General features: G+C 35.6%; 1 protein-coding gene across 2 annotated transcripts; it reads left to right on the forward strand.

Moving 5' to 3' along the window:
- Positions 1 to 19,959: 19,959 nt before the first annotated feature.
- Positions 19,960 to 96,504, forward strand: GABRG2 (gamma-aminobutyric acid type A receptor subunit gamma2). Of its 2 annotated transcripts, XM_033096708.1 has the most exons (10): positions 19,962 to 20,540; positions 41,358 to 41,509; positions 43,036 to 43,103; positions 45,507 to 45,727; positions 48,820 to 48,902; positions 51,535 to 51,672; positions 88,336 to 88,488; positions 90,252 to 90,457; positions 92,621 to 92,644; positions 94,035 to 96,504. In XM_033096708.1, exons 1-10 carry the CDS (start codon positions 20,434 to 20,436, stop codon positions 94,308 to 94,310), a joined length of 1,428 nt encoding a protein of 475 aa, XP_032952599.1. In that variant the 5' UTR covers positions 19,962 to 20,433; the 3' UTR covers positions 94,311 to 96,504. The 2 variants fall into 2 exon arrangements, with proteins under 2 accessions (XP_032952600.1, XP_032952599.1); XM_033096709.1 differs by lacking the exon at positions 92,621 to 92,644 and having other exon boundaries at positions 19,960 to 20,540.
- Positions 96,505 to 144,179: the final 47,675 nt, after the last annotated feature.

Below are 144,179 nucleotides of genomic sequence, written 5' to 3' on the forward strand. Positions count from 1 at the left end.
TGAAGAAGACTGACAGTAAGCATAATAAAGAATAAAAATAAGTAATTTCCAATAGTGATAAATTCTATGAAAATTATTAAATACAACAGACATGGAATTAAATTTAGCTTGGGTGGTCAAGGGAGACCCTTTTTTGCAGAATTAACATTGGAATTGATAAAACACATAACTCACCCTCAACATTTTGAAGCCTGAATTTCATACCTGTCAAGGCTTGAGTTTGGTTAATTCAAATTTGCTCTCCATTTCTTTACTATGGCTTCAGAGGAAGAGTTACTGAGCTCCTCAGATGGAGCTGCCTCTTTCTATTGCTAATGTTCTTCTTTTTAATCACAGTTATTGCTTTATAGTAAGAACATTTTTTGTTTTGTTTTGAAACAAATAATTGGCTCTGGGATAGTGTAACTTCAAAGAAAATGATTTTTTTCTTGCTTTTCCATTTCTTGTTCCTTACCATTTCAAAGGGCCCGTTCTCCCACTGTTAGTGTTGTTGAACATGGTTCTAATAGTGAGAGAGAAATGATCTGCTTAGTGGAAGGGACGTGTAAAGTCCTGACATGGTTGTGAGTTTTTCTCCCCTAATATGTTAGGATGAGCATTAGTCATCCAGGCGAATGGCAGAAATGTAATCAGCATATTCAAGAGTCATTGGGGCACTATTGTTTAGTTGGTTTTCCTGAATTGAATAACTATCCACAGCTTGTATGAACTAAACACTTCCCTAATGTTTATAGGGAACATTATGTGTCCCTATAATGTTTATAGGGAACATTATATGTCCCTTATAATATGACCAAAAAAAATACAGGCTAAAATAAAAAAAATAAAAAATATAAGAACACCACGAAATCCCTTTCACCATAATAACACACTGTTATATTTATTGCATGATCACTTTAATAAGGTAAACTCCGAGTTAAATTTTTATTTGTAATGTTTCCCGATAGCATCTGCTAGCATCCAATAAAAACTCTGTATGGAAAAGAAGTTAGAAACATGCCTTCCACTGGGGAAAATGGATTACTGATGAAAAAGGCTTTAAGAATATTGTTTGTTCGGAGGACAAGATATCCAACGCCTATTAAAACTCTGAAATAGTACTGCAAATGGTAATTGCATATTGTTTTGCTAATGCCAAGCTATGATTAAAAGAATATTTATATTCTTATTACCAGAAAGGTACAGTACATTTTTTCTTTTGCTTCCCTTTAATTGAAGTGACATAATCTCTAAAGGCGAGAGTGGAGCCATCTGCTCTCTTTGCTTCCTTTAATTATTTTGTGTTAGCTCCGACAAGGTGTTATTGGAGATTTAGTGAAAAGAATTTCACTTCATTGGAGCTTAGACCTTATTGTGTAAGCATAGCCAAAAGTGAATTCTCTGTGGCTTGTGCATATGATTTGAAATAGCTATATTTCCAAAACAAAGTTCAACCTCTGTAGAAACAAGAGATGACAGGTGCCACATACAATGTGTGATTGTTGAAGGCAAGATTTGGTAACCAGAATTACTTTTTTGTTAACTCCTTTATCGTGTCTGAATAATCATTACATCTCCCTGAATTTTTGTTCCACAGATGTTCCATCCTCTGTTTCTCTAGCACCTTCTTTGTAAGGGCCATTAGAGATGGTTATTTGAAGAATAAATGTTTCCTGTTTTCTACCATTTGCTGTCTCTTTGTAATGCTGTTAATGATACTTTCTTCTCCAAGAGCCAACTATGAATCAAGCATGATTTAATTTGCCTACCAAGTAATTTCAGCTCATTTATTCAATTACCAGAGATCCCCAGAATATTTCAATGTGCCATCAGCATTTATATGAAAATTTACCTTCGTGTCCCATGCCCCTCTCATCCCACAACACACGCATAAACACTGGAATGTTTCCGGTGGGGAACAGGCAAAGCACATATCTTGATGTCCATAATCTAACAATTTGCTCAGGATTATCTCTATATAGTCCTGAACTTGTATCCCTCTGCCTCATAAAAAAAGAAAAATATATATACACACATTCACAGGTGGTGCTAAAGGTGAGACACTATGAATCTCAACCCTGTATATATAGTGAGGAATTCAGGTATTTATTTAAATAGTTTATTAGTGTGGGAAACAACGTTTTATTTTTCTGTGACTTCCAGTTATGGGACATTATGAATTTTCTTATTATTTAAATAAACTGAAATCAATACTTTCTGTAAACTTGCCACCCAACAATAGCCTGATACTATAGCTCAAACACTATCAATGACAATGTAAATCACTGCAATGTGTTTTTGGATAATTGTTAGCATGTAACTTTAAATACTTTAAAATATACACTTTTTTTGACCTAACTATACTACAAACACCAGACATCAATCCCATGGAATCACAAAATCATACATATATGATATATACATATATATACACATATATATGTGTATATATATATATATCATATATATATACATATATACACATGTATACATTAATCATATATATGTATATATGTACAAATATTCATTGTAATTTTACTTGTAAGTTACAGGGATTTTTTTAATTGCTTTTGTCTGAATGGCCCATGAGGGTGGCTGTGTAAATACCCACTTGCCCATTTTCCGTCAATCAAATGAGGTCTTTCAGCTGTACCAACTAGCATTAGGCAGAATGCATTGCATATACAACATTATATGGTATAGAATAACAAGATGGACCTATAAGTCTTTCAACAAGGAAAGATTATGTTGTATTTTGCTATGTTCTATGAACCTCTTAGAGTAAATCCTCTTTATGTAAATGAGGGAAATAGAGATGCTAAGAAAGGTAACGACTCACATAACACCTGCAGGTCTTTGGTTGCACAACTAAGAAATTATGACTTGAGAGTCAGCATATTTTAGATTCCTTCCTCAACCACTAACTGTGTATATAGAAAATTTTGAAAGCATATGTCAAATATGTATAGATTGAAACATTGCTTAAGTAGATCTAGAACATAAAAATATTTTTAAATAAGAATTTATTTAGATTAGGACTGAGAATAATACCTATCATTTAGTAAATCGCTCAATACATGAAAGGAAGAAAAGGGGAAGGAAGGGAAGAAGAGAGGAAAGAAGGGATGGAGGAAGGATTACGCTTAACATACATTAATTACAAAGTATACCAACATAATTGAATCACCAATTCATTTAAGAACATATCTATAGCTAAAAAGAGTTAAGTAAACTTTGCAAGTATCATCTTTTAAAGATCATTTTAAATATATTTGAAGAGGTGTTTAAAGCAAAAACAAAGCAATAGCGATGGATTGTGATTTTCCTATGCTAAGTATACGTGCTGGTTAACCTTGCATTTTCATTTCTCATTTTGTGTCTTTTGAGTTTTAGGGCATGCTTAGGGAGCAATAACTGAATACATTTCAATCATTTTATATTAATACAATACATTCATTAACTAAATGAACAAAAGTTATACCTATATCATGGGAAGTTAACTCCCTTGTACTCACAACTACTTATGTATGAATATTTTGTGAGGAATGTGTGTTGATGAATGTAAATGTTTTTTAAATGAGGGAAGAAGGATTATGTACTTAATCACCGATTAGAAACTATAAAGATTATGTACTTAATCATGGCTTAGAGACTATAAAAGGGTAATCTTAATACTCCTTTAAAAGAATCATAAGTAGATAATATCAAATGTCAGCGACTGTGTTGTGGTATTAGAACACATTGCTGGTAGGAGTGTAACTTTGAAAAGTAATTTAGTAAATACCTCATACAGTTGAATTTACATATGCCTCCAGACCCAACAGTTACATTCCTAAGTACATACCCTATATAGTCTCAATCCTTGTATATGTGCACCAGAAGAAATCTTGAAGAATGTTTATAAAAAGTATAGTTTGTAATAATAATAATAGTTTGTAAAAATAATAACAAGTGAATTAGCCAAATAATCATCAACACTAGAAGAGGTCAATAATTCATGCGATATTAATTCAATAGACTATAGCAGAGAAAACAGTTGTATTATAGCTACATAAAACAATAGGATGATTCATACGATTTAAATTAAGTGCAAAGCGAAGAAGAATATACAGAATTTTCCCATTAAGATATATTTGAAATGAAACAAACAAATTTTAGGGATATAAACATATGCAGCAGAAGAAAAACAAAGAAACAAGAAATTCAATATAGTGGCTATTCTGAGGATGTAGAAAAGGAGATGAGAAGAGAAGGAACTGGGTACACAGAGAACTTCAGGCTAAGAATAATAATCTTTAAATTAAACTGAACGATGTGCCCACAGGGGATTACTATATCTTTATCCTTTACATATATTTTATCAATATTCTTTTTATCTACTAAATATTTCATTTAATGAATGACAGAAAATTGTGTAATATTTGCTTTAAAACATAGGGACTTATTTGTATTAAAAAATTGAAACTCCAATTAAAATGCTAAAAGAGAAAAAACAAAACAAACAGTATTACTTGCAACCCCTGGCATTAGCTGCTAACATTACCTATTTGCATGACTTGGTTGAGGTGAAGACTCAAACGTTGCGTATCTCTGGATCTTATTTCTGGCACATACTGCATTAAAGAAATAACTGATAAGAACTAGAATTGCTATAATTTTGACTCTTACAACAGCCAGATTCTTAGCCAAGTTTAAATCTGCATTTTGTTTGGGGTAGGTGTTATGTATGCATGTGCACGTGCACACGCTCATACACACACAACAGGTATGCAAGGCACTGAAAACTGAAACCAGATAGACATTTCCGTTTATTTGAGAAACAATTTTTCCGTTCAGGAGCTGTGAAATATGTTTGACGAATTGAATGGAACCTGACTGATGACATATCACTATAACTACGTTGCAAGTTGTTCCTCACGAGGGAAATCAAGGCTACCCCAGAAAGAGTTGTCGGACGTAGAAAGTAGTCAAGTCAACTCACACACGTTTCCCTTCCTGTATTACAGGTCAAATATTTGCCTGAGGCCCACCCCACTTCTTGAGCACCCCATGACTCGCTGAAGCTGGATGTTTAACCAATGCTCACTTCTTTAACTACCACAAAGTCGATTCCAATTAACACAAGTTCTGCAAAATATGTTTTCATGGGCAAATCAGTTGGGGAAATACTCTGTCAAACAAAGTTAGTAAGTTTCTTTACTACAGAACATTTTCGATGCGGTAAACCAATAACCTGCATCTTGATGTTCCTGTAAGTAGGAGACATTGCACACGTTGTTCCTCAGATTCATTTGATTATGTTGTTTTTTGCCTCTTTGGAGGATTGTCTTATGAGGTTAGTGATGTGTAACAGACTTTGAGAAATGCTGCTAAAATTTACTCTGTTAGAATCCATTACGGGGTTGGCAAAGTGGGCAGAGAAGCAAACTGACTATGCATATACCCTACAGTGAAACTGAGTGAAACTGAAGTGAAACTGATTATACATGTACTCTAAAAATATTACAAAAAATATTTTATAAAATCATACTTCTTTATCTTTTAATATTTTATGGTGCAATTAAGGGCTTCCTTTGCCTTAAGTATTTCCTCTTCATCCTGTCCTAACTCCCCCCTCAATCCAGATTCGAAATTCATCAATTAAAATCAACCTGGCCTCTAGACTTAAAAAAATAAAAAAATAAAAGCAGAAATCTTTGGTTAGATTCACCTTCTCTTTAATGAGGCCGAAGATTTCTCACTTTAAATATAGAAATGTGTCGCACTCAAGCTTCTCTGCAAATATCATACGACCCACATCCTATTTGGTTGTTTTTAGATTCTTAGTCCTCATAAAAGGATAAGACCAAGAGGTGAGAGATATTTGCAGAAAATCAGGTGGATGTTCTGAATGGAATGGAATAAAACACTATTTTACCGTCCATATAGAACTATGCTTTATTTAAGTGTGAAATTGAGATTAAAAAAAAAAGAAAGAAAGAAAGAAGGAAACCTATCATGCTGTTCTTATTACCTTATGGGTTTTCAAAACTTTCAAAGTTATTTCACACCCAGCAATTTCCTCCGCAACTTACATCAAGGCCATGCATACATAGGATTATCATTGTTGTTTCCATGTAATGATCAGAAATGTGTAAGACAGCACTTTTAGATAACCTGCATAAAGTCACAGGAGATAGTGTGACATTCATAAAATGAGAGGGTTGGATTAAATGTACATTAAGAGCGGATTCTCGATTTAACACCATCCGATTCTATACTGCAATACTGTTCTTTCTGGTCAGTCACACTATATTCCGGTAACATCAAGGAAATACAGCACCAGTGACTACAACCAAGGCCATATCTCAGGAAGAGTTGTGCTACTTGATACTAACCACATGTGCCACCCTGATTTATTTCTAAGTCAAGCCATTCATCTTTGGATTAAACGTGATAGTATACGCTGACTGACCTGGGGTTCATTTGTGCCCTATCTGGCTGGGCATGGATAGATGGATAGCATAACCCCTTGGTCTACAACAGATGGAATCCTGTCGGCTACTAGTGCATATAACAAACTAACATTCAGATGCTGGAAAGATCAAATAAATTAAACAAACAAAAATAAGGCAAATAATGGAATACCTGGTTTCATAATTCATGGTCTATTGATTGGATAAGATTTACAATTTTGCAGAGCTGGAAAACTATCACTCAGAATGATCCCTTTGTATTTTGTCTGTCATCAGTCCAAGTTTGAAGTCTATGAAGTCTCCAGAAAATGAAGTTTGGTGGTAATGTCAGCTAGTGGGTGAACAACTGGCAAGTATATTTGATGACTCTCGTCACTTCCACATTGATTATTTGTGCAAATGAACAAAGGATAATCAGGTGTTGAGATTAAAATATCAGCCAAAGTGTAGAAGCATAGAGGGGAAGGAAGGATACATCCCCATTCCTCACTGTGTGCTGAGACTACTCTGCAGAATGAGAACTTGAAGCAAATCTTGGGTTTTAATACGTACCTCTTAAAAGATTAAGTGGCCACTGGCATTACAAAACTGTAGGATGGTAAATTCCAATGTTTCCATATGTTTATGTGTTACTTAAGCCTTTAAAACATTTCTTAGAGAATACTCTGATGATTATTCACATAATATACAACAGGAAACCATACCTCAGACAGGTTAAGTAAACTGAGATTTAAAAACTGAAAAAGGCAAATCCAGAGTTCTAATTCAAATGTTTCTGATTCCAGCACCCATTATCTTAGGCACTAAGGCATGCTGTCCATTAGGAAGCATCACTCAATGTAGAAGAGGTGTTTTCTGGAACCCTGAAAAATATTGCTGTGATGCCTGCTATGTGGAAAGCCAGTTTTGCATCATTCTCCCATGTATTGCACCATGAGGGATGTTTATCCATATGTAGATGTGAAATTCAGGACGCTGGGATTCTTTTCTACCTGTGAGATCTGAGGTAAGTCACATACCCTTTTCAGAACTCAGTTTCCCCATATGTAATAGGAAGGCTGGAGCAGATAATCTTTAAGATCCCTTTCAGATTAAACCCTGTTCAAAATCCCATCAGAATTTTATCTTTAAGCCTAAGATTTTAAAACTCTTTTAATACATGATTCTTTAAAAATGGGATCAAGCTATAAATTAATAACAGACATTAAGACTTTTCCACCTAAATTTTATAGATCTACCTTATTCATTTTAAATCTTGTATGGTATTCCATAGACCTCCATGGTATTCCATAATGCACTAAGTTTATTTAGTTATACATCTGTGTATTATAAAATCATGTATTGCACACCTTCCTAATCCTATTTACTTATGTAGCAAAATATCATCAACATTTTCCATACCATTTAATTTTTTAATATAATCTTAATGAAATATATATATATATTTCCCTGTTTTTAAGATTATCTTACCTCTTTCATCAAAAGTAGATTGTGCAATTTCCATTTTCCTGTTACTTAACCTGTGTCTCAACAAAAATTAATATTTTAACTTCTGAAAAAACCAACAAAGCATGGCATTTTACTCAAGAATAAGTCAAAGTTGTCCCTAGATTTAATTATGTATTCATAAATTAAATATAAATTTATGAAAACATAATTCATAAAAAACAGTCCCTTTAAGTAGCTACATGTCACATAGGAGTTTGAATTTTCCAGGAATTTTTCATTCATTTAAAGGTTGAGTCCTAAAGTCTAAAACAAAATGATAAATGACCAAATGGGTCCTCCTCAGGCAGCCGGAGATGACAAGGTTAATATCATCTGAAGGGAAATGAAAAATGTTTGAAAGCATGAATTTTTATGTTAGGAAAGAACATTTTGTTTTTCATTTTTCTCTGCTCATACTAAAAGCTTTATGCTAGCCTAGTTGAAATGACTCAAATAGCAACAAAACTTATAATCACTGTTTACATTTCTTTATACTTATGGTATGTAAAGTACTTTTTAAAAAGTAACCGAAATGAAACAGTTGTCAGTTTGGTAAATACCTGGGTAGAATCAAGATTCCAAGAAAGAAATAAAAGAATACTCTCTGAAGAGAGGAGTAGGAGTTTGAGAATGTCACCAACCCAATGGTTCAGACCAAGTTCTGTCATTAAACTAAACTGGTAGCCAACCTCAACTCCTCAATTGGATCTTGTGCCCCATGCTTTGCCATAACAAGCACTCCTTTTTTTCTGCATCCCCAGTATCATATCTGATAAGTGCCATACTGCTATATTGAAGAAGTAACTGTCAGGACTCATTAAAAGGAAATCATCCTTTGAAGACTGGATTGAACAAACAGGAAACAATCTCATATAGTACAGAGTATTCAGTAAGATGAGCTGAAACTAATATTTTACCATGATAATCTTTACCTTTGTATTAAACTACAAATTGAAGCTGTGTTCATGGGGGTGGGGTTGGAGAAGATGAGGCCTAGCAGTCAGAAAATCTGCATTTCCCATCCTGGCTCTGTTCTTAATCACCTGGGTAACTGGACCAGTCATTAAACCTCTCTGAGCTGAAATTCTCTTTTTTGTACAAAGAGGACCTCTGGTAGAATATTCTCTCAAGTCAATACCAGGTCTAACATTATAACTTTTTCACTGAGTAATTAGATATCCATTCATGTAAATGTAGGGCGTGTAACAAAAGTATTAAAGCATATAATTTCACAAGTATAACATCAATGAACTACAGGAAATACCAAATCCACCCAAACAGCCATGTGTAATATCTCAGAATGTCAACAAATACTTCACCATCTTAAACCACTCTTCCAAAATGTACATATAGCATCTTAAAAGAAAACACCAGGCTGCCTTCCTCATGAATTCGTGTGGGGCTTGAAAACAAAAATCATGGCGCACTCATTCTTATATCCCCAGTACCCAGCACAGAGTCTAACACCTTAGTCAGTAATTAGCAGTATTTGTTCAATGAATGAATTGATAAACTGACTTGAAAGCATGCTGGTATGACTACTTTTTTGGAGATTAACTTCCAAAGAATTTTCTATTAGAAATAGGATTCAAGCAAGTAGGAATAAACTATAAATAAGTGAAGTAAATAGCTGCCTTACTAATGTGAATTGAGGAGTTAATGGCAAAGGAATTCTTTGTCAAGTCTACTGTCATAATGTTGGATAACCATCACCGCCATCCATCTCCAGAACTCATTTCATCTTGTAAAACTGAAACTTTATACCCACTAAATGATAACTCTCCGTACCTCTCTCACCACTGTCCCTAAGCAATCACCCCACCGCCTGTCTCTATAGTTTTGACTGCTCTAAGTATCTCACACAATTGGAAGTATGCAGTGTTTGTGTTTTTGTGACTGGCTCATTTCACTTAGTATAATGTCCTCAAGTTTCATCCATGTTGTTGCACGTGTCAGAATTTTATTCCTTTTAAGTTTGAACAATATTGCATTGCATCGTATATACTACATTTTGCTTAACCATTAATGGATGCTTGGATTACTTTCACTTTTTAATTAGTGTGAATTCTCTCCCTCATTTTAAGGCACAGATTGGGAGTTCAAGAGAACCACTCAGAGAGAATGACGTGTGTTCCGTGGAGAATGTGGGGGACATAAGTATCTACACGTGGCTCAGAATCGTAACCGTCTAAAGGCAAGAGGCTATGACTAGAGCTTCCTGATAACAGGAAGAGACTGGGTGCATAGGAAACATTGTGCACTTTCAGAGCTGTGTGTTCACCATGAGTCAGATGTAGCCCCCAGGAACGGGTTGGCTGTGGGCCAGCTTGAAAGAACCCACATAAAGGACTTCTGAGCAATACAAAGATACTGAGATCTACACAGGGATGCAAGAAACTGAGAGAGATTGTCACCACCACTCAGACACATTGTCCACACCAGAAAACATTTTCTAGTCACCTTTAGTGGGATCTCTTAGGAAATCTCAAAAGTGCCTCACAAGAGACAGTACTTTCGTATCTAAGGCCTGACCCCGAATTATAATGTACCATTCAAGTGGTATCATTTTTCCTCCCAACCCTTGTTAAATAGCAGCTACAGGGTATGCACGTGTGTGTGTTTGCATGTGTGTGTGGGTGTTTGTGTGGAGGTGTTTCTGTGTTAGCACCAGAATGAAGGAAGGTATGGCAAGAAAAAGCAGAAATGTCAGTTAGTTTCCCCCTTCCCTTTTCAGGTTTCTTATCCTGAAGTAAATTTTTTCTGTGCCACAGGAATGTTTTACATTGCAAAGTGTTCAAAGTTTTATGCTAAGTTGAATTGCACATGTTAATACTTGGAAAATATCTATTCATTTATTAGCTGACAGTGCCAGAAAAGCTGTGAGCTATGCCTGGGATCTCACGTGGGAGAAAGAAGAGACTTGACATGGATTTTTGTGAGAAAGGTCTTATATAGGACCGGGGTCTTAGACACACTGAGTCAGTAGTGCTGGGAGACGCCTATGTGAAGGGGTCACTTGGCACTGGAGTTTTGTTTATGTTGTTGAGAAAGTGTGTTGGGAAAGGGCTGACTTTCTATTCCAGTCAAAGTGAGACTGGTAGAAAATCAAGTCACAAAATTATAATTTCTTCAAAGGCAAGGAATATGTTTGATGCAACTTTGTTTAAATGATGCCTACATTGAGGCCTGGGAATTATTAGGTACTAATATATTTTGATGGCTGTTTTTTAAATAATAGAAGAATGCATCATCATCATAATTGGTAATATTTTTTGAATACTTAATATGGGCCTGAAATTTAAATTGTTTACATATATTAATTCATTTCATCCATACAGCTCAGTATTATATGAGTTCAGTATTATTATCAGGCCATACACTGATGAGAGAAATGTAAACATTTTTATCAGCTGAGACCCAGATATGATAGTAAAATCTCTGATAAGACTGACAAAGTGGATCAGTTTTGGTGCTGAAACCTCTCACTTTTTGACAAAGGCAGTAGAATGTTTTTTACGTATTTCCCACAAAGTATCAAGAAGCTATGTTTTCTTTTAAGTGTTAATTTGAGGTGCTGGCATCGGTCTCCTCAATAAAATGGTCTGATGATTTTACACTGAAAGTCTTCCTACAGTTTGGTAGATCCATATTATATTTTCTAAGTTTTCATATTTGTTTTCTGCTGATAGAAACTGTGTCAAATAAATTGTGACAGCTGCAATAATGATTTTACATATATTTGTGTTTTACCCCGGTTAATTTTTTAAAAAAATGAAATTAATCATTTAAGAATTGGTTCACCTTTCAACTGAACCATAAAAAAGGGGAATTAATTTAAATATATTCCAGGAATATCATAAATGATCACTATAAGCATTTGCTGTCATTTTCATTTGTCTTTATATTGCCCTACAGTTTAAAAATCCTCTTTTATGGGTACTTGAAGGGATTCTGAAGTCAGTAGAGGGAGAGGATTCATACTATAATAGTTCCAGGCCTGTCTGTCCTACCAGTCCCATCCACTAACATCGTCACATGAAATGACACTCCTGTGACTCCAAAGTCTAAAAGAAAGTCCCTGAGAGGCACATCATTAGCAACGAGACACATTAGGCTGGGAAAAGTCTGCTTCACCATGTCACGACTGCCTAGAACAACTGAGAATTATTACAAGATAGTTCACAGCATTAATCAAGTTCTTATATCATGTGCTATATGAGTAAATGTTGAGAATGCGATTTTCAGACCTTAGTTTTGACACTAAAAAAAAAAGGAAAAGAACTATACTCAGTGATTTCGGAAGAATGGCCAACATGGGACCCATACACTGTTACTGCAAATGTGAACTAACCCAATGTTCTCTGGAAGATATTTTATAAGATTCAAATATTCAGCGAATATATTCAGTGTCAGGCCCCCTTCTAGGTGCTGGGGAAAGTGCACAGGATAAGCAAGTAAAAACCCTACTGTCATGGAGAACTGATGCTCTTTCATGATGGCAGGAGCACGACAAGAGGATGAAGAGGAAGTGGAGATGCTCTTTGAGGTCCAGACTTCAGAACTCACACAGCTGTACATTTTATTGGACAAAACAAATCCTAAGGCCAGCCCCAATTCAAGCATGGAGAGACGCCCCGTCTAACTCTCCCTCATCTAAGATCCCGAGCAATGAGGTACTTTAACTCACCCTTGAAATATAAGAGAGATTGAGATAACTAAAGCCAAACTTTTCTTCAGTTTATTTTAATGTGTAATAACATGGAAATTGACCTCTTTAATGTCATGCTCTAATTAAAGGAGCTTACTTATTTGAAAGAGCTATAGATAACTTTTCCCACCTCGCTCCCAAGGAAATGCTATTTGAATTATAGGTCCCTGAAGGCTAGAACTGAAAAGATCCATGATCACCTGTTTCATCCATCATTGTATTGATGAGAAAATAAGACCTAGAGAAATGTAGTAATTTCTCCAAAGGCACAGAGATAATGACAAAGCCAAGATTTCTGACTCAGGTCCATATGCTCTTTTTTTACATCATGTCTCCTCTAAAGTTTTAGTATAGCTGATGATTAAGGGAGTAAGTTAATAACTATGTTATTTATCACCACAATCCTGTTATTGAGAAACTATTTACAACCATGCTTAAGAGTTCAGTTTCTTATATCAGATTGCCTGGGTTTAAAATCTGCCCTGCCATGTACTATATAACGAACCCTCTGGATTATTTTAAGCAAATAATTTAACCTCCCTAAACTTTAATCTTCCCACATATAAAACCTTGGTTTTAATAGCACCTGTTCTGTAGATTTTTAATGAGGAACCAGTAAGACCTGTCACAGCACTGTGGCTGTCACAGATTATGCTTATTGATGAGGATATTTATCAATAGAATTTTTATTAAGGTAAAATTAACATACAGTGAAATGTTCATGCCATAAATATATAATGTCATGAGTTTTATCAGTGTATAAGACTGTGTAATAACTTTCCTAATCAACATACAGAATATTTAATTCATCCCCGAAATGTCTCTTGTGCCTCAACCATCACAGGCAACCACTGTTCTGATTTTAATCACATAGGTTTATTTTGCTGCCCTTGACAATCATATAAATGGTATCACCATGCAGTGTGTACTGGCTTTTGCCTAGCTTCTTTTGCTTAACATAATATTTTTTGAGATTCAACCAAGTTGTTGAAAGTGTGCATTTATGTATTTGTATATTACATATTTATATGTATGTATATATCTATATGAATAGATTGTTTATAAGATTATTGTTGAATAATATGTTTTTCCATTTTCTAAATATACCCTGGAATTTGATTAGCCACTTTCCCATTGATGATATTTAGATTGTTTCAAATTTGAATAAATTTTCTACAGAATTCTGTACAGGACTCTCTTGGGGGTATATGTTTTTCTTTTTCTTTGATAATTATCTTGAAGTAGAACCAGCTGTTCATATGGTAAGTGAATGTTTAACATTGTAAGAAACTGCTAAAATGTCTTGCAAATAGTTGTCCCATTCTACATTCTCACCAGAAAACGTATGAATTTTACTCTATACCCTCCAAAAATTTGGTATTGTCAGTTGTGTTCATTTTAGACATTACAATGCATATAAAAAGATATCATCATAGTTTTAATTCACATTTCTTTAACGAATGCTAATGATGAGAAACTTGTGCTTATTAGATACACATATAACTTTTTTCATAGTCTGTTCAACTATTTTGACCACTTTTATTGAGTTGCTTGCATTTTCATGATTAAGATGTGGGATTTCTTTGTGTATACTGGATATAAGACATTTGGTTGATACTTTCATTGTTAATATTTTTTTCTCTGCATGTGACTTGCCTTTTCATTTTTTTAGTGGAGTTTTTGATGAATAGAAGTTTTTGACTTTTATAAAGTCCAATTTATTAATGTTACATTTTATCCCTAATACTTTTTATACCTTTTCTAAGAAAGTTTTGCCTACCACAATGTCCTGAAGATATTCTGCTTCCTTCTTAAAACTCATAATTTTAGCTTTTACATGTGATATGAAATAAGAGGCAAAGGTTGGCTTTAGAAATAATTTACCCATTTGTTCCAACATCTTTAGTTTAAAACAGTAATCTTTCCCCTTTGAAATGACTCACTCACCTTTACTGAAAGTTAAATGAATATATATATGTAGGACTCTATAATTTATTCTTTTTTTCTAGCTTCTAAAGCCAGAAACTTAGCTCATTGATTTTAACCTTTCTTCTTTTCCAGGTAGTTACACATTTTCCTATAAGTGCTGCTTTAGCTCCACAAAAGAAATTTTAATATGCTGTATTTCCTTTTCTGTTTGTTCTGAAACATTTACAACTTTCCGTGTGGTTATGTCTTTGATCCACGTATTATTTAGAACTATATTGTTTAATTTTCAAAATTTGGGGGATTTTTCTATCTATTTTATATTATTGATTTCTGATTAAATTATGTTGTGGTCAGAGAATAAACACTGTAAGTTTTCAAAATTCTGAAATTTCTTGGGGCTTACTTAAGGAACAGTTAATAGGAATATACATTTTGCATTTTGCAATTATTGAGTATAACATTCTACAAATGTTAAGTCAGAGAAATTTTAATATCTTCAACTATGATTGTGGGATTTGTCTATTTCTCCTGTTCTGTCAGTTTTTGTTTCTATTTCTCTTGAGGTTCCATTTTTAATTCTATTATTACTCTTCCATTTGTGTCTTCTTTCAGTCACCACTGTGCTATCTGTGTCCTGTTTGTCCCATTATTTTCCCCTTCAGTTCTGTATTTTCTGCTTCGTTTGCATTTATGGAATGGTTTTTACTATTTGATTTTAATTTCTGTAATGATTTTTAGTTATACATTGTATATAATTTTTAGTGGTGCTTTAAGACTTGCCATATTCAACTTTAACTGATCAAACTCTATTTACAGTTGCTGTTATATCATTTCATAAAATACACAAGAAATTGCAACAGTGTAATTTTCTTTAACTCCAACTCTGGAATTCTTTGGGCTATTATTGACATTTATTTAATACATATATGTGTTCTAAATTCCAAAGTACACTGTCATAATTTTTGCATTTAAAAAGTGGGTGTCTTTTAAAGTAATAAAAATTACACACACACACATACACGTATATATTTTGTTTTCTCACATATTAACCATTTTCAGCGTTCTTCACTCATTGTAGATCTGGGTTTCCATCTGGTATCACTTACCAGCAGCCTGAAGAATTTTGTTTAGTATTATTTTTATCTCAGCCCTGCTGGTGACAAATTCTCTCAGCCTTCATTTATTTAAAAATGTCTTTGCTTTCATTTTTGAAGACTATTTACTGGATATAGAATTGTATGTGTATCTTTTTTTTTTTTTCCAGTTCTTTAAAGATGTCATCCACTGTTTCTTGGCACCAATTGTTTGAACAAGTCAACCATCATTGCAATATTAGCTTCTAGTCATTAGAATGTCTCATTTTTCTCTGTATATTTTCAAAACTTTCATTTCATCTTTAGTTTTCAGATGTGTGACTACAAAGTTTTCATTGTGTTTATTCTGTGTGGGGTCCACTGAGTTTCAAAATTTTTCCCAAAGTTGGTAAAAAATATTACATATTTTTACCAACTTTGGGAAAAAAAGTAGCCATTATTACTTTAAATACGTTTCTTCTTTATACACTACTTTATCAGGAGGCTTAATATTGTGCCACTGTTTCCAGTAGCTCTTTTAATTTTTTTCAATATTTTCCCGCATGATTTTTACATTGGATAATTTTTGTTAATTTGTCTTCAAGTTTACTGATATTTTGCTACTGCAATTCTACAATTGCCAATCTGCTATTAAAGCCCATGCACAAATTTTGACTTTCAGGCATTCAAATTTTCAGTTCTGGAATTCTCTGTTTTGTTTTTTTGAAAATAGTTTTCATTTCTCTGTGGAGACTCCCTACTGTACACTTATTGACCACATAAACATCATGACCACTTTTCCCTTTAAGCCCTTGAATTATTTAAAACAATTAATTGAATGTCTTTATTTGGTAATTGCATATCAGGTTTTATTCATTTATACTGACTGTTGTTTTTTAATATGTGTTCTATATGCTGCACTTTGTATATCTCATCATTTTTTTACCATGTATCAGATATCTCATAATTATCAACATTCTGATTTTTAATACTCCTCTGAAAGTTGATTTTTGTTCTAAAAGGAGTTAAATCATTGACAAATCACCTTAATCTTGTGCAGGATTTGTTTTATACTGCTTTCAGGTTAGTTTCAATTTTGCCTTAGGCTTACAGCAAATCCTTAGTTCTAAAACAGAGAAGGGTTTCCTGGTCCTCCTAGGATTTTAAAGGAAAGTCTGAAGTGCTTATCAGGACTCCAACTTGATGGGATTCAAATTCCAAATTCAGTATCTCCTGCAGCGATTGGCAGCTGGAATACTGGTTCAGTTTTTTCAGTCTTTCAGTTGTTGCTTTCTTCTGAGGCTTTTTGGTCTTTTTCTCTTTCCACTCAAAAACAAACATCTGAAGGAAGTTTGCATATGAATATGGTATCTTACCTCTTTGTTGTTCCTTTGTTTCTATGATTCCACTCTCAATTTCAGCTGCTCTGGCAGCAAGCACCACATTCTCCTATAAAACCTCAAATCAATGAGATGTTCCCTTCTGCTAATTCTAGCCATCCTGCATTTATGGGATTGAGGCTTTTCCTAGGATGTGGGACTTTTCCTAGGTAAATTCCAGGCAAACAGGGAAAATGTTTGTCATCCTTTAAGTGTCGTCATGGGAAAATTCACATAATATTAGATCTCATTCAATTCAGTTTTCTCTTTCTATGATCAAATCTTTATCACTCTGCGTACTTCTGGTAACTTTTTAGTACTTCACATAGTTATTTAATGTTCTGTCCATCAATTATAATTGTTATCTGCAGAATGGTTAGCTTACTTCATAATTGCCAAACTAGAACCTAAGTAATATTACTTTAATTTCCCAAATGATAAGAGATCTGGTATCAACAACCAAACTAGTGAAAGTTTTGACCTCATAATTCACTTCTGGGTATTGTAATAACAATAATAATAGTAATACAGTATCAAATTAAAATTAAAACTTTTTTCCTGAGAAAAATAACCTGCTAAACAATTCTCCAATGTATTGACAATGGCTTGTTTGGATGAAAGAATATAAGTGGTAGTTTTTTTTTTTCTTTCAACTTTTTCATATTTTAGAAATTTTAATATAAATATATATTATTCACAAAGAAAATGTAAACATCATCTTTATCAAATACTGGTATTTAAATGTGTTACAAATATATATTTTTTAAAATGGGTAAGAATAAATAAAAGATGATTACATAAGAAATTACTACATTAGGTCTCTTGCAAGTAACAGTGAATATAATATGTGTTGCTAAGTCTTAGAAAATATATTAAATTACTTTTTTCAGAGAGCAGCCACCAGGTGGGAAAAATCTACAAGGGACAAACCGAAGCTTACCAGCCAGGAGTAGCACAGTTGAAATTGTCCTCAGATACTATAACTAGTAAAATTTCCTTTATGGATTCTCTTAATATTCTATGAGGTATTCCATTATTGAAACGGATTATAACCCATAGGAATCATTCTGATAACTGATAAGGGATCAGTATATGAATTATTACTTTCTGAATATGATAGTATTCATTCTCACAGTTTCAATGTTTGTCACCAAATGCCAGAAAAAAAGGCTTACTTTGGAAAATTGTAAATGTTCTAGATGATAGAAGATACAATTGTCACATAGATTTTTTAACATGGTAGGAAACAATATTTGCAACCAAATAGCCTGCATATCTGTTTGCCTTGGCCTCCTTTGTGTTTTAAAAATTAGAACATTTCTCATAATTTTCTTTCCATTTCCTCTAGAAACTCTGACTAAAACAGAACAGAGGCAACGCATTCAAATAGGATACATACGGTCAGTCCAACCAGCCCATTTCTTTCACTTATCTCACTTGCTTGGTTTTCATAGGTATCTGAGTATGTAAACTTTAGCCTACAAAAATATGACTGAATAGCTTCACTAAAAACAATTACATAGCTATAAACAACTTAGGTTTTGGGGTTTTTTTTTTTTTTTTAAAAAAAATTGTAAATATAAGAGGGGCCAAAGTTCCTCACAGTGCAGCAAGGAACAAGACAATTACAAAAAAGGGGGTTTACATTTCGTCAGCCTCCTATTCAGTCACAACAGAAAGAAGTCAGTTGACTGCAAGTTTTAATTGGATTTTTTCCTAAGGCCATAAAATAATGAAGGTAGAGTTCCCAAAGCATGCAGGTTTCCAGGTGTGTCAGGCCTTTTTCCTTCCTAGTCAGAGTGTATCTCCTTACCCTATGTCATTACCAAAAGCAGCAAGCAATTCTCTCTGCTATCCTTGAGTATATTTTAGGGTTGGAGATAGAGTGTGGACCCCAAACATCTTATGTTCTATTCTTATGTCTCCTGGACTCCTTATTCATGTTCCCTACCTGTGAGACTCAGTTCTTATAGAAAAGGCACTGGCTTTGATATGACCTATTGCTATGTTCCAGAATGGGTCCAGTTGGTTCTCTTCACCTGTACCTCTACCTGAATATCTTTGCTATGGTCTCAACTAGACCTTGAAACTCTCCTCCACGTTCTTCTCCCTGATCAGTGAATGGGGTTTCCTCTGTGGTGGATGAACCAGGTTGGCATAGCAGAATATCTCCCATGCATCAGTATCCATGGTAACATTCTAGGCAAGAAGGAAGCATGCTCACACCAATTCATCCCAGAAATTTTCAGGATTGTCACGAAGCAGAACAACAACATAAAAATGTCAATACCACACAGCAAATAGAAATCCCTTTATATTGTTAAATGTTCTCCTGATCCCCTCTTTTTGTCCAACTTCCCTTCAAAAAGCATCCTTCTATTTTGTGGTCTATAGTCTATTCTCCTGCAGCTACCTTCATGCAATTCTGTTCTTTAGCCTTCAAGTAGTTTGTGTCTACATTTTCATGGGGATGGAAAGCAGAAAAGGGAGGAGTGAATCCTGGGGAGCACAGGACTTCTCCATGTCCTTTAATTCTATCATTTTTCTTTTCCCTTAAGTCAAATTGAAAAGCCATCAAATCTGCTTTCAAATGGGATGATTTACAGAGAAACACACATGCCTCCCCCACTCTCTGTTCCCCCTCTCCCCCATGTAATCATGATTTCCAAGACTGCAGTTTTAAATAAGGATTCTTGGCAGATTTGAGGAGACATACCTTCTGTCATTGGTAATATAGTTTATGGGCTTGCTAAAACATCTCTTGTCTCCTCGAAAGCCAGTCATTACACACTTGTGTGTGCAGTGAAGGGTTAAAGAGCGGTGGAAAGACACCACGCATGTGTTAATTCATGCTGCAGCAGCGTGCATCACTTCCACTTTGACCTCATCGTTAATCTGCGTGATAGTTGATCACGCAGAGATTCTCGTGATTTTTCTTTTTTACACACACACACACACACACACACACACACACACAACACACACACACACACACCTGACCCCTCTAAAAAAAAAAAATCAAAATAAAGCAAGCAAACAAAGCCACCACGATGGACCCGGGAGAGTGTGTGTGAGTGTGAGGGGCACGAGTATGTGTATGAGTGCGCCCGCCTTTCTCCCTTATTTGCCTCTGTGTGTCTCTCTCTGTACCCTCCCCCTGCCTCAGTTACATTATTCCCCCAGACTTGGAAGCCGCTTCTTGAGCTGACGCTTTGATGGTATCTGCAAGCATTTGTGCTGATCTTATTTCTGCCCCCTGAATATTAATTCCCGAAGCTGATAGCAATACATCTCCCCAGTGACGGGACCTACTAGAGGCAGGTGGGGGGAGCCACCATCAGATCATAAGCATAATAATAATACAAAGGGGAGGGATTCTTCTGCAACCGAGAGGCGAGAGGAGGAAAAAAAAAAAAAAGGCGATGAGTTCGCCAAATAGATGGAGCACAGGAAGCTCAGTCTACTCGACTCCTGTATTTTCACAGAAAATGACGGTGTGGATCCTGCTCTTGCTATCGCTCTACCCAGGGTAAGATGTGCCGTTTTCGGCTTCGTTTTGTTCCGGAGAGGAGGGGGAAGGAGTGGGGATGTGGCACTACGGAGACCACCCAGATTTAAAACACTCTTCTAGGATTTGGGGCTTTATAATTCAGGGGGATGTGTATATGTGGGGAGGAAGGAAAGAGGAAGGTCACTTTCATTTATTTACTAATTTATTGGATTTATTTGTTTTGCTGTAAAGTGGAAAAGCTAGCGTCATAAAGACTTTGTTTCTGGGGAGTAGCATTTTGATATTACTGCACAGTGATGTCTAGGTGGGCTGTGGTGATAAATGCAGGCGTTTGAGGCCATGTTGGAGCTGTTTTGGGTGGGGGTCTGGAGGAGAAAACTGCAAATGAGGCACTGGCACAAACCCGGGAGATGTGCGGATTCTTTTTTTGGCGGGGGAGGGGTTCTGTTCCTGTACATCAAAGTATTGCTTGCTCCTGCTCTTCCGCATTCTTAAGATCAATCAGCCAGGTTTTCTATCCAGCCCCATTGACCTAGCAGCGGTCTCTCTGATGGGCAAACATAGTTCAGCACCAGGGACAGCAATCCTGCTTAGGGCCAAATGCAAAAAGGCTTGTCTAACCAGAGGACATCTCTAAATTTACACAGGACATCCATGTAGTGCAGACAGAAGGCCGGCGGAGCCAAGGAGCAGTAATGACATCAGGGGACCCTGCTCTGATTGTCCCTACCCTCTTCTGGAGATTGGAGAGGGACTTTTGGGCATGGGCTAGAGAACCTAGTTTATAAATACGTGGAGGAATACATGTCTGCAATAGAGCTGGCCTTGCTGCAGTGTTGAAAAATATGCTGAACCAGGGGAATGTGATGCCAAAATTGTGAAGTATGCATTGATGCCCTAGAGCCCTGCTGCACTGAATAGAAAAGATGGGAAGGGGTTGAGGAGGGGGTCCCCCAAACCCCTAGCAGGTGTGTACTCTGAAGTGGTTGCACCTAAATTTTCTTGAACTTTCTTGCACCAAAAGTATCAAAGGAATATCAACGGAACTGCATATAGTTTACCATTTATCCGCCCACCTAAATAGCTCCCCCCACCCAACACACATACCTCAGGATTTCCAGCAAGGACAGAGGCAGGAGAGAAGTCCGCTATTTACATTACTTGCACTCTTCTATACTGTCATTTTGAAATAAGGCCCTATGTTTAGGGTAATTCTAAATTCCACCCCCCCCCTTAAAAAATGGAAAGAAAAACTAGCTGTAGAATATATTAAGGCATTGCTCTGAGGTTTCTGTGGAATTGACACTCTTATGTAGTAGTTGTAACAAAGGGAGATAAAAGTGTTGGGGGTTAAACTGTGACTGTATTTTATTAAAAATATCTAGTTAACTTCTCTGATCCTTCATTCTCTAGGGGAGGTAATAGTGGATGAAGATCACTGATAAAGAGACCAAGGCAAAATAAGGAGTGGAAGCTTCTCTTTGGAGTTTCTAAGCAGAGAGAGGATCTGCTTAATTCTTCCAGTACTTTTTATACTTTCCTCCTTTACTATAAAAATTTAGGGCATTTTCATTTACAGTGTAAGATTAAGTAGCTTTCGCAAAAGAGGAGAGGGCCTTTTACTAGAGATGGTTTATGAGGAAGTACGTTTTAGTGGAATCCTGGAAATACAATTTTCTATTCAAAGTTTTCACACATATTTTTCTGCCTAATGTGTGCAGCTCTTAATTTGTTTCAGAAATTAGAGAGTTGATATTAATAGTTGCTCATGGACAGAGATTATGATGCTCAGATTCCTACCATTTATGAAACCTGTGGATTAAAATCTAGACAAGACATGGAAATACATTTTTTGGTCCTACTCACATCCATCTTAGTAAACGATTTTATAACTAAATAGATGAGAGCATTCTTATGCATTTTACCTATAATGGTCTTATTTTGACGAAAAATGTGTACTTTTATTATTATTCATAATAGTATCATATTTAAGATGTCTAATTTTTGGCAACAGTCCCACATTGTCTTTTCCAATATCACGCAAAATGAAAACTAGAGGTACGTTTCAGTTTCCCATTCTTAGCAAAGTAGCCTAGATGAACATTTCAAATAGCTCTAAATAAAGGGAGTGATGTGTCACTTAAACTCTCCAATAAGAGGCTTTTTCACAATTTCTCAGTAATGGTAGAGAATCGAGTCATTGCAGCTTGGTGCAGAGAATGGGATCCGAGTTTCAGTTTGCTGCAATCCCATAAAAAAGCCATTTGAATGGCTGAATAAGTCTAGATGTAAATAGAAGCTTTGATCTGAAGCTCATTCTAAAGAAGGACCATAAGTGACTGGAAAAATGTGGGATGCTACAAGACAACGTGAAAGAGGCCTTTTGGGTAAATAGTGTCAGTAGAACCACCTGGAAAGGGGTTGAGGGGAAATTTCAAAGAAATTTAATTGACTTTTTCATTTATATAACTCCCAAGAATAAGTTTTTCCCTCTCATTAAATTGACTAAATTCATTAGGTTGTGTTTACACAAAAGTAAAACAGGGAGGAATACAAAGATATTAAGAGCTAATATCTCTCATTATATGTGAAATAGTTAATTTCTGAAACTCAAAATTATGTAAACTGTCACATATTTTGTACAGTGCTGTCATAAGCATCACCTGGAGAACTTGTTAAAATGGAGTTTCCTGGACCAGACACTGAAAGATTCAGAATCACTCATTGTCTGGGGTAGAGCCCAGGAATATTCATTTTCAACAAGTACCCTAGATTGCACATTGAAGAGAAGTGGTATATGCATTGCTAACTTCCAAAAGTTTATTCATCATTTTTAATGATTATAAATGCTTTGATTATTGATATTTTTATTCAATGAAGCAGAATGAGTCACCTATAGAATTTTTATTTTGTATATAAATCATTGAGTGTGTCACACAAACCATAAAGGGTGAGGAGTAGCTATAAAGAATTTCAATAAACCCACCTTAGGAGAAAACATTGGTTGAAAAATAAACAGAGGCCGCTGTCATTTAAGGTATGTATGCATGAGTACGTAATTATATTTATAAACTACATACACTCCATGTACAAATATTCATACATATCGGTCTTAAAATAAATTTTCTAATTTTATGAACTCTTTTGATGTAACTAAATTTCATCTCAGAGTAAAAATACCTCAAGAAAAAGAAAGAAACTGGGAAACAACAAAAATTTATTTAGAGTAAATAGGAATAAGTGCTAGAAGATGTTTTATTTTGTTCTCAAAATAAAATTAAGATTTTATAGTATATGTAGAAAGAATTATTTTTCAAGGATAGACTGAGTAGAGGTGAATTGGATTAAACTTGATAATCTAACCCTTACTCTGAAATGCTAGCACTTGATTTTTAAAAACAAAATTGAGTTAAAGATTTGCAAATATATTCTGTTCTTAACTGTTGCCCAAACAAAAATATTTCAAATGACTTTTCTTATGAGGTGCTAAATTTTTTTTAATCCCATAACTATTTTTTTTTTAGTGTTTAACTTTAACAGGCTGTGACCATGCATATAGAGGGATATTTTTATTCTTAACTATAAACCTGTTTCTTTACAGAATTAATCTCTGCAAATAAGCTGGTTATTTCCTTCCTTTCCTAATGTTCCACCTGGTATTATCTAGAAATAAATATTTTTTCAGCATATTTAATTGCTTAATTGTACACATAGCATTTCAAAGTCTACCCTGATGCAAACATCTACCTGAAAAAAAAAGAAAATAAATATGTATCACCAAGTATTTCCCAGAATTCAGTTGCCCACCACCTTCTAGACAAAACATCTGGATTGTAGGCAGGAATTTAACAATTGGCTTTTAATGTAAATAACTAGTTACATAAATGTCTCTGATTTCTTAGACTCAGTTTAAATAGGTAATCTTGAAATATTAAATTACAGAATATTTACTCATAGAGGTCTCTGGTTCTACACATTTTAAAAAGTGCTTTGTGCAACAATTTCTACTCAAATTGAAATGGACTTAAGACTGACATTAGTGATGTTATCTTTGTTGTAAATATTATATTAAGAAGTCATTTCTACCTCTCACTGTCACGATTTCCTTGGCATTCCAAGACAGTCTTTCCACAATTTAAGTACAAGTAGGTTTTACTGGAATGACAGATACTTTTGAAGGGGAGCAGAATTTGCCATCACAAAATATGCTTCTTTGGCATAAAAATTATAGCTGGTCATTTTTAAGAAAGAGCAGACACAAGAGAAGCTCTGAAAACCAGTAGAAGTTACCCTTTCGTAGGAGACATTTACATTTATAAGGGAAACCTCCCTTTGCAAAGGTATTTCCCTCCCTGTTCCAGGAAGGGAAGGATGATTAAATCTAGAAACATATCAGTGGAGAAGGCAGGGATTTAAATCTGCATAATAACCATATCTTCAGTGTATTGTGCTTTGCCTGATAACCTCCCATCCTGCGCTCTGCTTGCCCCAGACATCTTTTCTCTGTAGCTGGAGATGGTATGTAAGGCGGTGGCTGGGGCCCTTCTCGGGAGTTACTCAGTTTTCCTGAGTATCTTCCAGTATGCATGAGGTATGCATGTTATTACATTTATAGTTTGCTTTTCTCCTGTTAATCTGTCTAAGGCTATCTATCCTTAGACACCCTTAGTGCAAAATGAAAAGTATAGTCACCCTTTTTCTTTCTAAAGGTAAGAAAATAATTGGATTGTTTCGCGATGTAAAAGGCCTCTTCAGTTGGCTTTACTGGGAGGGTTATTTACTATTCATTTCTTTCTTATTCTAGGGAATAAATACCCTTTAAAAGGAAATAAAAAGCTTCTCTTAAGTTACACATTAGGGTAAAAATGAAATTTAACTTCAAATCATATCAATCCCTATAGTATTATGAGTGCAAAATATGGTAATAATTCTGTACCATTATAAAACTCATTGTATAACTCTGTAGATAAAGTGCCATGTAAATGCTAAATAAGTAGCACTGATATTACACTCTCCACCCATTCATAAAGAAAACCATATGAATACAAATAACATTATTGTGGGGAGAACAAGGAATGATTTTTAAGAAAAGATCCTTTGTAATCATTGAAACCCTGCCATGAGCTCAAGTTTAGTTGTAGAACCAACGTTTATGTAATGAGACAAATATATACTGAGTTCTGTAATTTATTTGTATATATTTAAATAAAATGGCCCAAACAAACTGAATATAACTTGTCAATATAATGTTAGGAGGAAGGAGTAAATGACTGACTCTTATTTATATTCTTTTTGGCAGGTTATCAGTCCTTTCTTATAAATTTCTTTTGAAAACACATTTGAAATACATAATTGAGGAAAACAACTCTAGATACAAAAGGTATCTTGGTATATGCAGTATTTCAGCTAAGTCAGTGCTAGGAACTGAATATATAATTATGAGGCAGCGAAAGCCACTATGTCTGCCATCATGGAGTGAGAAATCTCATGGGGTAGCAATTATCAAAGAGGTGCACAAAAAAGTATTACATTTTAACTCAGGTAAATGCTATACAAGAAAGTCACATGAGAGGTTATAATAGCTCTCTCGCATGGTGAAAGCATAGGGCAGAAAAACTGAGATCAACAAATCAGCTAAAACTAATCCACGATGATCTATTTGGTTAGTTTTAATATTCCAACTTTCTTTTCTTGGTCATAATAATTTTTGCTGGATTTGTTGCCTTCAATTGGGGAGGTTTTCATTTGAAAATGAATGGTATTTTTTTGAGGAAGAAAAGTTTGAAGAAGACTTTTTTTTAATGATCTGAAAACTATTTTTGTTTAATATTAAAAACAATTAGCTACATAATAAACGACAAAATTAAATAAAGAACATGGTTATGACGCTATTTTAACATAGATTAAATTTACAAGTCAATAGCCAATTGACGCATTTTTTTCTCCACTTACAGCCTATCCTATAGTTTTTCAAGTTATATGCATAAAAATGGTCTATTTCCCCACCATCACCTGCACCTGATTCATGTTCATATTCTCTGAGTCTTTGTCAATCTAGTATAAGTAGTCAAATACAGTGAGATAGTGAATAAAAAAAGATCTCCTTAAATATACATACCAGTTGTCAGCTTCAATTAATTTCACAAATATTAAGGCATGAAAACCTGGATATAATAAGATCAAGAAATACAGTGAAAATTTTGGAGCTTTTTTGAATTAAATGCAAAATGGTTGGTGTAGGGCCTATTAAAAAAGTACAGAATGAGATTTTAGTGCCTCAGTTCTTTTTAATATTGATACATTATAATCTTTGTATGGATGAGAGGATGGACACTAGTAATTGTATGTTAATAAATTACTAACTGCATTTTAAAATCTATTTTATCTACTTTTTTCCAGTATCCCCCTTCATCTAGTTCCTTTCAAATAATCATCATTCTAAAAGCAAGGTGTACATTCTATCCACATGTACATACACACAAATCTGCAACTTTCAGATATTTAATTAAAAACTCTAGGTCTTCTGGTTTTGCTTTATTATGTTTTATATATTATTGACTTGTAGAAGTATTTTATGAGTTTTAACTAAATATCCTTTGTCAGGTATATGTAGTGAAAATTTTTTTTTTTTACAGTTTTTTGGTTTGGTTATATGGATGGGTGGATAGATAGATAGACAGATGCAAAACATTTAATTATAAAGTAAAGTTTGCCATATTTTCCATTATGGTTAGTGCTTTTTTTCTATCCTCTCTAAGATATTTTTGCCTCCCATAAGTTCAGAATGATATTTTCATGTATTTTTAAGAAGCTTTCTCATTTAGTTCTATGATCCGTCTCACATTATTTTTTAAATTAATGTTATAAACTGATATTCATTTCCTCATACATTTATCCAATTGCTTTAGCCCCATTTTTTGAAAAGATTTACCTTTTTCCATTGACATTCCTCAGTCACTTTGTCAAAATGTTATTAGCACATATGTCCAGGTCTATTTCTGAAATTTGTATTCCATTCCATGGGTCTACTTGTCTATGCTTATGCAAGCACTATATGACTGGGGTCATTATAGCTTTATCATAAACTTTGAAATTAGGTAATAAATATGAAACAAATTCATATATGTTCTTCTTTTGCAAGACTAATTTGTCTATTTAAAATCTTTCATATTCTTCTATATTTTATAAAAGTTGCCAATTTATACTAAGTCAAAATAAAAATGTCCCCTTGCATCTTTATTGAAATGGTGTTGAATATATAGATCAATTTAGAAAGTAATGACATTTTGAAAGTCTTAAGTCTTTCAATCCATAAACATGGTTTATCTCTCCATCTGTTCTGGTTTCCTTTAATGCTTCTCACTACCTTACGTTATATTTCAGTGTAGGTATCTTAAGTTTATTCTTAACTATTTTGTATGTCTTCTTCTATTTTAAATTATATATTTTAAAATTTATTTTCCAAATGTTTATCACTATTATATAGAAAAGTAATTTATTTTGTATATTAATTTTATATTCTGTGATATCAGTTCTAGTAATTATTCTAATAATTTTTGTAGATTATGTTTTTATATACAATATTGTCATCTATAAATAAAGACAGTTTCACTTCAGAATGACTTCTTAAAACATAAATGTGATTATGTTATGTTGTTATATTAAAGCTTTGTGATGACTCCCTTTTGCCTATAAGATCTAATTGTCTTACCTAGAGTTGCAGGCAATACAGCCATATATTTATTGTGGAAAATGGAGACATTTTTATAGTGAATGAGGGCACAATTATTAATAATTAGGTCAGGACCACAGGTGCCAACTGGAACTTTCCCAGGCAAACTGGGCATATGATCACTCAATATGGTCCTTCATGATCTGCTCCCGGACAACCTCTCCAGCATCAGCTCCTGCGCCTCCATCAGACACAAGTGAAGTGCCATACTATATATTTCATTAGATTCCTTTAAACACCAGTCTTATTTTCCTACCTCCTTTCCATGTACCATTTTCGGAGCCTATTCCCTCTCTCCCATTTTCTTTTGAAACTTTTAGTCTTTAATACAGAATTTTCATCTGAGAGACATTTTAGGATTGGAGAGGTAGTTTTATTATCAATCTTTTCTATGTCATGGTTAAAAGGAGAGGTCATGGAGAATTGATACTTAAGTAAGCTAATTATTTTTGAAAGCATGAAAAAATATTCAATAAGAAAATTGACTCTGCCTAGATTCAAAAAGTTTTGTTTCCAGTCGTATCACATGTGACCTCACCCAAAATCTTTTACATAATAAACAGCAAATAAAGTCAACTTGGTGCAATAAAACCAAGGATGTGTTGACATTTAAAAACGCCTTGAAATATCCATCACAGTTGACTATGATTTTCCAGGTACCCTTGTGGTCCCCAGGCCATAAACAGAGTTTCCAAGGTCATTTTTGTAGATCTGCTGCAATTTGTATTTTGCAGATCAATTTCTGTGATGAATGAGCATCAAATTAAACTCTGTAGAAAATCACGTGAGGAGGGAGAGATTTTGTCGTTCAATTTTATTCTCCTTGATTTCAGATTCCAAGTAACCTGCCAAGCAGATTCTTAAAAGATGCTTAAGTATCAATGAAACTGATATAAAAAAAAAAAATCACATGCACATAAACCAGAAGACTGGAGACAGGAGTTGCACACTCTGATTTAGGTGATCTGAATGGTGCCCTTCTTAATTCCTATTCATTTTGTGAATCACATTTTGTTTAATTCCTGCCTACTATATTCTTGGCACTATGCCAGATGCTGAAGATATAACACTGAAGAAAGCAAACATAGTCCTTGCTTTTGTGGAACTTACATTCTAGAATAAAGATGTGCTTTTAAAAACATAACACTACATTACATATAATGTTATAATAGTATAATAGCATAATATAATAGCACATTTATATATTATAACTATATTTTATATCTTTACTTACTGACAATGTTCTACCTTTAAACTGATTCATTTCACTTATTGCCTCCGATTTGAGGAAATTGTGTAACCAGACAGACATTTTACACTCAACCATTTTTTAAACCCATGAGTCCTCATGATTCTGTCCTTTTTCTCCTTGAAATAACCTAACACGGATATCATTTCTCGCTTGTTGAGCTCTAAATTGTGATGTTAAATGTAGACTAAAAAAGAAATGGAAGGAGGACAAGTTTTTTCCTTCTTGGTTCCTGTCTTCCTGCCATAAATAAATATTTATTGAGTTCCTAATACTTGTTTTGCACTGTACTTGGGGTTGGAGATAAAAAGGTGAGAAAAACTGGGCATCTTCTTAATCCTCTTAGAACTTATGGTCTGGGGACAAGCAGACAGTAAACAAACAAATTTCAAAATATGACAAACGTTGAAGAAATAAGTAAATAGTGTGGTGCCATGAAGAAAACATTTACTTTAGATAGGATGGTCAGGAAAGGTCAATCTTGAGTAATGGATAAGAAGTTGAGACTACAGGAGGATGAAAAAAATTCAGCCATGAAAAAACTGAAGGGAAGGACCTTTTTCATCATGAATAACAGTAGGTGCAGGAACTGTGAAAGGAGTATGAATCTGTGTGATTTACGAAAATACTTCATATAATAATGCCAGTGGTTTTATTCTTAAGGAAGAAATGTGCCTCTGTGTTTGGGAAATGGTGAGGGTTACAATTTACCTATCTATTTTCAATTGCTTGGCAATTAACCTAATTGTTGACTTTTAGCTTCCTTAAGAGTTGCATATTGTTGCTCTACATTTTGCTACAAAATCATAGCAGGATCAATGATTAGTTATTGATTCCTCTATTACGTCAATTATTTCAAAAATAATACTCATTTTATAGCATCATTATAAAATGATTGCACTATATTTAACTAATGTGTTTAAACACATATAGTGTTTTTTGTTTTGTTTTGTTTTTTTAAGAGAAATATTTTGCATCCAAGCAATAGCAAAGAAGATCCTTAAATTACAAATTACTAAATATGATTTGTGGGCAGTTATTTGAATGATTCATTTAAAAACTTTAACAGTTCCTCATAGAGAGCATTAACGAAAGTACACTTAAATATAAAATATGTTATTGAATTTAATCTTGTATATATAGCAAGATCATCTAAAGACTGAAAGAGATACAAAAATCTATGTACTAAATTAAAAAGAAACCAGAGTACCATTTCATTAATAACATTTTCTTTCTGACCAGGAGATTTTTAAATTTTTAGACTCAATTACCTCATACTTTAGTTATCAAGAAATTTCACAAAAGTCTCACATCAATGAATATTTTGAAAAAAACAGTGATTTATTTTTCAGACTAATAGCTTTGTTTTTATTTTTTTTATTTTTAAGTTTGCATATAGCAAGACTGACCTTTATTGGTGTGCCATTGTGTGAATTTAAACACACATGGAAATTTTTGAAATACGGTATCCCAAATCAAGAATCGGAGCAGTGCTCTCTCTTCCCATTTCTGCCACCCATTTGTCGTCACACCCTTCTCCCCCACTAATTCCAGGCAACAAGTGGTGTGTTATTTATCAGTGTAGTTTTTCTTTTTTTCTTTTCAAGAATGTCATGTAAGTAGAATCATATAGTTCACTCTGCATAGTGCCTTTGAGTTCATCTAAGTTACAGAGGTTAGTTAAGCAGATTAAAAGAGGTTCAACATTATTAGCCATTATGTAAGTGCAAATTAAAACCACAATATGATACCACTATGGACCTATCAAAATGAGTAAAATAAAAACAATACTGGCAAGAACAAGTGTTGGCAAGGATGTGGAGCAATTGCAACTTTCATACATTGCTAATGAGAATTTTAAAAATGAAGAACAATTTGGGGATTTTGTATAAGATTAAACATATACCTAAGATACTCATTTTCAACACATTTTGAATATATTTAAATTTGATACACTTTAATATATATCTGCAGATATGTCGATGCTGTCTGCAATAGAATCAGCCTTTATTTTCATACACTTGCTCTCAGTGACCTTTACATTATTCTAAATTGGGGATAGTTTAACCTTTCTTTCATAGACCCTGAAAAAGTACACATAATTCTCTTCACCTCCACCTGTGGCCTCCTTGTAAATAAGTGAACAATTTTTCATGTTTATATGTATTACCTTTACATGTACTACCTTTTATTTTTCCAGAAGAGGGAACCAAAAGTATTATTAGTTCCCCCAAATGCTTTTATGTTCTAGGGAAAAATACTATTATTACCACAGAAGTTGAGATTTGGAAGTAAACACAAAGGAACATTGATATCAAGTTGAAGGTGCTGGTAGACAGAGATGAATCATATTCCCCCATGAGACAGTGTTTTCACTCCTGCCTTGCATTGTTATTTAAGTATTGCATTCTTCTAGCTGTTCAGGTATTTGTCTCCTCAAATAGATGAGAGGTGTTTTGATATCAGCATTGTGCTTTGCACTTCTTTCTATCTGCTACTGTGCCTTGCACAATAAAAAACATACTGATTAACTGAAGGGTCAAGATATCGAAATCTGTAAGGCATTGTTTCCCAAACTCGGTCACCATTATGGTTTTTGTCACATCTAAATGACACCTGGTTATTTTTTAACATAATCGTTTTCATGAAATCAGTATTTTTTAATGTAATTATTTTATTTAATACACTTAATAAACATAATAAGATCTGGAAAATTAGTTTCCCTTTTCTAACAGAAGAGGACTACAGAGTAAATACAGTGAAACAAGAACCATATTATCAGGTTCTAATGACATATTATAGTCACCAGAATTGCGGGGCTTCATGCTGCTCTCCTTAGAAAGTAGATTAGTAAATTGAAAACGTGGTTAAAGACAAGTTACAAATAACATAAGACATTGTCCTTAATATAACTGGATGTGCTGAAAAATATTGAAAAGGGAAAAAATGTCTAATTATATGTTTCCATGTCTTTTAACGCTATGCCTGTGTGACCTTCACAATTGTCTTGGATACCAGGGGTAGGTGTCCTAAACTGTGGGAAACGCTAACATGGGGTGACCTTAATGGGACATCAATACTGATAGCAATCATGTGATGTAAATAATAGAAGCAGCTCATTTTAATTAGCTACGACTGTCATATATAGACGCACATTTATAGAGAGTGAGTTTTACCAAGTTAATTTTCATAAGCATGAAATCTATAAAAATAGCCCCTACTGTCATTAATTCATTCAATATTTTGAAACATATTCATTTGGTGTCTTGTCAAGTGCCAGACACTTGTAAAGTTTTGGAAAATGACACTGTTGAAGATGGAAACATTTTTGTCCTTAGTGACTTAATGCTCTGCTTTTAACTCTCATACCTGAGGCTAATTTTCTCAATGCTTTTGTTGTTGTTATTGTGAGGTAAAATGTACAAAAAGTACATAAAACATGGCTCAATGAATGATCACAAATAGAAATAAAAACCCATATAACTACCAACCATGTCTGGAAATAAAATATTGACAACACCCCAGAAAACATCCTCATTTGCTTCTCAGCTTACCTTTCTCTTCTTTCAAGGTGACCATTGTTCGGGCTTTGAGTTCCACAGTTAAATTTTGCCTGTTATTAAATTTTATATAAACGGAAACATACTGTGTGTGTGTGTGTGTGGGGTGTGTGTGTGTGTGTGTGTGTGTGTGTGTATGTGTGTATGTGTTTATGGGGGTATGTGTAGCATCTTTTGCTCCAATTTTATTTTTCAGATTCATTTTGCAGCACATAGCTTTAGTTCACTAATTTGTAGTACATAATATCTCCTTATATGAATATCCCATATATTATCTATCCATTCTCATGTTGATTTGGGTTCTATTCATGTCTAGTACCAATAATGCAACTATGAACACTGTTGTACATGTTTCTGAGTAGACATATGCATGTATATCTCTTTGAAATAAAAATCTAGGGATGTCCTTTCTGGCTTACAGCATACACGGGTTCTCATCATTAGCAGATAAAGCCAAAATGTCCCTCCAGCAATGTATGAGCCTTAGCTCCACATTCTCCCACTTTTATTTAAGAAAAGTTAAAACAAACAAACAATACAAACAGAACTACGATAAGGGAGCCAAACCGGAGAAAATGGACTTCAGCGGTAATCCTAGTATTAATATTTGACCTGACATTTATGGTTTTTTCCTGTTTATGCCCCTTGCCCCCAGTGAGTGTTGTGATTGTCTTCTCCACGTTTTCTCTCCTCACTTTCTCAATTGTCCCAGTTTTCATTTGGTATCTGTGAAGCCCACATGCTTTTTGGAAAGCTGATTCCATCTTTGATGGAATGGTGGGACATAATTCCATCTTTGGTGGAATGGTGGGACTAGTGGTGGGACATAACTAGGCTAAAATAATGAATAGAGTCCCATTCTGTAGTCATAGATATTGGTTTCATATGTATGAATTCATATGTAGTTGGGCTAATGACAGGCAAAATGAGACTTTCTGGGGCTTTTAGAAAAGTAGATATCTCATCTTTTTGAGAGAACTTCTGGAAGAGTTTATCTCTGTTTTCATGGATGTAAATAAGGAAGCATAGGGGTAAGGAATTGTTGCCAGCATCTTGTGACCACATGGTCAGGCCATCTTGGGTTGAAGCTGAGCATGGATGATAGAAGGGTGGGATAGAAAAAAATCTGAGTTTTTTCACTTAGCATGAGACCCTTTGGGTCCATCCATGTTGTCACAAATGGTAAGATTTCGTTCTTTTTTATGGCCGAGTAATATTCCATTGTATATATGTACCACATCTTCTTATTGAGCTCAGGCATAAACTAATTTATTGTTCTAAAGGGAAATGAACTTGAGCAATCATTTATTTTGGATTGTCTTATTTTTTAATGAATATACAACAGCAGAATCTTTCAGCCCAATTCCTCCTTCACATAGCCTTGCAGCATAGTGGTTAAACATTTGGATTTGGCAAACTGACGTGACTACTGATAAATATCACTGTTTTCCTTCGTCTGCAAAATGGGGATTATGATAGGAATATCGGTGTTTTAAGAATTAAGTGAGACAGAGAAAGACAAATACTGTATGATTTAACTTATATGTGGACTCTAAAGAACAAAATAAATGAATAAATCAGAAACAGACTTATACATACAGAGAATACACAGATGGTTGTCAGATGGGAGGGGTTTGGGGTAGGGAGAAAAATCTGAAGGGATTAAAAAGTACAAATTGATAGTTACAACATAGTCATGGGGATGTAAAGTACAGCATAGGGAATATAGTCAATAATACTGTAATAAATATATATGGTGCCAGGTGGTTACTGGACTTACTGGGTGATAACTTTGTAAATTATACAATATCTCACCACTATGCTGCACACCTGAACTGATATAAATTAATATTGATTGTCAACTGTAATTGAAAAAAAATCTGAGTTTTTAAATAGATAATTGAATCAAAGCATCATGAAGCTTATTCTACGTTCGGCTTTATAATTATATATTCCAGTACTTGTCAACTTAGCTTGAATGTTCTGATACTTGCAATAAAATTCATCTTAGCTAATAAAAACCCACATATTTATTTGATATGGGTCATTGGTGATTGCCAATAAAATAAACAGCTTGTGTTTTACATATTGGGAGATATAGTTCTGATAATTGACTCCGTCAAACACATTTCCCAACAGCTGTTAACCTAATATCAAAAAATTGAACTACGTGTGAGCTAAGGAAGTCACTACAAGCAGGGCAATTCACTATGCGAATCGATACTTAGGGATTTACTTCTCTGCCTTCACTCTATCCTCTTTGCATATACACACTCCTCTGTACACACTTGTGCACAGAACACCCCTCCCAATGGGTTCTGTGCAGATCCCTTACATGTCCTTCCTGGGGAGGTACAGCATCCCCTCGGCCACTGAGGACACTGTATGAAAGAGCACCTGGTGCCCTAATGCTCCTGTTCGCTGGACGACACCACAGTGTCCCTCTAGAGCTCCCAGTCCTCCTGGACAGGACAGAGCGAGTTTTCTCCCATGATCAGAAGCTGAGTCCCCAATGCTCTTTGAGGCTATCTACTCATGTACCATAGCTGCTCCTACACTTTCTACCAAAGTCCACCTTTTGCAGTGGCTGGAGGACATTCTGTGACATGAACTAGCTTAGGTGCATGCCTTACCCCTGCAGCGTGCACTGCTTTCCAAGCCAAGAAATTGTTTAAGTGAGGCAGTTTATCACATCCATGAAGTTAAATTGTGAGCTTTGCTTTTATTCCACAGTGTGGGGAGATTAAATCATCCGTATCTACAATGGTCAGCTTATGAAATTTGAGTGTTATTAACTTTGTGCTGAAGGTGCTATACTTTTATTGAGCTAAGGCATAAACGAATTTATTGTCCTAAGGGAAAATGAATTTGAGCAAGCATTTATTTTGGATGGCCCTATTTTTTGATGAATGTATGGTGGCAGATTCTTTGGCCCCAATGCCTGTAGCATTTGGTTTTGGAAAACTGAAGTGACTATTGGTAAACACCATTGTTTTTATTTCATCTATAAAATGGGGATAATTATAGGAATATCAGTGTTTTAAGAAATAAGTGGGAAAATGCACATGAAGTCCTGCAAGGACTTCACTAGAATATAGTGAATATTTATCAGCAGTCATTGTTGGTTTTAGTGTCTATCTGAGGAAAACTAGTTAACAAAAAAAAAAAAAAAAATGACTCTTCGCAAATCTTACTTAACCATGCACTCATGGAATTTAGTCTAGCAATGGAGACAGATACTAAGAAAACCAATAAATACACAATATGACAATGCTAAGGAACAAGTAGGGGATTGGTTAGAACATATAAAGGTAGAGGTGGGTGACAAAGGTAGATAAACAGTAAAAGATGGCCTCTATACGAAGGTGATATTTGTGTTGAAAATTGAAAGGTCAAAGGAATAAGCTATGACAAATACTATTTGAGGGGATGGAGAGAAGAAAAGATTGTAGGCAGCAAGAATAATATATGCAAAGGTATTTACTGGAGTTTGGCCAGGTTTCTGGAATTCAACAAACTCTCAGGTAACATCATATTGTAAGGAACAACATATTCTTCTGTTATTGATGCTTTAGGAGTATGAGATTCCCACTGAGTTTTATAGCCTGATGAGAATTTAGGGTAGCAGGGGATCCCTATGAATGTAGTAAAAGGAAGGAAGAGATTTCATGCTACACAGTGGAGATTCACAACACAGGTAATGTTAGCAGCAGAAGATCCAATGCACAGGAATATTCAATAAAAATGTTCATAAGGTTTAATTTTGCTGACATATATGCCTTGGAGGTTTGTTTTGACATATAAAACTCTACATTTGACTCATTACATCTATAAAACAAAAGTAGGCCATAACTTGTACCAACAAAATATTAATGAAACTAATGTTTTGTAAGAATGACACCCTAGTCATTAAAAATATTTCAAGTATACAAATAAATGAGTTTTTGTTTATTCACTATTTACCTACCTATGCTGGAAAAAGAAAAGTGTAGACTCGGTCTTAATGATGCCAAACACCAATGGATTTGAAGATACCTGAATTAAATGTTTTTATATCTCATCCAAATGTTTGGGTTGTAAGACCTGGGAAGAGTAAAATGACTAGATTTCCCCCCAACACACAAAACTTAGAGCTTTCCTGAATGTATGGGAATCAAATTGAAAATACCTGGATTAAAATGTAAAATTCCATAAACTGCATGATTACTCTTCAATAGCAAATATCCAGAATATGTACCAAAATTCAAATTATTAGAATCTTCTATATTATTGAAAGCAACCTCTCATTAAACTATGTCTATCCAGTATTTGTTTTGTGTTATAAGTCACTTTTTTACTAAATAGAATCAACTTTTTTTCAGATTATAAACATGAACTCATTACCTGTTTGTATTTGTGCATAAATTTAAATCATGCATAAAACTGTAAAGATGAAAATAAAAAGAAAGAATCTAACTGACAACATGGAGATTCAGAATCAGGAGATCTAAAGTAGGAACCTGGGAATCTGTATATTTAAAAGAGTTCAGCCCCACAACACACACACACGCAAGTGTAAGCACCATTGGTTTAAACATTTGATGACAGATTCTCAAATTTTAATGTACATAGGAATCACCTGATCTTATTAATGATTCTCATTCAGGAATTCGGGTAGGGCCCAAGGGTCTGCATTTCTAGCAATTTCCCAGGAGATGATCATTTTGCTAGTCCAAAGCTCTCAGTCAGATGGCTTCCTATTTTCTGAAAGCTTTCAAAGATGAAAACTTAACATTTTCTGGCACTGTATTTCAGAAATTAGCATTCAGACTACAAAAACTGTGTCCATTATGATAAGTAACTTTAAGAGTTATTTTCATTTCAGTTCTTTCCCCTTTTAAGATTGTCTTTTAAACTAAAGGGCCCAAGAAGGAGTAATCACTTTTAAAGGCTGTTTATTCAGATAGGTGCCTTGAGCTAGAAGTTCGAAGTGCACTTGCTCTTAGTTCACTCAACTGTTAAATCGATTTTCTTGAATCTTTACCAATCAGTTTCTACCCTGGCATTCTCATGCAGTTCATGATTGTACAGAATGCCTTATTTAATGGTCAGACTTCATTATCTCTGCATTGTTCACTTATAAATGTGGATGTTCTTGACTCCAAAGATTTCTAGGGAAAGAAACTGCCTCCATTGTAGAGAGATTCTTTTTAAAAGACAAATATGGAAACAATCCCAGCTTATGTATCCTCCCTATTAATTTAAACCCCAGTGGGAAAACTTTAGAGAATAAAAACTTCATTTACTTATAATATAGGGGCTCTTTATTTTTCTTTCTGGAAAACATCTGTTTTTAGTTATTCTCAACCCATATTAGATAAAAACCTGGAAAACCATCTATAGAATCAGGTTTTAGTTACATGGTTGGAAGTATAATATATCTAGCAGTGGTCACTTTTTATCATTAATTATAATAAACCTTTTTTCAATACTATTTGTCAGGCACTATGCTAGGCACTTAATAAGTAATACTTTCACCTTACACAAAAATGCAATATGAATACTAGTGTCAACCTTATTTTAAAACGAAGACTTCGAAGTTTAGCAAGTTTAAATAACATGCCCAAGGTTATAAAACAGTGACAAAGGCAAGAAGACGTAAATGCAGAAATCAGATTTGGTAATTTCTAACTCCCAAGTATATGCTCTTAATTTCTCTATTCCTTCTTACCTCTCTGTGGCTAAGGACTCATCCTGAAGTATGAAAAAAATCTGTCCTTGACACTTTTATATGAAACAATCAATTTGATTATCGTTCTGGCATCCAATATGTAATGATGCTAAGAGAATTATTGGTACAATTCTGGAAAATAGCAATCCTTCTAAGCAAGTCCCTTATCTTTTCACTTAATGTATTTATCCTCATAGTTCACCAAATAACAGTAATGACCGTAATACAGCACCGCCAGGCTTGGATCATTTCTTTGTTAGTATGAGGAAGTGCTATAAACAAGCACCAATATATATCAACATCCCTTGAAGAAACTTTAACAGGGTGCATATTTCTGGAGAGAGAGAGGGAGAGAGAGAAAGTGAGAGAGAGTAAGGGGGGGGAAGGAAGGGGTCAGAGAGAGAGAGAGAAAGAAAGGGGAGAGAACAGGAAGGTTGTTTTTTTTTATTTTGAAAAGGCCCTTTTAACAAATTAAACAGTAGTGAAATTCCATTACGGTAATATCCAATGGGCCAAACACATTCCTTTCTCAATGATTTATTAGAAGGATTTGAAAAGCTCTTAGTTTGAGAATGTTTTTCATTGTTTTTTTCTTCTTAAACTAGTAAGATTTAGATCGGGGGATTAGAGTCCTTCTACTAGGCAGAGTTCACAGTACTCTGGAGCAATGATGCACTGAGGAGCAAGAGGAATTTCTCTAGCAGAGAACTGGTCTCTGGCTGTTCTGAGGCTTTTCTCCTTGAGGGCTCCCTGAAGCTGTGTCCAACCATCGTACCCTCCATGGGTAAGCTAGGAAGTTCCCATGCTGTTTCAGGTTCCTATGCCAACTAAAGTGCGACGTGTGAGACACTGGCTATGTTAGTTTTTATGCAGATGTATGGCTCAGTTTATATAATGTTTCCTTTTCATAAAGCTTTAAAGCAATATAAAACGGGATTACTTGCTTACTAAGTTGATTCATGTAAGTGATTACTCTTCATCTCCCTTATTCATTTTCAAACCAGATTAATCACTTACTCAGCTTTCTTCTGCCATATTTAATCATCTTATCTACGTATTTTACCTAGCTATCTATCTTATCTATCTATCTATCTACTGTGTTTCCCCGAAAATAAGACCTAACTGGAAAATAAGCCCTAGCATGATTTTTCAGGATGACATCCCCTGAACATAAGCCGTAATGCATCTTTTGGAGCAAAACTTAATATAAGACCTGGTCTTATTTTCGGGGAAACAAGGTATCATCTCTCTATCTATCAATCATCTGTCTATCTATCTATCTATCTATCTATCTATCTATCTATCTATCTTCAAGCTACATATATAAAAAACAGCGAGATATATGACTGAGTATGACTGAACTAAAGTTATAAATATGGTTTGAGAAATATATATATATATATAGTTTAGAAATATGAAATATATATAAATTCATTCAGGGCAATATGGCAGTGATTTTATTTCTAACAAGATCCATTCTATACCATATATTTAGGAAAATAAACTGAAGATGGGGATGGGGATGAGAAATTGTATATTTTGCATTTGTAATTTGTTTTCACTGTACACCACAGAAATAACCAGTATTCACTAAAACCTGATGAAAATGGCAGCTTTTGCAAGGTTTCGCATTACCTCTAGATCTGGAGGATATAATTATCTTGTGTGGAGGTAGGGCATGGAATAGGGGCAGGGGAGAGACATGCTACAGGCAGCCCGACATCCTTCCAAAAGTCAGCCTTAGCTTCCAGCCCAAATGTGGGGGTTTTCTGACAGATTTGGGCATAGAAAACTGAATCACAGGACATCATGTGGCTTTTTGATCACTGAAAATAGGTAATTTCATTTCTATCATTGTAGTACACCAACCAATAGAACGAGTTTCCAGCTTAGGATCTTTTGCTGTAGTAAAGAGTGGTTTAAAGCCTACAACTACATTTTACTTCATAGTACCAGGTTCTTAACAATCAAAGATAAATGAACCACCCTTGCCTTCAGTGCAAGTGAGGGGAAAAAAATACACATACATACACCCTGCGGGAAGAAAAGGCAGCAAGACTGAGCTCTCCTTAGTAGTTCAAGTGAGGGAGGAGCGGCTCATCTGGCAGTGTGTGGGAGTGAATCTAATTATCAGTCTCTTACTTTCATTAATAGGTTGGAGCAAGTTAACTTCTCAAAGGAAAAAGAAGTAGACATTATGCCTGAATTCATGGACTACATTATGATCATTTAAGTATCACTTTCACAAAAAAGAGTTGTTTTATATGTCCTTCATGAAGCTGGGCATGTGAGCAAGAAGAATATCAACTGTGAAAAAGGCCAAATAACTGGCAAAGCATGGTATACTTCTAGCCGGGAGGGCAAGGCATCCTGAAAAACCGGAGAGTACACTTCTGTAAATTCTAATGTACATCTGTGCAGTTTAAGTATTAGACTAACCCTCAGGGGAGAATTTTCACTGTAACCCACTTTAATCCATTCCTGCAATCTGGTTTAACTTCTCTTTTCCCTCCAGTGCTCTGGGGGTAAGAGTTAACTTGAATGTAGTCTATGTATTTCTTGATCAATATTTTTGTTTTCTTAGCCTCACTAGCCAAAAATCTGATGATGACTATGAAGACTATGCTTCCAACAAAACATGGGTCTTGACACCAAAAGTTCCTGAGGGTGATGTCACTGTTATCTTAAACAACCTCCTGGAAGGCTACGACAATAAACTTCGACCTGATATAGGAGGTATGTTACAGTGTTCTGTAGTGCGGTGTGGATAGAACGCCATAAACGTGACCACCACATTAAAGAAAAACATGAGCCTATTTAAATAACCAGAACCATTTAAATGACACTTTCATTACATATTGTAGAAATAAAGAATGTATAAATAGCATTCCATCCTTGGGGAGGGTGTGGCATTGGTAAGTGAAGAAAGATAAAGAAATGAAGAAAGATGATTTTTCAAGTGAGACTTGAGAGCTAGAAACTCAAATTTTCCTAGATATCCCCAAAGACTGTAGAAGTGACAACTTTATGAAGTAACATCAAAAACAAACCAGCAAATAATGGTAAATAAAGGATATACTGGTTATCTATTGCTATATAAATAATAACCACAAATTCTCACCTCAGTGGCATATAATAAAATAGGCATTTACACAGCACTTGGCTGGCTGTAAGTCAGGATGTGGCTGCTCATTTAGACAAGCTGTACTCTCATTCTACTCCCGGAACCAGCAGACTAGCTAAGAGTAAGTCTTCTCATGATAACAGCAAAGAGCAACAGAGAAAGTAGAAGCTTATAAGGCTTCATGCTTGGGATTAAAACTCGCACGCTCACTTTTGTCCATATATTATTGGCCAAAGCAATTCAGATGGCCAAGCCCAAAGCTCAGAGGCAGAGAAGTTGCCACACTGAGGTGACAGCAAGCGTGTAGATGCAAGAAAAGTGAAGAATTCAATCCACCACAGAGAATCGGAGCATGGCAGGTGCAAGGACAGTGGATAAAGATGAGACACATGTTCTTGTTGAATCGAAGCCCAGAATGATATTATGAATCCTTGTTCATTAAATGTTAAATGAAAATGGAGCACATGCGTTTTGTCATGGGTGTAATACTACATGATTTTTAACATCAGTCCTCTTTGACAAATAGGTATGTACTGGGTTTCCATATGGTTTCCTCATATTATTTGATGAGTCACAGATCCATTCAGTTACTGAGGAAGATTGATTTTGTGTAGGCTGGAGGTATATGAGGATAAGTGATCGCAGGAGGAATCAACAGGTGCAATGGTTCAAAAACAATTCATAATACTTGTTGCTCTTTATAGCTACTTCATGTTTCTAAAGCATATTTTTTCTAGGTCACTAAATTGTTTGTTTTTTCCTAGATGGGTCAAGTTAGGTTATAATACCCAAGTAGATATAAAAGCTTGAAGAAAAAATGGTAAAGTTCAGGATATTTGAGAGAAGGAGGAAGAAAATCTGAGTTTTTTTCTTAGGTGTTCATTTTTACATAGTCTTGAAAGGATAATCAGTTTCAAAACTCGAGTATGTTTCGTTACTGGGTTGACATGCTTAAATGGAGCTATTTCTTTGAAAACAAAGTTATTTAAATGTAGCACATTGGTCACTGGAACCAAATTAGTTGTAAATAAGTCACTTCTAATGCAGCAAAATAAATCTGTATCTAGAATAACAAAGATTAAAATATTATAATTTCGTGCTTCTCCATATGCACATATCTCTATGGTTCTCTTTACAGTGAAACCAACATTAATTCACACAGACATGTATGTGAATAGCATTGGTCCAGTGAATGCTATTAATATGGTAAGTATATTAGTTTCCTAATAGTCTATTTTATTAACGTATTAGAGAGGATATGTGGTATGATGAAAATAGCCAGAAATATGCCAACGAAAAAATTCAGAAGGGAGAGAGAATCTTTCAGATCCTTTTATCCTCTCTTGCAATATGAAGATAATTTTTAATGATTTGATATGAGAACTAAATGTGATTATTTGTATAAAATTAATTGGTGTAAAATACTGTACTTTTAAAATTCAATGATAATTGCTTACTTGGTAAGTACTGCTTATTACAAAAGTAAATATAGTGCTTCACTACATTTTAGAATGTTGATGGTGTGAAGAGGGCATAGTTTGCCTCAAATCAGAATTGTTTCTCAGAGGAAATAGAGGTGAGATATAATATTAATAAATGTAACTTTTTGTTGCATAACACTTTCTATCCAAATCTCAAATAAGAAATTGGATTGGAGGCTATAATAGGATAGAGCAGAGTAGAACACATAATGTAACATAACACAACATAACATAACATAACATAACATAACATAACATAACATAACATAACAACATAAGACTAAAACTTTAAAATAGTATTTACCAAGCTAGCAATAAGAACACTCAATATTGAGTCAGAGAAATGAGAAACTTAAATTGCTCTCACTTGGGGTGATGAAAAAGTATAAAAAGGCCACCTGCATAGTCCATGCAAATAAGATTGCATGTTTAAATGTTAAACAAATGCCAACATGTTGCTTCTTTGCAACTAAAATTCTCAGATTATTTAGCATTCTGATGCACACTGTAAATTTCTGAAATGCAGAAGCTAAATATGTAGTTTATTTAAGCATATAACGTTTAATTTCAGGAATACGAGTCCCCAGAACTACTGTCCCAGGATCACAGTCTATGAAATGCTTGTTTAAAGAATCTTTAAGCTTTATTTATTTATTTATTTATTTATTTATTTATTTATTTATTTATTTATTTATTTATCTGTATGTGGATGTTTTGTTAAAGTGTGCATCAGAAATTATTTAATTATTCTATTTACTGGTGCATCACTAATTAGTTGACAAATAATTTCATAAGATAGGTTCCCTACTCATAAATTGGAGACTGCAAATGTGGAACTGAATGGCGACCGAAATGGCCTGGCTTACCCCAGTGGAAATATACTCAATTACAATGAGACAGAGGTGCACGGAAATAACATAGAAAAATGCAACTTAGGCAAAGAAATAATATTACAGTCTGATCCCGACAGGCTGTGCATTCTTGGGCAAATAAACAGTCTTCCCATCTTTCTGTGTTCTACATCATAAAAGGGTGGTGGGTTAAAGAGACTGGATTGGGAAATGCGGATGACTCCCCTCCCCCAGCTCTCGTATTCTAACACCTGAGTGGTTTTTTTCCCTTTAATTTTCTCATTTATAGGCATAATGAAAATCAAGTTATAAAATAATGCTAAATAATAGCTAAAGTTTAGTTAAACTAGAACTCGGGTGTTCTGAATCCAGGCCTAATGGTCTGAATTCACATCACACTTCTCTTTGATTAAAACTGATCACTTGCCACTTTAGTGATGTATACTTGAGTGTGATCATTACAGAGTAATTTGTCATCACAGCACTATGAGACTATATTTTGTGATAGAGATTAGCACACTATTAAAAATTATTTTGAATTGGTTCATTTCCTCTTGTTTAGAGAAAAAGACAACTATAATAGTTTTTTTTTTTCAGGTTACCTTATACACTGTACTAGTGTTTACTATTTGACATACACAGTGCAAAAGCACTTTACGTATATTAATTTTTTCTATCTGCATACTACCTAACAAGATAGGTGCTTTGGGGGTCCCCATTTTATTATGAGATATCAGAGTGTCCAGGGGTCCAGTTTAGGACTGTTTTGAATTTTGTGGACTTTCATTCTAGAGCAGTGGTTCTGAAACTGGGTGACTGTTTTCTTTAAGATGTTGAGCAATGTCTAGAGGTATTTTTCAATTGTCACAAATTGGAGGATGGGGTTGGTATTTGTGCTAATTGTATGCAGTGGGTAGAGGCTAGAAATCCTACTAAGCATCTTAAAATATACGACAGCCCCCACAATAAAGAATCAGCTAGCTCAGAATAATATGAGAAGCTCTGCTCTATACACACCAAATGCAAACAGTTGTCTCAGGGCTATGATCTTCTGCCAGAATTCATTTAGACTGGTCTGTTTTGTCATAAAAATATCCACTGGTCTACAAAAGATAGGTTTTCTTAGCAAAGTTTTTGCTTTCTTTTTCACTCTTCAAAGCCAAAGCAGTTTTGCTTCATATTGGCAATGAAAACAAAAATGATAAATACAACCAAATGCTCTACAGTATAATGCTGTCTATTAAAAATGTTCTATTTCATCTTTTTCTTTAAAACAGGAATATACGATTGATATATTTTTTGCCCAAACATGGTATGACAGACGTCTGAAATTTAACAGTACAATTAAAGTTCTCCGATTGAATAGCAACATGGTGGGAAAAATCTGGATTCCAGACACTTTCTTCAGAAATTCAAAAAAGGCTGATGCACACTGGATAACCACTCCCAATAGGATGCTGAGAATTTGGAATGACGGTCGAGTGCTCTATACCTTAAGGTATTCTTTTGGGGAAAAAAAGGAGTAATAGCTGGGAATAAAACAAATATCAACCACACTCTCTCACGACAAGAGAGAGAAAGATCAAGCCTATATCAGGGTTGGCATGTCTAATCAAAATAGTTTGTGACACTGCAAAATTGGTTTTTCTTTCTGTTATCAGTGAGTTTTTTCAAAGGACTAATCATAGGTAGAATTTATTTTCTATGACTAATGTGAGAACTCTGTGTTCTCACAAGGACATGAAAGTTTCCTTGCTTTTGTAAGATTGCCTGATCTTTGCATCAATCTTAGATTTGTGTGTGTATTCTGCTACTTTAAATGTGGAAGCTGAAACACAGTTAGTCATCTTTGGGACCACCATTTGTTAGCTTGGAAATGCCTCTGTTTCCAAGGAAACCATTGCGAAAGGAGAATTTTTGAGGCAGAAGTCTCCTCTACGTCTTTCTCTTTTCAGTTGCACAACGGCAAGTAACTAGAGTCAATTCCACCTCCCAGTGCCCACTCCCCACTACTCTGATAGGCTGTTTGACTTAATGTATTGGCTATTTTGGAAACAGACATCATTTGGAAAAGTTTTGAACCATTTTCTTTTTCTTGAACTTAAATATTAAGTAACATTTGGAAGGTTTTCTACTTAAATTCCTTTATGTCCTTATCTTAGCAATTCATACTTACATGCATTTACATAAATAATTTTATGCTGAAGTTTCTCATTGGTGAGATTATATTATTAAACAACATAATATATACATACAGAGGCTTAAAAATCAGACATATCTGGCTATAATTCTTCGCTTTATATTATACTATCTGTATATATTAGGGTAAATCTCCAGAATTTCTACATACAGGACTTAGGGCAGCTATCTGGTAGCAGGAGTCTTGGTGCCAGAAGACATAGCTCAAAACTTTATTTGTATAGTAAGTTGTAAGCTTGATGTTTTTACTTGGTTACATTTTTATTTACAGGAATTAGGTGGGAACTGATGGAGATTACTGGGAAAGAAGGCACCACCATCCTCACGACACACCTCCACCCCCCAACTGAACAAAGTCTTATCTTTCATTTGTTTAATTTCTATAAAATAAAGACAATGATTCTTATCTTACAGAGCTGTTATAAGGACTAAATTGGGTCATATATAAGCGCTTAACATAAAGCCTGATATATAGGAAGCACAGCAGATACTTATTTGCATACTTTTTAGTAAAAGATATGAATGTGATTCTTCTACATCTTAGTATACTGGAACTAATTCATGTTAAATGCCCTTGTGACATATTTTAGGCCTTGTGTAATATCCAGTATTTAAAATAAAATATTTAAAAATGGCTACAAAACTTTATATCAGTTAAACAGAGTTATATATGTTGTTAGGAAAAATGGCCACAATTATAAAAGAAATTCACTGCATATATTTTGAATTCATCATGGGTCTTATTAAACCAGAGATAAGGTATGACTGAAATTAGAATTTAGTGGAAATCAAAGTTTGTCTGATAAATCAGAGCTCAGTGCAGCTTCTGAATGTTAAGTCAGTCACACTATCTCAAGTCCCCTTATCATTCTCATAACATTATAGTCATATTTTCACTTCTAGCAATTTGCAGAATCACTACACAATATTTAATTATGAAAACACCCTCAAATGTCACTCATAAAATTCAATCAAAGTTTGAATGAGTTGCCAATCTATATTGAGAGATGATTTTATTCTTGTTCTTATCTATAAGGAGTTATGAATGTGTGTGTACATATAGACATGTATGTATGTATTTATCTTTGTTTCTGCAATCAACACGTTATTTTCAATTTTAATAATTCCAGATTAGTTTGGAGAAATAATACCAAAAATATTGAATTTAATTATAATTTCACTTATGAATAAAACTAATCTTTTCTTTGGAAGAGTGTGTAATTATCAAGTAAAAATGATTAAAACCTCCAGCTTTGGAGATAGATAATCTTGGGTTCAGATCTCAGCTGTGCCACTAGCTTTGTGACTTTTTGCAAGTTCAAGTACAATCAAGCCATAAAAAAACTTACTAAATAAGAGAATAATTCACCTTAACAGTATGATGTAAACAATTAACAGCTTAATGATCATTAGTTATATTTTAAGATCAGTAATTACTCTATTATACCATAGAAAAATAAAATCTACCCAATTAAATATTATGCCAAATTGTGAAATATTTTAAAATAAACAAATGTTCATAAAATAACTTTATGACTTCAAGATTGATATCATTATAAGAAATATAGCTAACAAATGCGAAATTTTAAAAATCATCAGCTCATCACCAGTACAATTTTAGAATATTCAAACTTCTCCAGAGGTGGACAAAACATCTGGAACTCCTTTCAATTTTCTCCCTTATGGAGTCTCAGCCCACACTGAGATCCAGAAAACCTGTATGTTTAATAAGCACTCCAGATGTAAACTATCTTATACTCATTGGGAAATATTTTTCTAGTATGTCTGTGTATGTGTATTTAACATTTTTTGTTTGCCATTATTTTTCTATTCTATTACATCCTATTTAATTGCTTCATAGTGTTCCATTATAAGAGTGCATAATACTCCATTGTGAAACAGGTGTTTTTCAATTCACATACAGTAATTTATAGCTAATAGCTAACAAGTACTTACAAACAGAAGTTCTGCTTTAATTAGCAGATAAGATCTGAGAATTACCAACGTTCATTTACATGCAAACAGTAAATGAGTTTAAGTCCTTAAAACAGTTTGTTCTATTAAGAAAGTTAAACATATTCACTGAGCAATCTCATGTGTGCAATTACTTTGCCAAAATAATTACGTGATCATAACTTTTGGATAAACGGATTTGAGGTCAATGAGAACCTACTGTTTGGTCTGTTAAAATAAATGGACTACAATAAGTCTTAAAACAATTTTCTCCTGGACGTGGCGGATTTCTTCAGTGAGAATCACCGTGTGTTATCAATAAGAATGTGAGATACACTATCCAGAAATAAAGAAGCATGGTCATTAGAAATTGTGTGAATGTACATTTGTAAAACTGTTTGAAATCTTTCTATTTCCATTTCACGTCTTTCTATTTAGGCTGACTATCGATGCTGAGTGCCAATTACAGTTGCACAATTTCCCGATGGATGAACACTCTTGCCCCTTGGAGTTCTCCAGTTGTAAGTAATTCTCATTCTCCGTTTTGCATTCCCCTCTCACCAATCATCTAATTGCAACGTCAGTTAATTGGGAGATTCACAGAAAATGCAAAATGGCATTAAGCAGTGTTGCTGATTTTAAAGATGTTGGCAGTTTCTTTGATCATAACACCAGCTTGTCCCTAGTAGAATGGTTCTTGCAAAAAGGGACCTAATTTATCAGGAATTATAAATAAGTTTCACTGAGGCTTAAACTCTTAATAAATTGACAGTGGTTGCCTGGAGCCCTTTGTTCAGAACAATCGTAGTGCCAGGTGGGGACTAAGTAGAAAGGGGTAATGGTGGATTATACATCCTTCTCCTGCCCCCTACCCCCCTCCACGGGCCCAGGAGAAAAGAGAAGCAGCGGATTTGCTACTTATTTTCTCTCTTACCTTTCAGGCTGCACAGAGATCCAACAGTGCCGTTTGCTCATTCCAGTTTGGGTATAACTGTTAAAGATAACAAAACTGAAAATTACCTCCTATTCCTCCTGGAGTTGTAGCAATATCTGGAACTAGTTATCCACCAGTGACTAAAAGACTGATTTGGGATGTTTTATAGGTCTAGTTCAAATCCCAACTCCATCAGTATAGATTTGAGCAAATTACTAAATTTCTCAGTGAGTCCTCATTTCCAGGTATCCAGCAGAGATTATAAGACCTGTCTCACCACAATATTGTTTTGTTGATATAATATATGCAAAATGCTTGGTAAGCTACTTCACACACAAGATTCAATAAAGAGCTCTATTACTTTTATTCTTATCATCAGATAATAAAGTAAAAAGATCCATGATGACCCTAACAAAAATTACGACAAGATTAAGATTTAGTAACCTTCACGAATATTTCCTATCTGAATCAAAAACAAGCCTGATTTCCTCCAAATGTTTGCCTCACTACCTGTTCAGCAAACATGTCAGGTTGCTCCTTATTTTTGGTCTGCCAACTGTGCAGATCAGGCAGAATATCACAAACTGATTGTGAACTTGAAGTTTTTATTTTTATAAATACAATTTCCCATTCAAGAAGTAAGGACGACTCCTAAGAGCCAACTAAATCATAACCATACTTAACAGAAAAAAACCAGAAACAATGATGACAGAAGCAAACATTTTTTCATCATTACATCAATTCCAGAGGGAATTAGAAGAACAATATCACTGTATATCATATATATTTAGAAAAGTTTATATTATAAAGACTATTCGCATGTTTTACTTCATCCAAGAATGGAATAGTTTTTAAGTGAAACTTCCTCAAGCTTTAGGAAACTGGACTTACTTTCTTTTAATTTTCCAACCAGGACCACTCTTCTCCTAAGTCACTAAAGCTTAAAAACGAGTGACTGCTGTGACATCTGACTGACAACTGTCTTCTGAACCCAAACACAACTTAATATTACTTATTTCTATTTAAAAAAAATTAAATCCCCCAATACATTTTCCATGGGAAATTCCCTAATATCATTATTCTTTTCCTTAGTTTCAACCACAACCCGCCCTCCCACACACACCCCTACTCCATAGCAATCTGGGGATCCAGCTTTCTCTTTTCTTTCTTAATTTATAAACACATAGTAGAAAAAGAGTTGGATCAAAATCAAAGAAATGGAGAAAATATAAGGGATTTTATACTAAGTAATCAATCAGACTTCATAAGCAAGACTTATCTTTATATAGCATTACTGGTAGACACACATTTGAGATGACTTCTTGATTTTTTTTAAAGTGTCATCTATCTATCATCTATCTATCTATCTATCTATCTATCTATCTATCTATCTATCTATCTATCTTTACTTGAGTTTGTTCTACAGTTTACTTAATAATGTTTATCCATTAAATAGATATACATTGACCATCGATTTCATGAAGTAAGTACTATTATCATAGCAATAAAGAAAAAAATAATTTAGAAAAAATAGTTCAGACACCTGTCCAGGGTGTCAGGGCTAGTCACTGCGTCATCAACCTCTTTCTGTTTTTTTGGCTGACAAGAGTGTCCCTTCAGAATCTACATAGTGCTCATTGGTAACTCCCCTTGGCATTTCTACTTACTGCTTTTCATTGTAGATGTCTGTGTATATTAAAGTGAAGTCCCAACAAATTGAGAAAGTAGAGAGAATAATGTAAATAGTTGAGGTTATTTTTTCAATCATCTCCCACTCCAAGTGCCTGCTCTGGAGAGGAATTTGAGTCTGCTCTTCTCCCAGTATTTTCTGTTTCTGCACGACTCTCAAAATCTTGCCCTGGTTGTACATCCCCTTCACCATGAAACAATGTCTTGCATATGTACTATTTATTATATACTGGCCACTTTTTATATCTTATCCCAATCTATAAAGTATGCATATATTATATATGAAACCATGTATATATTATACCTTCTACACAACTTAGTGGCTTTCAATGGTAATTCTGACCTCATGATTTTTAAAATCTAACTTCCAGTTAAGATGTGATATCATTGTATTTATTTTCTCTACTATGATGCTCTTTAGTCCAGGATCCTCACTAAGTCATAACTCTCTCTCAGTACCTTCCTCAGTGTCTTATTCCTGGAAGGTGATAAATGAATATATATAATAAGTGCTTTCCATCTCATGGCAGATGGCTATCCACGTGAAGAAATTGTCTATCAATGGAAACGCAGTTCTGTTGAAGTGGGTGACACCAGATCTTGGAGGCTTTATCAATTTTCATTTGTTGGCTTGAGAAATACCACTGAAGTAGTGAAGACAACTTCTGGTAAGATGCCCTTGAAAAGAAGTTTGAGTGACTCTTCCAGAATTAAAATTCTGGTATATATGATTCAGAAGGCTTTTCAATACCTGTCTACAAATGATATTCAGAAAATTAAATAATGTGTTTCCATTTGCTAGAGAAAATTATAATTGGTATTCTAGTATAATAGATAAACATAAATGGATGCTATCAAATGGAAGCAAATTGGATTCTAATTGGATTAGTAAATTATTTGCTTAATTTCTTTAAGCAAATATGAGTAGCAATTATTTAAAAAGAAGAAAATATTTATTAGGTATAATGTTTCTTTTAGGAAATGTGTTTCATAGTATATTGAAACAGAAGCATTTACAGTAATCACACAGAAAAAATAAACTTTCCACAAATGTAGAAAAGTGACTGTAGTGGATATGGACTAATTCTCTGTTCAGTAACTTAATATTTGAACTGACTCCATCACTAGATAAGGGACTGCACTTTGGTATCAAACAGGCCTGGGTTCAAATCCCAACTCCATCAGTTACCAGCTGTAGATATTGAGAAAATTACTGAATCTCTCAGGGGATCAGCTTTCTCAGATAACCAATGTGGACAAAAAGATCTGCATCATAGGAATACAGTGTACAGGGAAAAAAACAAAATAAAATGCTTAGAATGGTATCTGGCACTTAGTGAATATCAATAAATAGTAGCTTTATTAATATTAATTATAATCATCAAGTGTGCATGATACCTAGTGTGGTCAGGATTTTAGATTTTTCAAGAGAACTTAAAAATCTACATTTTTATATTAAAAATCATGATTTTAATGGTATTAATTTGTTGGGAAACAACAATAACACAACCACCTTTGGGGCAAGTTAAACATATTTCCAGACTAGATCTGTCTCATGAATGGACAGTATGAACCTTTTACAATGATGAATATATTACTCTGGCTACTCCTTTTTAAATTACATGAATTTAAATATGTCCCAATTTCAACTACAAACATTGTGTTCTCAGCTTGACATCTATTAAGACGTGTTTTTCCATGACTTAAGCTGTTTTCTGTTGATTTACTCACACATATCTGATTTATTTCCCCCTGGAATTTATAAGACATATTTTTGTATTGACTACTTTGGAATAAAGCCTTCATCTTTTGTACAGAGAGAAGCAAATTGAAGACCTACACAAAGATGGAAACCTAATATTCTACCTTCATAAACACCATCCTCTAAGTCAAAGTGCTATCTGGCCCTAACATTATTTTTGGCATTTGCACATTTCTCCTAAAGACTTTTATTTTGCAAAAAGAATCTGAAAAAAGGTCAAAGAAATGCTAAAACGTATTTTTGAAAAGTAGCCTTCTGCTCCCTTATTCACTGGAAATCCTGACTACTAAGTACTAGAATGGTCTTTCATTTGGTGCCAGAAAAGATTCAGGATTGCCTTAGAACTGAAGACTTCCACCTGTGAAAGGTAGAACTCGTGTAAAAACCATCTCCAAGTCTGCATGCTTCCAGAATGAGAAATTAGACCTTAACTTGTTGTTCAAATTTCTATAATTATTCTAGCACCCTAAAACAGAACCTACAAATTCATGACTAGCCCATCTTTTGCTTAGTCATTTGAGCCCAGAATAGCATTGAAACAAAATTGTGGTGAGGGAAGGGTTGGCTTTATGTCATGGGGCCTAAAATCATCCCCTTCCCAATGTCTCAGATTGAGACTGATCCAGAGAACTAACTGTCTAGTAAGAGATACTTACAGAAAAAAAATGAGCTACTACATAAAGCATGGCAAGAAAAATTACCACGACCCCACAGAGCTCTTAATCTTCCTAGGGAAATCAAAGCAAATGTGCATTGATATCAGATTTGATATTGAGTACCATCATTTAATTGATGGCATCAGCTCCTTGTGAATTTCAGTATGGTAGCTAACCTTCACGTTGGTTTTCCTGTCCACTCCCTGCTCTTGCTGGTTTGTGTTTTGTGTACAGTACTATTTCAATTGCCTCTGTAAAGAGAAGGGCTGAACTAAAACTTAACATCAATACTAAGAGGCAGTATGGTTCTTGTGATGGTTCATTTTGTAGCGAATGGAAGTTTCTGCATTGTCTTTTGTTTGATTTCTGATCCCATTCTTATCATCAAGCATAGCTTCATAACGAGTGAATATCTACAAAGATATTAACAACTTTCTTGGGACATTATAAGAAGATAAAATTTATAATGCTTTTGGATCTTAGCCATTATTAGTGTGGTTTTTCTCTTAGACTTATAAGTAAGTGAATTTAATTTAAATTGTATTTAGTTAAATGATTTTTTAAAGAAAATTTCATGTTAGGACCATAACTGAAATATCAGAAGTATTAGACATAAGTGGAAGTGTATATAAAAATATCATAAAGAACAAATGTTCTTAAATTTTAAGTGCATATATTATGTTCCCCAGACTCCGAGTATATTGAAAAAGAGAGAAAGAGAGGTATTAGAGAAAGAGGGAAGTACAGCCAGCACCCAAGTAAAACATTCCCTTGATGTAAACAGAAGGACAGAGGGAGTATTCCACAGGAAAGAATTTCCTACTGTGGAATTCAATGCTCTTTGATAACCCTTGCATCCACCATCTGAGTCATCTCCTTACCACCAGCTGGATCAGTATCACACTTGAGAAAAATATTGCCCCGGTGGCAGACTGACAAAACTTGAAGAATACTTTTAATCCATAGTCAATACATCAAAACAGATTCTGGATCCATGATTTCTCCTCCAAACCATCATGTCTTCCTGATTGTTCTATATCTGATAATAGCACCATCATTATCCCAGTGAGCCTGGCATGAACACTCAAAAGTCACGTCTCTGCCTCCCACATTTAATGAATCATGAAGGCACTTATGCCTCTGAAATATCTTGTGTAACTGTCCTCTTTTCAGTTGCCATCACCACTGTCCTAGTTCACAATTTTGTCTGTTGTCATCTGGAATTGTGTTGGTAGCCTATTAAGTCACGTCCCTGCTGTCAGCTTCTCTCTTACACAATCTGTCCTTTACCCGTTAATCATAAAAGCTAGCACTTACTGAGCACCAACTACATGCACTATAGTAAACACATTACACAAATGACCTACTTTTTCATGCTCATAACCATAGTCATATTTACTATCTATACCGAGGGTATCACGTGGATGAGGAAACTGAGACTTCTAGAGGTTCATTTACGTACTTTCAGGGATCGGTTACGAGAGCTGGGATATAAATTCAAGTGGCTTGCTCACAGACTCAGGCCCCTAAGCACTACACTAGGTTATTTCCACGGTGGTCTTCCTGAAGAAGCATAACTCCCATCATGTCTCAAGAATTCAGTAGGTTCAACTGAGCACAAGCTATTGTTCCTAATATGTAAGCCCTGGTCCCAGGAACTTTCCAGCTTTGTTTTCTATAATTTCCCGCTTGTGATAGAACTAATCTGTTACATTTTCCTGAATATAACCAGCCAATCCCTTGCGCACATTGAACCTCGGGCTCCTTTCTTTTTCCAATAGCTTCTGCACTCATCCCCACTTCCTGTGATGACTTTTAGGCTTAAATAAGCAACATTTCCTTAAGGAGGCCTTTACTGACCTTACCACCAAAATAACTTCAAACAGTTTTTAAGAAGGTGCACTCTTGATGCCAGGCAGCTCACATATGAATACTGGCTTATATAAATTATTTAATACATCTAAGCTCAATAGCACCGATATTGCAGGGTTGCTTTGAGTATTATGTAAGATACTCCATTAAAATCACTTAAAATTACCTGGCACATAGAAAGGACTCAGCAAATGGAAGGTATGATTATTATTATTATTATTATTATTCATCGTTATTATTTAATTAATTCCCCTCGCAGCATTCTCAACCACCTTATGAAAATACAATTTCTGACTTTTATTGCACTCATTTTATTCCTCCTTTTCCACCAATTAATCAGAAACTTCACAACAGAAGGCTTCTTACAATCATCTTTGTATCTGTGATGCTATTAGCATGGCGGCTTACTTAGAATTGTTAATTAGTAGGTAATTTTAGAATTGATTACTTGTGACAATTATACTGATAAAACTGTACATTTTCCCTCAGTGTAATAAGCACTGCATAATTCTATTAAATATATTCTCCATTACTCAGTGTTTATTCTAAAGTAGAAGCCTCTGTTCTTTCTGGTGATGTTCCCATTGCCAGGTCATTAAATTATCTACATGACTTTCAGTATCAAACAGAACTTTGTTACTTCATGTTCTCATTCTGAAATGTGGCTAGAAAAGTGGGCAAATGAGGGGAACTTACATTCTTGGGGTCTAAATGCCATCATTCTGTATTAAAAACAACATATCCCATCCTTTCTATATGAAATACCATTAAAGCTTCCATATCGTCTTAAGCAATGGAAACACATTTGTGTTTCATGAAATATCTGCAATTTTTTGGCAAACACATGTACATTAACTATTATTTACTTTCTTTTTATCTTGAACATCTTTTTGGCTTAGATTCTATGTTCTAGTTATATTTTCCTGATTTCCATTACAAGAAATGCATAAATATTAAAATCAAAAGTCCACGTACTACTAACTTCATCTTACTTTCTAACAGTGACATGCAGACCATGGTTTTAGAAAAGCCTGCTCCATGGATGAAGTCCAGTTCATTACTTGATTTCCAAAATATGTATAATCCACCCTATATCTTTAAATCTTGCCCACCATTCTGCCACCCTGCCCTTTATTTTCCCCAAGGTTTTCTGGGTAGGTTATACCTACTTCCGGTCTTTGTGCCCTAGTTTCCTTATTAAATACCAAGCTCAAATACAACCTTATCTGCCTATTGCAGTGTATATGTACTAGTCAAATAATTCTCCAAATAGAAAAAGGAAAAAAAAAAGCTCCCACCTTCTAGGTTGTATTTTAATAAAGACGACTTTTACTCATCATTGAGGTGAACTATTTTGAAGAAAGAAAAAAGAAAATCTAAAAAAAGATACAAGTTAACAGTAATTTTTTCACTGAAGAGGTTGAAAAAAACAACAAAATTTTAGAAACCCAAATGATAAGAGAGAAATAAACACCTCCCGCGTCAATCCTACCGTTTCTCATCACTTATGAGTCACAGTAAGTTGTGAGCCCATTTTAGTCAATAATGAACTTTTCAAACTACTTGAAGAAACATAAGATCTTAAAGTAAATCAGTGGACAACTGCGCAGTAATAGATTTTTATTCTTTTAAGCCTCAATTCATACAATTTAACTTTGGTTTTAGCAGAGAAAAACTATATAAATTAATGTAAAGAGAGCTGGGCCACAAACAGCCATGGGGAAGCCATTTGGGATGAAATTTTCTTATTTATAAAATAAATCATTTGACTAGATGTTTCTTTCAAGTTCTTGTCCTTAGAGATATCCATAACCTCTGATGTAACAGAGGTTATAGAACAGATGTCCTAATACAGGAGCAACTTTCTTTATAAATTAGTGTTTTCCTTCATTAAGTTTTTGACATGTTTTTAAAGCAAGTCAAATGTGAAAAGTCCTTTAGGTTTTTAATTTAGGGGTAATGACACACTCCATCTAATTATCTATTTTGTTGTTAGTGATATGCCACTACATACATATATAATATATATATATATATATATATATATATATATATATATATATATATATATATACCAAAATTTTTAGCTGTTATTTTCTTTCAGTTTCAATACTGCGACATTCATATATTGCATTTAAAAACCTCACATTGAAATTTTAAATTTCAAGGTGGCTCTGACACATAATGGGGAGAGGTAGAAAGAGGTCACATAAAGTCATATGAAATTGAAGGAAAATTGTTTGGCGTCAAGGTGACACATTTCATTTCTACATACATTCCATTGGCAAGAGCTAGTTGCATGTTTCCAGGGAGATAAAATGGGGCTGGGAAGTATAGCTCATTTGTGTGCTAGGAAGTGGCAACGGGTTTTATGACTTTCTAGCATCTATGTAACATGCATATCATTGTATTCCTCACAACAAACCTCTGAGAAAGATACTGTCTTTCCATTTGACAGATGAAGCAACTTAAATGTAGAGGGGTTAAGTAATTTGTTCAAGGATGCTCAATAAAGCAGTTATTTATATAGATCCGAAATTGTTATCCTACTGTCTCATTGAAACATATTAGATAAAGAGATAAATTAATTAAAAGGTATCTCTAAGCTTGATAATAGGTCATTTTACAGAGGCAATGAAATGAAGTAATAACACTTAATGTGATAACCATATACATGCATCAACAAAATGTTAACCTGTAGGAATAACAATTATGTTTATACATAGCAATAATATCAAGTGAGAAACAATTTAGCAATGATATCCTTACATTTTTCAGAAATATATTTACTTATGAGATAATACCAGACAATCAGCTCTAATGCGTCTTTTGGAGCAAAAATTAATATCAGACCCGGTCTTATGTTGTAGTAAAATAAGACCGGGTCTGATATTAATTTTTGCTCCAAAAGATACATTAGAGCTGATTGTCCGGCTAGGTCTTATTTTGGGGGAAACACGGTATTATTCATTTGCTAAGTGGACCTGCGGGTTATAATCCAAATCTGGCCTTAATTAAGAAACTGTTGGATCCAGTCTAGTTGTATGAATTTGTTCCTTGCATAAAAATCTCATCAGCAAGAAAACACAATAAAAGGTTTGCAAAACTACTATTTACAGTAATTCTGAGGATCAATATGTTATTTTGGCAGTTTATCAAAACCAACCAGGTCAAAATAATATTAATTTTTATCCAAGTTTTTCGTGTTTCCTATGTCATTTGAAAATCCTGTTTTGCTACATCTAAGACATGTTCATCATTGTGACTGATACAACTAACAGCTCTCCTATCCAGCTGCTGCCCCAAATAAATGTAAAACATTAATTTTTAAAAATACAGAAATGTGAGTGAGATGATGGACACTGAACCTACAGTCTGTATACTCAAGCTCATGGAAGGTTCCTTTCACTCTATTTGGTGCAACTGAATAATTTCTTCATTTTATTTTTACATTTTCAGAAAATAATGTTATTCACCATTGCTGATATGCAAATTTAAGCATGTCAGAGACTGAAATGAGCAACAAATAGCAATGAGGAAAATAATGTGTGTGTGTGTGTGAGTTTTAAGTTATCTTTCTTTTCTTTAAAAGAAGGATATAAGGATCACAGCACACTACAGTGCATGAGAGCCCAGACAAGAATTTTCTGGGGCTACAAGCTAGGGCTGACCAGAATTTATCTACCATTCTCACCTGCCACTCCTATAAGCTATTTCATTTAGCAAACCAACTCATCCATTCAAGAAGGGCAGAAAAGCCCAAGGGAAAGAGAATTTATAAATATGTTAAACCTGACTTAGTGTATTATTTTTTATTTACTTTTATATATGGGAGTCTCTGCTGTTCAAGAAACTGACAGTGTTTCACATTTAACATATAAACCACATCATAAATGTCTAATTTTTCACATTTGTCTTCCAATACATCCACCACCATGTTAGCTACTCTTTGCTATTAATATAAATCGCCTTTCAGAGTAATGACAAAAAGAAATACTAAAAACTAATGCCTTTTTTAATTACAGTTTTTCTCCCACCAACACCACAAACCTAAATGCTTTGCCCACACGTGTTTCTCTATCAGCAATGTACCTTTATTTATGAATACTGAAGTACAATAAGTGACATTGCTGATAATATGAAAGCTCCAATTTAAACAACTGTGTTTACTGGAATAGTTTCCAAACATAATACCTAAGAGCTTGTACTCATATAATGTATAGCACCATGCACTTTGATTTTCATCATTGTATCCCTTGTTCACTGGTAAGTGGTGAAGAGCTGTGTAGTATAAAAGACAGTAATTCATGAGCTGTGTAATAGCTGCTTGTTAAAGAGATACTGCGATGAAGGACACCAATTGTAACCACCCAATGATTACATTTTCTTAGTTGATTTCTTGTTACCAGGATCAGTGACTGAGGGTAAAATTAGACTGATAGAAAAATAAAACGTTAGGGCTAAATCTTGAAGATCAAGCTGAATTGTCACTTTGCTTATAGAGAGATTACTCTGAAGAGGTGAAGTCAGCGGTTATAAATTGGTAACCAATTGTATAACTCCAGCCTAGAGCATGGGTCATTAGACAAGGAAATAATTAAATTGTATTTATTGTAGTCAACGTTGAAAAACTTAGAAATTTCATATGAAAGTCTTAAGCATCTTTCTATCTTCAACACCTACGTCTTCCTTTACAGTGAAAATGATTGGGTAGAGCTGAATTCTCACTTGTCCCCAGAGATGAGGCACAATCTCCAGTTTACCAAAGTCCCTACTACTCCGTGTTGTCTTTTTAAGACTATATGTCTTTCTTCTTCAGTTACTGTTTCTTCATTTTGAAAAACATTATGTGCCTCTCTATCTCTATTTAAAATCAGGGAAAATGAAAGATGAGAACACATATGTGTCTGTGGAAATGAATATCTCTTACCTTTAATAGGCAGAAGGGATTTCACAAAGCAACACTCTAAGAAGTGAATGTGAAAACTATTACTTAACCAATGTTTGCCTGAGGAAAGTCAGTTACAGAGAAGTGCCAGAACCTGGCCAACCTTCGTCTCACTTGCTTTTTAAGTTCTACAATTCGGTTTTGTTTATCATAATTATTTAGTACATACAGTTGAAATCAATTTTAGGTTCATTCAGTTTATCTCTGTGATCCACATTCATGGAAGACAGACTTTAAACATAAAGTTCTGAAGTTTCATATATGGATATCGGACCACCTAGTCTTCTTTGTATTTTTCTTTCTTTTCAGGTCACACTGAGCAGCTAAAAGCTTTGTTGCAATTTTCCTTCACATAACTGATATAGCAATCTTGCATAGCTAATTAACACCTTTTCCTGTTGTACTTTTCTGAAGATGAATACAGTTTATGTTCTGCAATAAAGCCTTGTTCTTTTATTGAATTTTTATTTATTTATTTATTTATTTTTCTGATGAAATGAGCCAGCTGGATATAGAGCAAAAAACTATGATTCCTATTTAAGAGTTCCTTTGTGGTTGTGCTACCTTGAGCAAGTCATTTTCTCTTTTAGCTCTCAATGTTTTCAGACTAGACTGAAATTGAAGGTACTTTTTACCCCTAAAATGCTGTGCTGTATTTCCTGATATTTAGCAGCTCTGTCATAAAGCAAACTTGCGGTGAAGTAGATATTTAGGTTTTCCGTGTCCCCATGAGTTCCTAACAAAATTTTCCCCCTTTTCTTATCCATAAAACTCAGAAATTAACATATCCACTTTATCCATCATGTATAGAAAACTTTGGCGGCAACTGTGAGGGCAAGACGCCCAAGGAATTGCCATAGAGATGGTTGGTAAGTTAGTTAAGGTCTGAAAACATGAACTTGGCACAGGAAAAACAGGTTCACTTTGGCTGTGAGCGAGGGTGGATGCTCACTGAATTTCCTGCGAATGAGAAATTGAGGGAGGGTGGAGACAGGACAATGGTTATGGCATGGCTTTCTGCGAGGAGAAAGAACAGACACTCAATATCCTCAAATAGCTATTTGCAATCAAGAGTGCATAGTATGACCTTAATTAATCGTTTCACTTTTCACACCTAAGTTATATACATTGGTTGATGTATACAGTGCTATGAATTGGCAGTCCATTAAAATAGGACTGATACTACCACCTCTACAATAATTAGAATATGATGTACTAGCATTTGTAAGCCATATATATACATATACACATACTTCTCACAGTAATTCTGTAATGTGATACTCATTTGCCAGGTGAGATTATCATGCACAACCGATTTTGTGGAAATATGTTCAGAGATGGTAAGGACCTTGTTCAAAATCAGAGTACGTTACTAAACAGACACCGTGTTTCCTGACTAACAGACTGATTTTCTGATCCAGTGATGATGAAAGCCAGGGCTGTTTCTGAATTCGTGTTTGTAGAAAGGCTTGTCTTCAGCCATTTTTCTTCATCTAGTGTGTAATTTATTTCTCTTTATTGTTAGGGCATCTATCTATACCTATCTATCTATCTATCCATCCCCTATCTAAAGCCAATTGCATACAAGTGTGGCAGAATCAGACTGTATTGGTCAGGTTAAGCTAGACTGCTATGGCAGCAAATAAGCTCTCAAATCTCAGCGGTTTAAAACTAAAATAACTTAAAAACATCATATCGCATGTATTGTTCTTCCCTCTGTGCTTCTTCATTCTGTGGCTTGCCATTCTCACGGCCAAAGGGGGAAAGAATAAAAGAATAAAATGATTCTTAAGGTTTCTGGCTTGATAGGCATGAGACACGTGGCTCACAAGGGAAAAGCCAACGTCCATGGGAGGGATGCATGTTTTGCTTTATCAAAGGGCCACCAGGGCAGGACTCTGGAGGTAAGAAAGACATAGAAAATATTCTGAACTCCAAATCATAACCAAAATTCACCATCAGTATAATACTTTATACTATACACGACCTGCGTACCTGGCCATGGAAGGAAGTGTCAGGATAAGTCACTCCCAGCAAAGAAAAGGAATGACTTACTCTCCAAGAAAAGAGACCCTCGGCATAAAAATTTCTCTCACGCAGAGAATCATCTTCTTGAAAAGAGACTGTTTGGGGTCAAGCCTGCTTCACTTTGTCAATGACCTAGAGCCATGAGTTCCTAACTATGTGAAATTGGCTTCAAAAAGAGCTGGTGGGAAGAAACGGTATTAACATGGTAATGATTATAGGGTGATGGGAACTGTCATATTTTATAAACATGAAAGATTTTCCCTGCTGTACTGCTGGGACAGATTTATTAATTACAACAAAAACCAAGTCCATAAATATTAGTCCCGTACTAAATCCAATTTTACAGATATTAGGCAGTGGTTAACTTCTAAGAAACAATAAACCAGAATCACCCTCTTGTCAGTAGGAGGAAGTAATTGAACATGATTTAATAAAGAATGGCCACAAAATAATGAAAAGGTCAGGCTGTCTTGATTGCTGTTACCAAAAAAAAAAAAAGAAGTCTTTAATATCTCTACTAGTACTGTGTAAGAAAAAGAGTATAGAGTAGTTTCAAGCAAAACTTAAATGTTTTATTTAATCTTAACAATGAGCTGTAATTTTAAGCCTTCCCTCTACGAAAAATTCTTAAAATTAATTCTGTTTCTCTGTTTTATAGATGAAGTCCATAAAGTGTAATATTACCAATAGTTTAACACATTTTCTTGTGGCCAGTTATTAGCAGAACAAGAACTAACTAACACGCATCTATGTCCCCAAACCATTGTTCCTTGTTGACTACCTAAGACTAATCTAATATAAAAAGGAACTTCCATTTCATTGGCTAACACTGAATAAGTGAGTACTAGGAGGTTTTTGGGTCCTAGAAATCTGCCACTATTAATCTATACACAGATAGATGATGATGAAGACGATGGCGGTGGTGTTAAAATCAGCTTTTATTGGGCATTGCATGTACTATGTCAGGAATTGTGCTAAGCACTTTAAAAGATTCTTGCAAACCTACAACAACTTTAGAAGGTAGATCTTATTTTTATTTCCATGATCACATAGCTTGTAAGTGGCAGAGACAAGATTTGAACGTGTAGTCTCAAAGTGGGCCACGGTATATTTGCAGAAAGTAGTGATTTCTTTTTTATTAAGGAAAAAGTCTATTCACATGAACAAGGGTGTGGTGTGTGTGTGTGTGCGTGTGTGTGTGTGTATGTGATACGTAATAAAGATAAAGAACACATGTTTTCAAGGCACCTCATGTTGCTCGCACACTGTAACAACCTAATATGTTTTGTTATTCAAGTTGATGGCAACATTCAGAGAGCTGGTAATTGACAGTAACCTGATATGCCCCATTTCTTTTTTACAAAGATATGAATAAAGAAGTAAAAAGAGTGTCTTGTACAAGGCTAGTTAAAATGGTTCCTATTACTAGAAGTATTATCTATGACTGAAAGGAACACTCTGGATAAAAGTACATGGGTACTGTATTAGTAAAACATCACTTTTAATAAAATTTGTAAGAAGAGGATACTGGGCTAGCAGTGAGAAGATCTGTCCTTAAAGTCTTAGCTAAACTTATTAATAGGTGTACACACCTGGACAAGTCATTTAATCTATCAGACCTCACTTCGCTTATCTGTCAAATAGAAGAATTATAATTGCCCTGTCAGGGTTTCTACAAGACTTAAATAAGGTAAGTATTTGAAAATGCTTAAGAAATTGTGAGTAGCTTTGGAAATAGATGACAACGTGATCATAATATAATTGTATCTTTCCCTCTTTCTCATCATTTCTCTAACCCTTGGGGGGAAAAATGAAAGAAAATGTTTCAGCATGAAAATTCTAGGCATATTTAATGATGCTGAAAAAAGGGATTTATAATTTATAAAAAGTTTATAGAAGGTAGTGACTGATGCAGTGATCTACTCCTGCTTGCTTTGTGACCTTCCATTTGGAGTAATGAAGGGGAAAAAAGCTGAACTGTGCCCAAAAAGGGCAGAAGTGTGCGTGGGAGTGCTCTTTTAATAGGTGTCCTGTAAAATGGCTTTGGAAGAAAGTGCTTGAGGATTTGGGAAAGAAATATTAAGTTGGCTTGTTGATTGACACGACTAACTTGGAATTGTGCCCTCTCTCTGTCTCTCTCTCTGTCTCTCTGTCTGTCTGTCTGTCTGTCTGTCTCTCTCTCTCTCTCTCTCTCTCTCTTTCTCTCTCTCTCTCTCTCTCTCTCTCTCACACACACACACACACACACACACGCACGCACTTGCTAGATGCATCATAGGAGTTCATTGTTTTTCATACCACTCTACTAACCATACTGTATGCCATAGTTATGTAATAAAGACAAAACCGTACAAGTCAAAGAGACCTTGGACTTGCCAAGTCAAGTTCCCTTCTTTCCGAGATTACAAAAATGAAATCCAAAGAAGTGAAATGGCTTGCCTAAGGTTTCCCAGCTAGTTTCACAGTCAATGAAGCACCTAATAATTGTTTTTTTAGATCTCATTCCAGCAGACCTTTCCCAAGCCTCCCTGTTAAGTTCTGTAACGCAGAAGCTTACTTTGGCAGGTCCTCTCTCTTGCTTCAGGTATTGAGATAAAATAGAATAAAGAGGGAAAGAATGAGTGAGTTAAGACAAAAACCTATGTCTACTTCTGTATTTGCTAGATCTTGGCATTCAATGCATTCTGGGGAATACATTGCATGTGGCTTAGTATTTTTAACAGTGTTTATAAATATATTACTTAGAATATTTCATGGAGTGGTGCAAGACACATTTTAGTAAGAGTCCTAACACCCAGGTTCCACTCTCAGTCCTTCCTCTCACTTGCCACATTAGCTTGATCAATGTATTTTATCGCTTTGCGGTTCGGTTTCTCATGAGAAGGGATATATGACAGTAGCAGGTATCTTTTCTCAGAGAGGTGTGGAGAGAGCGAAATGAGATAGTTGCTGTGAAAATGCTTTATGACATGTTGGGACCGTACCACATATGTAAGGCATTGCCGTCATTGCTTTAATAATTATCTATAAGGCTCTCTGTAGATTTGAAGTTCTAAAGTCATGCCTTGGAGTTAAGACTTAGGAAGTATCTTTGTGCCAGTAAGGAAACTGAGACATAAAAAAAAAAAAAATCATTTATCACAGCGCCAGAAGGAGGAAGTCTGAGAGTGTGACTCAGGTGCCTGATTCTCACTCTTGGGTTCCTGTGATCAGATTTGTCATCAGCACTTAATGAGGATAACAGACTGATAACAAGCCAGAGTGTTATTAAAATAAGACAAAAGTCAAAATTCCTTTTTTTTTATACTCTTGGGGCGGGGGGCATGCTATTAAAAACTTAAACCTAAATGTTGAAAGGAAAAGATGCAGAAAGTTATACTCAGAGGAAGACAGAGGAATGGAATTTGGATGCCCCCCTAGGATTAATAAATTTTCATCTTTTAAAGCCAATAAAGGACACATAGCATTTGACAGTTTTGAAATTGCTAAGGGTTTGTGAGAGCTGAGCAGGCTAAATTCAGTCCTTTAACTTTTCTGGGAATCAAAAGTTAAACTTTTAGATGAGGAATTCAGGAGACAAAACATTATGAAATTAGAATTCATGTAGCATTTTAGAGACAAATTTTAAGACAATCATCCTCTCCTTTTAATACATTCAGCACAGTCTCCTGCCTCTAAGTTAGGATACCAGGAAAATGATAAAACTCTGCGTAAGTGCCGGTCTCTGTTCTGGTTGGGACCGAGAGAAGCAAATGCTTATTTCTTCTTGAAAACCGATAGCCTTGTTGAACCTTTCTCTCAGGATAATTGTCTATTTTAACACATCACAGTTGTCCCGTGTTGTAATAGTTAATGACATGATGTATTTATTGAAAACATACTATATGTAACAAACTGCCCATGGCAATTTCTACACAGTATCTCCTTTAATCCCCATAAACCTCCAAGTAGATAGATTACTACCCTTCTTTCAGAGATAAGAAAACTGTAATTCAAGGAAATTAGGTACCTAGCCCAAGCCCTGACATCCAGTAAGAGAAATAGAGTATTTGAAATCAGATGGAACCAGCCACAAATCCCAGGCTCTTGAACATTCTGCTCTGTAGGATTCCTTATGAGGATGCTTTTGGTGAGAGATAGGGAATGAAAAGAAAGGGGAAAAAACAATCCTGCAGTTAAATTTTTCTTTAAAACCACTGTAAACTGACACTAACATGCCTAGGAGGCATGCACCAAAATATTATTAGTTTTTGCCAGAGACATGTGCTTTAGTTTCTCAATCTTATTCCCTTACCATGTGTTAACTAATGAAAAGAAAAATTTTAAAGGTCATCTGACAGGCACCTGAATGTGTCAGCTTCCTTTTCTCTTAAAGGCTTATTTACTGTTGCATTTCACCAACTCTAACAATAGTCATAAACTCAATATAGATTAGGGATTCATGCAAATTAGTGGGTAAACCCACTTAAAACCTCCCGGATAGAAAACATACTGGTTTCTTCATTGTTTTCTTTTAACTGGCTTAGGATTCTCATTGTTATTAAAAATAATGTACCTCACTTTGTTAAAAAAAAAAAAATCTAAAGAAAAACAGTTTTTGCTATTGATATGAGTACTAATATTATTTAATTCTGTCAATTACCCCATGCAGTAGGTATCAACATGGCCATTTTACAAATGAAAAACTAGAGGCTCAGAATGGATAAGTAACTCAACCAAGGGGAAGAGCCAAGATTCAGACTTAGTTCAGACTGCAAAGTCTGCCTGTGTGCATTTGTGCAATGCTACTTACTACGCTCTACCGAGAGTGGCCAAGAGCTCTCGTTAGCTCCTCTCTTTGGGGTCAACTGAGTTCACTTCATTCGGTTATTTATTCAAGGCCTCCTATATTTCAAGCACCATTAATAGGTCTCAAGGCGATACATTGGATCTGGGTCTTTTCCACAGTCCAATAGAATAACAATGAGGTGTATCTCACTGAATTTTAAATAATTTTCACATGAATCTCTATGCGACAAGCCTAATGAAGCAACACACACACAAATCCATACACTCCACCACAGCAGAGCACATTAAGGCCTACATGCTGCAATAGCATGTAATCCTCATTTTTTCTTTTCTTTTTCCTGAACGAAGAAACCGTTCTCCTAAAAATATCTCAAATTCTTAAATACCTTAGTATATCCTCGGAATATAATTTGAAAGTATTGGGTACAGTCATTATCCAGTTGAAGGGCTATTGTAGTCCTTCATTGTGACTGTTCCAGGGCTTATTTTACCCAGTTGCCTATCTCCACCCACCCCTCTTTCTGGCAGTGGGGATGCTGCCCCCAGGCCTGCAATGCCAAGTGCCACCCAGACAGAAGTTGGTGGGAGAGAGGTGTCTGCAGAGACCAACTGCCAGCCCAGCACTCTGAGCACTGGAGTTTGCTGGGGAAGTCTTTGCTGAAATGTCCACTAATGTGATGTTGCCACAGCTGTGCCAGCCTAAGGCTAAGTGAGATGCTGTGTGGTTTCTACTTCCCTTCTCCTCTTCTTTACATTCAATTTGTGGTCCATGAAAGTACCAGGCATGAGCTTTGCATCCAGACAAATCTGATCTGTCTGTAGCTCTAGAGAGGATTGCCATTTGATGTTATAGCCAATCTTTCAATCCACCCGTGGTCCCTCAGGAGTCCTCTCTGAAGCCTAGGAGAATAGATCACAGTCAAGGAGGGACATGAGCTCTCCTTGAGCTCCATCACTCTAGGATTGACATTTCTCATCTAACATGACACTATACCTACGAGGATTCTCTGGACAATGGTGAAGTTAGGAAATGGCTGTCAGTATTCCAACACTGTAGCTTTTCTTTGAATAATGTTTCTTCCTAGCCTAAGAGGCAGACTTGGGAGAATTCTGGATGAGGAGTCAGATACCCCGTGCTCTGGTGCCATGTCTGCAAGCTGCATGAACTTGGGCAAATTTCTGAGCTACTTTCCATGCCTATAAATAAGGATTGAAATATTCTATTTAGCCAACCATATAAAATCTTTATATTAAATGAGATTAAAATATGTGAAAATGGCTTTGTAATTGCAAAGCACTGTATAACTCTATAGGATCATTTATATACCATTATGCAAGGAAACTCGCCAGTTTATATGAAGAATTCCCATTAAAACTTGGTATGAAATCCAACATTGCTTTCATTAACCCAGCTATTCTTCAGTTAGTTACTTTGTTCATTATTCATTTAGTATTCCCTAAGCATATATGATAAATAAAACATTGTAACAAGGGATATTAGGTTAAAAGTTATATGAGGCATGGATCTCACTTTCAAGAAACTTAAGGACTAATTATTTTAGTTATTTATTCAAGTAATTATAAAACTGTAGAAGCACTTTTTACTCTCCTTATTTAATTCACTTCAAACTAGTGTACACAGCTACCCTTTCCATTACCTCTGTGGAAAGTACTGACTGATGTCCATGGCAATTTGAACACTTGAGACTCATGGGTTATTCTAGTACATGTTTATATAATTCTGGTGACTTTAACATTTACCCAGAGTCAGTTGAATTTCTGCCCAGATCTGTTTATAAATGTTGAATTATTTTAATGATATATTAAATATTACCCAAAATCATATATTTAGGTTTGGGCTAACAGTAAATTATTACAAAATATGAAAACAATTTTACCCTTGATATTTTTTCAAGTGGATGAAGTTAGACGTGATTTAAGTATGAAAGGTGACACTGTGATAAGAAGTGGGCAGAGTCTTATTCAAAGAAAATGAGCCTTGAATCTATTTCTTATCATGGTGGATAAAAGATATATTTTCAAGGTGTTTAAATTAACATGAATTTTAAAACATTGTATAAATCATATTTATTAACACGATCAAGGATCACTTAAAATTAACTGACCTACCCACAAGCTCTCTGTATTTGATGAGAGGGCTTCTCCTTTCTAAGACCGAATACAGATAAAATGCCATGAAAGCACATAAGTTCACTGTGAAGCTCCCTAGCAGCTAGCATAGGACCTGGTAGATGCTCCAGAAATATCTGTTGCAGAATTGAAGGAAGATAGCTAAAAGAAAGAATTGTGGATTCAGAAGCATTTGCCTGAATTTTGAAAATTGGAGAAGTTAGGTTTGCCAGAGATGCAGACAGCAGAAAGAAGACTGGCGTGTCCCTTTGAGAGCAAGGGACTGTTGTCTAATGTAATGTAAGGTTTGTAGGCATATCTCAGAAAATGTTTCAGAATTCTGGGCTTGCACTTCTCGCAATTGTTGGCCTTCAACAGAGTGAGAATATCAATTTCTGTTTTTGCTGAAAGATCTCAGTTTGCAAGTTGAATGCCTATGCCTGTAAAATGTGGAAGGGCTGAAATAAAAGAGCCACATAGAAAGTATGCATACATGTTTAGATAAATTCAAGCTTTCATTAGCTTTGCCATGTCTCAGTGTTACTGAAGGCAAAAGTCAGGTTTTAAAAAGTTCTTAACCTTAAATTACAAAAAGAAGTATAACAGAATTTGTGGAATTGAATGAGTTTAAAATATATCTTTCCTTATTCCACTAGCCTAGAGCTTGAATTATTTGGCCGACTTTATAAAGTGCGCCCCTACACACACACACACAAGCACACTAATACATGTTTATTTTAAAATCTGACCAAATATGTACTTACATGCTTTGAAGTAATTTTGACTAATTCAGAATTAAAAGAAACTGGCATTGATTAAAATGAAGCAGAAGTTGAATATTTAAGTGTGAATATTTAAGCAGATGATTGTTATCACAATCTGGATTATGGGACAGTGGCAATCACGTGACCCTGCTTAACTTGGAAGGGATGGATGAGTGGTTTTCTACCCCAGTTCTGAAAGAGAGGAGAAGGCAAGTATGTGTGAACTGCTCTAAGGACTATTTGAGTGCGTAACAACTGGTAAAACGCTTAGGAATTAATGACAAGAGATTTTAAATTTGTACTTATGTTGCCATTGAAGCACATTTTTCTGTCTTAGTTTGGTTGTGAATGAGAAGATATTTGAGCAAAGGCAGTACAGCGCAGGTACAGTCACAGAGTCAGGTCAGCCATGTTCTTAGCCTGGCTCTGCCATGAACTCGCTGTCCTTGAACAAATCACTTTAACCCTCTGGACCTCAGTTTCCTCACCTTTAATTTGGGTTCAATCTGACTTCTTTTTCATGGGACTATTGTGAAAATAACAACAACAAACCATATAAAAAACTGAATACAACGTGAGGCAAATATTAAGTGTTCCCTAAACTATAACTATTAAAAGTGCCTCATGTCTTCTCCATCTTATGAAATCTCAAGCATTGGCATTAATTTAAAAACTAAAGTTTGCATTTCATTGTTGTAAAAATAACATGACTTGGTCTCAACTCATTTGGCAGAGAAAACTGACCTGAAAAGACACGGAGTTTGTTATAGACTTTATTCTATTCAATATGAATATTCATGTATTTTCCATATGTGTAGTGTTACTATTTTAAACTTTTTGGTTTTTTTTTTTTTTAATGGCTTCAGAAACACATCAATCCCCAAGAGGTGGAGGATAAAGGATTTTACGTCTTTACTTAAATCTCTGCAATTGATCCAGACGATTGTGTTATCCACTCATGTCACTCATTAAAATGACTTATAAAGACAATTGAGTTTTTTCCCCTTTACAATAATGAAAAGGGCTTTGAAATAAAAAGAGGAAGTATTGGAATCACTCAGCTGTTGCTCCATTCCAAAGCTTTGTTACCTGGTCCCCTATCCCTTTGATTTTTTTTAGAGCATGAGTTCTCAAAATACGTTATGAGTATTTCAGCATCACTTCTGTTCCTTATTAAAAATGTAGATTTCCAGACCACACCCCAATCTGTAGAATTAGAATCTCCAGAAGTATGGCCTTAGAGTCAGCATCTAAACAGGGTCCCGAGGTGATTCTCAGGCATAATTGTTTGAGAAGGGCTGCCGCACATGTGAAGGCTAAGCCGGCCTTTTTATTTCGTCTTGCATTAATGATTAAGTCTCACCCCATCAAATTTCTTCCCGTACGACATTATGTAATGCATTCCGTATTCCTACTTCCAGGGGTATCATTTGAAGTCCCTTTTGTTTTATCCGATACCCTTTTCAGTTCCCTAGCATACTTAGCTCTACCTTTCTTATCATGGATGGTTCTCCCCACCCCCACCCGGGCTTTCTAAGCAGCAGTCTTGGAACAACTCTTGGGAAATGAAAGTGAATTAACCTTCTTCAGAAAATTAATCCAGAGAGAACAAGGACTAGTAAGGAAACTCTTGTTCTCGTTTTAGAAATGGCAGGAATGTGACAAAAAATGTAGTTTCCTCTTACTATAACATGTGACAAAAGTTATTAAAAGGTGTGTGGTGACACAGTGGTCTCTATGATCAAATAATATTATAAAGCTTCAAACATTTCAAAGGTAAACATCTAAGTAGACGTTGTTTTGTTTCCTTAGACTCATTAACTTCCAAAAAGCTCTGGTTCTTCAAACATGGGGACAACATGGCTCAGGAGCTCGACAAATTGAAGTTTAAATCACAAACCCACAATTAACCAGTTTAGTGACTTATTCATGTTATTTGTTTTAAATGGACATTTCTTCATCTCTAAAATGAATAAATAATATGGATAAGTAATGGATAAATAATCCAAGTTTACTGGGATTAAATGAATAATGTAGAGGGCAAAATACAGTGCTTGCCACTTTGCAATTTATGTAACAGAAGACTATCTTCAACCCATTCTAGAACTGCGTTCTTTTGTCAGGAAAATATCTGCAGATGAGAAAAATCAACATGCATTTGGCAGCATCCTCATACACAATACAAGTGGAAGGTACTAGTCCTGAGAAAACTAAACTGTTTGCTGAACTATCTATGGATAACTTCTGTGGGTGTCAGTGACAACGTAAATGGCAAAGCCGAGATAAATATGAACTTAGAGGTATGAAATTGTTTATCCAACCGGCTATTTATAAACTCTGCTGAACCCCTTAAATTCAACATTTACAATTGCTGGAATAAGCTTGGTACTCCCTTCTCTGATTTATCGTGTACCTCTGTGCGTATACTGGGAGTGGCTTTAACTCTGGTTAGCTCTAATCTTGATTTGGAGCTAGAGATCCAGTCTTTCATTCCTAGCTCCTCTTAAATATTTCCAACAGCAATGAAATAAAACTGAAACACTGCTCTGCAAAACATCTCAAGAGATCTTACAAGTCACCTAGATAAAGGCATTTCTTAAACATAAGAACAGTTTTTACATAGGTACGATATATTGTTCTCTATTTGATGGAGGGACAAGTGTGTATATTTGCACCTAAGCATATGAAAAATAACACACAAGATTTCTCAGCTTGGATCATGTTATTATTATTATTATTATTATTATTATTTTTATTTTACTGTACCACATCTATGTACAACAGTTGAAATAATTAAATCAGAAAACATACGACCTTGGGATACACATGCTGTATCATGAGATGTCATAGGCTTGCACTTTCTGGCAGAAAAACAACTAGAGAAATCTATTGCCTGTATTTTTTTTCCTTCTTCTTCTTCTCTCTCTCTTACTTTCTAGAACTTATATCTGTTTGCTTCCAGTTGAATCTTTTGGCCAGCTATGTTTGGTGCTGGAATCCTTTTTAACCCTCTGGATGTTCAATGTTATCTTCCTGTCTCCACATATGTTTCTTTTCTGTTGTGAGTGTCTAGTTTTATACATCATTTTAAATTGTGTTATGAAGGCCTAAAATAATCCATGGGTATCTGGGTTCTAGTGACCAAACCATTTCCCACCCAGACTGTGGATAACATGAGCCCTGAAGCGGCCTCAGTGCAAACACGTGCAGCTGCTACACTTGACCTCCTGACACACAGGTTTGTTGGGAATCTGCACGCCATTCTGGAAAGTTAGGATCCCCATATTTCTAGACACTACGCATTAATTACCTCAGTCACTACAGCGAGAGGATGCCTGGATTGTCTCAGGAACAGCAAGAAGTTCAGTTTGGCTGGGAGTAGGGATCAAGCACGAGAAAATCAGGGATTAACCACAGTTCTTAGACCAGAAGGGAGGGACCGTGACACAGAAGAGAGCTGAGTGCAGATAGGAAGTAACTGATGTTCCATGGAGTTAAGTAACTCATGTAGTTACATGTCCCATAAGGACTAGAGTTAGGGTGCAGATCCAGATCTGACCCCACAGCCTCCACTGTTTGCAATGCATGAACATGATCAGAGCGCAGAGTTACTCTGGGCAAGCAGGACAGGCGGAGGCCTTGTGGGAAGTTAGGCTGGAAGGAGACCGCTGGTCACACAGGACAGAGCATCGAGAGGAAGAGCAGAGAAATGGGAAATGTGAGAAATAAATGCAGCCTTTATCATACTTTTGCTTGGATTCTCAGAATGAAGCAGAAAATGGGAAAATCTTATTTCCTTCTAACTGCCCGTCCAATTTCCAGAATGCTCTTCCTTTCCTGGCGATTAAGGAACGTGGCTACTTGCCAAGCCTAGTATCTCTTCTATTGAGCTATCCCAAGTTCTCATCCTTGGCTGAGATACAGTGAGGAGGTGTATTGATTTCAGCTCAGATTTTCATCTGGGTCATTCAACCTACATTCAGCAAGTGGCACTCTTTCACTCCTGGAGGCGGAAAGACACTGTCAGTATCTCCCTGGAGGACAGTTGACTAAGTGTGGTGAGACTGTTTGTTGGCATCCCTTCCCTTGTCTGGGTTTGTTTTACATAATACCATGTCTCAGCTCTTCAAGGAACAATGCTAGAAGCTGCCCCGGCTCCCCTCCTCATGACGTGTGAGAAGGAAACATCAGCACTTGCAAAAAATGCTGCTGCTCCAAGCTCAGTTCTCAGCAGGCAGATAATCAATTGTCCCCAATGCCCAGCTCCGCTCTCTCTCCTATTTTCCCTCTTACGCCACACGACACATGGTGACCCATGACAGAAGACACTGATAGCTTCCAGATCTCTAGGACGGGGGTTCGGGAGTGAGAAACCCCTCCTAGGACTCAGTTTCCTCAGTTCTAAGATGAAAGAATTGAGCAAGTTGATATCAAAAATTGCGTATTTCTACAATTGTGCTATTATTTCAATGACATGAACCAAAAACATCTGCACAATGTTTTTAATGGAAAATTAATAAGAGAAAATTCCAAATTAAGAACCAAGCTACTGGAATGCTATATTTTATTATCTGATATTAATTAATTGTAGGTATATAATTTTAATTCACTGAGTTTCAATTACAGCTAGGTGTAATTGATTAGGTGATTTTTGAAATTCCCTATAATTCTAAATAGTTGAAACGATATGCTTTTTTCCTAGTAATATATATTTCTATTATTCTAAAATGATAGTGATTAAAGGAATAATTTTAGAACTAAGAACAAAGAGAGTCTGTTTATATTCTATTATTTGTGTATTGGTGTCTTTTCTTAGTAAGAACAATGGCTAAACTATACAGAGAGCAATGAGAGTTTGTAGGGAATGTTTTTGTTGCTAGCATTTTCTTTGTTGCTTTATGAAAGATGAGCTACATGTGAGCTTGGTGAATTTGACATCAGGGTAGACTACAGATTGTCCATCAAAGCTGACACGTGGGTAACAGGAAAAAAAGGATACTCTCCTTTTTCAAAACATAAGTCGAAAAACATTACCAAGAGTATCTTCCCTATCACTGAAAAAAATTAAAGATATTAATATTTAACTTAAAGCAGCTATATATACATATATATTTTAATTTATTAAATTTGTCGACGTGACATTGGTTAGTAAAATTATATAGGTTTCAAGTGTATAATTCTCTAATACATCATCTGTATATTGTATTATGTGCAGCTATATTTAATTCTACAACATCCTATAACTTGCAAGCCAGTTTTTACAGTTTTCCCATTAGTACCACTATGTCACCAAATCCAATATGTTGCTAAGAAATTGGTTGAGGTGATGGAGCTATATATTAATGTCAATAAATTCTACAAACTGCACATCCTGTAGAAACTCCTTGAAAAGAGATTTTTTTCCCCCTGAAAGGAACACTATAGAGGGGAACAAAGGGACTTCAATTTGCTCACTATTAAACATCAGATTCCAAGTAAGGTACAATTTCATTGATGCCAATGTCAAATCTTCCTTGAGAAATCTCCCTTGATCAACTGGCTAAGAAGTTGTTGCCTCAAGTCTGAGAGAACAATACTACTTTAGCAAATAATATAGCTCTTTAAAATTAAGGATTATCATGATTTTCTATCTTATTCATTGCAAATCATAAGAACAGTTATTCCATAGCAAGGGTCGGTTAACTTTGAAGTTTATTCAGGAACTCAAGCATGGAAAAAGAGAGAGAAAATCTAAATCTTTAATGCATAAAACCATAGTTCCACTTTAGAACTCATAGTTTTAGCTATTTAAATGACAGTATTAATGAAAATAATAAAGCACTCAGGGGTAAACTGAGAGACATAGCTTCTGGTACGGGCTCTGTGGCAAGCTCCTGTACTCCTCAGAACTCTACTTTCTTACTTATAAAGCAAATAAACGGGACTGATCTCTAAATTCTTTCATCTCTGACACCTAGGATCAAAATCCAAATTCTAATTCAGCGATAAAAACACTGTAAACTCCCTATATAATTTATCCAAGGACAGTTTCAGTTTTGATGAGCAAAGCATTACACCATTGTTCTTGATGCTGATTAGATATGGAACACCATCTGTGAAAATAAAGCAAGTGCCAACTCAAAAAAAAAAAAAAAGGATTTAGAGGGCTTTTGATAATCTCCCATATCAATCCTGCAATAGCAGAAGCCAGACATGAGGCAGATACCACAAACATTGGTTCACATGATCCTTTTTTCAAAGCAGTTGCTCCCAGAGCCCCATTTTGCTCAAAAACACAATCCTCATCTTCCCTGTGGACAGAGAATACAGGGCATCAACCCCATGATCTAGACTGTCCTTTATAAAATGACAGAGATGCAACACTCCAGGGGACAAACAGGTTGATACCGGAATTCATGCTTTGACACATACATTGAAAACCAACAAAGCCTTGAGATTTGAATGCCAAATGTAACAAGAAAATGGATGTGGTTGCCTGCTTTTCTCAAGATCTATTATCTCATTGAATAAATTCAATCATATAAAAAAGAAACAAAAAAGAGAGAGAGAGACCCAGAAAGGAAAAGGAATTTACCCAAGATCATACAAGATCACAGCCAGGTACAAATCAGAACCCAGGACTGCTGACTTGAGTCCAGTGCTTTCCTCATCAACAAACAAAATTTTCTTTATTCAGAGAAGATGAGCTTTTTTAGAACCAACTCTATGCAGTATGATGTAATTTATAAATATTTTTTATAATGATAATGATTTTTGACAGACATCTTAAAAATTACCTTGAGTATCACAAAATGCAAAACTTCCTGGGTGAGAGAATTCTAGCAGGGAAAGACAACAACAAAAATACTTAAAATTGAGTGCTTGGGCATAGAGCACAGAGCAAGTGAGGCTAAGTTTTTAAGCCTATAATTTTGCAGAGTATCCCCAGGAGTGATTTCACATCTCAGGAACATTTTGTGATCTGACCTTTTGCAACCATTGCCTGCAGTTGACTGAATTTAAACGTTCTTTTTCCAGCTGCTTTCAAAGCCATTTTAGAAAGCTTGGTATTCCAGTAACATTGGTTCTCTGTAAAGTCTTTTCTTTAAGAAAATGTCAGTGCCTGGGTTAGATTAACCAGATCTGGCTTCAAACACAAAGTTATGCCAGACACATCGAAAGAGTGAAAAACAACAAGAAAATAACATGTTCCTTCTGACTAACATGCTTTTGTCTCCAGAAGAGGTTTCTGTCTTTTTCTTTTAGTATTAGTTTCAGGTGTATAAAACAACATAGTAATCAGACATTTATACCCCTCACAAAGTGATAACCCCAAGAGAGTCTACCACCCATCCAACACCATACATAACTATTACAATACCACTGACTATATTCCCTATGCTGTACTTTACCCATGACTATATATATATATTTATATACATATAAATATATATTTATATATATATATGATATATAAATATATATATTTAATATATATTTTTAAATATTTAAATATATATATACATATAAATATATATATATTTAATTATAGTTGACATTCAATATTATTTTATATTAGTTTCAGGTGTACAGCACAGTGGTTAGGTATTTATATAATTTATGAAGTGATTCCCCAATAAGTCTAATACCCATCTGACACTACGCATTGTTTTTACAATAATATTGACTATATTCCCCATACTGTATTTTATATCCCTGAGACTACTTTGGGAATACCAATTTGTACTTCATGATCCCTTCACCTTTTCACCCATCCCCTAACTCCCCTCTGATTTAGTAACCATCAGTTTGTTCTCTGTATCTAAGACTCTATACCTGTTTTGTTTATTCATTTATTTTGTTCTTTAGATTCCACATTTTAGTGAGATCATTAGATATTTGTCTTTCTCAGTCTGACTTATTTCACTTAGCATAATACCCTCTGGGTCCATCCTTGTTCTTGCAAATGGTTAAGATTTCATTCTTTTTTATGGTTGAGTAATATGCCATTGTGTAAATGTATCACATATTCTTTACCCATTCATCTCTTGATGGATACTTAGGTTGCTTCCATATCTTGGCTATTATAAATAGTTCTTCAGTGAACAAGGGGTGCATATATCTTATTGAATTAGTGTTTTGCATTTCTTTGTTTAGATACCCAGAAGTGGGATTGCTGGGTCATAAGCTAAATTTCAGTCCTAACAAGACGTGCACAAAGAACAGAACTAAACACTCTTGGTAGGGATATACACTAATGTAAAATTTTTGGAAAATAATCTGAAAGTATATAAAAAAACATATTTTACTCCTAGATATCTGGAATGAGCACTGCAGGGAAAAAAAAGTTATTTTAAAAATATTGCTTTCAATTGGCATCAAACTTTCCTCAAGGTTTTTTTTTTTTTTTTTTTTTTTTTTTTTTTTTTTTTTTTTTGCATTTGGCTGTTAGAAATGGGGGATGAAGGAAACAGGAAAGAACAGCAGAAAAAGCTAAGCACGATTTACTTCAACCAAAGGAGGAGAGCTTCCAGGAGGTTCTGGAACAAACTGCACCATCTTGAGGCAAAAGCAGCCATTGTTCATTCTCTGTAGGCTGAGGTGGAGTGGCCTTAATCACCTAGTTAAGATGGTTCCATTTAGGCCAAAGGCAACTTTCCATAAAAGTGGGCTGTTAGCAGCCAACCCTTGTACCACCGGGCGAATGGGTTGCATGAGCTCAGAGAAGGGCACGGGAAGGAGTGGATATTAACAATGTCCACACCTAGGATTGTGGTGTCAGATTGGCTGGGTTCAAAAATGCTTGTCCTGTCACTAACTGGCTGTGTGATTTGGAGAATGTTTCTTAACTCTCTGAGTGGCAAATTCCTTACTAGAATTCACCTCATAGGACTATTGTGAACACAAAAAGAGTTAAGGCATATAATGTGCTTGCTATTAATTCCTGACTCATAGTGAAAGTTCCATTAATATCAATTATTACAAAGTAGTGTAATCTTTGTAATGTAATTAATACCATTCTGTTGCATTTAAGCATAGGAGAAATGTTACTAAATATTCAAAAGAGAACTAAAGTTAAAAAGAGTCTTAGAATTTATCCATATCAACCAATTCTATCCTCTTAAAGATTAAGCAGTTGAGATTCATCAAAAAAGATGAGTATTTTATCTTAGGAGACAAAGCTATCTAGTGGCCGACCCAAGACGCCTACCTCCCAAACCAGTGCTCCTCCTGGAGTTAAACAGCCTGTTCATTTTGAGCCGGTATTTAGGATCATAGACATGAAGCAAAACAGTGGAAAGTTAAGTAATTACTGAATGTGGTTAATATAGAAAGCTGATTTGGGTAACTGGGATCCCTGATTGAAAAAAAAAAAAAATCCTTCCATTTCTTCTTGAACCTTATATAATACACTTATTACTTTTAGGAGGATGGAAATTCATTTGTCTGGAACACCAGCTGTCTGACTCAACAAACTAGAGTTTTTCTCTTAGAGAATAGCTTTAGACAACAGGAAGCTTAATATTTTCATCCAGACACTAGTGGTTTCTCTAGGTTCACAGAGTGAACCTAGGTATTTATTAATATATCAGTTCTCTGCACTCCTTTACTGAAAAATAAAAGATCTGTATTAGTTACTAGCTTCTCTGCCTTCCTTGCCCTCTAAAAAATCCACCACAGATTCTTACCTCAATGTGGCCTTTTGTAATACAATTCATTATTTTGAGCCCATCATCAAATTCCAACAATGCAGCTAATAAATTCACCAGGGAATTATATAAATAAAACAACTCTGGCTCAGAAATCTAAAGTTGAAGATACAAATGAATGTATTTTCCACTTTGATCCACCCAAGGGGAATGCAATTTCCCAGCATAATTAAATCTAACTCCCACAAACATCTGACTAGATACTAAAAGATGTTTTTATATAAGTGCAGAATACTTCATGGTTGCAGAAATTATAAAGGATCCAGTCCTAGGATTCAAGAACCAGTGACATTAACAAGGTGGAAAGACTTGGATAAGTTATTTAAATTCTCCCAGTAAAATTGGGATACCATACCTATTGCTAAGGCTGTTGTGAAAATCACATTTGCTAACGGTAGGGAAAGTGTTTTGTAATCTTTCAGAGACAATGTATAAATGAGGTGGTACTTGCAGCTTCCTAAGGACAGGTGTTTTGCAAAACAGCTTCATGACATTAGTAGATAAGCTTAGTATATTTTAGCCTTTTTTAACGGGTTACCTGTAACAGTCAGGGATAACAGTAAAGCAGTCAGTCTTCTTGTTTATATGACCATCAGTATATCCATGAACACTATTAATATCACAGATTTTTGTCATAAAAATTATCTATTTTCTGTTCAACTTGCACTCTGAAGTACAGACTACATATCAGCATGGCTTGGGAGTCAAAGGCAACAAAATACCCTTTCATGTGTGGTTACTCCTGGCTTAGAGTATTATTGTGGTAGCAGCAGCTCTCCTGACTTACCTCTTTCGGAAGTCCCATTTCAGGAGAAATTTTAAAATGTCAATTCATATTCCATTCTTAGCTCTCATGGCTCTAAGTTGTTTACTGGAAATATTTTCAGCAGCTCAGAATAGAAATACCAGTAAGGAGCACATACAATAATATAGTTCTATCTGTTTCTGTCCACTTCAATAAGAAAATTTGACTGGTGTAATAGAAGTATTAGTGGAAATCTGAGAAATCCTAGGAAAGATGGTAGTCATTTACCTCCAGCCAACCATAGGTAAGTGCTAGCTGAGGAAGCATTTTATGCTCCTTGGAATAAGACATTCAAACTGAGTTGTCACAGTTGTAATCCCAAGGCCACAGGGAAGGAGTCAATATGTTGTATATTTTGCCCTTCTGGCATAGAAATAATGAGACTGTAGTTAACAGAAAAAATGAATAGAAATCCTATTTGTGACCTGCAGAAAGAAGCAAGATTTCCCAACAGGAAAAGCATATTCCGTATGTCGGTAAAGAGTCCCCAGAACATGGAATCTTTCGCCATGGGCAGCCACAATCCCTCTTGCCTTATATTTTCTTGACACATTAAACAGGAATTTCCAGCCTTTAGAAGTATTACAAAGACAAGATTCCATTCTGACTTCCTCCTCCTTTATTCATTCTGTGTTATTTGGTTGGCAAAATTGGGATACTTGACCACTTAGGTGTTTTCTTATTGGATGGATCTAATAATCTCTTGCATCTGTTACGCATTTGGTAAACTCTCTTGAGTCAAGGCATGGATTAATTTTTAGAAGTTAATCTAAAAGCTTGTCTCATTCAGTCTCTCCTTTAGGTACTCAATAAGTGCCAGCCAGCTATTCTAAGCAAGTATGTTGCCCTTGAACGCTTACCTGTCCTTCTGATTGTTAATATCAAAGGTTAGATGTGGATGAGAAAGAGTCAGAATCCCATCTGTGACTACAGACTTATCTTCCAAACCAATACTACTAGCAATAACGATTATATTTGAACTCTATCTGTTGAATTTATGAATGTGTCTCACAAATTGTTCCAAAATCAGGAAGAGAGAAATGCTATTTAATGTTTATAACTCAAAATCCAGAAACCTCTGCTCAACATGACTGATCTTCAGAGAAATGAAAATAAAAACCACATTGAGATAGCACCTCACCCCCCTCAGAATGGCTATCATCAATAAATCAACAAACAAGTGTTGGTGAGGATGTGGAGGAAAGTGAACCCTTGTGCACTGTTGGTAGGATTGCAGATTGGTGCAGCCACTATGGAAAACAGTATGTAAATTACTCGAAAAATAGAACTACCTTATGACCCAGCAATCCTTGCAAGAATTGTGGACTCCAGCTCTGCTTCTAGGGAATGGAACTTGAAGTAGCCCTGTTTGTCACCACAATTCTATGCTCTCTTTCTTCAGTGGGCATGTCAGAGGGAGACTTTAAAAGATAAATTTAGCCTGGAAAATATGTTAAATTATACTTTTTATTTTTTGTCGAATTTTCCCCAATTGCTATCTTATTCTTTTTCAACATATGAGCTTAAACAATCAACAGATGAAATAAAAATGGTACAATTTTGAGATGAAAACACACGTATTAGACTTGACCTGAAAGACCTCAATGGTTCTGTTTCAGCAGCCAAGCCCTTTGTTCTCTTCTCTCACTAATTGGATCTGGCTGAGAAACTGAAATCACCAATCAATTCTTTAATAAGCATAACACTGTCACTCTGATGTAGTGGTTTCCCTTCTCTGTTTTCTTCCTGGCAAGCAGTTAAGATTGCTAACAGCTCACTGTGACCTTATATTCACATTGCCAGAGTTCAGCAAGGTATCCAGTAAAAATATTTCCAGGAGCAATACTTTCTAAAGTAAAAGTTTAATAGTTTAAAAGCCCATGTTGATCTCCACCTTGGTCTTAAATGCTTTTGGTGTACAGTTCACCCAGGGTTTTCTTCATGGCTTTCTGAGCTAAGTTATTTATTCATTTAACAAATAACTGTTGAACTCCTTCTCTATATCAGACAGTGTACTAGGTGCCGAGAGTAAAATCAGTGAGCAAAGTAGGCTAATTAGAATCTAGAGTGTGATCCAATATTCACACCAATTATATACCTTCCATTATGGCCAGCTCTATGACACTCTGAGGTGCTGTGAGATCTTACTGGGGATATTGGATCTAGTAAGGGCTTCTCTGATGATGGGATCAACTAATTGATATCTAAGAAACAACAGAGTTAATAAAGTAAAAATGAGGATATTAGCCTTTGAGCTAAGAGCATCAGCATGTGAAAAGATCCTAAGGTAGGACGTGACCAGGGCAGAAAAAGAACTCTAAGAGCCCCAGCTGGAGTGTGAAGAAATACTATGTAAGATGTGGCTGGAGATGCAGTCAGAGAAAAGAACATACAAAGTTTTATAGGAAAAGCTAAAGAATTTTAGTGTGCCCTGATATCAATGGGCAATTATGGAAGGGTTTTGAGGTGTGTATATGTGTGTGACATGATCAGAGCAGCAGAGAGTATTTTGGAAATCTGAGGTAATATACGGCAAATGAAAACAAAACAATGATCAAGATCCCTTGGGAGAGAAGAAAGTAAATCCAATTGGGTGGACATCAAATGGGGAGATTATAAGTGGTATGAGACACGGCTGGGATGGTGCAGTATGGATCAGGGCAGAATGGACTAGAATCATGTGTGAAGCAGTATTGATTTTTATACCGAAGAACTTGAAGGGAATGAGCAGAGAGTCACCCTAGAAAGATTAATTTAGACCATCATTGCCCGACTGAGCTTTCCACGATGAAATAACTTTTCTATAATCTGTACTAACACCATAGAGTAGTCACTCACCACATGTATTTACTGAACACTTGACATGCAGCTTGATCAATGGAGGATTATTTCATTTTAAGTATTATTTATATTTAAGTTATTTCATTTTAACTTTTAAGATAGCTACCATCTTAGCACACCACCTAGTCACACTATAGAATAAGTGTGTGTGAAAGTGTGGTTGTGGGAGCAGGTGGTTACAAAAGGAGTGGGGAGAGGAGTGAGGGACCTGGGAGAGATATGATGCCAGGAAAAATAAAAGACAGAAAAACTATGGAAGCATGAAATGAAAATATTTAATTTACTTCGTCTAAGGCTTAGAGAACATGGGTCATGAGAGAAAGATCTAGATAAAATTCAAATTACAGACAGCCTTGCATGCCAGGCTAAGGAGTTTGAACTTTCTTTGTAGAGGAGGACAGATTTCTAAGTTTGGTGAAGACTGGCATCATTTAATCAGAACTTCTAGAAATGTGCTTGCCAGAAACGTCATCTAAGCATTGTATGAAAGATACATGAGCATGTGTGTGTTTTATGAGAGTCCATGTGCCACTGGTTTGTGATGCTATATCCATGTGTTTCTTAGCCTAAGGACTCTTTGAGGCCAAGGATTACAGTTTTAGCTTCATCTTCCCCTCTCTTGACATCACTGGAAGAATATTGACGTAGTTCCAGAAGAGTTAATGACAGCCTGAACCACCACCAGGAATGCTAGGCGGTGATATGGGGGTGGCATGCATACAAGTTAGCAACTGATTAAACACGAAAGTCTTGTCTCCCCCACAAGGTTCTAGACTCCTAATTTCAGGGACTGGGATTCTGTCCAAAGACTTGGTGTTCTATTCCTTCTTTTGGGCACATAACAAACCTTGAAGAAAGCTTGATGCCAACTGAAAGGCAATATTTTTAAAAAACCTTATTTTCTCCCCCCTGCGGTGTTTATTCCAGATATCTAGGAGTAAAACATATTTTTATATACTTCCAGATTATTTTCTGAAAACTCTCCACCAGCGTGTACTCCTACCAAGAGTGTGTAGTTCTGCTTTCCGTCCACATCTTGTCAGGACTGAAAATTATGTTTACTCCCCCCCCACCACCAATTTGATAGTATTATAATGAACCATTATTATTTCACTTCGGATTTCTCTGATGACTACTGAAGTTGAGATTCTTTTCATATATTTAGTATCCATGAATGGCCCATATTTTTTAGCCTAGTTTAAAAGGTGGGTTTCTTTCCTCAATAATTAATGAGAATTCTTTATACATCCGTGATATTAGCCTTTGACTTCTTATTTATTTTGGAAGTATTTTATTCAAGCGTGGTATTTTGCCTTTTAAAATTATTTACAACACAATATTTATGATATAGATGCTCTAAGTTTTAGATGATAAACCTGCGATTTTTTTCCCTTTGTAGCTTCCATGTTTTATGTGAGCTGGACAAAGTCTTGTCCACACTCTATATTATAAAAGCATTTTCCAATACTTTTTCCTTGTGTAGTATTTGTATTCACGCTTAAATTTGGATCGTTGGTTGCTCTTAGATTTATTTTTGTGTATTAGGTAAGGTACAGGTCTAATTTCAGAAAACAACTTCCATAAATGAAAATGCGACCAATCGACTACTTTGCCTGCCTGCAGTCACAATGGGTTCTGCCTCAGATTCAACAGGTGAATCAGCAGTGATAAAGGCAGATGTAGTGCACTGTCTCAGCAGATCACTCTGTGTATCTGCTTTGTAGTCAGAGAGAACGTAATCTTGTTTCCATTTAACCATTTAATTTAGAATCAGTTTGTGACGTTCCACAGGTCTTAACCTCTATGTTTCCTAATACAGTACTCTACTTATGCTTTCAGAGTTAACCTAGAGAACAACATATACTCTATTCATTATATTCTAGTGGAGTAAGAATCATAAGAGAGGAACAAAGTGAAGTGATAGCTTCTCACCACCCTGACAAAGTGATTAGGATGTTTGGAGATAAGATATGCAAACCGTTCAGCCCAATGTCTACACAGAGTAGGGCCACATTACTGGCAAATAATTATTTTTATTACTTCAGATGTTCAATAGAGGGGAAGACTTCTCTATCTTGGCATATTTAAGTTTTTAAGGAGAGATAGTTTCATCAATGAAATAAGAGCCTCAACACACTAATAAATCTGAATTTTAAAGCTTTCATATGATTTAATTACACTAAAGAAAGAATAACTGGAGTTCATTGTTCACTGATATTGATGGTCTTCTCCTGAAACGAGATACAAGCTTACAAAAAATAAAGAAAGAATGGACATGTATGAGTGTTATTCAAATTATATGTCTTCTCTCCTCAGTCAAAGCCTGGGTCTATTATAGTCTAAATTAGGACAAAAGCAGGGACCAGACTAATTTACAAAATGCTATAACTTTAGATATTTATGTTTGAATAAGTCAATAGAATAAATGTAAAGGGGCTGAAACAACCATCCTTGACTGGGTTGACATTTAAACCTTTGAGCTGGGAGAATCACTGATGCGACACCTTCACAGGATTTGATTTTATAGGCTCCTCTGCCCAACAATTTTTAAAAATATGAAAAGTGACGTGGCCCTAGAGACAAGACAGGCATCAGACTGTCACTGCGAAGCTGCTTTGCTTTTAAATGGCCTGTTCCCAAGTTTGAATCTGTAATCTAGTGGTAGAAAAGCTTTGGAGCTCCTAACGAAGATGGAGGATGCTCAGAACCTATTACCTTAACATAGAAATCCATAGATAAATAGGCAAGGGGAGTTTAAATTCTCACCTAAAGGGAAGAGGAGAATGGAATCAAGATAATTATCTTGTTAACTTGAGGCGAAATCCAAGTTCACCTTTAAGAGAGTCAGATCATTGCTGCCGAAGTGTAGGTCCTCATTCATCTACATGATGAGTAAAAACAAGATACCAAAATTGTCTAGATTTAAAACACTATAATTTGGAATGTTTCATTTAACACATTTAAAATATGCACAAAACTCTAAGGGACTTGGAAAATAGACAGAAAAAGGACCCCCTGAGTATTATTATTTTAAACGAAAACCTCTTTCTTAGTTTTTTTCCTAGCTTGCATTTACCTCTGGTATTCAGATAAAAGAAACGGGGCAGGGGGTGGGGTGGGGTGTGGACATTAATATGGATCATTTCAAATCAAATATCTTTACTCCACAATCATAGCTTGTGTATATTATATTCTAAATTAGAACAAAAGCCGGGACCAAACTAATTTATAAAATGCTTTGACTTTAAACAGCTGAAGTCCAGATAAATCAACACAAAGAAGCATAACGTCAGGGAACTAATCAAAATCTAGTTATCATCAATAAGAAATTCGTACCTTTAAGTTTTAAGGGATAATCCCTAAATAACTTCTGCTTATTGATCTCTGAGATGGAACTGATGTTCCATTGAAAGCTAAATTCCCCAGTGACTAGTGTCTGGGTCATTGTCACTGCCTTAACCCAGGTCTGACTCAACAAGTAATAGTAATAGTCCATTAATCCACCAAAGGGCAGTGTTAGGAGGTACTCCTAACCTCATTTAGGAAATACTGCCAAGGAGAGTCCTGACTCCCTCAAAGAGGAGCCAATGAGGGTTTTCTGTCTCAATAGCTTGGAAGGGTGTGGAGTAAAGCTCAAGAGTGGGAGGAAGAACTGGACTGAGTAGGAATAACTCATCCTGCTAAGTCAATCTCTGCATGAGGCTTCTAACGTACCTTATTTTCAAATCAGATCTAAATCAGCCAAGTAAGTTGAGAAACATGGGCATGAAGCCAAAGAAATAAAATGAAACGCATGATTGGGATTTCATTCTCCATGCCTTTAGGACAAATTATAATTTAGTAAAGAAAAAAGAAGCAGTATTGGAAAACTGGTCTCTCATGTGTTCAGCTCATATTGCAAGAGCAGATAAAGTCTTTGAAACTGATATTTTTCTAAGAGTATAAAGAAAACATAAATACATAGTAACTGGGATATGTCTCCATAGCATACTTTCTAAATTCAAAATTTAAATTCCCTACAATTTTACTTGGAATCACATAAAATGAAGGACATGGAATTTTAAAAGCAACACATGGATCCTGATTATAAAAAAAAAAAAAAGACACTTCAAATTGTGTCACATTACATTGTTCTCATGCATAGCTATATGGTTATTCTTTGATTCTTTTATTACTCTACTCTCTGAATTATTTACATAAACTCTTTTTTCCCCACATATATTCTATAACATAGCTTCTTGCTTTTTTTGGTCTTTTTTCTTTATGTTTAAATTTATAAATGTATTCATTCATTTGATTGCTTATTCAACTAATGTCACTGAATACCTATTTAGAATCAAGCAGGGTGTTGATTACTGGTAGTGCAATTACGGTCTAAAAGAGGCACCGTTTGTGGACTCACGCAGATGAAGTCTCATAGGGGAGACATATTACAAAATAACCACATGAATGAGAAATTACAAATTGAAGTAACTGCTATGAAGGAAAAATCATATGATTCAATAAAAACAAGAGAAAAAAATGTCTTTGCATAGGAATTTCATTATAAACTGAGTAAACTAGTCATTGACTAGCGTCAAGCACCAGGAGAGTCTTCTCTCTGGTTTGTATGGAGACAGGACCTGAGAATACAATGAGTGTTTCAAATCTTAGGATTCATTTTAAGGAAGAGAAACACCGTGTACAAACACTGTTCCTCTCACTTCCCACCAAACAAAGAAATTTATATTGTGTATATTAAGTAGGCAGAAAAGTCACCATCAAAAATCACTTAAAAGAAGAAAATATGATCCATATGCTGAAAAATGTTTCCTTCTATCTAGTAGTCACGTTGCCTTTAAAAGGATCAGACTTCAGTTTAGGTTGGATTTTGCCTTTTATTTTTATTTTTGTTTTTAACCCAAGTGGGTGGAAGATAGTGTCGAACCTACCCGTCTAGAACTTTCAATTTAAATGTGTGAATATGAACGTTGAATATAAGCTTTATTTCAAATGCTTTCCCATTTCTGAGAAGGGGGTTGCATGATGTTATCTTTGTTCTGTTCCAGGAGATTACGTGGTCATGTCAGTCTACTTTGACCTGAGCAGAAGAATGGGGTACTTCACCATCCAGACCTACATCCCCTGCACACTCATCGTTGTTCTATCCTGGGTGTCTTTCTGGATCAACAAGGATGCAGTTCCAGCCAGAACTTCTTTAGGTGAGACACGTTTCTCTGTGTTGTAGTGTCCCCAGGTAAGTACCCAATGCAAGTCATCTTTATTCTGCTTTCTAAACTGATTTGTTTGTAATTCAGTCAAAAGTTACATTAAAATAGCATTTGTTTCATTTTAAAGAAAACTAGCATATTAAAAAAAAAAAAAAACCTGTGTTCAGAGTTTCCTAACTCTATTTTCCTTAATTACCTCAATAGGCTGTTTTTTTTTTTTTTAGTAAATTGTGTTAATACATTTAAGTTAACAAGAACAACAAAAAGCCTCTAATTTCAACAGATTTTTTTCTTTGTTTTGGTCTCTGGGCAGTTATATGACAGAGCTGCTCTCGCCAGCTCATGAGAGCTGATCGTTTATCCTTTTCTAAAGATTTGTCTAGAAATGTCACATTGGCAGCCTGACATGAGCCAAAGTGAAAGTAGTAACACCATGGAAACTGGCAAATGCTAAACATCACAGCCTTCATTTTTTTCTAGAGTCAACTGTTACACATTCATCAGCATACCACTGGCTATTAATTAATTCCAACATACACAATTATCACAATGATATTTGAAGCCATATATACATATTAATTTGCTTTTTATAGAAGGGTCATTAAAAAGATTATTTTGGGAAAAATAATTACCTGTGAAAGTTTGGGAACCCATCCCCACACTTTTAAGATTATTTACAGTTTGCTGAATCTATTGTATATGGTGATATTTATCTCATATTTTCACATAAGACCTCTGACAAAATGACCTGTACCAGGCTCCTAAAACTGAAGACAAAAGTGATTCCTGGGGGTGGGGGGTGGGGGAGGAGGGATTGGACATCATTTATATATCTGTCCTCTTCCAAACCTAACTTAGCCTCCCATCTGTTTCAAAATAGTTATTTTGATTTTTTTGTTGTTGTTCTATGTAGTACTCTATGTTACAAGTCCTATTCAACAATTATAATCACTTGTCTAAAGCTACATGCTAAAACAAACCAAAACTATGTTGAGCCTATTACCTTAGGAGGATTAATTGTCACTGTGAGCAGAATGTGTCGCATTAGATGCTATGACTGTCTCTCACATTAGCATGTAAATGTCTTTTTCATTCCCAGTATGGTTCCTGGCACATAGCTGGTAGCTCAATGATTATTCAAATAATGTCTGCACTTATGAATGGATAGAACGTATGGGTTGGTGCATTCCAGTTTATCCATCCCACAAATATTTTAAGGGAAAGAGTTCAAATCCATTTCTTAAAGTCCAAACTCCTGATGGTCAAAATCCCTCGTCGAGCCACTCTGATAGCTCATTTCAAGCACTGATTAAATGAGTGCTCGCTGGCAAATGGCCATGATGGGAGAAGAGATCGAGGTAAGTGAACTGAGGAATGAGGAATGAGGAGTGAGGGAGAGACCCCCGAACAAATTGCAGGTATGTGCTCCTGTTTGCTGATCACTGACTACAAGTCAAGCATGTTCTATACAGTCCCCAGGCCTTTTCTACTTTTCACAACAACAGCATGTAGAAGCGGTTGTAATGATTATAAAAATTATCACATGTTTTAGAGTTAGGGAAGCAGAGGTGCTGCAAGGTTAAATAACATTTGTGAGGCAATAAACGTCTGTGGGTGTAGTGAATGAATTCCAATCATGCTTCCTTTCCTATTATGAGGTGGCATATCAAGTCCCACAAAAAGTTCAGTCCCAGCAGTGACTCAGTTACTTGCTGATTTGGTCACATGACCCATGTTACTGTGCCTCTCTTCAGGTATCACCACCGTCCTGACAATGACTACCCTCAGCACCATCGCCCGGAAGTCACTCCCCAAGGTTTCCTATGTCACAGCAATGGATCTCTTTGTGTCTGTCTGCTTCATATTTGTCTTCTCTGCTTTGGTGGAGTATGGAACCCTGCATTATTTTGTCAGCAACCGGAAACCAAGCAAGGACAAAGACAAAAAGAAGAAAAACCCTGTATGTATCATTTCCCATGGAGACCATTTTTTGCAGAGAGACCACCTGCTTTTGTTTCGGGTTAGTCTTGCTTAGCCTATCTGCAGGTTAAGCCTCAATCCCTTTGGGTTCCAAGATGGAAAATGAATGTGTGACTTTGACCAGGTTATACGGATTTGTTATGGTCATTAATTGCTGAAGAGAGACCTGATTCACTTAGTCAGGCTCTTCCTCTATTCATTTCATGGGGAGTGCAACCATTGCTGAGAAATGCACCCATTTTCTAGTTGCTATTAGTCTAGGTTTCAGTAATTTTCGTCTTTCTGCCCCTTTATTATAATATTGTGAATTTATTGATATTTTGAGTTAAAAATTTCATCCAAAGCTTTCCACTAGGAAGCCACAAGATTCTTGAAATATCAAGAATCACCACACTTTTGCAAATAATTGTGTGTGTGTGTGTGTATATATATATGTGTGTGCGTGTGTGTGTGTGTGTGTGTGTGTGTGTGTGTGCTGCCCCCAGAGGACTTGTACTGGTTTCATACTCAAAATGTATCTTTTTGTTTCAAAAGAAATGGTTCATCTATTGCTTGGGCAACTTATTTAGCCTCTCCATGTCATCATTTTCTCATATATAAAATTAGTATTGCAAAAAACACGTATCTCATGGGGCTGTTGTGAGAAATAAATGTGGTGACAGAGGTAAAAAGCATTACCTAGCACCTTACGTGAGTCTTTACCACTAACAGCTGCTGAGGATGGTAGGCGTTGAAGATTTACACAGTTAGCAACTGGGATTGATTTCAGTGATTTGGAAACAGGGAGGATGACGTCACCTTGCCACCAAGCTTTAAAGAGGGATGATGAAGCACAAATTTGAATGTCGAAAGCAATTGTTATTTATTGTTAATGTTGAAGAGAGCATGTAGCTACCCATTCACCATCCTAAACACAGTGTCTGGCTCAGAGAAGGCTCCAGGAAGGTTAAGGTCCATTCCCTTCTAAGACAGGGGCAAAGGAATCCACCCAATGTATAGCCGTTCCAATCTCCTGCTTAAGGGACATGAGGACTATGATAGTGGCTAGCTATCTGACCCACAGACTTGGGGGGCCTGAATTATAATGAGGGTAACTAGATGATTCTAGCTTGTAACCTGATAGATCTCCAGGAATCCCAGTGAAATTCCATAAACGGCATGTTTATTTGAATATAAGAATTTATAACAGGAAGAGAAAGAAGCATCGTTAGTCTTCATGATTAATACAAAATAACTGCTTATCTTAAATTTCCCAAATATCCACTATGCTTTGCGCAATACTTTCTTTTCCTGTCTGTTCTGCCTTTCTCTGCCTTTGCATTTTTTCTATCCTTTACTTTCCTTATTGTGTTGTTTTTAGTTTTCTCCCCCTCCTTCACTTTCCATTATATGTTCCTCCAAGAAGATGGTTCTATTGATACTCAGCATTATCACCTGGCAGCAGTAACAAGGGTATGAAGACTGGCTTTCAAACAAGTCTGAAGAGTCCTCTGGAAAAAGCCCTTTGTCCCTCTCTTAATAGCTAGGTCACTGCAGAGTGGATTTCAGAAATAGAAACTCTTGAATTCCTTAATGCAGGGTCTTGAAGATGGCAGAAGAAGACAGGAGGAAGAAATGGGATTAAAGAAACTGAGAAAACAAAATGACCTGAGAATCTCATGCATTTCCTCCTTTTAAGCCAATTAGATGATTTATCAGAACAAGCAAGACCCTAAGGTGTAAATGAGCGTCTGGATTTTCGTTTTCTCATTTAACATGGCCTTTGGTTCATTATGTCTGGATTCACCTGTTAAGGCTTTCTTGATGATAATTAGAAAATAGAGTCACAGTATTTCTATACAGAGAAATCAGGAAATACAGGCAGATTCCTCACAAATGAACAACACTGGCTTTTGCAATTAGATAACTGTGAATTAATTTATTGAAGATTTCACTAGCAATCACCAAATTCCCTTTTCCAACTTTAGGCATATACTTTGCTCCAAGTTCAGTACTTTTGTGTTTCTAATTTCAGTTCATTTCACTTACTATGTTTTCAAAATGTATTTTTAATTTATCTTATTTTGTCTCTCTCTTTTTTTTAAATTTTTTCCCTTATTTTAATAAAAAAATGCAATTCTCTTTTCTGTCTACAAACCCAAAGCTTCTTCGGATGTTTTCCTTCAAGGTATAACGTTTTTGGAATGGAAATTCACTGCATGCAACTGCTGAATTTAAGTATTAATGCTTACATGGTGTTTTGTTTGTTTTTATGAATAGATATTTAAGCATTCTACTAGAGATGACACAGTTAAGATGAAGCAAGTTCTGATATATTTCTAGGATTGATTCAGCAACCCTTGACTAATTCAGAGGTTTTGACCTGGTATGAAACTATAAAGCTATAAGCTCTATGAGATGCCAGTAGTAAAGAGACAGCCTCTTTAAACATCAAAGCTAAAATTTACCCTCTCTTCTCAGATAAAAATGGAACCCAATTTCACTACCCACATCTTCCATATACCATATATACCACACATGCCCTTAAAATTTAGTTCTGTAAAACCTAATTCAAAATATGATGGCTTTTAGATAAGTAAATTTAATAACCTCCATTTATCAAAAATCTACCAGTCAGTTCTGTAAAAATAATACTCTCTTTGAAATGCTTTAAGTTGAAACACTCATCCCTTCCTTCTAGGGTGATCCAGAAGCCTTTTGGCTCTATCATACAATATTAGAAGATTTTTATTCCCAGTTGAATTGTCATTGCTGATTCAGAGACACTAGGATTTGTATTTATATTATCCCAAAACTATCTCTCATGCACATTACATTAAATAGACAGACCATTGAGTCTTATAGGAATTTTATAATTGGTCTGAAGGTGAAAATTAGATTAGCATTCAGTAAATTGGTACAAGTTTCTTCTCAAATGCCAAAAAAAAAAAAAAAAAGTTTGAAAGGTAGTAACACTTTTTTTTCTGAATTTTCACTCACATGTAAACACTGTTGATATTCTAAAGCTTCTAGATACCATTGTGCTATATAAACTAAGAAAACTTCTATGTTTATTTACATTTTAACATTTTATATTAAAAGCATTTAATACATTTGCATAGTATAATGGAGTTTACTATATGCCTATAGGTAAGCATGACACAAAATTTGATTTCAAAATTGATGCATTTTTATTTCTTTGTTCTACTCACATGCAACACCATTAAATACCTTCATGTAACCAATCTCACATCTAATCTTTACTATAACAAGATTCCATGTAGTTGTTTGATTTAAATCTTTAAACTTTGAGTTCTTTCGGTGTTTAATCTTCTTGCTCTAGCTATTAGCTTCATGGTATTATTTTCAGCTGCACTGCTTAAGCTCAAAATTTGAAATCTGCAAATGTGCTATCCTTCTAAGTTCAATTTTACCATTGTAGATCACAATGTCATAGCAATTTCCTGAGTACTCATTTTCAGATTCATCATTCACATTGGTAACATTGTGGAGAAATAGGCTAGGATTTGTCAAGTATAATTAATCCTGATCCCTGCTTTTCCCTACCCTTGTCTCAGGCCCCTACTATTGATATCCGCCCAAGATCAGCAACCATTCAAATGAACAATGCCACGCACCTTCAAGAGAGAGATGAAGAATACGGGTATGAGTGTCTGGATGGGAAGGACTGTGCCAGTTTTTTCTGCTGTTTTGAAGATTGCCGAACAGGAGCTTGGAGACATGGGAGGATACATATCCGTATTGCCAAAATGGACTCCTATGCACGGATCTTCTTCCCCACTGCCTTCTGTTTGTTCAATCTGGTTTATTGGGTCTCCTACCTTTACCTGTAAAGAGATATGGGTTTTATTGATATGGGTCTTATTCACTAAATCTCATAGAAAGAACATGTCCTTTCTAAGTCCGCTTAAATAATCTTGTGTGTGGTTTATAATGATCTGAATCTGTTTCTATGTTCTAACCTGGTAAACTGTGTTAATGTCATTGTTTGTGCCCAACTCTTCTTTGGCAAGTGTAATTTGAACTATAATGTTTCTGTGTTGCGAACCTGCAAGGCAAAGTGAAATTAGAGCAAGAACACTGAAATCAAATAAGATATTTTCCAGCTACAGCATTTGCAATAGTAAAAGCTATGACTATTTACAGCAGTGGTGTCTTTACTCAATTCAAAATACAATTAGATGCAAAAGGTCTAAAACTAAAGACCTTATTAGATGTAAAAGGTCTAAAAGGTCTAAAACTACCATATGTTCATTTTGAGTCAAATTGTGATAAATTTGATCCCAACAGAGTATCTCCCTCATTTGAGACAAATCATACCTCACTTTCAATATAAGAACCTAGACAAGAAATCTATTACACTTCCATCCCAAGATAGGGAGAAAATTTCCTCCATATCACGTGTACAATGTTGTAAATATTTCAATAACATAGAATGCTTCAAGTTTAATGCATGCATCTCTTTAGAGCCAAAATCAATGGACTGGAGTTAACATCATTGTACCATCTTTTATTCAGTGTCTTTGGGTTACAAAAGAATCATGAATGTAATTATAAGGGTTTGGGTTTGGAATTGGATGGAAGAATTTTCACAACCATCTCCTTTATGCATGAAGATTGAAACAGCTTATTTTTTTTCCCCTTGTATGACACATTAAAAAATATAGACTGAATATTCGACATTTGCCACCTCTAAATATGCCCAATTTCATAAAGTATAAAGTAACTATATGTGCTTGCCACTATGTTTTCTTCTTTTTAGGATGATAGATCTTAATAGAACTTACTCTCCATCTCAATACCTGCTTCTAATGATCATGAGTGCCTTGTGGACAGAATCCTCGTCATTCCCTCTTTGGGTCCTCAGCACCTTGTGTAGTGTCTGGCACATACTTGATGGTCAATAACTATGGTTTGAAGTGAAATGGCCCCCCCAGGCTTCTGGTGACTCACTCTGTGCTGGTCTGGAACCAGCGATTCATCTTTTCACATCGGCATGGTCACATGATACTTGATGTTGTAGAAATAAACAGAAGGATCTAAAGAACTTTGGCAATTTAGATTCCTTATCAAAAACTCACTTTAGCCAATGCCCATGCTCCTTTAAAAATGATATTTATGTCCTACATTTGTATACAAAAATGAGTCTACTAGGGAATAATTAGAGTTTGTGTATTATTTTTCTAGGTTTGGGGATGAGTCAGCCTCGACCATCCACAAATGTGCTTGAGGACATATGACAGGCATAAGCAAGATTCACACTTGTCTAGTGTTCAGAATATCCTATGCTCTGTGAAAAGAAAAAATTACACTGAAGATTAAATTTAAAAACTGAAATAAAAAAATAATGACTTACTAAGAGGCTCGAGCCTGTGATTGTGGCCTCATTACACCTTATTCTAAACACATGAAGCAAGTGTCTCAGACTTCAAAACATAAGGAGTTGGGCTCCATCTTCATGTACTCATCCTGAATTCTTATTTTTCTAAAATAGCACCCTTTGTCAGTTCTTCTTTATGGCAATCATTACTCTAAGTCAGAATTCGATCACCGCTGGTAAAACTTTATAGATAACCTAAGAAGAGTAGAAGAAAGAGTGGCTTTGTTAATATAAATCTATATAAAGTTATCAAGTCATCTGGATGAATCTTGAAACACATTTAGCTGCCAATTTGACAAACCTTTAATATACCAGTGCTCTAGTATATAACCTCAAACACATGTAAATAGAATTAATTATTTTCTTGTTTTGAGTTGTTAACATACTCAATGTTGCCTCTTTGGGAGAGTTGTTGGCAAATTTTCAATGGTAAGAAACATGTTATTATTGTCAACCTGAAATGTATTCTATAGTGGGGATACTCCAAAAAGCTAGCTTTCCAATGTGTGCATAGTACTGACAATATGAATATATATTATGTATAATCTAGTTCTTAATTATCAGCTGCTCCCTGTCTGTGTATTTGAAAACCTTTTCGCAAAGGGAATCGCCTACTATGTGGACTTTTACAATAAAAACGCTGCATTCTAACCCATGGTGGCATACCAGTGGTCTGGCTGGACTTGTCTGTCTTAATGATTGTGACTTCTTTCCTGTCTTGTTCCCCAACCTGCTTTCCTTCACGGGAGCTTTAAGTGTGAGCAGTGTGTGTGATCATGTTTTGCATCGTGATGCTCCTCACTTAAAAAGAATTCATAGATGTATTTGGGGTGTGGAGTGGAGACAGAGGCAGAAATGCCATGAAGTCATTAAGCTCAAGCCTTCTGTATCTCAAAATGTGTAGTGTGGTTACGAATATAGACATTGGTGTCAGACACAGTCGGGGTCCCAAAGCCTGATTTACCAGTTGCTGGACAATTTTCAGTTCAGCCTTAATAAGCCTCCATTTGCCAGCTATAAATTAGGTATAATAATGCTATCTTATGTAGTGAGCCTCAACAAATGGTCGAAGGCTCCCTCCCTCAATTCTAGTGCCTTCAGGGCTCTGCTGCCATCTACCTCACTCAGTCAGGTCTTCTCAGAATCCAGCTCTAGTCATGGCATTTCATTTTCACAGAGTATTTGCACATCAGACTTTCTTTAAACTATAGACTGAACATCCAAGTCTACTGTTGAAAAAAATCTCACACATTAGATTCGTTGTTTCTAAGACCAAAGAACCCTTCTCTGCACCGATAAAATTGAAAAACATAGGGAGCCATGCTCCAGAAACTGTGCCATATTTTCTTGCAGTCCTCTGAAATTCTCAAAAGAATAAAATAGCTTAATCTTTTACAAACACAGCTGCCCTAATCTTCCTCTACCTGTCATTCTTTTGGCCCTTCATGGCATCCTGCATCCAGTTTAAACACGTGTTTCCCACCTTTCAGTCATGTAAAAGAAACAGTCTTCACCTAGGTCTTGCCTACCGTCTATATCTAGCTGAGTGGATATTCATTGTATGGCCTATATCCCTTTTCTTGAAATCTCCATTTTATTTTGACAAGTAGCAACAATGTTTGCCTGTGTTGAAGCTCAAATTAATCAAATGAAACAGTCTTCGGGGATTATGTCAAAAATTGTGATCTCTTTGCTTTGTCACTATGGATGTTTGTCAAACGTGTAGGAGAAAGGAAGAATGACGTAGACCAACAGCACAGATATATATGTATATCCACACATATTTTTAATGCTAGTAGAGTTTCCAAAGGTCACACGGATTGTTGATGGCAAACCTGGAAGAGTCCTCTGAGCATTGCTCTTTCTACTGAACTTCACAAGTGTTTCAGGATTTGGAAGTAAAATTTTGAAACACTTTACCATTTTGTTAATGCTTTAGGATCTGCCAAACTTGAAGAGGCCTACTTTCTCTGATCTTGACCTCACTTTAAGTATTTTAATTGCAATGAGACAGAAATTTTAGAATACCTAGCCACAGAGATAAGTGGATGGGTTTTGCATCTTTAATTCTCTATTTAATATAATAACCAGTCAATATCTAATGTTACCCACTGCTTTCAGAATTCTGTTAGAAAGAAGAGATCTCCAATCATTTGAAAAATTGCCGACCCACAGCTGGCCTTTGTCCCTCAGGGATTGAGGCACTAGACAACCATGGAGTTTCCTATGACTAGTCTACTGGCTCATTCTTTCTACTATATCAGAAAAATGGTGGTAGTGAACTATTATTCTGAGGTTAGAAATGACAAGCCAATTATAAAACCCACTTGTAACTTTCTTTCACCATATATGGGATTATAAAGTTTTCCTTTATTATTGTTTATATAACAAAATCAAAAAGCAGAGGCTTCTGCTCCAGATTACCTAGGTTCAAATCCTGCACTGTTGAAACCTATTTTCCGACTTTTCTCTGCCTCGGTTTCCTCATCTGAAAAACGGGCATAATAATGGTTCATAACTCATAGTTTTATTGTGAGGAGTAACTAAGTTAATGCTAAGGAATGATTGGATGTTAGTAATTTTCCTCAGCACAGATAAGAAGTGTCATAAAAGAAAGGGTGCAAGGATTATAGTCTACCTTGCTTAATAATAATTATCAGTTATGAAGTGAACTACTACATTTTTCCACTTTGCAGTACAATAAACATCTTTATTGACATCATACCATACTTGAAAAATTCATGTACATAAAGAAAATTATAGAGCTAAATATTGATAAGTAGCTATTTCCAAGTGGAATACTGTATCATTGAAATCACTATATTAAAAATATAGAAATGCCTAACTGGATTGCTAAATAAATAAACGTAAGTAACATTATCAACAAATATGGAGTTCCATTTTAATACAGTATTTTTTTAATAATATAACTAAGCCAATAAATTCTTTTGTAGCTAAGTTTACAAAATCCTTAATGAAATGAATGAGGATTTTCAATCATTATTGAGGACTCTTCCCATAAAAAAAAAAAAAGAAAAAAAAAAAAAAGAAAACCCCCCAAAAAACAAACAAAAAGAAACAATGTCAATGGGCCAGGGATAGAGAATTCAAGTCACATCTGGGGATTTTCCTAAATATTCCTGTATTGGGAGACTCAGTGTTTCATATGTAAAAGAAGGTATTTGGTCCCTCTCTTTTTGGCATATTTTAGTTTTATCACTCTGCTGTTTATGATTGTATGATATTATTATTACCTAACATTCAGACTCTCCCGAACTCTGTCATATGTTCACATAGTTTTCTTCACTCATTTGTCCTCTCCTCTCCTTGAATCTTATCCACAAGAGTGCCATATTCGTAGAATGCCTTTCTCTGCTCAACACACCGAAGAGTCACTCACTAATTAAAGATTCTACTGGTCCATGAAAACTTTCCCATTTGAGTAAAGTACAATAGGCTATTTTCTTTTATCTCTTCCAGTACTTGATGTGATTTTTGAGGACCTTAATCCTAATGTTTACCTCCACTAAGTACTTACATTCATTCAATCCTCTTAGTACACAAATTTTGGATGAACAATTCTGTGCAAGAATATGATATAAATAATTCAGTATTCATCTGTACCTTAAATGAGGTTGTTTATCTTCTATCTCCTGGTTTTATAAATTTGCCTCATAAGTTTTTTTTTTCCTTCTGTTACTTGTATTTTTTATGGCTCTGGAACTAAGTTTCTAATCAAAGAAGTTTTGATAAGCACCTATAAATTCAATTCAGCATAAAGCTTTCTGTAAACACATATTGGAAGTCTCACATAGGGCTCTATAAGTGCAGGAAGAAATGCATTTTAGGGCATTCTCTGCTCCAAAATACCCATAATATGGCAGAGGAGTCAGATAAGAACACAAGTAACTATAACGGAGCTGAACAAACATAGTTACAGGTAGAAAAAAAAAATTATCATTCCAACTGTGGGTGAAACCAGAAAAAAATTTTGTCATATGAAGCATTCCACCATATGTGAAGAGGTCCCATTACAGCTTTAAAACTTTCTTTATGACTATTAATGACAACCTTGCAGAAAAATTTAAAATTTGAAAAAACACAAAGAAAAAATATTATCCTTCATCCACTAGCCAGAGTTAACCACTAAAAGCAAAACATTACTGTTTTCCTTTTATTTTTTCTTTTATGTACATATAGGATAGCTAGCTAGGAGGAAGGAAGGAAGGAAAGGAAGGAAGAAGGAAGGAAGGACGGAAGGCAGGAAGGAACGAAGGAAGGAAGGCAAGGAGGAAGGAAGGAGGGAGGAAGGAGGGAAGGAAGGAGGGAAGAAGGAAGGGAGGGAAGGAAGGAGGAAGGACGGAAGAGGAAGAAAGAAAGAAAAGAAAGAAAGAACAGAAAAGAAAGAAAGAAAGAAAGAAAAGAAAAAAAGAAGAAAAGTAAAGAAAGCAAAAGAAAGAGAAAGAAAAAAAAAAAGAAAAAGAAAAAGAAAAAAAAAAAAGAGAAAAAAAAAAAAAAGAAAAAAAAAAAAAAAAAAAAGAAAAAAAAAAAAGAAAAAAAAAAAAAAAAAAAGAAAAAAAAGAAAAAAAAAAGAAAAAAGAAAGAAAAAAAAAAAAAAAAAAAAAAAAAAAAAAAAAAAAAAAAAAAAAGAAGAAAAAGAAAGAAGAAAAAGAAAAGAAAGAGAAAGAAAGAAAGAAGAAGAAGAAAGAAAGAAAGAAAGAAGAAAGAAAAGAAGAAAGAAAGAAGAAAGAAAAAGAGAGAAAGAAAAGTAGATAGAGGTATAGGTGTAAATATAGACATAGATCTGATTTTTTCAAACAATATACGTGTGAATGTGGCATATTAACAAACGTTTTCTGGCATTCTATTATATCATACAGTTGTACCATAATTTATTAGCAATTCCTATGCTGAAAATTGCCATTATTCTTAATTTGTTGTTATAAATAATGCTATAATGAATATTTGTGTATGTCTCAGGCACCATGCATATTTCCCACTCTTTCCATAGAACAAATCTCTAAAAGTGGCTTTGCTGAATAAAAAGTACGAGCATTTAACAGAGTCCTGGCAGAAATCAGATGGTACACTCAAAGGGATAAATGAAGAAAAATTAGTGAAGAGGTTATTTACAAAGATGTGGGCAAGGTTATGGTCCACCAATAAAAGTACCATGGGTCTAGCAAAAGTGGAAAGCCATTATAATCTGAATCAACTTCTTATTACCATGGTACCAAATTACCACAAACTTCATGACTTTGAACTGCAAAATGCATGATCATATCTGAAAGTTGGAAGTCTCACGCACTAAAATTAAAGTGTCCTCTAAGCTGACTTCCTTCTGGAGGTGCTAAGGTAGAATCTGCTCTTTGCTTTTTCCAGGTTCTAGAGACCTGTATTCCTTGGCTAGGGATGCTCCTCCATCTTCAAAGTCAGCATTGCATCAGTCTAACCCGATTCGTTCATCATATCCCTAGCTCTGACGTCTTGCCTCCCACATATAAAGACACTTGTGACTACATTGGGTCCACCTACACGATCCAGGAGAATCCGCTCATCTCCAGATTTTTAACTTACTCATATCTGCAAGATCTGTTTTACTAAATAAGGTGCCATACTTACAGATTATAGGGATTAGAACATGGTCATCTGTAAGGGCCATTATTCTGCCTACCTCCCCAATCTCATCTGGAAAGTACATGAAGCAACAGCAGTGAAGGGGCCTAAGAAAGGCTGTAGAACAGAGGCCACCCAGCAAGTGCTGTGGCTTTAGACAGATGATGTAGCCACTGCCAAATAGTGGGCAGGCAGGGAGGCAGATGAGAATAAGTACCCAGGATTCTCTCTTCTCCTACCCAAAGCATTCGATTGGTCAAACCAAATGGAAAGTAGAGGACAAGAGCCAGGTAGTGTGGCCCAAAGAGGTCAACCTCATGGGGCATACTGCATGGGAAGGAAAGGTAGAGACCAGATCTAGAGAAAAAGCTGGACATTATCCAGAAAATTTCTCCCAAAATTAGCACTTTTAGCGCATATCAGAGATTCTTTATTTGGACCCTTTCCATCATAACTCTGATGATACAGATAAAATTTAGGTCTTTTTAATTGATTCCTATTCCTTGAAAAAAGTAGTCTTTAAAAGAAATTACACTGGAATAGAGAGATCTATATATTTTATACTGTGTCAACATGAACAACTTTCCAATTGGCTTTATAACGGTCAAGCAAATGCCTTCAGAAAACTGCTGTCCGGGAGTTAATGTGGGTTAATAGCCAGGGCCCTCTGGAGAGCCCCACGCAAGGGTGCCAAGGCAGTCAGTGATTTGCAGTCCAAAGCAGCCTAGAGAAAAGAGTGGACTTTCTGAGCCAATATTTCTCATCGGTTATTGCTCAGTTTAAAAAGAGATAGGGCTTCTGAGTCAGTGGGAACCCAAGGGTACAATTCTATACTGGCTTCAAGAATAAAAATAGCAAAGCCAGAGTCCCATTTCTATAAACAAAAGGACTATAGGGACAATTAAAACTTAATTGGCACAACTTAACCTACAGTGACTATAGCTGAACCATTTGGAGAACGGATCAGCTCAGTAGACACTCTGAACGCAGCATCCACCAGAATAGACTATGGCTCCCTCATTGAACAACCTCCACTCCCTTGGAAGTCACAGGAGGAACTACGTCCTCATTAGAAACAGATCTGAACCCTGCAGAACAGAAGAGTATGACAATTTGCCGTAAATTTAGTTCCTTTTCTTTTTTAACCCTCTAGTGATTCTTTCTCCTCTTTCACTTTCTTTTAAGAACAAAACAAAACAGAACAAAACAAACAAACAACTGGATGCCTTTGTAAGTTAATGAAGATGTGATTGAATTCAGTAATTATATTGAGCCCCAACCATATGCCAAGCACTGCACCAAGCTTTGGGGATGTGGTTAAAAACTATTGATACAGGACTTGTCCTTACAGAGTTTACAATAAAATGTCAAAGAAAAGTATTAACTTTGAAATTCGGTAGGTGGTGAGAATTATTCATGCCTAAGTAAAGATGTGATCACAAACACCTTACACCTCCACCAACACTGTATACATGGGGAGGTTTCCTTAAGCTGGTAGTCTTTCATTAATTTTAATATATTTATATCTTAATAACAGAAAAGCCTAGAAAGTGGTGGATCATGTGGTTTCCCTAGGATGATATATTTTTCACTCAAATAAAGCACTGGAATAGAACTACTCATGACACTTGTAAGAGATAATAAGAAATATTTATTCAAGAGGGACTGGGGGCTTTGCAGTAGGGGATAGGGATTTGGCTCAACTACAAATACAGGACAAATGAGGATTTATAGCACAGGAGCATGGTAGGTGTCTGGCACGACAAAGTACAAGAGGAAATATCGAAGCTAGGGGGATTTTTGCCAAACTGATTAAACAGGATTTTGGTTGAAACTGGGCAATGCAAAGACGAACACAGCTGTCCAAAGGTGGAGCATAGTTGAGCAAAGGGCTCAGAGGAATCTGATTCAAGTTTGGTGAAGGAGAGAATCTTTGTCAGTATCTAATAGAGTGTAGAATATGTTTTTCTGCCATAGTCTTTTCTGGCATATATATGAGGTTATATAGCCAATGTGCCTTTCTTTCGAACACATAATGGTTTTCAGGCATGTTGATTTTCACCTAGGAACTAAGCAACAGAGAATCTTGAAGTGCTCTGAAAGTCGTTTGATATTGAGTCATTGACCTCCCCAGTTTGGCACTGGAGAACTGTTAAAGATTATTCAAGTAAAAATTAAGTGGAAAAAAAAAAAAAGCTGGGGCTTTCAAATTTGTACTCATGTTTGATAAGAAATCATTTTACAATAGAAACTAATACGCATGCACTACATAAGATACAATGGCAAAAAGTATCAAATTGAAATTCAGTAGGTAGTGAGAATTATTCAGAAGCAAAGATCTGATCACAAAATCCTCACCCTTCCCCAAATATGCAAACTGAATACATGATGTGTATCATGCATATACATAATGTCTTGTAAAACTTCTTATAGCTTTCTTGTAAAGCTGTAAGATCCTTAAAAGTGGTAGCTACAGTTTTCACCTCTGGATCTTTATTGTCTAGCAAAGTCCTTTCCATATTGGACACTTGAGATATGGAGAGTTTTCAAAATAAAATCTGTAAAAACAAATGCCACTTATTATTATTTGTAAATTTTCACTTAAAATACGCATGATGGTTTTGATTTTTAAAACACGTTATTCAGAATACATACATATGTATTATATATATTACACATATATTATATATATATATATATATATATATATATATATATATATATATATATATATATATATAAAATCTCCCAGGGCACTCCTCCCAGAACCCCTCCCTCAGAAAAAAACACTAACATGAACAAATGAAAAGTCATCTTCAGATGATAAGACCAACATCAAAACCAATATCAACTAACAAACACAATGAAGTTTCAGAAAACATATTGAGGTTTGTTATTCACTAATTATCATGAATGACAACCAATAGACTCAATTAATTTTGGGGGGGGATTTAAGAAAACATGTATTTAAATTAGATTTTGACAGGTAGAATCTGTCCACAAAGGGCAAATTAGCTATTATTTATAATTTCCTCACGAAACCAGTTCTGTGTTCTTGTTTTTCTATGTGTACATCATGTTTTAATATCTAATCAGATGCAGGAAAATAAAAGATAATTATTTTACGGTTATTCTGTATAACTTCTACATCCTTTAAGGGACTATTTTGGCTAATACACTTATGTAAAATATAATAAATAGGTCAACTTTATGTGGTCCTGAGTGATTGACAATAAGAGCAAGACCAATAGCAAGTTAGAGTAAATAGCACATGGGAGAAAGGAAGCAGATATTTACATTTCCTATCGATCCACTAGGGATAATCTAACTAGAATTCTGAACACAATAATTCTGCCATACTGTGATCTGAGTTTTTGTTACTAAAATTTACATGTGGGGCTGCCAATTCGTTCAGTTGGTTAGAGCGCGGTGCTCTTAACAACAACGTTGCCGGCTCCATCCCCACATGGGCCAGTGAGCTGTGCCCTCCACAACTAGATTGAAGACAACGACTGACTTGTTGCTGATTGGTCCTGGAAAAACACACTTAAAATAAATAAAAGTTATTAAAAAACTTACACGAGCCCTCATATTACCACTTGCAATAATTTAAGTACTTATATTTATATTTACTCATATATATTTAATGTAAAATACTCCATAATTTTTTCAAAATGTTCTGCTGTTTATGACATAAAGCTTAATCACAGTATGCTGCTCATAGCTGGTAAGCAATAAATGTCTGTTTAGTGATAATTATAATAATAAAAAAGTATACACCAAAAAAGATGTGTCTCTATGTTTTGATACATATTCTTCTTATATAGTTTACTTCATACACATTGATATTTTAGATCTTTGCATATTATCCAGATTATTCTCTTTTTCCCCTAACAAATTATCCTCTATAACGCTGTGTTATATAATTCATAAAAATACTTTATAAACACTGGATTATATTAAAATTAAGACCATTTATTTCAAACGACACATTTAAGAAAGCAACCTACAGAGGAGCTGGAAGTTACCTGCAATATGTATGTGTGACCAAGTATTCATTAGAATTCTATAAGAACTCATCCAGTATATCAGTAAGAAAATGACGATTGAATAGAAAAATGAGCAAAATTGAACAGGCTCTTCACAGATGAGGATACCCAAATAGTTTTATGTAATCAGTCATCTCTGGAGTATAAATTAAAATCCCATGCCATGGAAATACACAACTTCTAAAACTGGTTCAAAAAAAATAAAAGAGAAAATTTCAAGTGTTGGCCAGCAACACACATGCTCACACTCTGGTTGTGGAAGTGTAAATTGCAGCATACTTTGGAAACCTGTTGAAAGAATCTACTAAAGATAAACTCCACCTACGCAAATGACGCAGCCATTCTGCTCCTAAAAGCATCAACATGTTCACCGAAGTAAAAATGGTTACAACACTACTCATCCGTGCTCTGTTTTTTTAAGTTTATATCTTGAAACCACTCAAATGCCTATCAACTGCATAATGGATTAAAAAAAGCTGTGGTATATTCTCACAATAGCATATTCTGCACTGTGGACTTTACAGCAATCAGATCAACCACAAGTAACAATATGAACGAATCCACATCTATAACAGAGAGCAAAATGACAAACTCAAAATAGAACATCTGTACGATTCAACTTATATAAAATTCGAAAAGAATCAAAACTAACCTATGATGCAGAAGTAAAGAGAATTCTTATGGGTAATGTGTGGAGCGGTACAGGGGGGGATGGCGGGGTGGGGTGGGGGGTGGAGAGGATTCCTGAGCACAAGGGAGGCTTCTGGGACACTGATGATACAGATTCATGCTCTGAATTCTAGGGACAAAAGTAGATCATTTTGTGAAAATTATTTTATCACTGTGCTTTTCACTGCTTCACCACTGTATTTCTTTTTCAATAAAAATTTTAAAAATAGTGAAAGGACTATATTTACACGTACATATTTTCTATATTCCTTTATACCTATCTACAAACACTATCAATCTACCATAAAAATCAAATACACACTTTGGCTGTGAAGCCATGGGGGGGGTTGACATAAAGGATGTTGATAGAAAAGCAAATCAATTTTATTCTAGCTCTGTTTTTGCAACTAACCAGCACACTGACCTCAGAGGGGGTAAAAATAAACAGCAGGCTCAGAATTTCCTGCGGCATTTGGACAACATTAAGCCCAGATTTATCTTTTTTATATCTTATATAAACGATGTATGCAATTTCACATAAACATCCCAAGTACTAATGCTGCCTTTGGAAAAGAAGGAAGAGAATGGCTATAGTTTGTTGAATATCAGTAGACCCATTGCTATGTTTACTTAGGTTTATAACAGTTCACTTTACAAAATGCATCTCATTGGTTGGTCACAAGTTTTAACTTTGCAATTGCAAGTAGAAGAAATTAAAACAATATTCGAGTAGTTGGAAAATACAAAATGTATGAACAGAATAATGCAATTATTTTGAAAAACATACATATATGTTTATACATAAACACACACACACACACACACACACACACACACACACACATATACATTCATACCCATATGGTAGTCTTAATTTCTTAGTTGAAGAGAATCATGACCCATCACCAAATGAGGAAATCCTTAGTGCTGTTTACCTTGATGTGTATATACATTTGCCAATAGAGACTTCGGTACATTAGAATCAATTGCTGTGACAGGTGACCTGAAATCACTGTTTTCTCTATTTGGAGTCTCAGTACCCATGGGCTTGTTTCCCCTGACCAGGGTCACATGGCCTTCTAGTTGAGTGCCGAGATCTCAGTGGCTTTGAAAGTCAGCTCTCCAAAAGAGTTCTCCAATGAAAATCAAGTTTTTTGCCACCTACCTGAGAATGAGCTACAAAAGTCATTCCTGTTCAAAGCAAATCATGACCTGAAACTTCTCTGGGATCCTAACCCTGGGCTCCCCAAAGTAAATATTAAGTATGCCACCTAGTATGTTTTAAATCAGAAAATCGTAAAGACAACTTCTAAATTTGGTAGATAGATTAGATAGATAGATGAAAAGAAAGACAGCTAGCTTGCTAGCTAGCTAGCTAGCTAGGCAGAAAGACAGATAGGACAAAAAAAATGTTAATGATATTTATGCTGTTTGTAGCATTAGAGATTACTGGTACTTTTCTCAAAAATCACCTGTTTTCTAAAATTCTCAACTGTGCACGTGAATTAATAATCAGAGAAGGGGTACGTTGTTAAATGAGAAAAATGTTATGATAAAAATCTGGATTTTTAAAGAACATTGTATGTGGCCAGTATATAAAAGAGCTTTCCAAGAGAACAAGAAATTCTACCTAGAAAATCACTACCAGCAAAGCAGAAATCAGTTGTACATACACACATACACAATTAACTTAAAAAAAAAAGTTTTTTTTTATGTCAAATATTCTAAAAACCATAAATAGAGCACATTGACTTCTTGCTGTTGTTTAAAGACACCACTGTCCTTTCCTGCAAGCCCTTCCTGTTTCAGATGGCATTTCAGGAAGCTATCTGAAAATTCAGCCTCTCCCACACAAACACCTCCACTTTCAATTCCATTTTTTTGTTTTTTAATATAGAAAATGTTCATGGGGAGCATTGGAATAATAGATCTGGAGACTGGACTTCGCTTTACATTTCTCTTCTTAGCGGAGCTCAGATGGCAATAGTCAATGTATGTTCCACCATCCCACAGTGTGGTTTTAAATGTTTCTGAAATGACAGGGCCCCCAAACTGTGTCATGGTGGCCCTCCTCCAATTAGTCACAGCCTCTCTGCTGTGAGGCTGATGAAAGAAATTTTCAACATTCTTCTTTGCTGAGATGGACTAGTTAAGGATGATTAAATAGTGTGCTTTGCTCTCCATAGTGCCCACACAGAGATCATAAAATGCTACGTTTCAAGAGGACACCATGGAAGGTGCATATTGATTTTTTTTTTAAGATAAGAAAATCTTACAGCTTACAAGAACCTTAAAGATCATTTACCTCATTCAATGAGAACTTTATTCAATTATTCATTCATTCAAAATATTTATTAAGCTTACACAGTGCTAGAAAGATGCTCCATACTAAGGATAAAATTTTAAACAAGTCACAGAAACTAATTTCTTTCTTTTTTGGAAAAAAAAAATCACTTCTTTATAATAAATATTTTTGATTATCTCCTCTATACCAGACACTATGAGTCATTAGGTCTAGAACAGGAAACAAGGCTGTAGCAAATGCTATGAAGAACCATATCTACCATCCACTTCCAGTGTAGACAACTAGCCTTACTAACCTTTAGCTGCCAGCTCCTGCATTTCTTTTACCGGGGGCTTTTGTGTCATTAGACTTAATTTTGCCGTCTACACAGCAGGATAGAAGTGTCAGAGAATCAATCCCCTCTCCTCCAGTCAGCTGTCCTCCCCTTAGCTGCCCTAACAAGAAACTGGTAAGAGCTGGTAGTAGGGTAATTACGCAGGATTGCCTGGGACTGAAGGATTAGCCAGTGCTAAAACTATAACTTTCAGTGCAACCAGGATAATGTGTGAATATGCTAATCTCAATTCTAGGGTAGGGGAACTCTGAGGCACAGATTTTACACTGGGACTCAGGGGGGCCCTCACTTGAACTTTTCACTGACTGCCTTTCCTTCCCTGTCTCACTTCCTCACTCTGCCTCCGTTGTTTCTGAGATCACCTTCAAAATTACTTGCACTTGAATCCTGCCCTCAGGCTCTGCTTCTGGTGAAAATGAAACTAAAATAAAGTTACGATGTCTACCCTTAACGGGACATAAAGCGTAGTGACAGCGTCAGGCAAGCAAATGGGTAATGATGATGCAGGGTGATGAATTCTACGATGAGGAAATGACTATGTGCTCTGGGAGAGCAGGGGGATCTTGGTGGGAACGAGAAGGCTTACAAGAAGTTCCATCTAAGCTGAACTTGGAAAGATGAGGTGCAGTTAACTCACTGAAGAGGGGAAGAAAGATACAATTTTTTGTCAAGAAAAAACAAAATTAAACCTTAGAACCGAAATAAAGCACAGACTGTTCAGGGATCTACAAATAGTGTCTGTCCAATGATTGGAGCTTAGAATGAAGTGAGTAGTTTGGGTAGAAAAAGCCATACATAGATTTAAGAGAGGCCAGGTCACAAATGACCTTGTACGTCCTGGTAAGGAGTTTGGACGTTATCTTGAGGGCCGTAGAATGGCATTGACAGGCTTTAAGTAAGCAAGGAAATGACAAGATGAGACTTGACTTCAGAAAATCATTCAAACTCCATTGTGAAAAATGGATTGGAACGGCCATGACCGAAAGCAGGGACATTACGGTAGTTACAAAGATTCAGGGGAGGGCTAATGGTGTTTTGAATAGTGGGAACAGGTAGAAAGGGCTGTATTTTTAAGGAGGTAGAAGTGATTTATCAGATATGGTCTGTAAAAGTCCAGTTTCTTGCTTTTGTAAATTGATTCAGAATGGAAAATCGTTGCATTGGTAAATCAAATGCAAGGTTTCAGTTCAAGACCTGTTGGATTTGAGTTTTTGTGGAGAATCCCTTGCATGTTATCATGAGAAGTGGCATAAAACATAGTTAACATTGTGAGATTAGGAAAGCAAATAGGTATTAATGCATCTGGATTCTAGTTGCCTGTGTTAAGTAACTTCTTAAATATTTCGAAACCTCAGTTTACTCATCTTAAAATGGGGACAATATTTGGACCTATTTTATAAGGTTGAGGTAATACATGAAAATGGGTTAAGCAGAGAGGCTGGACCACAGTTATTTCTCACTATCATGATGCTTACATTTACCAGCAGTATCACCATCCATGTTGTGATACTTAGATTGGGGCCAAAGAGAGAGAGACAGACTGAAAATATAATCTAAATTATGCTGATGTAAGAAATGCCCAAGCCTATAAAGAATTTTTATAGGATTTTATTTGAGCCAACTGACAATAAGTGCAGAAGCAAGATCTCAAATGCTCGCAAGAATAACGTTTTTTTGCAGTTTCATTTATGCATTTGGAATTACAAAGGGATTTAAGGAAGATTACATGAAGGTGGGAGAAAGCAAGGTGGGGGCTGTATTATAGGATAGTTCACAAGATTATGTGTTCCCTTGAGGATGGTAGTTTATTTCAAAGGCGTGTTAAGCCAGATGCTCAAAAACGATAGAAAGGGCTTTCTTTTCATCCACAATTATTTATGTAAAATATCCATGAAGATGGATAAGAGTAAGAAGGGGAAGTGTTGAGAACGAAAGAGGGGGCAAGGGAAGAGAGAGAGAGAGAGAGAGAGAGAGAGAGAGAGAGAGAGAGAGAGAGAGAGAGACTGAGGAAAACTAAAGGGAATTCCAGTAAGGAGGCTAGGAAGGACATAGCAGAAGGGTGTGGTGTCACAGCAACCCGCTCCCCCCATTTCCTCTAAAATAGAGTGCAATGCAAGGAGAAGTTAATGAACAGATCAAACTCTGCACAAAGAGTAACTAAACCTAGGATTGAGAAGTCTCCACTGAATTTAGTAGCAAAGAAGTCAATGGTGATTTTATCTACAACAATTTCAGCTTAGTGGCGGTGGCAGAAGTCAGACTGTAGTTGTCTGAAGCACAAATGGAAGGTAAAAAAAAAAAAAGGAGACAGCAATTGTAGACAACTCCTTTAGACACTTGGCATTGAAGGAAAGAAGAGAGATAAAACAATAACTCTAGGGGTTCTAAAAGAAGTGAAGGAAAATTTTTATCTTTTAAAGATGGGAGAGAATTTCACAGGTTGAAGTACTGTTGGGAAAGAGTCCTAGAGAAGAAAAGGCTGAAGATAAAGAAAATAAGCTGTATCACTAATGATCCAGACTCTTAAGGAAACTGATGGCAAGGGGGTCCTGTGCATATGTGAGTTATCATAACTCAAGAAGGAGTAAAAAAATTGGTGCAAATGTGATAAGATGTCAAGATAGAATTTGAATGTTCAAAGGACTGAGGCTATGAGTGATCCATATAGATGCTGATGAAACTGAGAACTTCTTTAGGACTTAGGGTAGGGAGCAGGGCTGTAAGTCAGAGGCTTAACTTTCCAGTAAATGATGGGGAGCAATAGGAAGATCTGTAAATGTCACCAATGGATAGAGGTAAAGAGTTATGCTTCTGAAAAAGGTGTTTTTTAATTTTATTTTTATAGAGTTTAACAAGGGATAATTGCCTAGGATGATTTTCAGAATTAAATATATAGTATGAATATACACATATATGTGTGTGTGTGTATATATATATATATATTATATAGATATATATATATATATAGCAGATTAGTTTTTATTTTTAATTAACATTTTAGAACGCTTTCAACCAACAAATTTGCCAACCCAAATCAATACCAATACTGTTAATACTATAGTCTGTTGCGATGCTATAACAAAACACCATAGACTAGGTGTCTTATAAAATACCAAAATTTATTTCTCATAGTGTTAGAGGCTGGGAAATCCAAGACCAAGTTGCCAGAATTGTCTGTTGAGGGCCCTCTTCCTGATTCATAGCTGGCCATCTTTTCACTGTATCCTCTTATGCAGAGGGGGCTAGGACACTCCCTGAAACTGCCATTATAAAGGCATTCATCCCATTCACGGGGGCTCCATCCTCCTGACCTAGTCACCTCCTCAATGTTCCATCTCCTAATTCTATCACATTGGGGATTGGGTTTCAACACAGTATGAATTTTGAGGGTACATAAACACCAGTCTAGAGCAGTCAGTCATCTGCCTCTCAGCTAGAATTCTACCAAGGGTGAAATTGTAACAGAGAAAGCGACATTTGTTGCACTACAAGTACGTGTCTTGGGGATGTCTAAATTGTTCTCGGTATCCTATAAGCGCTCTGCTAGGATATGCATTACCTGATGTTGTTAGTTTTCAGACAGGGAAATTATACACCACAGGTCATTTGTGTAGAAGTTTATGGACACCCTAGAATGTTAGTGGATGGATTGCAGAGATTCTGTAAATCCTCTGAACATATACACATTTTTTTTTTCCAACTCAAAATATTAAAGGAGAACCTGCAGTGTATTTAGTTTGAAAGAAATGCTGTGTGGTCAGTTTCATCCTATTTGCAGTTTTCTTTTACTGACATTTCTCTCCAAAGTAGCTGCATCAATTTAGACTCCATCAGTACGAATATGAGAGAACAATGTTTTTCATATTCCTGCTGATACATACTACTTTAAAACATTTAATACTTTTTCTACTGTGTTGGATGCGAAATTGTGCTCTTTGTTTTCAATTGCATTTTCCATTACATTCATGAAGTTCAAAATTTTTTGTTTATAAACATTCAGATTCTTTTGTGAATTGACTATTCATATCTTCTGTATATTTTTCTTCCCATCTTTCCTTTCTTCTTCTTTTTTTTTTAATTTTTATTTTTCGGTCTTATTCATGTTGTTTATTTTGTTGTTTGCATATTTAGCCTTTGTTAACGGAGTGTTAACGTTGTATCTTCTTTCAGTCTACCCAATGTTTTTTAAACTTTATGATTGCTAAGGCATACAGAAGTTTTTTAATTCACTGTAGTTGTTTATGTACTTATCCGTTAGAAAGTCTTCGCTAAATAGTGATTAACAATTATATTTATATATTTTATTGTAATATTTGTGTAATTTTAATTGTTTTTATATTAATGTAATTATTCCAGTTTGAATTTACTTTTATATGATTATGGTAGGATCTAATTTATTTCATATGCTTGATGACTTAACCTAACAAAAATTATTCACTAATCAGTTATTTACCATACTGAAGTATACGCTATTTCTGTCATATAACTTTATCTATCTATCTATCTATCTATCTATCTATCTATCTATCTATCTATCTATCATCTCTCTGTCTATCATTTCCCAGAAGTCTCTATTCTGATCAATTTATTTATTGGCCTACTGCAACGTAACATAATGTCCACACAAGTTTTAAAGGATATGTAAAATTATATATGTTCTTTATTTTTAATTTAACCATATATCCAATAATTTTACATACCTGTTACAATTAAACCAGAGTATATTAACTGAATTAGAGAAATAAACCTAAGAATACTGCTATTTTTCTGATAGTTTCCTGGCTTAACCGTCTGTTTTCCTAGCTTTTCAAGCTATAATGAATGAACTATATTGCCTAGCATTATAAACTACACAGTAAAAGGGTAATCCACTGGGTTAAATTTGTAGGAATGAACAAATTTCTCCTTGTAAAATCCCAGTTTACACTGCCCACTTTTTTAATGGATTGTTGTGAGTTTCGTCACTTACTCAACTATCTTGCACCATTGGTACATGATTTCCAAATAAATGACTATTAAAAGATATTGCATACTTTAGCTGCTAGTGACAATTTTCCCAAAGGTGTTAAGAAAGAGGTATATGGATTGAATTTTCCAGCTGTGTGGAATCTGGTTCTATTATTTTTCCTTCAGTTCATTATAGTGCTTTACTTATCAAGAGAGTTTTTCATGTAGATTCTTAACTCAATTAATGGAAAAGCAGAAAACTACATACATAATTTCCATTTAATAAAAGTTGAAAATTAGTCACTAATTTTGAAAATTAGTTTGATGTTAATGCTTCTCCAGTGATGGACAGGCAGACTTAATTTGGAAACTTACCTGTTATTCTTGCCATGCTTCTATTCTACGGCATTAAAGTAGAACAAAGAACATTCTATAATTGTTGAGTCCTCCTATGTACTGCTGTTAATTTTCTCATGTTAATCTTTTTATAAATATTTAATTTTCTTTGCTGATATCTTTATAATTTATTTTTATGAAAGCATCATCCGAAATGCTTTCATAAGGGATTTTGAATTTGTCCATGCCACTTTGCAGTAAGAAATGAGACTTTCAGCCAATGCATTAGTCTCTTCGGATTTCCTATCTCAACTTCTTAATAACGTCTCAAAAGAGGTTTTATAATCCTCATTTTATAGGAGGAAACCTACAAGATGTTCTTGTTACTCCACAGAGACAAGATGGACCGCACCCCCCAAAAAAAATTTGGTTTGGATATTGTGGCTGACAATGCGACACCTGCACCAAAATGGCATGAAAAGTTTCATTACTAACATAATAGTTCTGAGGAGAGGATGGATAGGTTCTCCAACTGGAAAGGACCGATAGGTCCAAAGTGAAAGCAAGAAAAGATTGGCTTAATTGTGACTAGGTGATGAGGTCACAGTATGTGAGTTACCAGGCACAGGCCAGGGATTGTGTGATTTGAAGAACTCTCCCTGCCTCTAAAGGAGAGAACACCCAAGATTTCCTGTCAGATTTCCCGAATGTGGGGCAGAAACCAAAGCTGCTTAAAACCTCTAAGCAGTCACACATCAAAAACAGTGTCAGGCTCTTTATCACAAAAACAAAATCCATGCATTTGGCAGAACACAATATACATGGAGAGTGCCATGATACTCTGCTGAGTGTGTGTTACTTCTAAGGTTAAAAAGCCTAAAAATAATCAATTAACATGCCAGAGAAACTTGCATTTGCAAGCATGCTGGGGATATTCAGAATCCCTTTCTTATCTCTTCCTGAGACCTTACTCATACGGCCATCAAATTCAAAGTGGCCACATGCCAACTAAAAGTGAAGACTATATAGCACGACATAATTCTAAGTCATGAAACTAATTTTTTTATCTTTTTTTTCCACTTTATTATGCCTGAGACAACTGGACAGATCTTCATGGAACTTCAGCTACCATGGGTACATTTTTAGATGGCAGAGTATGTTGTTATGCTATTATTCATTATTATGGTCAAACCACATTTGAAACCTTAACCAACTGTCACTGTCTTAGTTATAGCTCAGTCCTCTTATACAAAAAGGATTGTAGCCATCAATCCAACTCTCGTACACACTCATAAACAGAGAAAAAGTCATTATTTATGGATTATTAATCTAATTATTATTAATCTTATAGAACTTAGTAAAGGGAAACTTATACATTTGTGTCATCTAACTCTCTGACAACCGAGAAAAGTGAAATAGAATCTTATCTAAACCAGAAAGTTCTAGAAAGCATAAAAGCAGAAGAAACTATGTAGCTCCATTGTTTGTATAAACTCAGAGAACATTAATCAAATCTAACGGTGGTTTTTCTAGAGGTTTGGGTAGGTTCTTACCTCATAAGATTAATGTTAGAATTTAAACATGTAATTTTCATGTTGTACTTGACACAATGTATGGAACTTGGTAAATACTCATTTTGCTACCACCAATACTACTGATACCAACTCTAACATTATTAGGCACACACGGTTTTAAATTTGACATAAAAATCACATTGGTAGAATATTACTAACTAAACTATAGGCCATATTAGAATCCCATCAGTTTGTTCAACGATGTCCAGTTCTATATTTGGCTTGGCTTGAAATTCACACCAGTCACTTCTCAGAGTGATTGATCAGAACTTATTACATGACCGTATCCTATTAACAAATTAAGAGAGGGCATGGATATTTTGTGAGAACAAATAATCTCTGCTTACTATTTTCTTTAGACAGTTATGTGACCAAATTAAATTTACCTCTGCAGAGAGTCTAGGGACACATTTAACCAGAAGACTGATTTCAACCATCTTTGCAAAGAGGGTGTTGCCATTTGTGGGGAATCACCTATTTTAGCTTCCCCTACTATTGAAAGTGTCAACAGAGATCGGGACTTTGTGAATGGGCTGCTATTCAAAGCCCATTTGTAACATTTGCCCAATCAGTCCTGTAGCCCATAGCAAGGTACATGTCTGTGACCCCCAACTCCAAAAATAGTTATGGAGCTATCCAATTGTCTACATAGAAAATTCATAGATGACCATGCTGCTGAAATGACCTTTCTTTAAAATGACCTTGTATGAGATGTTTGACTGCTTTGTGGTTCATTCTATTCCTCTGCAAAGAGAAACAATAATGTCACCTAGGGTGGATGCAAGGATTATATGAAACAATGTATATAAAGCAAATAGAAGATTTGAGCCCTATAACACAGTCAAGAAATGAGAATTGCTAACAGTGTTATTGTGACGATGTTTTTCATGTACCACCAATTAAGTAAATTATTCAGTAATGTGCTTCTCTGGCCTTTAGTCTTTTTAAGGTTGAATGTTAAATATGGTTAGAAGAGTCAGTTTAAATATCATTATTAATATAACATTTGAAATGGCACTTTAAGGTTTTTGTAAACTCCAACATAACCAACTGGGGGAATGTAATCTATTTCTTGAGAAAATTAGATTCAAAGAGAAATTTTAAAAGTTCAGTATTGATTCCCTATGAGTATTACATCTCTTATGCTACTTTCCACTGGCTTTCCAACTCAACCCCCCTCCACCCTCCGTAACAAATAAATTGTGTTTGTTTCTATAATGTGTCTTCTCACAATATCCATAGAGAACTAGAAAACTGATATTTTTAATAAAGGCTTTTTCTGCTCCCCAGAAGTCAGGCTAAAGGAAGAGGAGAATCTATTAGAGTTGCCAAAAGAGAAATATTTGGTGATAAATTATCTATCTGAGCATGTACAAGGGATGTACAAGATATTCTGAAACTGTCACCGTGAATGTGAGCATGATTAGAATAAAGTTGCTGTACGTCAGGGTCTTGCTTAAATAAAAGTGACAAGTTCTGACAGATTTTCGGCCTGGTGTGGATGAATGCCTGAGCAAGCAGCATTGAGATGATTTCTGAAATAGCTTTTTTGTCAAGAAAACCTTAAAAAGTCAAAGTTTTTCTGCTTCATACTTTCTGTCGACCCCACTTTGGAAATGAAAAGCCTATTTTTCCAGAAGCTACACTTTTCACAGATTCCCACGGTGTGGTCTTTCTCCCATGGTCATGTTCAGCTGGACTTGGTCTTTGATCTGCTGTGGGTGAAATGACACTATGGTTTCCAAAACTACATGGCAAGCTAGAGGAATTAGATAACATTTTTTTTAAATGATTGTAGATGGGCTGAATTCTGGGAGGGCAGGGAGTCAAGATCAGAGCTCTGCCTCCAGTAACTCACTGTCCCTTACTGTTCCCCTTGCCAGGTCCAGAACGGTTCTACTCTGCCTCAGTTAGTATTGCTGAAGTATATGTTCCAATACCCGAGGGCTAAGTGTGTCTCTATGAAGTCCCTGGTGGGAACTGAGATGGATTTAAGAGTCCATAGAGACCGGTTTTCATTTCCTTGGATGGTTTCACTAACATTCATGCAATCCAAAAATATGATTTGATGGATTTCCAGTCCTTTATTTGTTCATTATAGCCTTTCCCAAGTGGTGTTTTTTGAAAGGAAACTGATATTGTACCCAGGAAGAAACAGAAACCAGACATTTTTCCCCAATTAAATACTTGTTAAAGCTTTAGCTCCTGTTTTTACAGAGGGGAAACTAAATTTATTTAATAAGAAAAGAATATCCCCTCTTTTTTTCCCCCAATATGTTTTTCTCTGTCTCTGTTATGTAAAAACATTCAAAGTAGAAACTATTATTTATTGAAGTCTTCTCACAAATATTACTCATGGATTGATGAAGCAAAATTGTACTTTTTGGGATTTAAAGAAAAGTCTAGCTAAGACTCCCATGTTATGATTGCATAGCACTTCACAGTTTATAAACAACTTTGCATATGTGGTGTTATTTCAGTTTCGTGAAAAACCAAGGGAGAGGTAAACTAGTATTAATCCTTCCATTGTATATAGAAATGGAAACACTGGATGTTTAGTGTGAACTAAAGTCTTTTAAAGACAACTTAAAGATACGAATAGGGTGGAGAGAGAGAGAGAGAGAGAGAGGAGGAGAGAGGGAGGAGGGAGAGAGAGAGGAGGGTGGGAGGAGAGAGAGGAGAGAGGAGGAGAGGGAGAGGAGGAGGAGAGAGAGAGAGAGAGAGAGAGAGAGAGAGAGAGAGAGAGAGACCACCATTTCACAGCAGGTACCTGAAGGAGTCCGCACCAGAACCCAGGCTTCTGAAGCCACACAGCTGACTCTCAAAATGACTACAAAGCTCCTATTTGAAAAAGAGGAAGAAACTGGGAAGATTTTTTAGGTGTGGTGAGTCATAGCACTGTGGAAAATTTTGAGCCTTAAAACCTGCATTCTTCTCGGAACTTCTCTATTTTCTGGGAAACGAGTCCTTTTTGACCATGGTCAAAAGCATTACAAAATATTAAAAACAAATTACTTAGAAACATTTTGTCCAAATCAGTCTGTGAATTTATCCCAGTGATTCTCAAATCTGACAAAGCATCAGCATCAGCCGAAGAGTCCCCTAAAACATTAAAGGATGGTGAAGAAGGAACCATGCGCCAGGCTGACTCAAGGGCTGGGGGGCGGGGCCAGTAATTTGTGGAAGTTGTTGGTCGGAGATCTGAAGGGCGGACCGTCCCATGGTCTGTTCTGTGAGTTTCTCTACTCCTTGAGTTCTCTTCTGGCTTTGGCCACCAACACTGCCTCTCTATACGTGTCTGTGCCTTGCCCTCTGGTGCCTTCATACTGGCCCTACTTAGGATGACCTCTTACTTTATCTAACTCTGGAGAGGGAAAGAGGCACCAGTAATAACTACACTGGGATTATCGGGGTAAACAAGCAGAGATCTATGACAACTGCTGAAATGACTACTATACATTCTATAACTAAATAACTAGACTTTATAGAATTCACATACTAACTGTATACTTGGTAAATAGTGTTAAATGCTTCGTGTTGAAGTATACTTAAAGCCTGCACTCACTGGGAGGCTGTGTCCACATAAGGGCAACCACTGGACTGATATGGTGGGCAAACAACTGTGCGGTTCTTTCATTGGTATTTTTTAAAACTCACTATGACTTCTAAAGGCGACAACCACTATTTTCCACATTCTGCATTTTGGACTGTTATGTATATTCAGTATAGGTTGCAGGGTGTGTATGTGTGCAAGTGTGTATGTGCACATACACAGAGAGATTCTGTTAGGTGTTGAGCCACTCTCAGCCCTGACTTGTGAGAGCAAAAATGTCCCCAAATATTGCAAAATAGTCCATGTGGAGAGAGGCAAAATTGCTCCAAAATGGGAACCACTGATTTAGCTGGTTAAGAGGCAAATGAATATTGCCAACAATGCAAAGACACCACCAATAATCCAAATTATCTCTCTATCCCAATCAGTGGACTGAGGCCAGAAATCTGGTGATTTAGTCTCTATTTAGTCACTAACAACTATGTTTGAATCAATGCTCAATGTACTTCATGCCATTGTACTAGGTCTGCAAAGCCTGGTTCCTACCTTTCAACAAGCATAGAATCAAGTGGGGAAAGATGGACATTGAAGTTATACTCAGACAAGTAAATATGTAATTATAAATTATGGAAACCTTATGAAAGAAAATTCAGGCTGTTATGAAAGGGTAATATATGGGATTACATCAATGATGTTTATGACTTTCAGAGGCAGGCCTGGTTCATGTACAGTGATCTATGAGTATCAGAAACCCAAGGGTCCATGATACAAGAGACGAGGTTCACACTGCATATATCTCCTTTTACAGGCTACATGTCAAACAGTCACAAAGCTTCAGTGGCATACACAAGTAAGTTTATTGCTCATGTGTCCTAGAGTTGTAGTCAATATTGTAACCAATATCTGAAAACTTAACAAGAGTTAGCCAGAGATGATTTTGCTCTGCCTTCTCACCGGAGTATGTCTATAAGCTCTTCTAAATTGCCCTATCCACAAGGTATTCTAACCCATCCTTCTTCAACTCGTCTTTCCTTAATCGTTTCTGAGTGGCTTGTGTTTGCCAGCCTGAGAGAGAAGGGTTAAAACTTGGGAGGCTCCAGGTCTCCCTAGTCACACACAATTAATCCCTGACCATGGTGAGTTGGGGTGAAGAACTAAGCATCTCCATTCCTGCTCAAAAATCACCCAGGCTGTTCAAGACTTTCTCAGTCCGTTTTGTTTGTTTTTATTTTTAAAAGCACAACCCACCCTCTACCCTGGCTTCTGTAGAGTCAACAAAAAGTCACACTTTTTCAAAAATGTTATTTTTTAAATATTTATATATATATATATATATATATATATATATATATATATATATATATATATATATATACTGTCAAATGTAAGTGGTGAAAGGGGGCAGCCCTGTCTTTTTCTTGAGCTTAGAGAAAAAACTTTAAATCTTTTGCCACTGAGTATAATGCCAGCTGTGGGCTTTCCATATATGGTCTTTTTATGTGGAAAGAGTTTTCTTCTATTCTTAGTTTGTTGAGTGCTTTTTATCGTAAAAGTGTGTCAAATTATTTCATATGCTTTTTCTGCACCAATTGAGATAATCATGTGTTTTTTCTTTTCAATCTGTTAATGTGGTGTTTTATCTTGATTGATTTTCATGTTTTGAAACATTCTTGCATATCAGGAATAACTTCCCCTTGGTCATGGGGTATTATACACGGATATTCAACACAATACTGGAAGTCCTAGCTGGAGAAATCAGACAAGAAAAAGAAATAAAAGGCATTCAAATTGGAAAGGAAGAAGTAAAATATCTGTTTGCAGAGACACCATTGTTCATGAGGGGAAACCTAAAGAGTCCACAAAAAAGAACTATTAAGTGAATTCCACAAAGCTGCAGGATACAAACAACACACAAAAATCAGTTGTATTTCTATACTGCACATTGTTAAATTTTTTTCACTAGTATTTTAGTGAGGATTTTGCATCCACATTCATAGAGGATATTGATCTACAGTTTTCTGGGGGTGTCTTTCTGGTCTGGTTTTTGTTTTAGGGTAATGCTGTCTTCATAAACTGAGTTTGGAAGTATTCCTTCCCCTTCAAATTTTTGAAAGAGTTTGAGGATTGATGTTATTAGTTTTTTTCAATGTTTGGCAAAATTCACTTGCAAAACCATCTGGACTTTTCCTTGTTGGGAGGTTTTTGATTTCTGGTTCATTCAACTTACTGGTTATAGATCTGTTTAGATTTTCTATTTCTTCATGATTTAGTCTTAGTAGGTTGTGTGTTTGTAGGAATTTGTCCATTTCATCTAGGTTGCCCAATTTGTTGGTATATAATTCTTCATAGTACTCTCTTATAATAAACATTTATATCTGTAAAATCAATAGTGATCACCCCTCTTTCATTTCTGATTTTAGTTAATTCTCTCTCTTTCTTTTTCTTAGTTCCTCTAGGCAAAGTTTTGTCAATTTTTGTGATCTTTTCAAATATCCAACTCGGGGTTTGTTGATTTTCCTCTATTGCTTTTTCATTCTATTTTATTTATCTCTGCTCTAATCTTTATTTTCTTCTTTCTGCTAGCTTTGCGTTCAATTTCTGCTAGCTTTGGGTTCAATTCTTTTTAGCCCCCTTTAGATGTAAAGTTACTACATTTTTTTTTAAATGTAGCATTTATAGCTACAAATTTTCAATTTGCCACTGTGTCTGTTGCAGTGGTATTTTCGTTTTTATTTATCATAAGATATTTTCTAATTTACCTTGTAATTTATTATTTGACCCAATGGTTGTATAAGAGTATATTGTTTAATTTTCACATTATTTGTGGATTTTCCAGTTTTTCTTCTGCTATTGATTTCCATTTTCATTCCAACAAAATCCGAAAGATACTCTGTATAATTTTAATCTTTTAAAACTCATTAAGATTTATTTTATGGCCTAACATGTGGTCTATACCAGAGAATGTTCCATGTTCACGCAAAAAAGTTTTTATTCTGCTATTGTTAAAGGGTTCTGCATACATCTGTTAGGCCTATTTTGTCTATCATGTTGTTTAAATCTTCTGTCTCCTATTAATCTTCTGCTGGATGTTCTATCCACTATTGAAAGTGGGGTACTGAAGTCTACTTTTAATACTGTAGAGTGCAGATATAATTTTATATGGCCTCCTGTTTCTTCTCAGAATTTGTGGCAAGACTTGGAAACAAGCATAGGTGAGGGGCCAGAGAAACAAAGTTGTAGAATTATGAACTTTATCTTATAAATTTTTAAAAGTTATTGTTTCTTTTCTTTTCTTCTTTGCTGTCTTAACATCCCACATGCAGGATGTGAGCACTCTGCCCAGGTTATCAGGTGTACCAGTCCGATAAAGTCGGTCCCTGCCATAATTTCTCTTCCTCTCCTCCCTTGGTCTTGACTTCGTAACATCTAAACATACCAATGAAATCTCGTGCCTTTTCTTCTGTACTCCACTCCGAACTCAATAAAGGCACTTCGCTACTCACAGGTCCTTGATCTCTGCTCTCCACCTGATTGGAGAGCTGGCTCCCTTCTCTCTCCTCCTGTGTGACCCACCTCTTGGCATGCAGTGATTCTATCTCTTTATGACCTGTTAGTATAACAAACTTTGTTTTCCTGAGCCTTTCCTGTATCCTCTCGGGTGGCCACAAAGGACTGTTACTTAAAAGAATACAGAAGACCTTTCTGGACCCAAAATGACAATAACTAACCAAACACACCATTGTACAGCAGGAGAATCTGACACATATAGGAATTTGAAATCTAGTCTAAAGTAACAGTGACTGATAACAGAGTTGGATCTAAAATGTGGATGGTTTTATGTTTCATCTTTTATACCAATTCCTGGTAAATTCCCAGAATCATGAATTATGAAAAGCTCACCTGTTTGATCTTGACTCAGCGGAAAAGAGATAAGTAAAGAATTAGATGATGTCTGCCAAAGGCATCATTGGAGGCGGGCAAATACATACCCATGTGCTTTTGGTCCAGAATACAAGATCTTGTGATTCAAAAGCCAGTGTTTGTTACTAAGCGAGTGACTCCAAAATGTGGTACATGTTTCAATAGTTCTACATGAGCTGATTTTTAGACAGTATACTCATTTTTAAAAATTTTCATCAACAAACACAAATATTTTTACTTTAAGAAGTTTTAGGGAAATATATAACTAGTATTTAAAATAACAGTGAATAAAACTTAAAAAAATAAATGCATAGTGATTTATTTAAGAGAAATACTTAGTAATTTGATAATATTGAGCAGTATTATATAAGTTTTAAGAACTTAAACTCTGCGGTCAGACTCTAGTATTAACTCTGACTCTGCCACTTAACTTCTTTAGGCACAGGACTGACTATCACTTAAAAGAATACAGAACACTTTTTTTTGGATAAAATGAGGATAATAATATAAAATAAGGATAATAATAAATAATATAAAATAAGGATAATAATATTTATGTATAAAATAAGGATAATAACTACCTATAGGGTTACTGGAGGATTAAAATTGTTAATACAAATAAATGCTCAGAATATGGTAGGTACTATGTAAGTATTAGTGTTGACGCATTGCAGTATTGATAATACATACAAAAATTATGAAGTTTTTATACAAACAAATGAAGTTTGAGAGAAACCAAAGCCAAGCCTATTACTGTGTGAAGGAGACCTACAGAGTAAGCAGTATAGCATAAATAATGTGACGATGGACTATGATGGAGCTGATCACCAAAGATTAAGTTTTCATAACACCAATGGCATTTTTCACAGAACTAGAACAAATAATCTTAAAATTTACATGGAACCACAAAAGACCCCAAATAGCCATAGCAATCTCGAGAAAGAAGAACAAAGTTGGAGGTATCATGCTACCTGATATCAAAATATACCACAAGGCAATCGAATCAAAACAGCATTGTATTGGCATAAAAACAGACACATAGATCAATGCAAGAGCACAGAGGGACCAGAAATAAACCCATGCCTGTTGGTCATTAAATCTATGACAAAGAAAGAAATAATATACAGTGGGGTAAAGGTAGTCTATTCAATAAATAGTGCTGGGAAAATTGGACAGATACATGCAAAAAAATGAAACTGGACCATCTTCTTACACCATGTATAAGAATAAACTCAAAATGGATTAAAGACTTAAATGTAAGACCTGAAACCATAAAAATCCTGGGAGAGAACATAGGCAGTAAACTCTCTGACATTGCTCTTAGCAATATTTCTTTCTGATATAATAAACATTATAAAATAAACAAATGGGACTAGATCAAACTAGAAAGTTTTGCACAGCAAAGGAAATCATAAACAAAACAGAAAGACAGTTTACTGAATGGGACAAGATATTTGCCAATGATACATTTGATAGGGGTTAATATCCAAAATTTATAAAGAACTCATACAACTCAACACTAAAACAAACAAACAAACAAACAATACAATTAAAAAATGGGCAGAGGACCTGCATACATATTTCTCCAAAGAGGCTATACAGATGGCCAACAGACATCTGAAAAGATGATCAGCATCACCAATCATCAGAGAAATGCAAATTAAAACCACAATGGGATACCACCTCATACCTGTCAGAATGATCATCATCAATAAATCCACAAACAACAAGTATTGGTAAGGATGTGGAGAAAAGGGAACCCTCACGCACTGTTGGTAAGATTGCAAATTGTTGAAGCCGCTATGGAAAACAGTTTGGAGGCTCTTCAAAAAATTAAAAACAAAACTACCTTATGACTCAGTAATCCCACTTTTAGGTATTTATCCACATAAATCCAAAACACTAATTCAAAAAGATACATGCATCCTTATGTTCACTGCAGAACCATTTACAATAGCCAAGATATGGAAGCAACTTAAGTGCCCATCGATAGACGAATAGATGAAGATGTGGTACGTATATACAATGGAATATGACTCAGCCATAAAAAATGAAATCTTACCATTTGCTAAAACATGGATGGACCTAGGGCCTCATGCTAACTGAAAAAAGTCAGACAAAAAAAGACAAGTATCATATGATCCCATATACATGTAGAATCTAAAGAACAAAATAAATGAGCAAACAAAACAGAAACAGACTTTATAGATACAGAGAACAAGCTGAGGGTTGTCAGAGGGGAAGGGTATTGGGAGGCAGGGTGGAAAAGGTGAAGGAATTAAGAAGTACAAATTGGTAGTTACAAATCAGTCATGAGGATGTAAAGTACAGCGTGGAGGATATAGTCAATAATATTGCAACAGCTATGTATGGTGCCAGTTGGGTACTGGAGTAATTGAGGGGATCATTGCATACAAAAATTATATAAATGTCTACCAATATGCTGCACACCTGAAACTAATGTAAAATAATATTGAATATCAACTAAAAATAATAACTAAATAATTTTTTAAAAGATTAGGTTTTCAGTCTAATCTCTCACTTGTGAGTGCTGTTACCACGGACTAGTACTTAACTTTCCTAAACATGGATGGCCTTATCACATGTTTAGATACAATATAACCTAGCTCGGGTGGTTGTTTGAAGATAAAAGGGGGTAATGGAAATAAAGAGATTAACAAAATGTACAACACGGTTAACAGTAGGGGTTTAATCAACGTAAAAGAGATGGAGATAGAGGAGGAGGGAGAGGAAGAAGAGGAGGAGAAATAGCTACACCCATCTGAGAACAGAATCCAGAAGAATTAAACGCCTTGTAAGCCATTTATGAGTGACAGGTGGGGGGAAAGAAACATATTCCATTCCTGGATATTATGACACTGCTAATAGATGGGTCCTTAACGACATAAGCAATCATGCTCACTAAAAGTCAAAAAAACAATTACACAATCCATCCTTAGTTTTGTGATGTCTCAGATATTTTAATCATATGCTTCATAATTAAATAAACATTGTCAACACTATGTGCTGAACATTGTGTCAGGCTTTGAGGAGACACCAATGAAAAATTATCGTGTCCCTTGCAGAGTTCACAGGATGATGGATTCCAGGAAACTTATTAAATTAATTCTCCTGAAAAAATACATTAAAAAAACTACAAATCATTTATTGTGTTATTTTTCAGGAAGAAGGAGGGTATCTTTAAATCTAGTTATTACTGACCTTAACACTTTTTCAAAAGATAAATTTAATGGCAACGTCTAAGTTAAATTATAATCAATACGTATTTATTTGGCACTTAAAAAGGAAGTTTCTAATAAAAATAAATCAGCATTTATATTAACTGTCATCATTACCGAGTTATATCAACCACACTACTGACCCAGTTTTCCTCTCTACAATTTCTTTGCCACATCTCCCACTGCATTATCCTCCATCCTATGTTTATGTTTATTGCAAGAGTAAGTCCCAGACAGCAGGCATGCCTCCTAAATATATTTAGCTTTTATTGCCGGTTCTTATTAGTGCTAATTTTTTTTTTCAGCAGATACCCAAACGTTCTTCTAACTCAGCAATAATTTCCAGTTCCTTAACTCCTTCTGGGCAACCAACCAAAGATTCCTAAATCATTTCTTAGCCAGTTGTACCAATGACTGCCTCAGACATCATGGATATTTACGGCGTTTGGGCTCATTTTCTCATTTGCTTTCAGCAAAATGTTTATCCATAAAGATATATGCACCCCTATGTTCATTGCAGCATTGTTCACAATAGCCAAGACAACCTAAGTGTCTTTTTTACAGATGATTGGATAAAGATGTGGTACATATATACTTGTACGATGGAATACTACACAGCCACAAAAAGATGAAATACTGCCATTTGTGACAACATGGATGGATCTTGAGAGTATCATACAAGTGAAATAAGTCAGATGGAAAAGGACAAAAACCATATGATTTCACTCATATGTGGGATGTAAAACAGAAAGCAACCAACCAACCAAATAAACAAACTCATACACAGATAACAGTATGTTGGTGACCAAAGGGGAAGGAGGATCGGAGGAGGATGAAGAGGGTACAAGGGGTTAAATATATGGTGATGGAAGGAAAGTAGACTTTGGGTGGTGAGTACACCATGCAGTATACAGATGTATTATAGAATTGTATACCTTAAACGTATATGTTGTTAACCAATGTTACCACAATAAACTTAAAATGATTTTATTTTATCAAAACAAGACAGGGGAAAAAAAAGTTTAACACAACCCCTGCTGCAGATTTTCCAGCTACGTAGTGTCATCTTGGGTCCCTGCAGAGAAACTTTCTTGCTGACTGCTACTCATCTTCCACCCTATTGCCACTCTAATTGCACTGGGGCACCACCCACAAGGATGGTTTCTTGCATACTCTGTATTATGAAAGGAAGAGACATTTCTGCTAAGATAAGTGCAGACACATTAAAATTAATGTCAGCTTTCTTCCTTTAAACCTCAATCTCCTATGCTACACTTAGCTGGAGGAGCATGGGTAGCATTGATCATCGTCATTAGTTCTATTTTTATGACTGTGATTAAGCTGAATTCTCATCAGAGAACCTAATATCCTGGAGATAGTAAAATAGTGAGAAGCAATTAGCTGGTTTTCATCATTATTCTTGCTTTTACATCTCTGAGTCCTGACCTCTTATTAGACTAAACCGTTAAATAGCAGGACATCTGTCTTTTGGGTAACAATTACGCGTCTATATTGCTTGCATAGGTATTAGAACCTCTCAGTTGTATGAGGTCCCTTTCTAGCACTCTAGAGGCAGTTAAGATCATGGAAAATGCATAGGCTTTGAGCTCAGATGCTCCAAGTTCAACACGTGGTACTATGGCTCCCAATCTTTATGCCTTGAATCGAGTTATTAACCTCCTTAATTCCAGCTTCCTTATTGGTGAAACTGAAATGAAAACTACCTACTTAAAATTCTAAGAAAAAAAATGAAACAAACATGTATAATGCTAGGCCCATACTTTGATTATTACATTTTAGTTATTGATGATATTTATTTGCATTTTTATTCATTCATTCAAAAAGTTTTTATAAAAATGCTGTCACTAGTCAGGTATGATTATTTAACTTTAAAAGCAGGAGTATCTTTTTATGTTGGTATCATACAATACCTACTTCGGCTTTAATAAATGTTTGTAAACATGAATATCGCATTATTATAATATCTATTGTCTTAGAGAACACTACTTAAATTGCAAGTCTTTTCTAGGATGTTTTTTTAAAGCTGGAAATTTTTAGAAGGCATGGAATTATCAGAGTTTATAGTGTAGCAGACTCAAGAGGTGTCTAACATTCATGGAAGAGGGTATTTCATTCACCCACTCTGTTCCTATGTGACCTGACAAGTTACATGACGCTATGGAACTGCTGCTTCAAATATTTCATCTATAATCTTAATTCATAATTCATTCATCAATGTATTACACAACTGTATTACACAATGTTCATGTTTTCCTTCATTGCACTCATATATTAACGTATTTTTAAAGCATTCCTTAGGTACATAAGAACTTACCTATGTCATGAGATGATTTCAAGGTCCAAATAATAAGCTGTTTCTTCAAACAAATAATCTAAAGACAAAATATTAATGTTCTTAGAACACATGCTTTTTTGCTGTCACCTGAAGTGAATTAAATAATAGGAAGAGATTTTACAAGTGCATGCCCGAATGAACTGTTGAGCTGCTGAAAGAACTTCCGCTAAGGATTAAATACATTTTAATACATTGTGTAGAGATTGGAAAATAAAATATGTCCCCAGTGAAATATTAATGCAGGAAAAAAATCTAGGAGCCTGGTATACTTTTTGGAACAGTAACCGAATTATATATATATATGCATCATTCAACCTTTATACTTTCCTTCTTACGTCAACAATAGCTCAATGAACTATACTCATGATAGTGGCCTTGAACACTCAACACATAGGCATCACATTAAACATAGGCACGTTTAATATTTGATAATTATACAAGTCAGGGGGCATCTGAGAGATTATTTCATAGAGAGTTGGGGTGTTCTATAATCCCCATTGCATCTAACTGGGAAAGCAATCCCGTAGTTCCAGCATAGCCTTGCTGTACTAGCTGTGACTTATTAAATAGAAGGAACCTCTTGCAATTAGTTTCCGAATTATTCAAACAAAGCTGTTCCATCATCAGAAGCTGCATAGTGTTACTAATTTTTGAGACCTGGTCAGGTGCATATTAGTCAGTGTGCCATCAAGAAACAGATGGCACATTCAAATTAGGATAACTCAAGGGAGTTTAATAAAGGGACTATTTACCAAGATGTAGCCAGGTCAACACCAGGACCATGTCCACCCCTGATGGGTGAGTGGACAGAGCACTTATAGATATTCTTAAAAAGAGTCATGTGGAGATGGTCACCTGGAGATTGGACCTTTGGTTAAAGGATGAAGCCAGGCCAAGGAGAAACAGAGAGCCAGGAGAATAGATTCTCTCTCTCTCTTTCTAGTTGTCAAACCAATGGAAGAGAGCAAGGGATCCACAAAAGTCAGCCTTTGGGAGGCAGAGGGTGGGCCAACAGGGAAAGATGATCTGCATGCGGACATAATAAAGCTATCCAGCACAGTGAAGTTCATGAATCAAAAAGGGGACCTACTCACATGCATCCACATCATTGTTTCCTACCCTTCCATACGACACTGCTTATGAAATTCTTTACAAAAAGTTTTATGAAGGAACTGCAATTATTAAATAATTACATGTGTGTGCACACGCGTGTGTGTGTGTGTGTGTGTGTGTGTGTGTGTGTGTGTGTGTGTGTGTGGTGAGGGCGGTTCTATTATGTCTTTCTAAATCTCCTGAGTCTACATTATAGGCATCTTAGCTGACCTGTTCATCACCACCAGGGACGTCACTGGATGAACTGAGTCAATTTTAATCTCCTCTTCTGTAGAATTATCATGTCAGAGCAAAAATACTGTTGACCTCGTCAACCAATAAAATTAACCACCAGGAAATGTTTTATAGCTCTATAAAACTGATCTAGCACAGCTGGGATTGTGGCTAGATATTATATATTCACAACCTATGTTTGAGGACTAAAGTCAGGCAATTTTAAATGCAGACATTCAATGGTTGAAGAATAATAGGTGCCAAGAAAAACACTAAGACTACAGCCAGGAACAATTTTCTAGTGGATAACTCTGAGATTCTAAATTTGATCTTCATCCATTGGTTCCTAGTTCAATTTCAAGGTACATAGTGCCAGTCCCACATTAAATGGCCAATTACAGATTTCAACAAACAGGTCAGATGCTCTCCCTTTGGTTCTAGGAGATACTAACCATAGGACCTGACTTTCAATGGGTATTCTGGCTATTGTAATAGAAAGTGGCCAACGTTTCCCATTGCCCACACTGAGTAATTAGTTCCTGTCCAGGCCATAAGCTGAGTTCACCGTACTACCTCTGATGTATAATAAAAACAAAATAAAATTTAATTATTGTTATTATAGAGCAGATTTTTATTTTGCCCCTCTCTTTACATATCCTGTTCTTCTACTATTCTTATATCTTTACCATATCTTGTCTTCTTTCTATCATGATAAAATAAGTAAAGCTTATCTTAGAGTAGAGGTATCCTCTTTATTTTCTTGGGGAGTCTTTTAAGTTCTTGATTACTAAATTCCAATGTGGGAGGAAGATTTTCCCACACACACCACCAAGGAATTTTTGGATGCCAGCTAAGTGCCTGAGAGATATACTCCATTTAGACACTATGTACCCAGAGATAGCATCAGATTCCATAGATTAAAGGGTCCATCTTACAAGACCGTATCTCCCGTCTCCTGATCCCCCAGTTCAGATGCCAGTTGCAAGTCCAGGCTGTTACCTGTACTTATGTCCAATCAGCTATAACTCAGATGTTCCCACTACCCTCTCCTGGGATTCAAGTAATTTGCTAGAGCAACTCGCAGAACTCAGAGAAACATAGTACTTAATAGAATACCTTTCTGTTATAAAAGGGTGCAATTCAGGAACAGCCAGATGGAAGATACGCATAGGGTAAGGTATGGGGAAAGCGTGGGGAACTTGCATACCTTCTCCAGGTGCACCACTTTTCCCAAATCTCCATGTGTTCACCAACCCAAAAGCTTTCCCAACCCTGCCCTTTTGGGATATTATGGAGCTTCATTACAAAGCCCTGGCTGATTAAATCACTAGCCATTGGTGACTGAACTCAAATCTCCACCTTCTCTCCTCTCTGAAGGTCAGGGGGTAGAACTAAACGTTTCCACCCCCTAATCACATAGGTAGTTCTGGTGACCAGATTCCATCCTTAGGTGCTTTTCAAAAGTCACTTTAATAACACACAAAAAGCCTTTATGGATTTCAAAGGTTGAAGATCAACATAATTATTCAATATATCACATGATGCATCAACATTATTTGCTAATAAGTGTAGCATTGCTCAACTGTAATTAAATCTTGTAGATGCTTAGAAAACATATTGGAAAGCTGTAATGTTGTTTATGAGAAGACTTATGAAGATTCTCAGGATCACCTTTAAAACTAACAAGATTAATTATATGAAATGAAGTGTAATTATCCTCCATTCCCTTTTTTTTTTTTTAGTGTATTCTGTTATAGTAAATTGTGATTGTCATAATGTTAAATAAAACCCAGTTTTAAAATGTTTCTTTGGATTTTGACCAAGCATAGCTGGTAGTAAATTAAAGATATATATGTATATACCTTTACCAACAGGACTTGTCATTATTTTCTCAACACCTTCCTCCTCCTTTTCCCTCTTTCTCTGTCTTTCCCTCATCATTTCCCTCTCTTCCTCACCAAAAAAAGCAATTCTCTTAAAAGCTTTGCAGTAATTGCTTTCTCAGGATTCTGAAATTAGTATACCCCTCCCTATTTATTTAGCTCTTTGAAAGTAATCAGGATTTCTTTACACAACAAAGGACGTCTGAAATCTCACCCTCTGTAGCCTGGTGTCCTGTTGCCACAAATGCAAAAGATTTGGAAAAGTTGTTGGGCTCAATTTTGCAACAAAGGTCCTGGTTAAGGAGTATGTAATGAACAAACCCGTTTCATAGCGACCTCTTACTTTTTAAATGAAAGCATAAAGCTGTTTTCTCTATAGTACCCTTGTGGCTAAGTCTCTTTTCCCGGCGCTCCCAGAGCAGGGTCAATACAGCATTTTCAATGTCTCCTGTCCGCCAAAAGAGCCCTTTTTCATGGCAAGACCCCCAGAGTTGTAGGGAAACTGAAAAGGCTACATTTTTTAAATGCATAGTTTAAAACTCTATTGTTTTTAAGTTGGTGATTCTTTCTTAACATTGGAAATGAAATGGAGAGGGGTTTGATTCAATAGTCACTGTGTACTGATGACCCCAAGACAACAACAGTTCCACCCAAATCAATTGAAAGCTTGTGGTTAAAGGGACCACCACTCAATCCTTCTGCTCTCTGGGATTGTTAAACTAGGAGAGGAGATATTCAAGGATGAATACCCAAATAGGAATTAGAGTTTTGCTTGATTGATTTAGAATAGTACTCTCTAACTCACTAAACACAGGGATTCTGAATGTTGGAGAAGGTGGCTTGAGCGTGAAGTTGAAATGAGGCTTCCTCCATTCCCCTCATGAATTTAAAACTGTTTTATCCGGAGAAGACTCAGATTTACAACATCACACTTTGAATAATTGGCTTCACTGAGCATTATCAATTATTTTATACTGTCATTTACTTAGTCGTCAATTTTTACATTCATTTTTCAGACAGCTGTGTATGCACGTGTGATTCCCATCATAAAGGATGTGTAACAGATACAGGTTTTTTTTTTGTTTATTTGTTTATCCCTAAGATTTCTTCAAATAAACACACACAGTCTTTACACACACACACACACACACACACACACACACACTCATTTGTGAGTTAGTAATTGTGCTAGTCATCAAATGTGTTTTTCTAATTTTAGATTTTCCCCTATTTCACATCCACTTGCTATAATTTTAAAGATTAGACAGAGTTTAGAATCCCCTTTTGTTTTTGTACAAAATCTTTTCTTCTGATACCTCAGGGTTTTTCTCTTTTCGTGGGTTGTAATAAATATTTTGCATAAACTCCATGCTTTTCTTCTGTAGTAGAATCTGACAGGAAGTTCTACTCAGTAATACTGAACTGAACTGTGAACAGTAGCTATTGGAGCCCATCTGAAACAGGTTTTGTGCTTGTTGCAGCATCTGCTTTGAGACAAACCACTGCCATTTTATTTATTCATTCATTCAATAAAAATTGCATTTCTACTAGGGCCTGGACATGGGCAATGGAAATATAACTGAGAACCAAGTAGGCTGCTTTGTTTGGCTACCTGCCCCACGAAAGAAAGAGAAGAAATCCAAAGGACCAACAACACATCTCAAAGGTATAATAATGCCAACATTATTAGCACCGAAAATTCTCTCCCTGCTCGGCCGTGATATTCTTCAAAAATCCAAAGCAGAGAGGAGAGGTCAGCCACCCATTCCACCCATAGAACAGGATGTAGTTTTCCTTCCTGCCAGGGTTCTCATTGCTGTAGTGGCCCTTTATCATTGCATTCCAGAGTCTGATGCTTGCCTGGCTGTACCCCGGCCCCTCACCGCCACCCTGAAATCAAAGTATATTAAAAAGTTACAAGTAGGTAAAGGACAAAAGAGACTTATCACTTTATAAGTTATCACTTATCACTTTATAAGTTCATGGTATTGTGTCTTCAAGCAGCCAGGTGGAAGAGACAGCTCCCCTGTTTTCTGGAAACTGCTAACACAACAAAGTACTCCCTGAGCTCACTGTGCTTCTAGGAAGTCACCTTACCATTTATCAGCTAAACAAAATACCAGCAGCAGAAACATGAGCACCTTAGTGAACTCTGGGAAGAAAAGCCTTTTCTCATCGCTAACTGAGTGAACAAATTGCGTTTTTAAAGGACGTACGCCCACTACTGCTACAAATTACCTCTACTGGTGCTAAAACTTCAGATTCAAGTTTAACAATTATTTTCTGAGTGCTTATTATATTCTAGGCACTGTGCTAACGGCTTTCACCTTACTGACTTTCTTACCTGTTACAAAAATTCTATAAGATAACACCAAATCTCTTCTTACTACAGTTAAGAAAACTAAGGCTCAGAATGGTGAAGGCATTTGCCCAACATCATAGAGAATGAGAATTAGGATTTGAGTGTATTCTCCTAATGGAAATCCCCTACCAAGCCCAACTCAAAAGAAGTAAGAAGAATGATAACCTTATTTAACTTTCATGTATTATTGTATGTGTACTCTACAGAATCCACTCATGAACTGATTTGATAGTCTGAACAATCATCATCTTTGGTATCCTTTATATTTTAGCAATACTTTATACTTTACAGGAAGTTTTCAAATACATTGGCTTATTTAAGCACTGAAACTATTCATTAAGAAAAGCAGGGCAAAGATAATTAATCCCATGTTACAGAGAAAGAAGCTAAAGTTTAAAAAATTGAAGTGTCTAACACTAAGTTTCCTCAAATAGCTAGGCTCTGGGCTCTCTCTTATACCGTGTTTCCCCGAAAATAAGATGTAGCTGGACCATCAGCTCTACTGTGTCTTTTAGAGCAAAAATTAATATCATACCCGGTCTTATTTTCAGGAAATATGGTATAAGACCCGGTCTTATTTTTGGGGAAACACGGTAGAAACTAAGAAATTATGTAGTTTCTCGGATGTAGCCTGGAACGTGTCTAAATAAAAAACGGAGTAATTCCATACATGGGGAAAAGGGAAAATGCTGCCTGGAAATGTGCTGAGTGAATCTCTCTGGGATAACCAATAATAATTACAGGAAGAGTATCATTGTGGTCTGGGTGGAATGAGAAAGGAAAAGTCATTTTTTTCATGTTAGAGTAAGATTTTCCCTATTCAGAAAGGACCCCAGGAGGATGAGAATTTCTCAACAAGGTTCCAGACAGTGTAATAGGCAAATAACTTCCTCCTAATTTGATTTTGGTCATGAAAAATGAAGCAAGTGAGAGGAATTTATGTCGGGAGCACATATTCAGTTATTTCATTGAATAAGCAGAAGAAATTCTGGGCTGTAATGATTTATCAGAATTTTCTGATGCATACAGAACCCACCTGAAGTCTGAAAATTTGAAAACACTGGCTGGAACTGAGCAATTGCAGAACACAGAATTTTGGAGTCGAAAGGGCCTTCAGAAGTTATCCATTCCAAAACTGTAATGTCCCTGACATATGATGGTCCAGCTTCTGCTTGAATCTCTCTGATGGGAATAAACCCATTCAGCCCAGGTAGGTTCTTACATTGCTGAAATAGTGTTCACTCTTAGAAATTCATTTGTTTGTTCATAAATTGTGTCCAGAGTTCTCCATTACCTCTCAGGTGTCTCACTGAATAAATATAATCAATTTTATTCATTAAGAACCTCAAGCATTTAGAGATACTTTTATCATTCTGGGACTTTTCTTCTTTAAGCTAAATATGCTATTCTATTAACTTTTTCCTACGATACAAAGTTCTGATTCCTCTATATCAAAGTCCTTTGCTTTTGTTTTGTTTTGTTTTGTTTTCTGTTTGATGTTTTTTGCCTTTTAACTTGTTAACACTCTATTTAAAGTCCTATTTATGTGTTCTGATCAGGATAGGAACATAAGATAATCACTAGATAAACCCATTAGGCAGAAGAGGATCTTCAGGTAACTGTGAACTCCGTCCGCTCTAATGTGTAGAACTCATTTATCCAATGAACTTATTTGTAAGTTGTAAGTTATGGGGGTTGCCCCAATTATAGTCTATAATAATTTATTTAATTGGTAATTTCTTATTTCAGTGTTTCACTCCCAAAATAGAAATGCTATGTGTTGCATTTCTTCCTTTCTCTTTGGCCCACTTCTTACTCACATTTGTATCTTTTCTCTGAAAGAATTCTTTCTGACATGAAATTACCCTAGGATGATGATTTGGAAAAATCAACCCTAAGCCCTAATAGGAACCTACTGGTTTGCTTTTCACACCGGTACAAGTCCTTAAATAATGTTTTGTTCAAGTTGTTTTGTTATAAAGTTAATGAGATGCCATAAGAACTTAATTCTTATCTATATCAATTAGCTTATGGGAAACTTGGTTTTGTTATATGTCATTTTGCTCAAAGTCACAGAATCTATCAGCAACATCAAGTAAGAACTTACTGTACTTTGTCTCATTGATGGAGAAACTGACCTAAGATGGTTCCCTGCCACGTGGAACTGACCTAAAATGGTGGCCCGAGCAGAGAGAGAGGTCCCCAGCCTCAGCCCCAGCCCACTTCCGCAGAACCCCCTCCAAGCCACACCCCGAGCCAATCACCAGACGACACCTACCCCTTCCCCAACTCAAGGAAGTCCCCAACCCATAAAAACCTGCTCACAACCTTGCTGGGGGCTCAGTCTTTTGGGAAGGATCCCACTGAGCCCGCCGGTGTAATAAAGCTGACTCTCCTAACTCTCTGAGTGCCGCTTGGGTTCTTCCCGGTCCTGGTATCCATAAAATCATTTTCTCTCTCTCTCTTTTTTTTTTAATGCCATTTACCATCACTGCTTGACCTCTTATACTCAGTAATAAAAGTATATTCTATATTCTAGAATAGAGTAAGCCATTCATTCAGCCAAGAAATACTATTAATTTTCTACTACTATGTACAAGGCATCACACTGGACATTGGAAATCAGTGGAGATACCTAATCACAGACTTCAACACAAGATGTGAATTTTTAATTAAAACATCAAATAAAAAGAGCCAGTGTTTATTGTACATTTAGTATATGTCAACACCAGTATCTTCATGCCTTATATAGATTTATTCTCATAAAGCTTCATGAATTTAATATTGTTATCTTAGCACTACAGATGAAGAATCTAATGCTTAAAGTGATTACAAACTTGTTTTTATCTCACTAGTTTTTATCAGCTAGTTTGTACAGGATTCATAAAATAAATCTAAGATTATACAATGTCAAAGCCCACTACATTCCAACCAGAATATAGTAAACATATTGCATTATTTGGGATAGCATTCCAGCAGCCATCGTTACATCTCCCTCTTAGCCTCATCAGTTTTAATTTTTTTTTCAATTATTTGAGCCCATTTAAGGAAAAAGCACATTTTATTTTAGGGAAATACAGTTTATCCTGCTCAGAGGTGTCTGTCTAGGTAATTGCCCATTTACCAGCTAATGACAGGGATATTTGTAAGTATTTTAGGCAGTCAGATACCTCTGATTTGAAGTTATTTAGAATAGATTTTGAATTTCGTTGAACAAATAATGCACTACTTCATAAAACATTAATGACAGTCAAGGGAATTCATGAGCACAATTGAATGAAATACAACAGCAGTTTAAAACACCGTAAGAAAAGTAGAAACAAAAGCTACTGTGTTGCATCTCTAAAACTAATATTCTGGGGGAATTGATTTGGTAATTGCTGCCTTACCTGCTGAAGTGTAAAGGGCTGTGCACAAAGCAATGCATTACAGTGTATTCTCTTTTTAGACTGGATCCTCTAAATGCAAGGTAATTGCAGAAGTTGTTCAAATGGTTGGAAGGAAGTGATTCAAGGGGCACCAAAGAAACTGCTGCAGCCTTGAAAGGAAGCTGTAGGGGATTAGCTCCAGGGAGTCATTTAGAAAGAAACTGTTGAGGAAGTAATTAACTTCCCTTGGAAGAATGAAAAAGCTTCACTATCTAGTACTAGGCAATACTCCTGAGTGGACCCTTAGAAGAGTCCATGACTCCATCACTTTAGTCATTTAGACAGACAGGAGTACATGCTTTTGTTAATTACCTGAGCTCCTCCCTAGGAACTGTGTTTTGTTTTCCTTTTTATAGTACTTGCGTTAAAAGATACACTTTCCAAAAAAAGAGTATAATCATATAGATATATAAAAACCACATGTCAAAGCTCGTATTTAGCTAATTAATTAAGGAGAGAACCAGTAATATGTTACTTAGATTCTCAAAGAAAAATGTGAATGGAAGGTGACTCTATTGGCCCATCAGGAAATGCTGAAATAAGTGGGCTTAAACTGAGGCAGATTTGGCAAAACTGGTCATTCTTGATAAGGATTCCATCAACTGAATTTGGAAAAAATTGACATTGCAATGGACAAAAGTCTTTGCATAATTATCAGTTTCCTACAACCGACAGACCTGTAAAATAGTTTAAAAATGAAAAGCAGATTTAACCTGGAGAGGAGTAATAGGACACTCAGAAATCTTGTTGGTCCATTCAGAGACTTTCACAATGTTTCGCCATATAAGAATCTTATTTTAAATGAAGTGTATCATTTTATAAAAATGTCTTCATGTAACACTCACAAACACACACACATACACACACACACACACAGTGTGCCAAAAAAATGTATACACATTTTAAGAAAGAAAAACTGTATTAAAATTGTAATACTCAATATATACCTATAACAAAAGATGAATACAAGTCACGTTTGACTTCTGCAACTACAAGAGGTGCTCAAAGTGGTTACCATCAGTGTCCAGACACTTTTGATTATGGTGAACTACTGTTTGAGCATAGATAACATCTCTTAAAATGTGTATACCTTTTTTTTTGGCGTCCCTGGCATTTATATTTATATTTAATATATATATTATATATACATTTAATACATGTTTAGTATATATATTATATATATTTAATATAAGTATATAAATGAACATACGTATTTAATACATATATATATATATTTAATATAAGTTTGGCTTCTTCAGAAGCATTTCAATATCATAGCAAGAAAAGATGACTGGATCAGGTATTATAGTTGACTTTACTAGAAAAAAATGCATCTGAGAGAGAGGGGAAAATTCCCTCTTTTTTCCCTCATAGTTCTGGCTGGTCTAATCAAATTGGTATGAGAAAGATTAACAAGAGAAAATACCACATTTTATTATATATGTATATACTGTGGTTCCATAAGAACATGAGGTCTGAGGAACAACGGGGCAGTTGAGGCTCAGTAGCCACCTGGAGCTAAGGAGGAGGGCCGGGGATGGGGTTTGCTCCTATAAAGGGTGGGGGGTAATTCCTATGGCGGTGGGAAAGCAAGTGTTTGGTACACAAACGTTTGCTGGGCCATCTTTAACAATGAGACATAGAGAGGGCTTTGATCCCAGCCTTGCTAGGGTCCTCCCTGTCTATCACACCTAGTTTACCTTCAAGTACAGTGGTACCTTGGTTTTCAAACGTCTCCATTGACGAACATTTTGGTTTATGAATGCTGTAAAGCCGGAAGTAAATGCTTCGGTTTTCGAACACGACTCGTAAGTTGAACATGTCACACGGCTTCCGCAAGATCCTGAGGCTTAGCTGTCGGCTGTTTCTGAACATTTCAGAACTTGTGGATTACGTTCGAAAACCGAGGTACCACTGTATAGTTATCTATGATAATAGCTGTCTTTCTGAAGCAGGTCTCTATCTAAATTCTTTTAGACAGTTAGGGGGAAGGAAGGTCAAAGGTTTTTCCTGAGTCTTTTGTTCCTTAGAAATAACCAGCTTAAAATAATATCTAAAAGAGGTATATTTTGGGGATGGCAAACTCTGGGCCCCCTCCCATCCAAAGACAGATTCATGTATTAAACATATGTTTATCGGGTATATGTTTTAAATAAAGCACTTCAAAGAAGCAATAGAGTTAACCTGGGCAAAATGAGTTCATTTTATATTATTTTTCAGCTTATCAGAGCAGATGCTAGATAGAAAGATATATTGGATGCAGTCTCTAATATTTCAAAGGGTCCCCTGTTGTGGTTATTCCCCAAAACTAGTATGAAGGCTATTTCCATACTGCTTGCTACTCCCAAAACACAAGATCTACCCTCTTCTTAAATTCTTTGTATTCCTTGAGCCAAGGATTCATCTGGAATACTTGTCTCTTGCCAAAGAGGTGTTCTAATAGCATGCAAATTGTTGGGAAAAAAATACACTTTAGTAGAAAGAAGCCTTAGGAAGTTTGCCGGCAGCATTAGGCAGCTGATAGAATATGATGTACTTTCTGTCCTGAATCAAAAAGTTAAGGACACCTAGCCTTGAACCCTTTCTGGAGCCTACTTGAGCAGAGTTCCGGAGTCTCAGGGCTGATCTTTTTACTTTGGGACATATTTCCTCCGTTGGTATATCCAATTAGCATGTTTCTATACATTTAAATAACCAAACGAATCCCTGTTAGAAAACAAGTGAGGAGACATACATACAACACAAGAATATACATTCATTCAACTTTAAAAACACAAAGATTTCCTCCAAGTAAAAAATACATCAGTTCATTTTAGATATACAAATGTATTCATCCAATAGACATTTACTGATCATTAATTGGCTGGTGCAGGCCTGGTCCCTAATCTCAAGGTTCCCTACAGTGAAATGGAGGAGATAGCTATAGTTGTTACTTAACTGGAACAACTGGAACAACTGGAACAACTGGAACAACAGTACTCACTGTTTTAAAATATAGGGTGGAGTGTTATTTAGGTACGGTGAGAGGCTGCTATTAAAATATCGTTTGTTATACTCCAGATCCCAGGAGAATGGGGATGCCATACCCCAGGGGACCGCATAGGGAAACCCTGGCCACACAGGTCAGGAGGCAAAGGCAAAAGGGGGAAAGTGGGCAAGACTCTGCACAGTGGCTCACATAGGAAGGAATGGAAGAGGCAGACAGAGGCGATATGCTTGGCATTGGCTAGTGTGAATAGCTTCAGGGGACTCTAGGGCATAAGGACTGTCCTTAGTCATCTGGTACCTGGCGCTGGGGTGGCTAAGGCAGACGGAGAGCGGCCCAAAGTGGGAGAGACTCCTAGAAAATGTGGTTGAGGCTGTGGGCTTCGGAGAGCTGGTACACATTTCTAAAGTGAGCTCTTCAGTGAGCTGTGTATGCTCGCTAAGAATTGGCTCTCCCTGGAAAGGGGCATCCTCTCTGGGGTCAGCAAAGCCCTTGGTGTCAAAGCAGCAGAATACAGAAGGTAAAAGAGATGGTTAACACACGCACGCATACTTTTTTTCTTTATGACCAATACCCAAAGTTAGCACTACAAGCAGAGCGATGAAGATGATTCAAATGATAAAGAAGGAAGAAAATGAAGAGTGATACCATCACAAATGAAATTGGAAAAAAAATAAATAAATAAGCTTCAGAATCCTCAGTACTCCTTTCCGGCTTCTTATAAGATGAATAAGATGGACAAGTTGAGCAAGCTGTGATTCCAGAGGGAAAGTATATATAAAAACAACTATTCAGGGTTTACTTCTCATGAGTCAGGCACGACACTTAGGGCCTTGTATGTAGGTATTTTATTTGATCTTTCCAGCAACTCTTAACAGTTTTAGGACAGTGAGGCTTAGAGAGTTTAAGTAATTTCCCCAAATTTACATAGCAGGGATGATAGATCTGGGATTTATGCTGAGATATGATGGTCTCTAGAGTTGATCCTGTTAATTATTATAGACATACTTTATTTATACATTCATATACGTGTGTGTATCCATATACCACAGAACCGTTTATTTGAGGGAAGAGGAAAGACTTGTAAACACATCATTCAAATTATGTACAGTAAGATTTTAATTTTCTAGAAGGGTTTATAAATGGAGTGTGGGAATTAGGTTATAAGAATATTGAAGAGATAACTAAGTGTCTTTCTTTAAATAATTATGATTGAAAATCTTTATAAACCATATAGTCTTATCATAATGAAATTCTTCTAAGGAATCTAATACTGTATTTGTTGATTAAATACCTCCGCAAACCTTACTGTCATCACTATGAACATGAGTTTGAACTGGATCATCCTGAAAAGTACTAGGTGTGAATTTAAATGATCTGACTTTCCACATTCATCATGAAAATTGTATCTGTTGTTGCAGCTGTGCTAACACACACACACACACACACACACACACAATGTGTGTGTGTGTGTATATATATATAATTTTGAGATACATATATCTCAAATTTGATATACATAAAACATTATTTAATATATAAACATATATATACAGAGGGTGCTAAAAAATGTATACACATTTTAAGAAAGGAAAAAAAAAAACTGGGACAGAAACTACGAGCCATCTAGGCTATTGCTCTGTGGAAAGGCGGAACTCTGTTTCATTTCAGGGACTTTATTCCCAATTGACTTTTCTAGTTCTGCATCTTCAACTTCTCCATTTCTATATTTGGCTCTTATCCTAAATATTAAATGTGCAAAGAGATTGTCTCTGCCTCTTGAATATAAGAAGTAATCTAATAACTCATTATTATAATATAACCCCATTTCAATTCTCGGCTTGACACTCGTTTTATCTGCTATTTTCTTTGTGTTTATTTATTTATCATCCATCTCTCCCCATATCCTAGAATGGCAGCTCCATGAGAAGAGGAGCGTTGTAGCTCATTGTTTTCGTGCCTGTCTCAGCCTGTAGATAACGAATGTTGTGGCTGGACCAGCCCATGGGTTCATGGTTCTTACTATGACTACAAGACATCTTTCAGCAAAATCCATCACGAAACTTTGGAAGAAAAAGTTATTGTTTTTTATTCCTTACAGGTCTTGGAAATTACATGGCACCCCTGGTGCCAGACAGCGAGGTAGTGGGGGCTGGGAAAGCACGAATGAGTATGTGGGCCTGGGATTTTGCTTTTATTGGGGTCAAGGGTGGGGGCGTAGGCGCTCAGGGGCTCACTCTTTAATGGTGAATTTAAAATGTAAGAGTGGGAATTTAAAGCTTTGGAAGAGCTAAAACAAGTGGCTCAAGTGCTCAGTAATAAAAGCCTTAAAAACAAACAGGGGGTGGTGGTATATGGCCTGGCTCTGTAGTCACAGGTAGCTGGCAACGTGTTTGTTCAAGATAGCCAACTTTAAGTGGACGCCATCAAAGCTTTGAAGAGGATACAATCAAAGCTGAAGCAGGCATTTGCTTTACAAAAAAGAGAAATCCCACCTGTCAGGGCTTACACTACACTCATGTACACCATGGGATCCCAAGTACACGTAACTTTACCTGGAACATAGTAGGTGCTCCAATAAGCATTTTTTGCTGAATGTGTATAAAAATGATTTTTAAAAGGATGAGCCAAATGATTACACAGCCACAGGGAAGAAGACACAGGAAGAGCAGTCTGCTGACTGCTGTCTCCCCTTAACTTTTTGTAATTCTATGCCTTAAGATTTCCTTATGTCCTTATTTTTGTTTGCCTTCTGTTCCTTCCAATCAAAGGATGCCTGAATAACCACCTGCCTTTTCTAAGCCTCTGTTTCCTCATTTTGAGAAACTGAGTCTTTCTTTTTAAAAGGAGGGCAAATTAATCCAGAGAGATTAAATCACTTTGTCATCGTGTTTACAGAAATTGGCTGGTTTTCTGACTCCACAGTCTGTGTCTGGTTCCCCTTCCCAAACTACCTTCCTCAAATCTTTCCAAACATGTCTCCTGAGGGGTGGGGAGGTGACTTGCCCAAAGCCATACACCCAGAATGTTGCAAAGCCCCTGACTCTGAGTTTAGCATATTTTTATATTACATCTTGCTGCCTACCCTTCTTATTGAATTTTAAAGGGCTTTATTCTATTTTAATGAGTATGTTCATGTGTTAGTGTTGGTCTCAGCCTGACCTTGTATACGTTTGTCTTTGATGCTGTTTTTATTTAAACTGCAAGCTCTTGGGAGGAGGAAAACATGCCAATTTAACCACCTTACTGCCTCTTGCTCGTGGAAGCTTAGCAAACACTATTTGGTGATGATAATGATGATAGAGTAGGAATAGTAATATTCCCCTTTCTCTCTAGGGAACTGTGTGGTTGCTTTACTTTGCATTTGGAATTCTTTTGTTGTTGCTCAAGAGATAGGTACTTCAAGAGTCTTCTAAAAGTCAGAAAATGGAAGCAGCA

The sequence above is a fragment of the Rhinolophus ferrumequinum genome, chromosome 24, assembly GCF_004115265.2.
Source record: "Rhinolophus ferrumequinum isolate MPI-CBG mRhiFer1 chromosome 24, mRhiFer1_v1.p, whole genome shotgun sequence".
In the NCBI taxonomy this organism is placed as follows: domain Eukaryota; kingdom Metazoa; phylum Chordata; class Mammalia; order Chiroptera; family Rhinolophidae; genus Rhinolophus; species Rhinolophus ferrumequinum.

What these genes read in the sequence shown, in the direction of transcription:
- GABRG2 (XM_033096708.1), top strand. Translation starts at nt 20,434, where the DNA reads ATGAGTTCGCCAAATAGATGGAGCACAGGAAGCTCAGTCTACTCGACT. An exon ending in CAGTGAATGCTATTAATATG is followed by an intron (nt 43,104 to 45,506) that starts GTAAGTATATTA and finishes TCTTTAAAACAG; the next exon opens with GAATATACGATTGATATATT. An exon ending in CGAGTGCTCTATACCTTAAG is followed by an intron (nt 45,728 to 48,819) that starts GTATTCTTTTGG and finishes CTTTCTATTTAG; the next exon opens with GCTGACTATCGATGCTGAGT.